This window comes from Aegilops tauschii, chromosome 6, assembly GCF_002575655.3.
Source record: "Aegilops tauschii subsp. strangulata cultivar AL8/78 chromosome 6, Aet v6.0, whole genome shotgun sequence".
NCBI classification, from domain to species: domain Eukaryota; kingdom Viridiplantae; phylum Streptophyta; class Magnoliopsida; order Poales; family Poaceae; genus Aegilops; species Aegilops tauschii.
Genome location: NC_053040.3, coordinates 430,933,237 through 431,077,415, shown reverse-complemented (window position 1 = coordinate 431,077,415; position 144,179 = coordinate 430,933,237).

The window sequence follows — 144,179 nt, the reverse complement described above, 5'->3', positions numbered from 1 at the left end:
GTCTCATCATATCATCCAACACAAATCATGTCGTCACATCATAATCACGCTATAGCGATACAAGTTAACTGACATGTCTCATCATACATAATGTAGTACTTCTTGAGGCGCCGGTTCGGATCCCTCTCTCGTAGTAGCGTGAACCTAAACTAACTATTTTCCTCTTCGGCTCTGCTATCGAACCCTCTCTGGCTGTCGCTCGGAAAACGGTACACCTGGGCTTGACACTCAGGCCACTCGTCGTATACTCCTGGCGTAGCACTTCTTCGCCATCGATGATCTATGTACCTGCATCGTCACATGAGTCGATAATATGCAACATATATAATTGAGCAACAGAAAGAGACAGAGTTGGCAAAAATAGAAGCAAAATATCATAAGTATAAATAACAAAGTTCATCGTACCCAAAATGCCCTAACTAGAGTGATCTTCGCTAGTTGAGGATGACTGTTTAATTAAATCATAAAGTTTCGTCGTGCATAACTCAAAGTTTCGTCATAGAGAAAGTACGGACTAAACGGACACATTGTCATATATTGTCAATCACTCCAACATGTCGTGCCATCCATCCAAATCAGGGAGATGGTCCCCAAGCGCAGTGAAAGGCTTCAGGTCGAGACGTTGAGCGGCTACGCGTGTTCGGACGTCTTCCCGCGACATTTGCCCTTCTTCGTATAACATCCCTGTTTTTTAGGACCTCCTTCAATGATGATTTGGGCAAGTTCACGCTGGATGTGATAGAACTCAGCTCGGAGTCGATGATCCGGGACATCTCCTAGTTTCTTTTCCCATTGCAAAATATTGGCATCGCCGGATCTAGGTGGCATGCGAAGGTTCTGCTGATCCCGTCTGTACTCCGGCATGTGGTGGCGGACATAGAATCCATCACTGAGAGTACCACTCGGTTGCTGGATGCAGCAGAAGTCGGTCTTATGGCCGAAGGCGGGCGCACGGTTCCTTGTCTTCTTGAGCGTGATCTCTCCACCCCGTAGGCCGTAGCTTATGTGAAAGTGCAATCATGCCCTTAATCGTATTTTGATGTTGATGACATTATATACATAGGGGACTAACAATGTTTGTCAAGTATATCTCAGGCTTAGTCCCCTCAGAATCATGTGTGTGGATCATGACTACCGAACATATATATATTGCTCAAGAACAAAGGAACACGGCTACTAGCTTAGGCTCTTTATGTTTGCTCTTGAGTATAGGGATCCCGCACTATTAAGAGGGGAACATGGGGTCTTGCGAAGGACTTGCTCAATAATCATCTTCTGATTTCACCATCTGTTCTCTGTCTCTCTCGGACGTCCGATAACTCTCGGTCGACCGATATGAAGGAAATATGCCCTAGAGGCAATAATAAAGTGGTTATTCATATTTCCTTACATCATAATAAATGTTTATTATTCATGCTAGAATTGTATTAACCGGAAACTTAGTACATGTGTGAATACATAGACAAACAGAGTGTCCCTAGTATGCCTCTACTTGACTAGCTCGTTAATCAAAGATGGTTAAGTTTCCTAGCCATAGACATGTGTTGTCATTTGATGAACGGGATCACTGTCGGTGTCAAAACCGGCAGATCTCGGGTAGGGGGTCCCAAGCTGTGTGTCTTAGGATCTATGGTAACATGGACACGGGATTTTACCCAGCTTCGGGCTCTCTCGAAGAGATAATACCCTACATGCTGCTTGACTGACTTTGTTGAGTATAGGGGTTACAAGAGTTGATCTACCTCGAGATCGTATGTTGTGGTCTAAACTTGAGGGTATGATGAATAATGGCATGATGATCTATCGACTAGCCTGGCCTCGGCTTATATAATGTACCAGAGGCCTAGGATAACAAGAGTCCTAGTCGAATACGCCGGTGGAGACGAGTTCTTGTCTTGATCACCAAGTCTTGTGGAATCTTCCTCGTGTATACATCGGCTGTCCAAACTGGCCCATGAGTAAACGGCCATGGGGGTCCTCGGCCCAATCCAACTGATCAGGAGACGACGTGGTGAGTACCCCCTAGTCCAGGACACCGTCAGTAGCCCCCTGAATCGGTCTTCAAGTTGGGGACGCTCCTCAATTCTTCCGAACTGTTCTTCATCTTCGGTCGTCGGTCTTGAAAACTGGTTCAACAAATCATCTCATCCTCGATCTTGAGGATCGCCGAAGTGAATCCAATGAGTTTACACGTCGGGTATCCGAGGAGCCCCTTTAAGTTCTCGGCCTTTATCAATGCCTTGTTATTTTTTACGCCACACCTCGGGTTTGAAGTTGTTCCCGTGCGGCGGTGTCCTCTTGCATTCGAGATATCTTTTGCAGCCGAGCACCAACGCCGGACTATATCCGAGCTCCAACGCCGGACTATATCCGAGCTCCAACGCCGGACTATATCCGAGGTGTCATAGATCACCGTGGCTTGAAAAAGTTTGAAGGAGGTTATCCAAGTTTAACGCTGAAAAGTTCTCTATGGAACGAGCCATTCGAATCCGAGCTTTATGCCGGACCACTTCCGAGCTCCAACAATGGTCAGCGTCCGAGGTGTCGTAGACTACCTCGGTCTTTTAAAAGATTGAACGAATTCAGCCGAGCTTAATGCCAAAAATGCCCTCTATGGAGCCAGCCACTGGCGCCCGAGCTTTATGTCGAACTGCTTCTGAGGTGGTGCACCACCCCGACCGCGAGCTGATTTTTTGTGAATATCTTTGATTGGTGCAATTTATTCTCTTCCGAGATATATAGCCAGTATATGTATATCCAGTAGCCCTCAAGGTGTGTGTCGGTCTAAAACCTGAGATGCACCTGAAGGAAAACATAAAACTGCTGATCTAGTAGCCCCTGAGACTCAGGTCAATTTGCAAAATCGGCCTGAGGATCAACTCCTAGCTCGGCAGCATACGTAGGAATAGAAACGCAGTGTAATATATTAGAAATAATGATCGGCAGACAGGCCCCTGAGAGAGGTTTGTGAGAAGTCGCCGTGATATATTAGCTTGATGCCTGATAAGTCCCAAATGGTACTTATTGTTGTCCGAAGACGCACTTGCCCATAGTTCGGTCATGCCGAACACCGAGCACTTTGAATTCTCTGCATTGAATAAGCAATGCAGTAGCCCCCGAGACACTGGTCGGGTGGCAACACCGGATCAGGGGATCGATGTGACCCTTTAATATTTATAAATAATGAGCGCGAAGCCCAGTAGCCCCCGAGCCTTAATGTGGGCACGGGTGGCCGAATTAAGGATCGATATCCGTTTGACAAAAAAAATTGTTGTGTTTAACACAAACTTCTCGGAAAGAGAATAAAGATCTCTTAAAGGAGCTTAGAGCTGGTCGAAATCCGAGCTCGCCAAGGTAGGCCCCAAGGGGTTTAAAAGATGGATTGCAGTAAATGGATTTTACTCGCAATTTTTATGTGTAATTATTCTATGTATCCAAGTACTTTACATCATGAATGCTCGGATCTGCATTGTACAACACCTTGTTGACCGACCATCGGCTTCAACCTCCTCGGCCAGTGGCCGGGGAGTGTTTGTCCTACTTTATAAAGCCTTTACAAGGGCCAAGGTTTACGACAAACAAGGCAATCCGGCCATATGGTTTTATAAACAAAGGTATGCGGAGAGAATGTTATATTACTATTTGATGTAAGAAACATCTCCCAAAGAAAATAATCCCGCTATCGGTTCCTTTCTTTGGGTTGTCATGCCGACCATGATCATGAAACCTCAACTCTGATCGATGCGGGAGAAAAATATTGAGGATTTAGTTCGGGGTAAGTTCCCGATCTCTGTGGTTTTTAGTGGACCAAAATGTTCACTTCCGTCGTTGTCGACCAATTATATTCTTTAAGATGGCTAGCTTTCGGCTTCTCCCAGTCTGAGGTACTAACACGGATGACCCAGAAGTAACAATCACAGAGGTGCTCCCTTTACCTCCTAGCCGAACAATCAGGAATGTAGGGGTAATCACAGGAGCCAGGCAACCCAGCTTGGCTGAAATCTGAAGTCAAATTGATGCATATTTATGGCTTTATAACAATGATTACAGAAGGCAGTGCTTGTATACTGAATACAAATGCTGATGATATGTTTATTTTGACTCCGTTGCGACCGTTTATCAGTTGAAAGTGGCCCATCGTCGGCTTCGACCCCTTTATAGATACTACGCAGGGTGTTTCCGCAATAATAAGACAACCCTTAGCCGATGTCTCGGTGCCCTGAGGCGGTTGTGTTAGCGGAAACGAGGCAATCAGATATGCGGGCTTTATAACTTTCACTTAGTCATAGGAGCTTAAAGTTGGGAGGCCAACTACTAGCCCCTGGTTAGTGTTCGGCGACAGCCGAGGTCAAGCCGTAAACACTTCGGCCAATGTTATGAACGGCCCGTCATTTAACACAGTCATCGGATCGCTGACCAGTTTACGCTAATTGTGATGGTCAGTTTTCGGCTTTCTCCACTGAGGTGCTTAACCATGCAAGCTGGAAGCACAATTGCAATGGTTCTCCCGTTGCACACCTAGCCGAACAAAGCGGAACGTAGGAGGCAAGCACATGAGCCGGGCAAACCAACTATTGACCAAAGACACAATTCAAAACCGATGCATATATAGCAATATCCGGAAATGTTTTTGCAGAATCTCTAAAGGTGTCCGGCGTTGCACTACGAGACTTATGCTGGAAACACACAAATAGTTTAAAAGTGCCATAGGCTCGAAAAGCCAAAAACTTATGTAAAAACTTGACGTCCAGACTAAACCGAGATTTTGGTGCCAATTCGGAAATTGGTCTTTTAAAAAAAATGTGCTTCTGTCGTGCTTTAACATGACACATCCGATCTCAAGACTTCAAGCAAGCCAGCCTACGGCTTAAAGCTCCTTATCCCGAAGGCGGAGTGCTTCTCCGAGGCCAGTTTAGCGAACTAAACTCGAGCGGCTTTAGAGAGAAGCTAGGCTATCCGGCTATTGACCATACACTCGAGTCGAAAAACGAGCGGTAGAAAAAGACTTTGCAACGACCAAGAAGAAAACACATTATTATAAAACGGCTCGTGTAAATTTTAAGAGCCCCTAGTTAACATGGTAAGGGGAGTTTCTTTTAACGAACAACGTATGTGAGCATGGTCGAACCGAACACAAGTTAAAAATTTAAAACTTTGAGCATGAAAGCGACTTAGCTGGTTAATGTGTTTGGCATTGATGACGCGGTCCGAGCTTGATGCGGGACAAGGTTCCATCCTCCAAGCCGGTCCCGAGGTGGCGGAGCGAAGAGTCCCTCGCACCTACACAAACAAATAAATCCTTGCAACCAACGTGATAAGGGGTTGTCAATCCCTACATGGTCACTTACGAGAGTGAGATCTGATACATATGATAAGATAATATTTTTGGTATTTTTCTGATAAAGATGCAAAGTAAAGAAAGTAAAATAAAAATGACACTAGAAATAGCTTGTTGTCGGCAGATTAATATGATGGAAAATAGACCCGGGGGCCATAGGTTTCACTAGTGGCTTCTCTCAAGAGCATAAGTATTTACGGTGGGTGAACAAATTACTGTTAAGCAATTGACAGAATTGAGCATAGTTATGAGAATATCTAGGTATGATCATGTATATAGGCATCACGTCCGAGACAAGTAGACCGACTCCTGCCTGCATCTACTACTATTTGATGTCTACTACACAACCTTCTTCTTGTAGACGTTGTTGGGCCTCCAAGTGCAGAGGTTTGTAGGGCAGTAGCAAATTTCCCTCAAGTGGATGACCTAAGGTTTCTCAATCCGTGGGAGGCGTAGGATGAAGATGGTCTCTCTCAAACAACCCTGCAACCAAATAACAAAGAGTCTCTTGTGTCCCCAACACACCCAATACAATGGTAAATTGTATAGGTGCACTAGTTCGGCGAAGAGGTGGTGATACAGGTGCAGTATGGATGGTAGATAAAGGTTTTTGTAATCTGAAAATATAAAAACAGCAAGGTAACTAATGATAAAAGTGAGCACAAACGGTATTGCAATGCGTTGAAACAAGGCCTAGGGTTCATACTTTCACTAGTGCAAGTTCTCTCAACAATAAGAACATAATTGGATCATATAGTTATCCCTCAACATGCAACAAAGAGTCACTGCAAAGTCACTAATAGCGGAGAACAAACGAAGAGATTATGGTAGGGTACGAAACCACCTCAAAGTTATCCTTTCTGATCGATCTATTCAAGAGTTCGTAGTAAAATAACACGAAGCTATTCTTTCCGTTCGATATATCATAGAGTTCGTACTAGAATAACACCTTAAGACACAAATCAACCAAAACCCTAATGTCACCTAGATACTCCAATGTCACCTCAAGTATCCGTGGGTATGATTATACGATATGCATCACACAATCTCAGATTCATCTATTCAACCAACACAAAGTACTTCAAAGAGTGCCCCAAAGTTTCTACCGGAGAGTCAAGACGAAAACGTGTGCCAACCCCTATGCATAGGTTCATGGGCGGAACCCGCAAGTTGATCACCAAAACATACATCAAGTGAATCAATAGAATAACCCATTGTCACCACGGTTATCCCACGCAAGACATACATCAAGTGTTCTCAAATCATTAAAGACTCAATCCGATAAGATAACTTCAAAGGGAAAACTCAATCCATTACAAGAGAGTAGGGGGGAGAAACATCATAAGATCCAACTATAATAGCAAAGCTCGCGATACATCAAGATCGTGCCAAATCAAGAACACGAGAGATAGAGATCAAACACATAGCTACTGGTACATACCCTCAGCCCCGAGGGTGAACTACTCCCTCCTCGTCATGGAGAGCGCCTGGATGATGAAGATGGCCACCGGTGAGGGTTCCCCCCTCCGGCAGGGTGCTGGAACAGGGTCTCGATTGGTTTTTGGTGGCTACAGAGGCTTGCGGCGGCGGAACTCCCGATCACTTCTGTTCCCCGATGGTTTTAGGGTATATTGGTATATATAGGAGGAAGAAATACGTCAGGGGAGCCACGAGGGGCCCACGAGGGTGGAGGGCGCGCCCAGAGGGGTGGGCGCGCCCCCTGCCTCGTGCCTTCCTCGTTGATCCCCTGACGTGCACTCCAAGTCTCCCGGATTGCTTTCTTTCCAAAAATAACTTTCCTGAAGGTTTCATTCCGTTTGGACTCCATTTGATATTCCTTTTCTTCGAAACACTGAAACAAGGGAAAAACATAAACTGGCACTGGGCTCTGGGTCAATAGGTTAGTCCCAAAAATAATATAAAAGTGTTTAATAAAGCCCATAAACATCCAAAACAGATAATATAATAGCATGAATACTTCATAAATTATAGATACGTTGGAGACGTATCACTATTACTCCACAAATCGACCGCTATCCAGCATGCATCTAGAGTATTAAGTTCATAAGAATAGAGTAACGCTTTAAGCAAGATGACATGATGTAGAGGGATAAACTCATGCAATATGATATAAACCCCATCCTTTTATCCTCGATGGCAACAATACAATACGTGCCTTGATGACCCTACTATCACTGGGAAAGGACACCACAAGATTGAACCCAAAGCTAAGCACTTCTCCCATTGCAAGAAAGATCAATCTAGTAGGCCAAACCAAACTGATAATTCGAAGAGACTTGCAAAGATAACCAATCATACATAAAAGAATTCAGAAGATTCAAATATTGTTCATAGATAAACTTGATCATAAACCCACAATTCATCGGTCTCAACAAACACACCGCAAAAGAAGATTACATCGAATAGATCTCCATGAGAGAGGGGGAGAACATTGTATTGAGATCCAAAAAGAGAGAAGAAGCCATCTAGCTAATAACTATGGACCCGAAGGTCTGAGGTAAACTACTCACACTTCATCGGAGAGGCTATGGTGTTGATGTAGAAGCCCTCCATGATCGATGCCCCTCCGGCGGAGCTCCGGAACAGGCCCCAAGATGGGATCTCACGGGTACAGAAGGTTGCGGCAGTGGAATTAGGTTTTTGGCTCTGTATCTGGTAGTTTGGGGGTACGTAGGTGTATATAGGAGGAAGGAGTACGTCGGTGGAGCAACAGGGGGCCCACGAGGGTGGAGGGCACGCCTGGGGGGGTAGGCGCGCCCCCTACCTCGTGGCCTCCTGTTTGATGTCTTGACGTAGGGTCCAAGTCCTCTGGACCACGTTCGTTCCGAAAATCACGTTCCCGAAGGTTTCATTCCGTTTGGACTCCATTTGATATTCTTTTTCTGCGAAACTCTGAAATAGGCAAAAAACAACAGTTCTGGGCTGGGCCTCCGGTTAATAGGTTAGTCCCAAAAATAATATAAAAGTGTATAATAAAGCCCAATAATGTCCAAAGCAGAATATAATATAGGATGGAACAATAAAAAATTATAGATACGTTGGAGACGTATCAAGCATCCCCAAGCTTAATTCTTGCTCGTCCTCGAGTAGGTAAATGATAAAAACAGAATTTTTGATGTGGAATGCTACTTGGCATAATTTCAATGTAATTCTTCTTAATTGTGGTGTGAATATTCAGATACGAAAGATTCAAGACAAAAGTTTAATATTGACATAAAAATAATAATACTTCAAGCATACTAACTAAGCAATTATGTCTTCTCAAAATAACATGGCCAAAGAAAGTTATCCCTACAAAATCATATAGTCTTGCTATGCTCTATCTTCACCACACAAAATATTTAAATCATGCACAACCCCGATGACAAGCCAAGCAATTGTTTCATACTTTTGACATTCTCAAACTTTTTCAATCTTCACGCAATACATGAGCGTGAGCCATGGACATAGCGCTATATGTGGAATAGAATGGTGGTTGTGGAGAAGACAAAAAGGAGAAGATAGTCTCACATCAACTAGGCGTATCAACGGGCTATGGAGATGCCCATCAATAGATATCAATGTGAGTGAGTAGGGATTGCCATGCAACGGATGCACTAGAGCTATAAGTATATGAAAGCTCAACAAAATAAACTAGGTGGGTGTGCATCCAACTCGCTTGCTCACGAAGACCTAGGGCATTTTGAGGAAGCCCATCATTGGAATATACAAGCCAAGTTCTATAATGAAAAATTCCCACTAGTATATGAAAGTGATATCATAGGAGACTCTCTATCATGAATATCATGGTGCTACTTTGAAGCACAAGTGTGGTAAAAGGATAGTAACATTGTCATTTCTCTCTTTTTCTCTCATTTTTTTATTCGGGCCTTTTTTTATGGCCTCTTTTTTTTTCTTTTTCGTACGGAGTCTCATCCCGACTTGTGGGGGAATCATAGTCTCCATCATCCTTTCCTCACTTGGGACAATGCTCTAAAAATGATGATCATCACACTTTATTTTCTTACAACTCAACAATTACAACTCAATACTTAGAACAAAATATGACTCTATGTGAATGCCTCCGGTGGTTTACCGGGATATGCAATGAATCAAGAGTGACATGTATGAAAGAATTATGAACGGTGGCTTTGCCACAAATACGATGTCAACTACATGATCATGCGAAGCAATATGACAATGATGGAGCGTGTCATAATAAACGAAACGGTGGTATGTTGCATGGCAATATATCTCGGAATGGCTATGGAAATGCCATGATAGGTAGGCATGGTGGCTGTTTTGAGGAAGGTATATGGTGGGTGTATGATACCGGCGAAAAGTGTGCGGTATTAGAGAGGCTAGCAATGGTGGAAGGAAGAAGAGTGCGTATAACCCATGGACTCAACATTAGTCATAAAGAACTCATATACTTATTGCAAAAATCTACAAGTTATCATAGCAAAGTATTACGCGCATGCTCCTAGGGGGATAGATTGGTAGGAAAACACCATCGCTCGTCCCCGACCGCCACTCATAAGGAAGACAATCAATAAATAAATCATGCTCCGACTTCATCACATAACGGTTCACCATACGTGCATGCTACGGGAATCACAAACTTTAACACAAGTATTTCTCAAATTCAAATCTACTCAACTAGAATGACTCTAATATCACCATCTTCATATCTCAAAACAATTATCAAGCATCAAACTTCTCATAGTATTCAACACACTCATAAGATTTTTCTTTTACTAATCTTGTATGCCTATTATTGTTAAGGCAAACTACCATGCTGTTTTGTAGGACTCTCAAAATAATCTAAGTGAAGCATGAGAGAACAATAGTTTCTATAAAACAAAATCACCACCGTGCTCTAAAAGATATAAGTGAAGCACTAGAGCAAAAACTATATAACTCAAAAGATATAAGTGAAGCACATAGAGTATTCTAATAATTTCCGAATCATGTGTGTCTCTCTCAAAAGGTGTGTACAGCAAGTATTATTGTGGTAAACTAAAAGGCAAAGACTCAAATCATACAAGACGCTCCAAGCAAAACACATATCATGTGGTGAATAAAAATATAGCTCCAAGTAAAATTACCGATGGAAGTAGACGAAAGAGGGGATGCCTTCCGGGGCATCCCCAAGCTTTGGCTTTTAGGTGTCCTTAGATTATCTTGGGGGTGCCATGGGCATCCCCAAGCTTAGGATCTTTCCACTCCTTGTTCCATAATCCATCAAATCTTTCACCCAAAACTTGAAAACTTCACAACACAAAACTTAACAGAAAATCTCGTGAGCTCCGTTAGCGAAAGAAAACAAAACACCACTTCAAGGTACTGTAATGAACTCATTCTTTATTTATATTGGTGTTAAAACTACTGTATTCCAACTTCTCTATGGTTTATAAACTATTTTACTAGATTCATCAAAATAAGCAAACAACACACGAAAAACAGAATCTGTCAAAAACAGAACAGTCTGTAGTAATCTGTAACTAACGCAAACTTCTGGAACTCCAAAAATTCAGACAAAATAGGACGACCTAGAAAATTTGTTTATTGATCAGCAGCAATTGGAATCAATATTTTATCACGTTCTGGTGATTTTTAACAATTATTTTCGTGAACAGAAAGTTTCTGGAATTTACAGCAAGATCAAATAACTATCATCCAAGAAGATCCTATAGGTTTAACTTGGCACAAACACTAACTAAAACATAAAAACACATCTAACCAGAGGCTAGAACAAAGATTTATTCCTAAACAGAAGCAAAAACTAAAAATAAAATTGGGTTGCCTCCCAACAAGCGCTATCGTTTAACGCCCCTAGTTAGGCATACAAGCAAGGATAGATCTAGGTATTGCCATCTTTGGTAGGCAATCCATAAGTGGCTCTAATAATACATTCATAAGGTAATTTTATTTTCTTTCTAGGGAAGTGTTCCATGCCTTTATTTAATGGAAATTGGAATCTAATATTCCCTTCCTTCATATCAATAATTGCACCAATCGTTCTAAGGAAAGGTCTACCAAGAATAATAGGACATGAAGGATTGCAATCTATGTCAAGAACAATAAAATCTACGGGCACATAGTTCCTATTTGCAACAATAAGAACATCATTAATTCTACCCATAGGTTTCTTAATGGTGGAATCCGCAAGGTGCAAGTTTAAAGAACAATCATCAAAATCACGGAAACCTAATAAATCACATAAAGTCTTTGGAATCGTGGAAACACTAGCACCCAAATCACACAAAGCATAGCATTCATGATCTTTAATTTTAATTTTAACAGTAGGTTCCCACTCATCATAAAGTTTTCTAGGGATAGAAACTTCCAACTCAAGTTTTTCTTCATAAGATTGCATCAAAGCATCAATGATATGTTTAGTAAAAGCTTTATTTTGACTATAAGCATGAGGAGAATTTAGCACGGATTGCAACAAGGAAATACAATCTATCAAAGAGCAATTATCATAATTAAATTCCTTGAAATCCAAAATAGTGGGTTCATTAATATCTAATGTTTTGATCTCTTCAATCCCACTTTTATCAATTTTAGCATCAAGATCTAAAAACTCCGAATTTCTGGCACGCCTTCTAGGTAGAGGAGGATCATATTCAGTCCCATCATTATCAAGATTCATATTGCAAAACAAAGATTTAATAGGGGACACATCAATAACTTTTAGATCTTCATCTTTATTTTCATAGAAATTTGAAGAACACGCTTTCACAAAGCAATCTTTCTTAGCACGCATCCTAGCGGTTCTTTCTTTGCACTCATCAATGGAAATTCTCATGGCTTTGAGAGACTCATTGATATCATGCTTTGGAGGAATAGACCTAAGTTTTAAAGAATCAACATGAGAAATTCTATCAATGTTTCTAACCAATTCATCAACTTTAAGCAATTTTTCTTCAAGCAAAGCATTGAAATTCTTTTGCGAAATCATAAATTCCTTAACACTAGTCTCAAATTCAGAAGGCATCTTATTAAAATTTCCATAAGAATTGTTGTAGGAATTACCATAATTATTAGAGGAATTACTAGGATAGGGCCTAGGATTAAAGTTTCCTCTATACGCGTTGTTACCAAAATTATTCCTACCAACAAAATTCACATCCAAAGATTCATTATTATTCTCAATCAAAGTAGACAAAGGCATATCATTAGGATCAGAAGAAACACTCTTAGTAGAAAATAATTTCATAAGTTCATCCATCTTTCCACTCTAAACATTAATTTCTTCTATCACATGCACTTTTTTATTAGTAGATCTTTCAGTGTGCCATTGAGAATAATTAACCATAATATTATCTAGGAGTTTAGTAGCTTCTCCTAAAGTGATTTCCATAAAAGTGCCTCCCGCGGCCGAATCTAAAAGATTTCTAGAAGCAAAATTCAATCCGGCATAAAAATTTTGTATAATCATCCACAAATTCAAACCATGCGTAGGGCAATTACGTATCATTAATTTCATCCTCTCCCATGCTTGTGCAACATGTTCATGATCAGGTTGCTTAAAATTCATAATATCGTTTCTAAGAGAGATGATCTTAGCGGGAGGAAAATACTTAGAGATAAAAGCATCTTTGCACTTATTCCATGAATCAATACTATTTTTAGGCAAAGAAGAAAACCAAGCTTTAGCACGATCTCTAAGCGAAAAAGGAAATAGCTTCAATTTAACAATATCATTATCCACATCTTTCTTCTTTTGCATATCACACAAATCAATGAAGCTATTTAGATGGGTAGCGGCATCTTCACTACGAAGGCCGGCGAATTGATCTTTCATGACAAGATTCAACAAAGCATTATTGATTTCACAAGATTCAGTATCAGTAAGAGGAGCAATCGGAGTGCTAAGGAAATCATTGTTGTTGGTATTGGTAAAGTCACATAATTTGGTATTATCTTGAGCCATCGTGACAAGCAAGCAATCCAACACACGAGCAAACAAGAAACGGGCAAAAAGAGGCAAACGGAAAAGAGAGGGCGAATAAAACGGCAAGGGTGAAGTGGGGGAGAGGAAAACGAGAGGCAAATGGCAAATAATGTAATGCGGGAGATAAGGGTTTGTGATGGGTACTTGGTATGTTGACTTTTGCGTAGACTCCCCAGCAACGGCGCCAGAAATGGCTCGTTATCGGGAGTCCAAATCTTGACTTGACCTTGCGTAAGCCTCCCGGCAACAGCGCCAGAAATCCTTCTTGCTACCTCTTGAGCACTGCGTTGGTTTTCCCTTGAAGAGGAAAGGGTGATGCAGCAAAGTAGCGTAAGTATTTCCATCAGTTTTTGAGAACCAAGGTATCAATCCAGTAGGAGGCCACGCACGAGTCCCTTGCACCTACACAAACAAATAAATCCTCGCAACCAACGCGATAAGGGGTTGTCAATCCCTACACGGTCACTTACGAGAGTGAGATCTGATAGATATGATAAGATAATATTTTTGGTATTTTTCTGATAAAGATGCAAAGTAAAGAAAGTAAAATAAAAATGGCACTAGAAATAGCTTGTTGTCGGGAGATTAATATGATGGAAAATAGACCCGGGGCCATAGGTTTCACTAGTGGCTTCTCTCAAGAGCATAAGTATTTACGGTGGGTGAACAAATTACTGTTAAGCAATTGACAGAATTGAGCATAGTTATGAGAATATCTAGGTATGATCATGTATATAGGCATCACGTCCGAGACAAGTAGATCGACTCCTGCCTGCATCTACTACTATTACTCCACACATCGACCGCTATCCAGCATGCATCTAGAGTATTAAGTTCATAAGAACAGAGTAACGCTTTAAGCAAGATGACATGATGTAGAGGGATAAACTCATGCAATATGATATAAACCCCATCTTGTTATCCTCGATGGCAACAATACAATACGTGCCTTGCTGCCCCTACTGTCACTGGGAAAGGACACCGCAAGATTAAACCCAAAGCTAAGCACTTCTCCCATTGCAAGAAAGATCAATCTAGTAGGCCAAACCAAACTGATAATTCGAAGAGACTTTCAAAGATAACCAATCATACATAAAAGAATTCAGAAGATTCAAATATTGTTCATAGATAAACTTGATCATAAACCCACAATTCATCGGTCTCAACAAACACACCGCAAAAGAAGATTACATCGAATAGATCTCCACGAGAGAGGGGGAGAACATTGTATTGAGATCCAAAAAGAGAGAAGAAGCCATCTAGCTAATAACTATGGACCCGAAGGTCTGAGGTAAACTACTCACACTTCATCGAAGAGGCTATGGTGTTGATGTAGAAGCCCTCCGTGATCGATGCCCCCTCCGGCAGAGCTCCGGAACAGGCCCCAAGATGGGATCTCATGGGTACAGAAGGTTGCGGCGGTGGAATTAGGTTTTTGGCTCCGTATCTGGTAGTTTGGGGGTACGTAGGTATATATAGGAGGAAGGAGTACGCCGGTGGAGCAACAGGGGGCCCACGAGGGTGGAGGGCGCGCCTGGGGGGGTAGGCGCGCCCCCTACCTCGTGGCCTCCTATTTGATGTCTTGACGTAGGGTCCAAGTCCTCTAGATCACGTTCGTTCCGAAAATCACGTTCCCGAAGGTTTCATTCCGTTTGGACTCCGTTTGATATTCTTTTTCTGCGAAACTTTGAAATAGGCAAAAAACAGCAGTTCTGGGCTGGGCCTCCGGTTAATAGGTTAGTCCCAAAAATAATATAAAAGTGTATAATAAAGCCCAATAATGTGCAAAACAGAATATAATATAGCATGGAACAATAAAAAATTGTAGATACGTTGGAGACGTATCACGGTGACATAGCACAGCCAATGCAGGCCAGCAGAGTGACGCCGAAGTCCCCGGTGTGGGTTAATGAAGTTTGACGAAGCCCCCCATCCAGTCGAGGTGACGTGGTATGTCAGTACGCCGAGGTGACAACAGTGCTCGACCCGGATAATTTACCTGTGCACAAAAAATAGTGCAAACCGGAAAAAAATATGGCATGTGCGCCGAACACTCGATGAGGTAGAGCTCTCTCTACGATGCCGAAGTCCCCGAGGCAACCGAACACGTCGGTATGGCAACTCGACCAATAAGGTGATCACGCGAGCCGATTTACGCCGATTGGGACGACGGCGTCGGCTTGCCGAAGAGACCACGTGATGCAGTCGAAGTCCATTACCTGCACATGTAAAATAGTGCAGGCCAACAATAATAATATAAATATATAAAAATCCTCACATAATTAATTTACGCAAAATAATTTATTTAAAGATATCTGGCCTGGCGCCGAAGTCAATGTCGATGCAGGGCGTCGGCGTGATGCGGTAAAGGCGTGGCAAAGCCTGAATTCACAGGCCGGTCCGAGTTCCGGATGCGGCGTTCGCCGAACTATATACGGAAACTGACCGAACCACCACGCGACCGTCGTTAATGCGGCCACCATTCTGTAGACCTGTGTACAGATGATGGAACAAACCAGAGTAATAATTCCTTGGGAAAAATAAACCCAAACAAGCAAAAAATTGCTAGGATTAATAGCACCTGGTTTATTTGTTGTAGCAGTCCAAAGAAAAGTGACTCCCAAAATTGGGACTCGATCCACACACCCATTGCCTGATGGGCGGTGAAGCGACGACATGGAGATGTTGGTAAAGGTTGGCTCGCTGAGGCAAAGCCCCCGGTCCAGCTAACGTGACGAAGCTGGTCGGCTGACGACGCTGAAGTCTCCGGAGTAGGTTGATGAAGGGATGGCGAAGGCCCCGGTCCAGACGAGGTGACGGAGCAGGTCGGTAAGGAGACATTGCAGCTGCCATGTCAGCCGAGGTGTTGAAGTAGTTCGGCGTGATGGAGATTGGCTCGAAGAAGCAACGGTGCGGTCGTGCCGATGCAGGCCGTAACTCGTGGCGTGGTCAATGCCGGCTTGATGAAGGGACCGTGCGGCGATGCCGGTGTGCCCGCTCTGTGTAATCCGTGGGGCGGCGATGTTGGTGATGATTTATCCTTCGCGATGCCGAACTCTTGTTCGGCTTGCCGAGATGATGATCCGAAGAAGCTGAGCTTGGGTCAACAAAGCGACGACATGTCTAGCGCAGGTCTGTCGGCATTCTGGGAACGGGGGTCCCCATACTTGCATGCCTGTGGCCCACGGCGTGGCTCCACCAGCGGCCCTGTACGGCCCATCGTCACCAACAACACTCAAGACCCTCGCGAGGCGGACGATGCAAGACCTCCTCAGGGGCGGCCTCACCAGGCTGGCTCGCGAGGGGCGGAGAGATCAAGGCAAGGGACACCTCCGAGGTTCCTATGACGCAAGCCATGACGACCGAGGCCAGGCGGGCACCAGGCGGGCGCCAGCGAGCGCAGAGTACTCGCTTCCTCTTTGGTGCTAAAGAGGCAAGCGCAGGCGAGGAGTCCCGAGGCATCAGGCAAAGGTTTCCATATCGGTGCAACGAGACCAAGGCCAGCAGGACGGCAGGACGGAGGTCACCGTGGAGCCCAAGACGGCGTCACCATCAGAGCCTTTGGCAGGCGAAGACTACTTTTGTCAGGATAGCTTGTACTAGTTGTCCCCCTTCAAACTTGGCCGTTGTGGGATCCCTTCCCGCTCAATATTTGGGAAGAGGACCAGGGCCTCTATAAATAGGACTAGCCACCTCCATATCAAGGGGACCAGAACCTTGGTTGGCTAACCAAGCCCAAGAACAGCTCTACTCCTGAGGCTGTTCTTCCCTTGTACTTGTTCATCCACAGCCTACAAGGCAATCCACCACACCACACTGGAGTAGGGTATTACACCACATCGGTGGCCCGAACCAGTATAAATCTTGTGTCCCCGTGTTCTTCGAGTTCATCGAGTTAGGCCGTGGATCCTTGAGCGAGCGAGCTAGTGAGGGAGAGAGAGATCTTCGTGCACACCCCAGTGTTTGAACCTCAAGGGTTTTGCCGGAACTCGAAATCCGACATTTGGCGCGCCAGGTAGGGGTGCGCTGAAGCCTCTCCTCTGTCAGCAAGACTCGCCAGTGCTCTACGGTACCGATGACTGGCGACCCGAGCCAACGCCGACCACTGGGCGACCTGGTCGGCCCGGGCGGCGTCGGCCACCCAAGAAGACCTCAACTCCATGCCTCAGGCGGCACGCGCGCCGCCAAATGCTGCGGGGCGCGGGCGGCGCGGCCCGACAGCGTCCACCCTTACCCAGTGGCGTGCGCGGGCCGCCGCAAGGGCATCAAGCTACACCGCGGCGACAACGCCGCACACCCGGTGGGAACAAGCGAACATGAGGGCCGCACTCACAGTGGCGCGGGAGCTGTTGCGATGCCGACTGATGGAGAGCGGCCGAGATGCGTTACTGGAGCGCGTCGCCGAGCTATTGGACGCTGCAGCCAGGGAGCGCCACCTTTCTGCTCCTTGCTTATGTCTCAGACTGCGGTTGGATCGCACGGCGGGCCTCGCCACGCCCGCGTGCCCCCGGGCGCACCAGGAGGTTTCGTCGACATCGGCGCGACCAGAGGCGCCGAACGCCCAGCTGCACCTGTGCCATCCCCGATAGACGCAGGCACGAGCGTTACCACCCAGGGCCCCGGCAGGATGCCGCCCTACCATCCTCAGGGCGGCGCGCCGGGCCGGGCGATGTGGGGCGCGGGGCACTTCAGCGATGTTTTCGGGGCGATGGCTTCGGAGGCCTACGTGCCCCGCATGATGGACCAGGAGTACACGCGCGAAAGATGACCCCGGCTCGTTCCTCGAGCCAGGCTAGGAAGAGGAGGCGCTAGGAGTTGGGGCCTTCCAGGAGCCACCCGGGGGCCTCGCCGACCATGCCGGCGACAACAGCTACAGGGTACCGCTAATCTCTCAGGAGCAGGCTTACGCTAACCATGGGTTGCAAGTGGATCAGGTCACAACGGTGGACGACGGCCCCAGCACGGCAGTCCCCCTTCCACCAGGGGGAGCGCACTGGGGGCTGCAAGGAAGGAGCCGGGAGCAAGGCCCCTCCCCGCATCGCACGGAGCAAGGCGTCGCCCGTAGGTAGGCCCTCTGCCGGGGAGGCGCTGGTGAGCCTTCCCCCCGGCAGAGGGCCCGTGGTCGCCGAGGGCGCCGCTAGCGTCCCCTTTGCCCCTTGGCATCGTCCTGGTTTCCGGACGCCCCAACGGTGGTCGACGGTGGCGCAAGGCGGGGCCCTCGTCTGGCGATATGAAGCAAGGCTCACGCCTATAAAGGTCTCCGCTCGTGACACTCTCACGTAATAATGAGTGGGGCTGTACACGCCCCGGAGTCTCCGGAGTGCCGCCCTTGGGCCTCGGGGGCTCCCGCCCACGTCCTAGTGGAAGCACCATGCTCCGCGCTGGCCGTCGACACTGTCCCCCAATGACTATGCCCACGGCCAGTGGTTGCACTTAGCTCCGCGCTGGTGGAAGACAAGAAGACTAGCTAGGTGCCGGATGCGGCTATTTGCTTTCCTCTCCCTTTTCCTTTATAACCTGGTTTGTCGCCCTTTCGGCTTGAATTTGAAGTCTTTTTCGTTGCCAAAAACGGGGGGAGTTTTTCCTTTGATTTTCCGCTGGCTCTATCGCTTTCTGGTCGTGTACCTCGTTTTTAAGGCACGCGCCTCGGGCCCTTCGGCCCGAGGGCTGGACGGCCGATCCCACCTGGCGGGTCTACTCTACCTCGGCAGGACCCCCTCGGGGCAAGAGCGTATGCACCGCAAAATTGCCGCGTACGCATCCTGCTGCGGTCAGCAGGACACCCCTAGCCAGGCTCCCCACAGCAGGGTCGCATGCTGCTCAGGAGGCTCAGGGCCACGGACCCCTAGTGGTTTACCTCAGGAGAAAGGTGTGCCAACGGCCCCGCAACCAACACAAGACCAGGTAGGTCAGGATAAGCCGTGATGGCATCCCCATTCACGAGCCCGCAGATTCGTAGAAGTGCGTCCCAGGTTCGGCTCTAAGACGGGAAAAGCAGATTACAACACCAATTTATACACATAGGGGGCTCCCCCATCAAAATGCTCTCACACCCTACGGGGGTTTCTCCAAGTCTTTGCGTGCAGGGTAAAAACAAAGGAGCGCGAACCTAGTCCAACATGTCGCTCGCAGCGTCGCCTGAGTCACTCTCGTGCACGCTGCCGGTGTTGTCGCTGGCGTCGTCTTCACCATCGTCAACCGCGCCGTCTTCGTCCGCCACGACCACGACCTCGTCGTCCTTGGTGACGAAGGCCCCGACCAGAGCGTCCACCTTATCATCTACCCAGCGTGCCAGGTTGTCCCGGATGACTATAGGCACTGGGGTGATGGCGGCGTCGAAGTCGAAGTTGGGGTCAGCATTCTGAAGATGGCTGAAGACGCGGGAGAATGCACGCCCAAGGAGGCCCCGGCTCTTTTCCTCGACAAGCTCGCGAGCCCTCTCGGCCCGGTCCTCCAGGCGCGTCACGACGTCTGTGAAGAAATGGAGATGGCCGACATAGTCTTCGGCATGAGGATGAGGGGCGTGCTCGTCGCAGATGGTGCCGAGCGCCAGGTTGGCCCTTGTCCTGAGCTCCCGGAGCATGGGAGTATGCTCGCGCAGCAACGTCTGCCGGCGGAGCGCCTCTTCCCTGCTTTGCTGCACAAGGGACTCGGCGTCTGCAACTCGCCGCTGAAGCGGGAGCAGCTCAGCTCGAGCGGAGGCCAACTCAGCCTGAACGGAGATCAGGGCCACAGCGGCAGCCTTTTCGCGCAGCCCTTCTTCATTCAGCTTCGACCGAAGGGCGGCGGTTCTACCCTCAGCTTCGGCTTCCAAGAACTTCAGCTTCAGGGCGTACTCATTAGCGAGACCCTCACGAGCCCCGGCCACTCTGCGGTCGACCTCTTCCTGAGCCTGGGCCTCACGCGCACCGACGACATCCTCTGCTTGGTCGACCTGGCGCTCCCTCGTCTCCAACCGCTCGAGCTCGAGGCTGTGCTCTGCGGCCTCCAGCAGCAGTGCTTCTTCACGCCTCAAGATCTCCTCCTCGTCGGACGGTGCGCCCTTCATCGATGCTAAGGCGGCTTTGCGCGCCTCCACCTGCTGCTCCAAGGAGGCGTTCAAGGCTAGGAGCTCCCGCCTGCGTTCCTCGGCGATCGCGGCGACGGTCTGCCTCCCTGGCCTCCTTCAAGGCTCGGGCGCTGGCCTCGCGCGAGGTTGCTAGGGATGCCTCGGCCTTCGCATTAGCGCACTCACGCTGTAGGCGCCCAAGGTTGATAGCCACCTTCAGTTGACGCCACTCCTCCACCAGCCATAGACCCTCAGCTTCAAGGCGCGCGTCAACATCCACGAGCTCTCCGCCGAGCCGGGTCATCGCGCCCATTGCCTCCTGAAAGAGCTCGTGGCGGACGACACTCCGCTCGAGCGTGAACTTAAGCGCGCGACCGGGTCCGTCTTCCATAGAGGGGGTGGCCGACGGGATCCGAAGCGGCTCACCCCCTTTCAGCAGGGGCTAGGGGCTGGCGCCTCCCTAGTCGCCGACCGGGCTCCAGCAGGGGCCCGGATGGGCTGAGGCCTGTTGCTCGAAGACGAAGCTAGGATCGAAGCCATCCAGCCGCCGTCCATAACCAGAGGAGGAGCCCTCGGCACGCTTGCCGCACCCCAGTCGAGGCCGCGAAGGAGAAACGGCAAAGGCGCGGGCTCAAGGTGCCAAGCTAGCGAGTTTGCCCCTCCGACCGACCTCACGCCGGGGGCAGCATGCTGGCTTGGGGCGCCCAAGGCCAGCGGGGGATTCGAGGCAGGAGGAGGTTGCTTCCCGGGAGACTTCGCGGCCTTGGCAGAAGAGACCCTGAGTAGCCACTGTCAGGAGGGGAAGCAGCACTCGGGAAATTACAAAGATAAGGTACTCACTCGTCTATGGCGATATACTTCCTCTGCTTCAACGGCCGGAAGGCATCGCTGCTGCAGCTTGGAGACCCTTTCCTCTTGCGGAGCGCATCGAAGTCCAGACGGAGCCGGCCGAAGCGTGGGATGCGGCAACCACCGTGGGGCACAGATGGTAAGGCGCCCGAGGAGACGACCACGGGAGTGCTGGGCTGAGGGGAGCCCTCGAGCTCCGCCTCATGATGACCTGCTGAGACCTCGGAGGCTTCGGTCTCAGGAGCAGCGGATTGCGTCGCCCCCTCAGCTGTCACCCCAGGGCAAGAGTCACAGGCTCCCGGGGATGGCACCTCGGGAGCCCCGAGCGGTGTCGACGCCACAGCACCCGCGCCTCCGGCCTCCAGCGGTGCTCGCCCCCCGTGCATCCACTCTTGGGGCAAGTTCGGCACTGGCGCCACAGAGGGGGACTACGAACACAGGGTTCTCGCGGAGCTCTTCAAGACCGGCTGGACGCAGCCCCCACTCATCGAAGGGGGGCATCTGCCCCGCGAACTCCACCTTGTTCGAGCAACGGTATAAGAGACAACCCTTCTCTGGCATGTCGGCTGGCGACGGGTCGCCCGTCAAGACCTCGAGCACCGTTCATCGCGCCTCAAGAGGAAGCCCGGACTCGTGAAGTCTCATGCGGTCCTTGCTGCTGAGCAAGGCCCACATTGGTCGAGAATGGCGCTGAAGCGGAGCGACACGGCGCCGGATGAACTACTTCACCACCATGGGCGCAGTCATGCCAAGATCCTTCAGCCTCTTCAGCCGGAGCCAGACGAAGGCAAGGCGTGGGTCAGCGAGCCTCTCGTGGCCCCAACCGGAGCCGGGAACGGCGGGCGCCGACGGAGGTGAGAGCAGAGGGCTGAGCACTCCGACATCAACATACACGCACAATGCCCAAAACCCGCTCGCGGACGGCGCGAGTTCAAAGTCAATCCCCGAGCTGGCCGTCGCCGCCACAGCCTGGAAGCTCAGGCATCCCGAGCACTGCCGGGGGTCGGTCAGGTGCAGCGAGAATGGTGCAGGAGGGCCACGGAGGGGCAATGCACACCATGGCCTCGCAGACAAAGGCAAAGACGACAAGAAGGGCGACGGATTGTGGGTCTAGCTGCAGCATATGGATCTGATAGTGGGAGAGCACGGCATCGAAGAAGGCGGAGAAGGGAGGAACCAGGCCGGCCCACAGGGCGTCGATGAAGAATGGGACCTTGGTGGCTGTCCTGTCGATAGAAGCTCGTGACGCAGGCCAGGCCACCGTTCCTCCCCACTCGTTGAAGCCGGTGACGAGCACCGGGCGGACCTTGTCCATGGCCTCCTGGTTGAGCACCAGCGATCGACCGACGGCAGGCTCAATGGCCGGAGGTGGTCCGGCCGAGGACATGGACTTCTTTCCTTTCTCCGCTCGATTCGGCGCCATGACGATGGGAAGGACTGAGCTCGGGTCGGATTGGGAGACGAGGCTGAGTTTCGAGGAGGCGGAAGAGTTGGAGGAGTGCGCCGCCAGCAATGAGGGAATAACTGTGTAGATCACGATGGCCGCCTAGCCAGGCGGATATCAAGGCTGCGTGGGGAAGCGGAGACGCCCACGTCCCGTCAGTCGCCACGCGTCAATCAAGGCCGCAGGCTATTGGGGTCAGCGGTGCTCCGCACTTGCCCCTTGGCTTCGCCTCGAAGCCAAGTCCGAGCGCGCCTTGGGCCCGGGGGCTACTATCGACGTTCTCGGAACGGGGGTCCCGAGACTTGCCTGCCTGCGGCCCACGGCGTGGCTCCACCAGCGGCCCTGTACGGCCCATCTTCACCAACAACACTCAAGACCCTCGCGAGGGGCCAAGCCTCGCGAGGCGGACGATGCAAGACCTCCTCAGGGGCGGCCTCACCAGGCTGGCTCGCGAGGGGCGGAGAGATCAAGGCAAGGGACACCTCGCGAGGTTCCTATGACGCAAGCCATGACGACCGAGGCCAGGCGGGCACCAGGCGTGTCACATCCCTAGCTTTACCTTGACCTAGACTAGCTAGTCATGTGTACATCATATTTAAATTTCAATGAATTTGAAATGGGGACATGTGAAAGCCTCAGAAATCATTTCTGAAAATGACCAAGATAAAACTTGCTTCAAATGGGTCCAAGAAAATGTTCATGTTTCTCTCTGAAAATATTGGACAGAGGTAAAATTCAAACCAATATTTTTAGGAGCTCAGAAATATTTATTTTGGACATTTGAGTTAATTCAATAATTATTTGCATTGGAGTTATATTTGTTATATATTAAATATAACTCTAATAACTCTGAAAGTTTGTAAGTGGCTTTGAATACTTTTTAAAAAGGCCACATAATAATTTTCAGAAGTTTATGAAATGGTCTGGTATTTAAATAAAATAAAAACCAATTGCAGAAAACAGAAAACAAAACGGAAATAGAAAAGCAGAGAGAGAGACAGAGTTACCTTGGCCCGTGACTGTAGCAGCCCACTGGGCCATGCCAGTCGTCTCCCTCCTTGGACAGTAGGACAGAGGCGTGTGCCTCGCGCGCGCAAGCACGCGCCCCCGGCCACCTCCTGCTTGCCGCCTCCCTCTGGACCTCCCGGACGGCGCCACGCACCCACCCTGGAACCCCCTCGACCCTCTCTCGCTCCCTCGCTCTCCCCCTCTTGGCCGAAGCCGTCATGGACACACCGCCGAGAACCACCGCGGCCAGCCACTCCCTCGCTCCATCTCCGCGTCCCCGAGCTCTGTATCATCGCCAGCTTCATCCTCGCTGAGCCAAGCATCGCCGGACGCTCCCGAACACCCCCATCGCCATCGTCTTCCACCTCGGGCTCCGTCCACCACCGCCGTCGATTCGCCGCACGCAGGACATCCCCGAGCCGCTGAACTTGTCTACGTGACCGCTGCGAGCTTACCGTCTTTTCCCCCTTGTTATCTTCGTCGTTTGCGACCTCTAGCATCCGTAACCGCCGTGGCCGAGCTTTCCCTGCCGCCGGCCATGTCGCGGCCGTCGCTCTAGCCACCGCAGCTCGCGTCCGACCTCAGGCCCGTGCTCAGGAGCTCCCCAGAAGGCCAACTCCACCACCCGTTTCCCCTCCCGTGCACCCTAGCGCCGAGCCGGACCTGGCCGCACTCCGGCCGCCGCCACGAGCTCTGCTCCGGCGAGCTCCGGTGCCCCCGCGGCCTCCCACTTACCTCCCTGGATGCGGGCGAGCCCGGGCTACGCCCCGGTGCCCTCAGCCGCCGCCCCCGTCGCCTTTAGCGCAAGTCCGGCGCGCTGCCGCCGCCGTATTGGTCGCCGCCGGCCAAACCCCAGCGGGCTGACCTGGCCCTTAGTTAGGCGCTAATTAAACACCCGACCCTCTATGACAGTGGGCCCCAGCACCCTTAATTTTTAGTTAAATTAGAAATAACCCCTGTTAACCGCGTGTCAGTGACGTGTGGGTCCCACCGGCCAAGTTTGACCTGGACCTCCAAGTTGACTTGCTGACATGGTGCTGATGTCACTCCGACGTCATAAATCCTTTTCTGGAATTAAAATAAATCAGAAATGATTTATAAATTTTAGAAAATACCCCCAAACTTCTAAAAATCATAGAATATAATCTATAGCTCCAAATGAAAAAAATTATATATGAAAAATGATCAGAAAAATCCAAAGAATCTGTTCATGGCAATTTCATGCATGTTAGAACAACTTATGACTACTGTTTAGGGCAAATCAAATGAATGGCATTTGAATATCTACATATGAAGTTTGAATTTGAACCCTTGGTTCAAACCAACTTCATTTAATCTTGTCGCTGGTTGCATTAGCTCAAATCACATCATATTGCCATGTCATGATCATGCATCATATTGTCGCATTGCATTGATCGTGTTCTTTCTCTGTTGCCAGTGTTTGTCCCCTCTCAGTAGACGTGGTTTCGACGATAAGATCGATGACACCGATGAAGAGCTATACTATCTTAGGAAGTGTCAGGCAAGCAAAACCCCCTTGTTCATTCTGATACAATCCCACTCTCTCGCTCCTGCTCTCTTTTACTGCATTAGGACAACAACGATTCAACTGTTACATGCTGCGGTAGTTGAACCCCTTTCTTGTGCATGACCTGTCATTGTCATAGTAAATAGATGAAACCCACTAGCATGAGTAGGAGTTGTTTGAGCCCTGATGTGCCTACTCATTCATGCTTGGTTGTCATGCCTGCTATTGCTTAGAGTTGAGTCAGGTCTGATTCATTGGGGATGAATTGGAATATGGTGAACATGTCCTACTATTGAGAGCTAAGTGTGTGAACACGATTTGGTAAAGGTAGCGGTGAGAGGCCATGTAGGAGTACATGGTGGGTTGTCTCATTGAAACTGTCCACGGGAACTGAGTTCTGTGTTTGTGATCCATGAACAGCTACTACCACACATTGGGTTCCGGTAACTCGGCCCCTCTCGGCTTATTAATCAACCTGATCTCTGTCCAGTAGTTGCAACTAGTTTCTGGTGTTTGTAGGTAGTGCTAGTAGTCTACCAAGTGGCACCCGGTACAGGTGGGCTTGGGACAGACTAGGCACAGTGGCACGGTGTACCAAGTGGCACCCGGATGGTGGGCTTGGGAACCCTGCTCACATCGTTTGGGGCCATGAGCGACACCCCGGCCGGATGTCCTTGCGGATGGAACCCGAATAGGCGATAAACCTGGATGAGAGACTTGCATGGTTAGTCAGGTCGTGGCCGACACCCTCGCTAGGCTTCCGCTTGAAGGTTGTCGAGATACATGACGTGTACATGGCGGTAAGTGGCGAGAGTGTGTGTGAAAGAAGTACACCCCTGCAGGGTTATAAATGATCTATTCGAATAGCCGCGTCCGCGGTAAAGGACTTCTGGGTTGCCTGTACAGTTCATAGACAAGTGAAAGTGGATACTCTAAAACTCGCAAGATAAGCGTGAGTGCTATGGATGGCGTTCTCGTAGGGAGACGGGAGCAGATCCATAGTGGTGTATTGATATGGTGAATATGTGGACTCGTGTGCGCCACCTGAAAAGAGTTACTTGCAATCGTAGTACAGGATAGCCACTGAGTCAAAGCTGGCTTGCTGCAGTCAAGCTCCACCACCCCCTGTGTTGATACCGATGCATATGTAGATAGTTCTGATGTAAGTCTTGCTGGGTACATTTGTACTCACGTTTGCTTATTTTATGTTTTTGCAGAGAGACTTCAGTCTCACTAGTAGTTCCGCGTGGACTTCGACGCTTAGCTTGTTACCTCAGCTACGATCTTGAACCCTTGGGAGGGTCTTGTAGATAGTCAGGCTTCTCAGCCTTTTTCCTTTGTAGTTGTCTGTACTCAGACAAGTTAAGCTTCCGCATGTGCTTGTTGCTTGTATGCTCTGTATGTGGGGTCATGAGACCCATGTTTGTAATACTTGGCTCCTCGGAGCCTAATGAATAAATACTTTGAGTTGTAGAGTTTTGTTGTGATGCCATGTTGTATTTGCACATATCGATCATATTGTGTGTATGATTTGAAATGCTTGGTATGTGTGGGATCCGACAACCTAGTTGTCTATCCTTGGTAGCCTCTTTTATGTGGAAATGTAGTCTAGTGCTTCCATTGAGCCATGGTAGTTTGCTACAGCCCGGTTTACCGGAGTCCAGCTAGCCCAGTTGCTACTGCTCCGGAACACTTAGACTGGCCGGCATGTGTCCTTCTTCGATCCTGTGTCTGTCCCTTCGGGGAAATGTCACGCGGTGTCTTTCGGAGTATTGTTAGCCTGCTACAGCCCGGAATCCCGGAGTCCTGCTAGCCCAGTTGCTACAGCCCGAATTCACTCGCTGATGACCGACACATTCGTTGCTGGGTCATGTATGCCTGTCCCTGTAAGTTAGTGCCACTTTGGGTTCACGACTAGTCATGTCGGCCCAGATTCTCTGTCATATGGATGCTAGCGACACTATCATATACGTGAGCCAAAAGGCGCAAACGGTCCCGGGCCAGGTAAGGTGGCACCCGTGGGGATACCGTGCGTGAGGCCGCAAAGCGATATGATGTGTTACATGCTAGATCGATGTGGCTTAGGATCGGGGTCCTGACAGTTTTGGTATCAGAGCCTGACTGCCTGTAGGATTACCAAGCTAAACTCGTCGAAGTTGAGTCTAGAAATGCTTTAGTTATGTAAGGGAATTGATTGTGGAAGGGAACGTAAGGCTCTTTTTACTCCTTTACCTTATGTCCTTCTGATCTGAGTCATCCTCTTCTTTTCTACGGGGATTAAGAACTAGGCTTTCTCTTCGGTCTATCAGGATCACGTGTTACTAATCCGTAGACTTATAGGATTGATGGACTCAAGCCTCAGTTCAGTTCCTACTACTTCCATGTGTTGTCAGTTGATCTTAGAACCTTGATATTGTGACGTTGAGTGGTTATGCCACCATTTTGCAGGATGTCTTAAATCTTTTTGAGCATTTACAGCCGTTATGCTGTCCGAGTCATCCCAGGTTTCTACATAATCTGATGCATTTGCAAATCCTTCCTCCCAGTTCCCGATGTCCTTTTGGGTCAGTTTAACCACACTAATCGGTGAGTTGAGGTAGTCTGTTGCCTCGACATATATGTTGGAACTATTATTATGGCCATAGGTGTCTTAGAGAATCACCCAGTAATCTAGCAATGCTTTATATTCCTAGTGTGATGATTCTGGCCATTCTTCTCGAAAGCATCCCGTGATGTTATTAGTAGTAGGTATTCTACTCCTGGGTTCTTGAACCCAATATTCGCCCTACTTACTTCATGTTGATAGGTTTGCTAGTCCCTTTAGGATATTAGTAACCTTTGCGATAGTCCTCGAGGTCCGTGGTATATCATTCTTCCAAATACCATGAACCATTCTTGGCAGGAGTTCTTTTGAACCAAAAGATCACGACCAGAGTGCTCTTGACGAGTCATCGATTCTATGCTGTGACTCTGCCAGTCCTACCTTTCTGCATGGTTTATCTGGAAGAAATATGTTGAACTTGTTTGACATACTAAATCTATGCATCCGCAACTCAGAAAACCATATGTTCCTTTGAGTTGTCTCTCTTTAATTGTATTCCGACCTTAGTCTATCAATTGTTGGTCAAGAGTAGTTGTGCATTCATGTTATCGATGCCTATTATTCTTGTCGCCCGTCAAGCCATTCTATTCCAGAATGACTAGGAGAAACAAACTCCAGTACCTTATCCATTTCTAGGATTGGGTCAAAGCAGTTGTATTCCGCAGATCAGAATGCCATCCGGATTTTGTTCTGTTCTACCCTGGAGTATTACCATCTTATGTCAAGAATGTCATGGGAATTGCACCATCTCTTATGAATTCTTGACGCAGTGATACTTCTTGCCATCATTGTTCATTCCTCGGTCCCCGTGTTGTTGTAACCGGAATGCCGACAGATGAATCGTGATGTGTGAAATCAATACTCCTAGCAACCTCGTTGCTTGGTAGTTAATGGACAATAGTTTCATTCTTAGTGTGCTGGTTATTGAATCACTATTCTAGGATTGATCGTGCTACCTTGTCCTTATTTCTGGTGCAATCTTCGATCTTTGAGTTAGGATTGAATCCCTTGCCCTTCTGATCATGCCGTCTTGCCTCGAAAAGCAAGATTGTTCTCGAGCTTAAAAACATATCGGTGGTTCGTGATTTTCTGATTATCTTCTCGGAGGTATCACCAGGTTGTCCCCTGACTGTTATGTTGAGCTCGTGATCAAGTTGGTCTCTTGTAAACCACTCATTCTCCAAGAATCCGTGTTGGATATCCCTGAGCTAGTTGGAAGATAAAAGCTTGTCTAACTTAGTTCGTTCCGAAGGGATATCTGTGGTGTGTGTGTGTGTGTTGAAGCAAGATGAAATCTTCATCGATTGACCTTCGTGTTTAGTTGTTGGATTTATTGTCTTGTTGAAACTTTGATTTGAACATGGGCTATCGTCAAATCAAATCAGAACCAACGATGTTCGTAATGTTGTCTTACTCGTGGTTGTTTCCTCGAGCATACACCATTATATCCTTTGGGTCTGAACAATGCTATCATCTTGTTCACATAGTTGTGGGATTCCATTTATATGGAAACCTGGATGAATTGTTGTTGAGCCCATCAACAACATCCTTATCCTTTCCATGATTTATGTTGAACATTAAGCTAGTGTTGGAAACCTTGTAAGCGTTGCCCTCGTGTCTCGTTCATGAGGTATATGTTTGGATGAAAGAAGATACTTCATCTAATTCACGTGCACTTGATGTAAGTTGCCGCCGTGAATTCGAGAAAGTTTGTTTTGCTTCCTCTGGAATCATCCCAAGTCAGTCATGCATGTGTGAAGTATTCTATGGTCTGATAGACTGATCATCTTCATTCCATATGTATTCCCTAGCACACCAAGCCACTGATTGAATTGTTCAAGGAGAATAAGCTCCTTCCTAAGAGCTAACCCGGGCTTATACAAGGACTTCGATATCCCCAATGATGGTTCCCAACCAGAACTCGGTAGTGTTTTATCATAAGACTACTATGTGGTCATGCTTGTCTTGGACATCATGTTCACATGTATGTAGCAGAACCAGCTCATGTTTTGGAGCTTGCTATCGTAGTTCATCTCCCGAGAATCTTGCAACGTCATCTCGTCGACTTGTGTTGCAACCTTTCTTTTCTAGACATGTCTGAAAAATACTGTTACCAACCAGATCTGAATCTCAGGCAGATATAATGGTTGGAACATTTCCAAGATCTATGATGTAGATCCCGACGAGGTTGATGTTCTGGCCGACACACCTAGCTGGAAGATCTATTATTGTAGTATCTTGAATGAGCGATTCGACCATCTTCTCCATGAGGATTTGGTATGACTTATTCCACAAGTTGTTCCTTATGGATTTTTGTGCTCCCGAAGTCCGACCTTTACTTGATGGCCATGTTGATGCTTTTAAGCATTGACCGTGGTACCTAGTACATCAAGGAGAACATTAGAAGCGGAGTGCTAAATGTCTCTCGGTCGATCCTCCAGATTTTGTTTCCTTGGCGTCGTCAAGGTAAAATCTAAGAAAGTGTTGTCTTCCTTTGTATCTGCATCCTCCATCGCTATTCATCGTGGTAGTAGGAACTGTTGCCAAGATCTTTGGCATAGATGCTGGTAAAATCCTGATGAATATGGAAATGCTCAAGTTCTTGAGAGCAAGCTCAGACACTAGGTTATATCTTCGGCATCAGTCAGATTGTGCCTTCCATTTGCCTATTGTTCTATAACCATAGTTCCATTCCAAAACTGAGTATGCCATTTCTTTGAATTCCTTCAAACGATCGTTTGTGAATTGCCATTAGCCTGGTATGAAGAGCTTCAATGATCCTTTCCATTAGAGTTTATTTCTGTGGTCATCGTGTTGGATGAAGATCTCGAGAGCAAAGACGTCAAGATCAATTTGAAGCAATGGATCAACATCTTCAAGAAGGGCAGTTGCATCATGAAGATCGTGTTAGTTGTGTGTCCCCTCTGTGTACTAACCTCACGTCTTGAATCTCGGGACGAGATTCTTCTTTAGTGGGGGTGAGTTGTCATATCCCTAGCTTTACCTTGACCTAGACTAGCTAGTCATGTGTGCATCATGTTTAAATTTCAATGAATTCGAAATGGGGACATGTGAAAGCCTCAGAAATCATTTCTGAAAATGACCAAGAAAAAAATTGCTTCAAATGGGTCCAAGAAAATGTTCATGTTTCTCTCTGAAAATGTTGGCCAGAGGTAAAATTCAAACCAATATTTTTAGGAGCTCAGAAATATTTATTTTGGACATTTGAGTTAATTCAATAATTATTTGCATTGGAGTTATATTTGTTATATATTAAATATAACTCTAATAACTCTGAAAGTTTGTAAGTGGCTTTGAATACTTTTTAAAAAGGCCACATAATAATTTTCAGAAGTTTATGAAATGGTCTGGTATTTAAATAAAATCAAAACCAATTGCAGAAAATAGAAAACAAAACGGAAATAGAAAAGCAGAGAGAGAGAGAGTTACCTTGGCCCGTGACTGTAGCAGCCCACTGGGCCATGCCAGTTGTCTCCCTCCTTGGACAGTAGGATAGAGGCGTGTGCCTCGCGCGCGCAAGCACGCGCCTCCGGCCACCTCCTGCTTGCCGCCTCCCTCTGGACCCCCCGGACGGCGCCACGCACCCACCCTGGAACCCCCTCGACCCTCTCTCGCTCTCCCTCTCGCTCCCTCGCTCTCCCCCTCTTGGCCGAAGCCGCCATGGACACACCGCCGAGAACCACCGCGGCCAGCCACTCCCTCGCTCCATCTCCGCGTCCCCGAGCTCTGTATCATTCCCAGCTTCATCCTCGCTGAGCCAAGCATCACCGGACGCTCCCGAACACCCCCATCGCCGTCGTCTTCCACCTCGGGCTCCGACCACCACCGCCGTCGATTCGCCGCACGCAGGACGTCCCCGAGCCGCTGAACTTGTCTACGTGACTGCTGTGAGCTCACCGTCTTTTCCCCCTCGTTATCTTCGTCGTTTTCAACCTCTAGCATCCGTAACCGCCGTGGCCGAGCTTTCCCTGCCGCCGGCCATGTCGCGGCCGTCGCTCTAGCCACCGCAGCTCGCGTCCGACCTCAGGCCCGTGCTCAGGAGCTCCCCAGAAGGCCAACTCCACCACCCGTTTCCCCTCCCGTGCACCCTAGCGCCGAGCCGGACCTGGCCACACTCCGGCCGCCGCCACGAGCTCAGCTCCGGCGAGCTCCGGTGTCCCCGCGGCCTCCCACTTACCTTCCTGGATGCGGGCGAGCCCGGGCTACGCCCCAGTGCCCTCAGCCGCAGCCCCCGTCGCCTTTAGCGCAAGTCCGGCGCGCTGCCGCCGCCGTATTGGTCGCCGCCGGCCAAACCCCGCCGGGCTGACGTGGCCCTTAGTTAGGCACTAATTAAACACGCGACCCTCACTGACAGTGGGCCCCAACGCCCCTAATTTTTAGTTAGATTAGAAATAACCCCTGTTAGCCGCGTGTCACTGACGTGTGTGTCCCACCGGCTAGGTTTGACCTGGACCGCCCAGTTGACTTGCTGACGTGGTGCTGATGTCACTCCGACTTCATAAATCCTTTTCCGGAATTAAAATAAATCAGAAATGATTTATAAATTTTAGAAAATACCCCCAAACTTCTAAAAATCATAGAAAATAATCTATAGCTCCAAATGAAATAAATTATATATGAAAAATGATCAGAAAAATCCAAAGAATCTGTTCATGGCATTTTCATGCATGTTAGAACAACTTATGACTACTGTTTAGGGCAAATCAAATGAATGGCATTTGAATATCCACATATGGAGTTTGAATTTGAACCCTTGGTTCAAACCAACTTCATTTAATCTTGTCGCTAGTTGCATTAGCTCAAATCACATCATATTACCATGTCATGATCATGCATCATATTGTCGCATTGCATTGATCGTGTTCTTTCTCTGTTGCCAGTGTTTGTCCCCTCTCAGTAGACGTGGTTTCGACGATAAGATCGATGACACCGATGAAGAGCTATACTATCTTAGGAAGTGTCAGGCAAGCAAAACCCCCTTGTTCATTCTGATACAATCCCACTCTCTCGCTCCTGCTCTCTTTTACTGCATTTGGACAACAACGATTCAACTGTTACATGCTGCGGTAGTTGAACCCCTTTCTTGTGCATGACCTGTCATTGTCATAGTAAATAGATGAAACCCACTAGCATGAGTAGGAGTTGTTTGAGCCCTGATGTGCCTACTCATTCATGCTTGTTTGTCATGCCTGCTATTTCTTAGAGTTGAGTCAGGTCTGATTCATCGGGGATGAATTGGAATATGGTGAACATGTCCTACTATTGAGAGCTAAGTGTGTGAACACGATTTGGTAAAGGTAGCGGTGAGAGGCCATGTAGGAGTACATGGTGGGTTGTCTCATTGAAACTGTCCACGGGAACTGAGTTCTGTGTTTGTGATCCATGAACAGCTACTACCACACATTGGGTTCCGGTAACTCGGCCCCTCTCGGCTTATTAATCAACCTGATCTCTGTCCAGGAGTTGCAACTAGTTTCTGGTGTTTGTAGGTAGTGCTAGTAGTCTACCAAGTGGCACCCGGTACAGGTGGGCTTGGGACAGACTAGGCATAGTGGCACGGTGTACCAAGTGGCACCCGGATGGTGGGCTTGGGAACCTTGCTCACATCGTTTGGGGCCGTGAGCGACACCCCGGCCGGATCGCCTTGCGGATGGAACCCGAATAGGCGATAAACCTGGATGAGAGACTTGCGTGGTTAGTCAGGTCGTGGCCGACACCCTCGCCAGGCTTCCGCTTGAAGGTTGCCGAGACACATGACATGTACATGGCGGTAAGTGGCGAGAGCGTGTGTGAAAGAAGTACACCCCTGCAGGGTTATAAATGATCTATTCGAATAGCCGCGTCCGCGGTAAAGGACTTCTGGGTCGCCTGTACAGTTCATAGACAAGTGAAAGTGGATACTCTAAAACTCGCAAGATAAGCGTGAGTGCTATGGATGGCGTTCTCGTAGGGAGACGGGAGCGGATCCATAGTGGTGTATTGATATGGTGAATATGTGGACTCGTGTGCGCCACCTCAAAAGAATTACTTGCAATCGTAGTACATGATAGCCGCTGAGTCAAAGCTGGCTTGCTGCAGTCAAACTCCACCACCCCCTTTGTTGATACCGATGCATATGTAGATAGTTCTGATGTAAGTCTTGCTGGGTACATTTGTACTCACATTTGCTTATTTTATGTTTTTGCAGAGAGACTTCAGTCTCACTAGTAGTTCCGCGTGGACTTCGACGTTTATCTTGTTACCTCACCTACGATCTTGAACCGTTGGGAGGGTCTTGTAGATAGTCAGGCTTCTCAGCCTTTTTCCTTTGTAGTTGTCTGTACTCAGACAAGTTAAGCTTCTGCATGTGCTTGTTGCTTGTATGCTCTGTATGTGGGGTCATGAGACCCATGTTTGTAATACTTGGCTCCTTGGAGCCTAATGAATAAATACTTTGAGTTGTAGAGTTTTGTTGTGATGCCATGTTGTATTTGCACATATCGAGCATATTGTGTGTATGATTTGAAATGCTTGGTATGTGTGGGATCCGACAACCTAGTTGTCTATCCTTGGTAGCCTCTCTTATGGGGAAATGTAGTCTAGTGCTTCCACTGAGCCATGGTAGTCTGCTACAGCCCGGTTTACCAGAGTCCCGCTAGCCCAGTTGCTATTGCTCCGGAACACTTAGACTGGCCGGCATGTGTCCTTCTTCGATCCTGTGTCTGTCCCTTCGGGGAAATGTCACGCGGTGTCTTTCGTAGTCCTGTTAGCCTGAATCCCGGAGTCCTGCTAGCCTAGTTGCTACAGCCCGAATTCACTCGCTGATGACCGACACGTTCGTTGCTGGGTCATGTATGCCTGTCCCTGTAAGTTAGTGCCACTTTGGGTTCATGACTAGTCATGTCGGCTCGGGTTCTCTGTCATATGGATGCTAGCGACACTATCGTATACGTGAGCCAAGGCGCAAACGGTCCCGGGCCAGGTAAGGTGGCACCCGTGGGGATACCGTGCATGAGGCCGCAAAGCGATATGATGTGTTACATGCTAGATCGATGTGGCTTAGGATCGGGGTCCTGACAAGGCGGACGCCAGCGGGCGCAGAGTACTCGCTTCCTCTTAGGTGCTAAAGAGGCAAGCGCAGGCAAGGAGTCCCGAGGCATCAGGCAAAGGTTTCCATATCGGTGCAACGAGACCAAGGCCAGCAGGACGGCAGGACGGAGGTCACCGTGGAGCCCAAGACGTAGTCACCACCAGAGCCTTTGGCAGGCGAAGACTACTTTTGTCAGGATAGCTTGTACTAGTTGTCCCCCTTCAAACTTGGCCGTTGTGGGATCCCTTCCCACTCAATATTTGGAAAGAGGACCAGGGCCTCTATAAATAGGACTAGCCACCTCCATATCAAGAGGACCGGAACCTTGGCTGGCTAACCAAGCCCAAGAACATCTCTCCTCCTGAGGCTGTTCTTCCCTTGTACTTGTTCATCCACAGCCTACAAGGCAATCCCCCACACCACACTGGAGTAGGGTATTACACCACATCGGTGGCCTGAATCAGTATAAATCTTATGTCCCCGTGTTCTTCGAGTTCGTCGAGTTAGGCCGTGGATCCTTGAGCGAGCGAGCTAGTGAGGGAGAGAGAGATCTTCGTGCGCACCCTAGTGTTCGAGCCTCAAGGGTTTTCCGGAACCCAAAATCCGACAAGGTCGGCAACCGTGGAGCAATGTTGTCGGGCCCATACAAAACTTCCTTCAAAAAGGATGTCCGAAATCCCGTTCATAAAAAATATGAACTCGGGTCGGATTCGTTCTCACGCAGAAAACAGATCTGAAAAGTGATGCACTAATCGGAAGGTTCCCGGAGTTTGGACGGTCAGATCGAGCTGAAATTTTGAGGGGTGGTAGATATAGGAATTCCGCAGCCGATCAATGGTTGGATCTTCCAAAGGACGTCCGAGCTAGATGCTGGACACCACGCTCCAAACTCGTCCAGATTCCCGTCCAGATTCGACGGGGCTCCGGTATATCGGAGACCGGCGGAGATTGTTCCATCGGAACGCGACGAAATTTTACAGTGTTCTTGTAGACTCAATTCCGCACAATTCCACCAAAGGAATCGTCAAAGTGATGTTCGAGGAGGTGGTGGTAGCGTACACAAGTTCGTTGTTCGGAAAAACAGCACGGTCGCCCGAGGGCAATGTTGACGTTGAGCCCCCGAGCTCCACGGATGATTCCTCCATGGTCTTGATAGAAATCGGAGTTGATGTTGATGAAGGCCCTCGTCCGAACATGGTGATTGGACGTAGGGCAAAGTCCTCGGTCAAGCCAAGGTGACCAGTTGACGCGGCGACGAAGTCACCGACGTCGCAGTTGATCTGCAGGCGAGCCATTGATCCTTTTGTCGACCACACAACGGAACTCTCAATGAAAGCACCATTGTCAATGTCAAAACCGTCAGATCTCGGGTAGGGGGTCCCAAGCTGTGTGTCTTAGGATCGATGGTAACATGGACACGGGATTTTACCCAGCTTCGGGCTCTCTCGAAGAGATAATACCCTACATGCTGCTTGATTGACTTTGATGAGTATAGGGGTTACAAGAGTTGATCTACCTCGAGATCGTATGTTGTGGTCTAAACCTGAGGGTATGATGAATAATGTCATCATGATCTATCGACTAGCCTGGCCTCGGCTTATATAATGTACCAGAGGCCTAGGATAACAAGAGTCCTAGTCGAATACGCCGGTGGAGAGGAGTCCTTGTCTTGATCACCAAGTCTTGTGGAATCTTCCTCGTGTATACATCGGCTGTCCGAACTGGCCCATCAGTAAATAGCCATGGGGGTCCTCGGCCCAATCCAACTGATCGGGAGACAACGTGGTGAGTACCCCCTTGTCCAGGACACCGTCAATCACATCATTAGAGAATGATGTGATGGACAAGACCCATCCGTTAGCTTAGCATAACGATCGTTTAGTTTTATTGCTATTGCTTTCTTGATGACTTATACATGTTCCTCTGACTATGAGATTATGCAACTCCCGAATACCGGAGGAACATCTTGTGTGCTATCAAACGTCACAACGTAACTGGGTGATTATAAACATGCTCTACAGGTGTGTCCGGAGGTGTTTGTTGGGTTGGCATAGATCAAGATTAGGATTTGTCACTCCGTGTATCGGAGAGGTATCTCTGGGCCCTCTCGGTAATGCTCATCACTATAAGCTTTGCAAGCAATGTGACTAATGAGTTAGTTACGGGATGATGCATTATGGAACAAGTAAAGAGACTTGCCGGTAACGAGATTGAACTAGGTATGATGACACCGACGATCGAATCTCGGGCAAGTAACATACCGATGACAAAGGGAACAACGTATGTTGTTATGCGGTTTGACCGATAAAGATCTTCGTAGAATATGTAGGAGCCAATATGAGCATCCAGGTTCTGCTATTGGTTATTGACCGGAGATGTGTCTCGGTCATGTCTACATAGTTCTCGAACCCGTAGGGTCCGCACGCTTAACTTTCGATGACGATTTGTATTATGAGTTATGTGATTTGATGACCGAAGTTTATTCGGAGTCCCGGATGAGATCACAGACATGACGAGGAGTCTCGAAATGTTCGAGAGGTAAAGATTCATATATTGGAAGGTTGCATTCGGACACCGGAATGGTTCGGGACGTTTCAGATGAGTTTCGGAGTACCGGGGGTTATCGTAACCCCCCGGGAAGTTAATGGGCCATCATGGGCCTTAGTGGAGAAGAGAGAGGGCCGACCAAGAGGTGGCGCGCGCCCCCCTTGCCAGTCCGAATTGGACAAGGGGTGGGGGCGGCGCCCCCCTCTCCTACTCCTCCTCTCTTCCCCCCTTTGCTACTCCGAAAAAGGAAAGAGGAAGGGGAATCCTACTTGGGACTAGGGAGTCCTAGTAGGACTCCCCACACCTGGCGCGCCCCCCTTGGGCCGGCCTCTGTCGGTGTCAAAACCGGCGGATCTCGGGTAGGGGGTCCCAAACTGTGCGTCTAAGGCGGATGGTAACAGGAGGCGGGGGACACGATGTTTACCCAGGTTCGGGCCCTCTCGATGGAGGTAATACCCTACTTCCTGCTTGATTGATCTTGATGATATGAGTATTACAAGAGTTGATATAGCACGAGATCGTAGAGGCTAAACCCTAGAAGCTAGCCTATGGTATGATTGTTGTTGTCCTACGGACTAAACCCTCCGGTTTATATAGACACCGGAGGAGGCTAGGGTTACACAACGTCGGTTACAATGGAGGAGATCTACATATCCGTATTGCCAAGCTTGCCTTCCACGCCAAGGAGAGTCCCATCCGGACACGGGATGAAGTCTTCAATCTTGTATCTTCATAGTCCAATAGTCCGGCTAAGGGATATAGTCCGGCTGTCCGAGGACCCCCTAATCCAGGACTCCCTCAGTAGCCCCTGAACCAGGCTTCAATGACGATGAGTCCGGCGCGCAGATTGTCTTCGGCATTGCAAGGCGGGTTCCTCCTCCGAATATTCCATAGAAGATTTTGAACACAAGGATAGTGTCCGGCTCTGCAAAACAAATTCCACATACCACCATAGAGAGAATAATATTTCCACAAATCTAATCTGCTGACACATTCGGCAGCATGACATCACACCACGGCCTGGTCATTATTCGAATCGTTTTTCTCTACCAGCTACTGCACATATTGCGAGGCGGTTTTCTTGGCACGTCTTGTCGAAGCAGAGATCGTGTCCCCTTATCACGGGATTCTCATCAATACGGGTGTGGGTAACCCAACCGCGCCATCAATTACGGCGCTTGGGGAATAAGCGAGTTTACCAGGCAGGTGGGGAGGCGTCTAGTTTCTTCCGCCCTTATAAAGGGACAAGGATTCCTCTTTTTCACCCACGCCCTCTTCCTCCCTACTCATCCATTCTTGCGCACTCGAGCTCCAGCACCCAAGTTCGCATTTTCTCCTCAAACCACTCCAAGCATGTCCGGAGCGGGTGGCAAGTGGATGGTCTCCTCCGTTATGGAGGAGGACATCACAAAGCTGCGGGGAGCCGGATATCTGGCCACGGATATCGCACACCGGCTGCCAGATGCGGGGCAGATCGTCCCTACTCCAGAACCCCATGAGAGGGTGGTTTTTCTTACCCACTTCGTCCGCGGACTGGGATTTCCCCTCCACCCGTTTGTCCGCAGGTTCATGTTCTACTACGGGCTGGACTTTCACGATCTGGCCCCCAATTTCATCCTCAACATCTCGGTGTTTATCGTCGTGTGCGAGGCCTTCCTCCGCATCAAGCCCCACTTTGGCCTGTGGCTGAAGACCTTCAACGTTAAACCGAAGGTGGTGGTCGGCCAGCAAGCGGAGTGCGGAGGCGCCATGGTGGGCAAAATGCCCAACGTCACCTGGCTCAAAGGCTCCTATGTGGAGACCATAAAGGGGTGGCAATCGGGGTGGTTCTACATCACCGAGCCGCGCGACACCAACTGGGTGGCGGCCCCAAATTTCGATCCGGAATCCCCATGCGGCTCACCTCCTGGAAAGAGAAGGGCCTATCCTGGGGTTCCTCAGTAGAGCTGACCGGACTCCAGACCTGCGTCAAAAACATGATGAGCAAGAAAATCAAGCTCGTCAACGTGGTCCAAGTCATGCTCTTCCGCCGGATTCTCCCGTGTCAAAGACGGGCATTCAATTTGTGGGAGTTCGACCCGACCGAGCACCAGACGCTGCGAGAGCTCTTCGACACGACGCACAAGGACGTCTGGAAGGTGCTGTTCAAGGGCGCCGAGGTACCTCCTCCCCTTACCGAGGACCGCGGACTCAGCGCAAAGCGCCCTGCTAATCCGGTAAGTCTTTTATATCTTATAAGATGTTCATTTTCCTCGGTTTAACCATACGTGGGATCTAAGCCTCCACGCTATTTAACAGGACTGGGTAGCGACAGCGGAGCAGATCGATTGTCCAGCCCCCCTGCCCGAAGATCTAGCAGATGCTCTCCTAACGGAGATGCTGGTTCCGGCGCCTTATGAGGTGCCGGCGAAGAAGGCCAAGAAGAAGGCCACGGGGACCAGGAAGGGTCTCCGGCGCAAGGTTATATCGGACTCATCGTCCAAAAACACCGAGGCGCGCTCCTCCCATGAAAACGAGGAGGAAGAAGAGGAAAGTTCTCCCCCCAGCCGGGGGGACGAGAAAAGGAAGGCCGCCCCATCAGGGGAGGCCGAAGGGTCCAAGAAGGGAAGGACCCTCCTCCCGGACTGCTCCACGACGGCCGCTTTCAGCGACGAGGAGTGGTTACCCAGGGACAAGCCCCTGGCGAAGTCGTGAGTATCCGGATATCATAACAATTCTTGGTACATCTTATTGTACTATTTCTTATCACGCCGCGCATGACTATGCGGCCCATCCCGAGCTCACATCGACGTATCTTCGTCGGATGATTCTTTGGGCCCGTCGGATATGAACAGCGATTCACTCCCGACCGCCTCCTCCCCCCTCCCTACGGACGACGCCGAGGTGTTGTCTCAAAGGGGACTGAACCAAGGGGAGACAGTTCCGGAGGCGCTTCAAGGCGACATTCCAGGCGCTGGGCGCACGAGGGGCAAGACTCCTCTGGGCCCTAATGCCGGGGGCAGCAAGTCTAGCCCCAAGCCGGATACGGCGCCGGAACCTCCAGTGGTTCCGGATTCTATCCGGCAACCCCCCGCTAAGGGGGGCAAGCTGTCTGTGCCGATGGCCTCTGTTCATCCAGAGGCATCAGACAACTTGCTGGAAGCGCTTCGCGGCGCTTCCATTGACGAAGAGCACCGCACCATTATGGGTGCGGTGGTCAAGAAGGTTCAGTCTGCCAAGAGCGGACTGACTGAAGCCTGTGCCAGCCTCCTAACAGGCTTTGAGGTAAGTAACCAGATTATAAGAGAATGTTACCGCATAGACAGTAGCCCCTGATGCTCTGTTTGGCGTTCGCGAAGGAAGGCCGAATAGAGGATCAAATAATAACCGCAGGAGTCTAATCGGAATATGTCTATGTGCATACGCAGGCTTCACTACTAGCCGCTGCCACACGTACTGCGGAGGTCGCCGCACTGAAGCGGGACTTGAGCGGTCCAAGGAAGAGCTCTGCCTTACCAAGAGGCAGCTCGAAGAGAACAAAGGTAAGTGATACCCCATCTATATATTATAAAAAAATTGGTTTTAGAATAATAGGGTTGTCATGAATTTTGCTAGGGGCCATGACCGAAGTGGCGGCCCTGCAGAAGGCGCTATCCGAGGCCGAAGACAAAGCGGCCAAGGAGCGCATCGAGCGGGAAAAGCAAGAAGCCCGAGTAGGCAAGGTGCAGCAAGAGCTCCAGGCTCTCGCCAAAAAACACGAGTCCTTGGAGCTTGACTCTAAGACGCAAGGGTCTGAGCTTGCGAAGGCCCTCGAAAGCGCACAACATGCCAAGGCCGAAGCCCAAAAGGCCCTCCGGGAAATTGAGGCGGTTAAGAAGATAGCGGCGGGTAAGGCATTCATTATGCAAAGCAAGCATGTGAAGGAAACTTTCTTTTTACTTACCCGAGTTCGAAGCTCTCCAGTAGCGTTCGCAGATCTACCCCGCAGTGTGTCGGATGCTGCGGAGTTCTACCGGGCTGAGGAGGGGAGCTCGACGGAGAAGTTGTTCTGGTCTCAGTATACTGGGACCGAACACCCAATGCCCTTGAGCGACCAGCTGAAGCAACTGGTCGAGCTCCACAAGGCGGCCGAACAGGCCATGAAGGGTCTTATAGTCTGGATGTGGCCTGGCGAGCCCCTGCATGATAGCTACTTCGGCTTGGTGAGGCGGCTTGTGAATGCCTGCCCACGGCTTGAAGTCATAAAGCGGCCTGTCTGCATCGAGGGTGCGCGCAGGGCTTTTGCCCGGGCGAAGGTGCACTGGGCGAAGCTGGACGCCGAAAAGCTGGTGAAGGAGGGGCCGCCGGAAGGCAAGGAGCATCGCCACCCCAAAATGTATTATAACAGTGTCCTGAAGGGTGCTCGCCTTGTGGCGGAGGAATGTGCTAAGGATGTAATATTCGAATGAATGTACTCATGTGATCCTGTAATGTGAAACGAGTTCATTTGCGCTATGCAACGCTTGTTAATTTAAAATATTACCTTCTGTGCGGCCGTTTATGAAATCTGAGAGTTGGCCAGTTGTCGGCTTCTGCCCCCATGTAACTAGTACTGTGGTGTTCGGGATAAACCTGAGCACTCTTTATCCCAATTTTGGGTCCTTCGAAGGAGGTGTTCAGCACAGCGAACCAGGCAATCGGACTATAAAGCTTTATCACTCTCACTTAGCCATATAAGTCTACAATTTTAAATTTTGGCGAAGCCCCTAGTATTCGGAAGGCCGAATTTGGGGTGCTATATATTCCTAAGTCGGGCAAGGCCGACTCCTCGCCCGAAGCGGAAAAAGTCTTTAAGGACTTGAGACCTCTCGAACAGCGACCAGCTCTCGCCTCATCATGACAGTCAGTTTTCGGCTTTCTCTACTGAGGTGCTCGTCCGGAAGAACCGGGACACAATCGCAGTAGTTCTCCCAACGCTACCTTAGCCGATATTGCGGAACGTAAGGTACCAAAACATGGGAGCCGGGCAAACCCAACTATTGACCCAAGACATGATCCGGAGCTGATGCATATAATGCTATAAGTTCGGGGTGCCGCACTGTCGAAAGTGTTCGGACTTCTCGCGCCGTGTTATGGGGTATACTGAAGCCCCTGGCGCACTGGTCGTACCAGAATGTACGGGTGCAATTTGTCGTAAATAAGCAGACAAGGAAAAAAGGGTAATGCAATAATAGACTAACTCTATGCATTGTTATTAAATAATACGTCGAAGCGTACGGGTACAAGTAGTGCAATAAGCAAAAAATAGGACTATTTGACATGTCCTATCCAAGGGCAAGCTGCGTATGGGTATTTAAAACAGGTACTTTGATCGTTATGAGACCACCTGGGGATTCCCTTGTACGTCTTAGCTTCTTGCCTCCTTGGTTTTTCCTTCCCGTAATGTATCCAGCAATCAGACTGTCGAAAAGGGCTTCCAGAGAGTAAGGTCCTGAAAGAGAGAAAATGATACAGATATACGACCCCTGGGGCGGTTGAGCCGCATTGTGGGGTGTGTCCTGGCCGTGCCCCCGCCTATGCCCATGGTATTTTTAGTGCATAATTATGTACGCGCGGCACAAATTTCGTTGCTTGACTGGGACTAGGACGGAGGCCGAATTGCTAGGCGAGCTCTGAACGTGCCAGGCGATCCTGTTGCAGATTACTCCAAACTCGCTTGAAGGTGTCCGGTGGCTTTATCGCCGAATTGGCGGTTTGCCGTAAAAGGCTGCTTTGTGCTTCTGCTGCGAGGGCTGCAGTGTGCTCCTCCGTGCGGAGCAAGCGTTCTGTGTTTCCATTAACTGTTATAACCCCGCGCGGTCCTGGCATTTTGAGTTTGAGGTATGCGTAATGTGGTACCGCATTGAATCTGGCAAATGCGGTTCGTCCGAGCAGTGCGTGATAGCCGCTGCGAAAGGGGACGATATCGAAGATTAACTCCTCGCTTCAAAAGTTGTCCGGAGACCCGAAAACCACTTCCAGTGTGATTGAGCCCGTGCAACAGGCCTCTACACCTGGAATTACACCTTTAAAGGTGGTTTTGGTGGGTTTGATCCTTGAGGGGTCTATGCCCATTTTGCGCACTGTATCCTGGTAGAGCAGGTTCAGGCTGCTGCCACCGTCCATAAGTACTCGAGTGAGGTGAAATCCGTCAATGATGGGGTTAAAAACCAATGCGGCAGATCCGCCATGACGGATACTAGTGGGGTGGTCCCTGCGATCGAAGGTGATCGGACAAGAGGACCATGGGTTGAACTTTGGGGCGACTGGCTCCATCGCATAGACGTCCCTTAGTGCACGCTTCCGTTCCCTCCTGGGAATGTGGGTTGCGTATATCATGTTCACTGTTTTCACTTGTGGAGGGAACCTCTTCTGTCCTCCTGTGTTCGGCGGCCGAGGCTCCTCCTCGTCGTCGCTATGCAACCCCTTGTCCTTGTTTTCGGCATTCAACTTGCCGGCCTGCTTGAACACCCAGCATTCTCTGTTGGTGTGATTGGCTGGCTTATCGGGGGTGCCATGAATTTGACATGAGCGATCGAGTATGCGGTCCAAACTGGACGGGCCCGGATTGCTTCTTTTGAACGACTTTTTCCGCTGACCGGATTTAGAGCCACTGAATCCGACATTGACTGCCGTGTCTTCGGCGTTATCACCGTTGTTGCGGCGCTTGTGTCTGTTATGACGTGGTCTGCCGTTACTATCTTTGGCATCTGAATTGCCATGACTTCTTGATGTGTTGTTGCTGCGAGCCAGCCAGCTATCCTCTCCCGCGCAAAAGCGGGTCATGAGTGTCGTGAGGGCTGCCATAGACTTCGGCTTCTCCTGGCCGAGGTGCCGGGCGAGCCACTCGTCCCGGATGTTATGCTTAAATGCCGCTAAGGCCTCTGCATCCGAACAGTCGACAATTTGGTTTTTCTTAGTTAGGAACCGGGTCCAGAATTTCCTGGCCGATTCCCCTGGCTGCTGAGTTATATGGCTCAAGTCATCAGCATCCGGTGGTCGCACATAAGTGCCCTGGAAGTTGTCAAGGAATGCATCTTCCAAATCTTCCCAACTGCCAATGGAGTCTGCTGGCAAGCTATTCAGCCAATGCCGAGCTGGTCCTTTGAGTTTTAGTGGGAGGTACTTGATGGCATGTAGATCATCACCGCGAGCCATGTGGATGTGGAGGAGGAAATCCTCGATCCATACCGCGGGGTCTGTTGTACCATCATATGATTCAATGTTTACGAGTTTAAAGCCCTCTGGGAATTCGTGATCCCTTACTTCATCAGTGAAGCATAGGGGGTGTGCGGCGCCTCTGTGCCGGGCTATATCACGACGCAGTTCATACGAGTCTTGTCTGCTATATTCGGCCCGGCCGGATTTGCTTTTAGTATATCCGGCATGACGATCATCGTCCCGCGTTGGGGCGCGCCCCCGTGATCCGTAGATCGATCTTGTATGTCCTGCTTTGTTTTCCAATACGTCTCGCAGGTCCCGCGTATTGCCTCGGGCCTTTGTGTTTTTGTTTGTCTGGCGACGAGGTGCGGGCTGGACTTCGGGCTGATATGCCCCTCTGTCTCGGCCACGAGGTGGCCGATCAGCTGCATCATACGCTGGTAATGTATGTTCTGATGCTTCCTCCTCGAGTTGGGGGAGCAACCCGCGCTTTGGGTAGTTCTTGGTTGGGCGTTTGAGTTCGTATTCCTCGGTCACAAGGACTTCAGTCCATCTGTCCGCTAGCAGATCTTGATCAGCTCGAAGCTGTTGTTGCTTTTTATTTAGGTTGTTTGCTGTGGCTATAAGCCGGCGCTTGAAGCGCTCCTGTTCGACGGGATCCTCAGGCACGATAAATTCTTCGTCGCCGAGGCTCACCTCGTCTTCGGAGAGAGGCATGTAATTGTCATCCTCCGATTCTCCGTCTGCTGCCTGTTCCAGAGAGCTAGCTTGTTCATCCTCCCGCTCTAGGTCTGGCTGGAGGGGATTGTCGTCATCCTCGGCACTATCCGGAGCGTTATTGTCTCTTGTGCTGGTATCGCTGCTTTTGCTATGGCGGGACTTAGAGCGGCGTCGCTGACGCTGGTGCTTGGATTGCTTCTTGGAGGGATTATCCTCCGCTGTCTTATCGCCATCGCCTTCTTTGGGGGTGTTCACCATGTATATGTCATATGATGAGGTGGCAGTCCAGTGCCCTGTGGGCGGCGGTTCTTGTTCGTCTCCAACATCGTCGTCCATACCGTCGATGTCTTCGGAGCCGAAGTCGAGCATGTCGGTTAAATCGTCGACAGTGGCTACTAAGTGGGTGGTGTGTGGGGAGCGAATTTCTTCGTCGTCTGTATCCCATTCTAGCCGGACATAGTTCGGCCAATGGTCTCCTGACAGGGAGAGAGACCTCAATGAGTTTAGCACGTCGCCAAAGGGCGAGTGCTGAAAGATATCCGCGGAGGCAAACTCCATGATCGGTGCCCAATCGGATTCGATAGGCACGGACGCAGGCAACTTGGAGCCCATGGCCGGGGACGAATCCAACAGTTCGGCAACACAGGTCTCGTAGGAGGTGAAGTCAGTATTCGGCTCTATCGCCACTGAGTGTGCGGCCTCCGTGGCGGGGTCCATCCACCCGTCCTCAGATGGCGCAATTTGTTCCGGATTGAGGGCCGGAGTAGTCGCAGGTGTGATCTCCCGAGCACTGTCCGACGGCAGAGCTAAGTCATGCTCGTCGTGATCGTGCGGCGCACCTGACATGGGCTCGAATCCGTCGAAGATCAAATCTCCGTGGATGTCGGCAGTATAGTTTATGTTTCCAAACCTGACCTGATGGCCAGGGGCGTAGCTCTCGATCTGCTCCAGATGGCCAAGCGAGTTGGCTCGCAGTACGAAGCCGCCGAATACGAAGATCTGTCCGGGGAGGAAAACCTCACCCTGGATCGCATCGCTGCCGATGATCGAAGGAGCCATCTAGCCTTACGGTGACGGCACAGTGGAACTCTCAATGAAAGCACCAATGTCGGTGTCAAAACCCGCGGATCGCGGGTAGGGGGTCCCGAACTGTGCGTCTAAGGCGGATGGTAACAGGAGGCGGGGGACACGATGTTTACCCAGGTTCGGGCCCTCTCGATGGAGGTAATACCCTACTTCCGGCTTGATTGATCTTGATGATATGAGTATTACAAGAGTTGATCTACCACGAGATCGTAGAGGCTAAACCCTAGAAGCTAGCCTATGGTATGATTGTTGTTGTCCTACGGACTAAACCCTCCGGTTTATATAGACACCAGAGGGGGCTAGGGTTACACAAAGTCGGTTACAAGGGAGGATATCTACATATCCGTATTGCCAAGCTTGCCTTCCACGCCAAGGAGAGTCCCATCTGGACACGGGACGAAGTCTTCAATCTTGTATCTTCATAGTCCAACAGTCCGGCTAAGGGATATAGTTCGGCTGTCCGAGGACCCCCTAATCCAGGACTCCCTCAGCCTCCTCCTCCCCCCTCCTTTATATACGTGGGAGGGGGGCACCCCAAAGGCACACCAAGTCTTCTGTTAGACGTGTGCAGTGCCCCCTCCACAGTTACACACCTCGGTCATGTCTTCATAGTGCTTAGGCGAAGCCCTGCGCCGGTAACTTCATCATCACCGTCGCCACGCCGTCATCCTGATGAAACTCTCCCTCGTCCTCAATTGGATCAAGAGCTCGAGGGACGTCATCGAGCTGAATGTGTGCTGAACGTGGGAGTGCCGTACGTTCGGTGCTTGGATCGGTTGGATCGCAAAGACGTTCGACTACATCAACCGCATTACTAAACGCTTCCGCTTTCGGTCTACGAGGGTACGTGGACACACTCTCCCCGCTTGTTGCTATGCTTCTCCTAGATAGATCTTGCGTGATCGTAGGATTTTTTTGAATTACTACGTTCCCCAACACGATATCAACCGAACGTCCGATACTTCCTATACAGAGCCAAAATGTAGGATTTTAGGTGTCCACCGGACGTCCGACACTTCCTTTACAGAACCAATACGTTGGATTTCCAGTGTCCACCGGACGTCCGACACTTCCTTTACATATCAAAAACGTCGGATTTCCGGTATCCATCAGACGTCCAGTTGTTCCTATACAGAGCCAAAACGTCGGACTTCCGGTCCCTGTCGGACGTCCGGTGTCTGCCGAGGCCTCGGTTGTCCGGTAAGTCTCGGACGTCCGACATCTGCTGCACTCAAGTGGCTCCAACGACCACTTATGGAGGGATACTATAAATACCTCTCACCTATCCCGTGGGAGGTTTGACCATTCACTTTGAACATCCTCAAGAACACTTTTCGCTCTCTCTCTCTCACACTCATACACCAAATTTTAGATCCCTAAGGGATTTGACAGCATTTGTGAGAAGTTCTCCACTCAAGTGATAGATCCACTCCCCCCCTCTTTGCACCAAAGGAATTCGTGATTTGAGCAAGTCTTGAGCTTTTCCCCATTGTTCTTGTTACTCTTGGAGGTTGGAGACTCCTAGGCGGCAGGAGTTCTTCGGAGAGGAATCGACCATTGTGATTACCCCCGGAAAGTTTGTGAGGGTTTGGAGACCACCCCAAGGTCTACCACTAGAGGTTGAGAATCGCCTTCGTGGTGATATCTCAAAGAGAGAATAGGGCGAGCCTTCGTGGTAACACCCACCTCTCTAAATGGAGATGTAGCTTCCCTCCAAGGAAGTGAACATCAGCATACATCCTTGTCTCTCGGAGTTGCGGTTATTCCTAACCCTAACTCCCTACTTGTGGTTACTTGTCTCCTAGTCTTTAATTGCATCATATTGTGCTTGCTTACTCGTATACTTGTGATACTTGTTTACCTTGCTTAGCTCTTAGTATCATACTTGCAATTATTAGGCTCACTTTCATATTCCGCTTTAGTGCCTAAAATTGCTAAGTAACAATTAAAATTTGTAATTGGACCTATTCACCCCCCTCTAGGTCCATCTCGATCCTTTCAATTGGTATCAGAGCCTCATTCTCTATTCTTGTGGCATAACCGCCCTAGAGCGAGATGAACCCCGATGGGACTCCCCTTGTTGTAGATCTGAAGGAGAAGGGCACTGCTTCTTCGGAAGTCAAGTCCTTCACTTCTGAGGATCTGGAACGGGCCCTTGCTAAGCAAAAGGAGGAGCATGATGCTTCTCTTGAGGCCTTGGTCCAAATGAGGTTAGCCACATTAACCACGATGCTCGCACCGCTTTTGGGTGGTGCGGCCTCGAGGCCAACTGTGCCTACTCCTTCACTTGGCCAACATACTCCTGGCAATGATCAATCTAGTGTTCCATGACTTTATGCTAGACCTCAAGTTGAGAAACCTAAGTATAATCCTGGAGGAAAACCTCCTTTGCTTGATGATAGTTCCGATTTTGCTTTGTGGAGAGTTGGTATGCAGGACCATCTTAGGTACGCCAGTGATGAAATGTTGGACATCCTGGATCATGGCTAGAACCCTATCGACCCAAAGAATCTCACTCCAATAGAAACTTATGACAAGCATCTCAACGACACCGCAATCATGTGCATAAGAAAAGGAATGAATGATAAGCAAAGGAGACCTTACATACACATCACAAGTGCCAAGGAATTATGGGACAGTGAAAGCACAAGTGCTCCCTGGGTGATTTTGGTAATTGATGTCAACTTATCTCTTGTTGGACTAATATTTCTATCTAGTATATTTCAGATAAGTTCAACATTGGAGTGGCAGGACAAGAGGATGTGGAACCCCTTCAAGATGCTAAGGACAAACATTGGCAAAAGCTCAAGACTCTACATTTTCATTGTAGTGATCCAAGATCACATTGAGTCCATAGGAAAGCCAATACTATTAAAAGGGGATGAGGTGTTGCTTAATGGCTTGCTTGCTCAAAGTGCTTCGTGATATGCTCCAAAGCCCTCAACCACTTTCTCATTTCCACATATGTCCCAAACCTAAAGCCAAACTCAGCCCTACCGATTTGATCTATCCGGCACCACCGAGTTCACTTGACATAGCCAGTGCCAGAAACCCTAATCAGTTCGGTCTCACCAATCTGATCTCGGTCTCACCGAGATGGCCCTGCAAACTCTCTGTTACCTATTGCAGTTATTTCGGTCTCACCGAGATAAGCAGTCGGTCCCACCGAGTTTGCTTGACCAAGTCTCTGTTTGCTTATTGTTGAAATCGGTCTCACTGAGATGAGGTTTTGCCCTAACACTAGCACATCGGTCTCACCGAGTTGACCTTGTCGGTCCCACTGAAAACTCTAACATTCACATTTTGAACCATATCGGTCTGACCGAGTTTCACTATTCGGTCCCACCAAGTTTGGTAAATGTGTGTAAAGGCTAGATTTTGTGTGGAGGCTATATATACCCCTCCACCCCCTTCCCCATTCGAGAGAGAGCCATCGGAACGTGCCTACACTTCCACTACTCAATTTCTGAGAGAGAACCACCTACTCATGTGTTGAGACCAAGACATTCCAATCCAACCACAAGAATCTTGATCTCTATCCTTCCCCAAGTTGCTTTCCACTCAAATCATCTTTCCACCATATCCAAATATGTGTGAGAGAGAGTTGAGTGTTGGGGAGACTATCATTTGAAGCACAAGAGCAAGGAGTTCATCATCAACACACCATCTATTACCTTTTGGAGAGTGGTGTCTCCTAGATTAGTTAGGTGTCACTTGGGAGCCTCCGTCAAGATTGTGGAGTTGAACCAAGGAGTTTGTAAGGGCAAGGAGATCGCCTACTTCGTGAAGATCTACCCAAGTGAGGCAAGTCCTTCGTGGGCGATGGCCATGGTGGGATAGACAAGGTTGCTTCTTCGTGGACCCTTCATGGGTGGAGCCCTCCGTGGACTCGCGCAACTGTTACCCTTCGTGGGTTGGAGTCTCCACCAACATGGATGTACGATAGCACCACCTATCGGAACCACGCCAAAAATCTCTGTGTCTCCAATTGCCTTTGCACACTCCAATCCCATCCCTTTACTTTCTTGCAAGTTGCATGCTTTACTTTCCGCTGCTCATATACTCTTGCCATGCTTGCTTGAATTGTATTGTGAATGCTTGAAATTGTGCTAATCTCCAACCTTAACTTGAAAAACTTAAAAACTGCTACCTTTACTTGTTGAGGGTCTAATCATCCCCCTCTAGGCACCTCTTCTCGATCCTTTCAATTGGTATCAGAGCTTTGGTCTCCATTGCTTTGGTTTAAACACCATTGGAGGAAGATGGATGAGTCTATGATTGGGAGTATTAGACGTAGAGTGCCTATGCTTGATGGAGAGTTCTACAATGCTTGGAAAAATGAGATGCTTGAGATTTTCAATGAATATCACTTGAACAAGTACATTACTACCCCTTGTGCGCCCCTTGTTGACCCCTTGCATCCTACCCCTGATGAGTCTCTTGACATGATTCGCAATCTTAGAACTGTCAATCTTATCACTAGAGGATTATCTAGAAATTTAATTGCTTGCTTGCCAACTCTTGAATGTGCTTACACTATATGGAGATTTCTTGAGTAACGATTTCCAAACTATTCCTTGAAAAACTTAGATGAGATTCTTCACAAGTCTATTGCTTTGAATAAGATGAGTCCTAATGATCCTTATTTGGCGATTGTCTATTTGAGCTTCGTGACCTTACGCGTGCCAAGGAAGATGTTGGAATCATTAGCTAGATCATTTCCGAAGTCATTAGAATTCATACACTGGTGCGCGTCGGTCCTAAACAAACGGTTTTTAACCCCTTTCCGCGACGGCATTTGGAACCGTTGCAAAGTGAGTGTGGGCGATGGGGGGATCCTTCCCACACGACCCAGAAACCGTCGGGGATAGGGAGCCTTGATGCATACAGTTGTCCCTATATAACCGTTTCCCATATCTCGAATATCCCAAACGCTTCATCCTTGCTACTTGTTTGTGCTTGCATTGCCATCGCAGTCGGAGTTTTGTGGTTTTGCCTAAAACCAGGCAGATTCCAGGCACGGGAGTTTTCCAGGCAGATTCTAGGCACGGGAGTTTTACGATGCCTGGCACATCACAAACAGTTCATGATTATAAACCGTTTATGATAGGTAGACAATCACACACATTTAGTTTTCCCGTACCGTATGTGATAGTGTCTGACATCACACACGCTTTGCAAACGGCAACTGTGTGCATGCTTGCACACATTTCCTCTCTGTAAACCGTCTCGGATTATGGTGTATATCGCAAACATTTGTGTTTTACCAACCGTGTGTGCTGTAATGACCTGCACAACAAAATTTCACCCTAATTTAATTGCTGCTATTTAAAATTGTACCTAATTTAAACTTGAAAGTAGGCTATAGCTTTATTCATATCCATCAGGTTCAAACAACCAATGCATTATTCGATTCACAGGTACATATGTTTAAGAATTACATAAGCACCAAATAAAGAATGATGTACCACAGTTCTATACTTGTACTATTATAGATGGTAAAGAAAGAGGCGACAGACATTCCAGTTGCTGAACAAGGTGAAGCGGAATGGCCCTATTGTGCTCTCCTTGATGCAGAAGTCATGCAAGACTCTAGTCCAACCCCTTGTGATGGCCGGCCGCCAATCATGTAGTTTGAGAGGTAATCTTGAGTAAACTACTTCAGAATCCACTGCAAAAGAAAAAAGATTCAGATATTGTCATCTAACACAACTCATTACGGGCAGTAAAAACAAGGCTGGTTCTTACTTACCATCCTGCAGTTCAGTGTTGTCTTGCATAAAGTGTAAACAAATAGTTCGATTGACATCGTTTGACCCATTTTAATAACAATCTTTATCAGTTTCCTCACTTGATGCTGGTTCATGAATATCTCATTGCCCCATACGCAGAAAGGGTCGAAGTGTGGATCTTTGGCAATGATATATGTACCTAAAAGCACCAAGTTAATATTAGAAGCTAAACAACAATTGAAGAATGATGTAGTACAACACTCCATCCATCCAATTATATAAGATTTTATTACATGTATATCTAGACATCATCACAACATTAAGGTAACACTCTTCCTTGTTGCTATGTAGCCTGGGATTGCATATTTAGTCATTCGGTACAATGCATGTTGCTAAACAACAATTGAAAAACGAAAAGGCATGTTAACTGCAATATCCTTAACAACAACCAAATATCGTAATTCATAGTGGTATTGTTGAAACTGTTATTGATGAAATTGAACTGCATGGCAAATAGTTGCACATATAGAGCATCACATTGTGAAGAACTGAAATAAACAAGTCATAAGGACATCTCTAGGCGATCCTTAAAAAGTTAAAGGACTAAAACCCTTAGTGGATATATATATATATATATATATATATATATATATTCCAGCAATTTTTGGCCTTTTCTAGTCGATCCCCTAAACTTAAGGTTGTAAACTTCAATTTGATCAAGTTCAAAGTAGGTTCAACCGAAAGTAGCATGCATTCAAACATAAACATAGATAGTTTTGCATAACTGAACATAAAACATAAATTTAAACTAAGCTAAACTACTTTCGGTCGAAGTAGAGGTCGAGCCAATCCTTCCTCGTCATGTACGGTGTGCCGCGAGCCGGGTCCGGGCCAGTACCATCATCGGGGTTGTTGGGGAAGGCACTCCTCCACTCGTCGACGTCGATCTCCTCGTCCTCGGGGCCCACCTCGACGCCCTCCGCGCCACCGTCGCCACTGCCTTCGACCTCGTCATCAGAGGAGAGCGCGATAACCTCGCCACCCTCCGCACCGCCGTCCTCGCCGCCTTCGACCTCGTCATCGGAGGAGAGCGCGATAACCTCGCCACCCTCCGCGCCGGCAAAGATCGCCCGCTCCGGCTCCACGAGCTCCGGGTGCTGCCGGCGGAGCTCTTGCATGTAGGCCTCGTCGGCGGCCTCGGCCTTGAGGCGCTCCCACGCCTCGCGGTCCTCCCGCGCCATAGCCGAGCTCACCACCCCTGGCTCCGGCGGAACAAGGTCAACCGGACGTGTGCCGAAGGGGAAATTGAGGCTAGCCGCCCCACCATGGTAGCGGACCTGCCAGCGGCCGTACTCCATGGCCGCGAGCTTGGCCGTGTGGAAGATACCGAGCCACCGACGGGTGTGGGTCTCTCGATCTATAATCTCGGCGACCTACGTCCCCCACCGCCGCTGCTGGACCCCGAGGTAGGACTTCGTCGGCTGCCGGGTCCGAGGGAGGACGGGGAAGTCCTTGAACCGGCATAGGGGCGCGGCGGCAGGCGGATCGGGGGACCGGTGACGGTGGATCGGGCACGCGGAGGACGACGGGGACACCTCGGCGGCCACCTCCCCGACGTCGGGCGAAAAGGCCGCGATAAACCTCTTTTTGGCCATTGGCTCCTCGAGCTCCCCGGCACACAGGCAGAGGTTGAGGATGAAGGCGCCGGCGATGGCGGCGACCTACCAATGGTTTCGAGGGTTGTGTGTGTTTGTGTGAGCGGAGGTTTTCGGGTGTGTGTGGAGGGGGGCGGGGGGGGGGGGGCAATGTTGTGTTTGAGGAAATACTGCTGCAACTAAATTTTTTACTAGGTGGGAGTAACAAGGCGGGGCTACTGAAAATTTGGATCAAGGGTGAGCAGATATTTTTGAGATTGCGAGGGATGCAGAGGCGGGAGTAAAATGCCGGGGCTACTGAAAATTTGAATCAAGGGGCTGAAGCAGAGCTGGAGTAACAGACATCGCACACGGTCCACACATACTAATCGTGTGCTATCAAACATTAAAACCTTCCAGGCGGTAGATATTTCGAGATTACGAGGCAGTAATATTTTCGAGATTGCGAGGGATGCAGAGGCGGGAGTGGAGTTTTTGGGGAGCGAGTTAGTGTGCTTGACACGCCGGTTGTGGACTGTAGCCGACACACCTTCTCGCGTAAGCCATAGGCGTACTATACACCGACGGTGCTCCAAGATATTTTGTACTACATCTCACACGGTTGGTGATAATAAACTGTGTGGGATCTACTTGATTTGAATTACAAAATGGGGTCACAGCGGCAATGGACGCTGTTTGAATTGCCAAACCTTTTATTTGCTGTGAACATGCAACTATATGTGTGTCGTAAAAGAATTGGAATTATTTAGGGTTCGTTTGGACATTAAACTGGTTTTCTAGCCATTTCAGGTGCACAATTCAAAATTAAACTACATGCACATGCTCCGGTGCATACAAATTGGTTGAAAAATCAAATCTGTGTCCTTCAGTGCATGCTTAGGTCCCATGCAAGAAATGGGAATGAATCTTTCGAGGTTCGTTTGGCCTTTTTTATACATTAACTGGCTTTTCTAGGCATTTTATGTGCATAATTCAAATTTGAACTACAAGCACATGCTCCAATGCACCAAAGTTGGTTGAAAGATCACATGTGTGTCCTTGGGTGAATTTCTAGGTCCCATGAAAGAGATGGGAATGAAATTCAAACACCAGGGCACTGTTGATTGCCGGCAAAACGTTGAGATGCCTGGTTTTTAAATTATAGTAAATCCAAAACTCATATGAAATTCATGAAACTTGGCATGCTATCATGGAGCGGCATCAACATGCTGTGGTAAAAAAATGTCCCATTTGGGGCAGGTTCGGGTATAAGCTTCTCACAAACCAGAGCTTCTCACAAACCAGAGCTTCTCACAACAAGCATGATGGTTTCGATAGGGAACGTCCCACCTTTGGGGACGAAACGATATCCATTGCCTCTTATTGCTTTCAAAAATTTCTAGTGTCAACATAGAACAACAGGAGTGTTGTGTCAATTTTTGTGATTTTTCGAGGTTCGTTTGGACATTTTTATGCGTTAATTGGGTTTCCTAGGCATTTTGTGTGCATAATTCAAATTTGTACTACAAGCACATGCTCCAATGCACCAAAGTTGGTTGAAAAATCACATGTGTGTCCTTGGGTGCATGCTTAGGTCCCATGCAAGAGACGGGAATGAATTTCAAACACCAGGGCACTGTTGATTGCCAGCAACACGTTGAGATACATGGTTTTTTAATTCTAGTAAATCCAAAACTCGTCTGAAATTCATGAAACTTGGCATGCTATCATGGAGCGGCATCAACATGCTGTGGTGAAAATTTTGTCCCATTTGGGGCAGGTTTGGGTATAAGCTTCTCACAAACCAGAGCTTCTCACAACAAGCATGATGGTTTCGATAGGGAACGTACCACCTTTGGGGACGGGGCGATATCCGTAGCCTCTTATTGCTTTCAAAATTTTTCTAGTGTCAACATAGAACAACAGGAGTGTTGTATTTAATCTTGGAATTTTTCGAGGTTCGTTTGGCCTTTTTTTATACATTAACTGGGTTTTCTAGGCATTTTATGTGCATAATTCAAATTTGAACTACAAGGACATGCTTCAATGCACTAAAGTTGGTTGAAGAATCACATGTGTGTCCTTGGGTGAATTTCTAGGTCCCATGCAAGAGATGGGAATGAAATTCAAACACCAGGGCACTGTTGATTGCCGGCAAAACGTTGAGATGCCTGGTTTTTAAATTCTAGTAATCCAAAACTCGTCTGAAATTCATGAAACTTGGCATGCTATCATGGAGCGGCATCAACATGCCGTGGTAAAAAAATTTGTCCCATTTGGGGCAGGTTCGGGTATAAGCTTCTCACAAAGCAGAGCTTCTCACAACAAGCATGATGGTTTTCAATAGGGAACGTCCCACCTTTGGGGACGAAACGATATCCATTGCCTCTTATTGCTTTCAAAATTTTTCTAGTGTCAACATAGAACAACAGGAGTGTTGTGTCAATTTTTGTGATTTTTCGTGGTTCGTTTGGACATTTTTATGCATCAACTGGGTTTTCTAGGCATTTTATGTGCATAATTCAAATTTGAACTACAAGCACATGCTCCAATGCACTAAAGTTGGTTGAAAAATCTAATATGTGTCCTTGGGTGAATTTCTAGGTCCCATGCAAGAGATGGAATGAAATTCAAACACCAGGGCACTGTTGATTGCCGGCAAAACGTTGAGATGCCTGGTTTTTAAATTCTAGAAATCCAAAACTCGTCTGAAATTCATGAAACTTGGCATGCTATCATGGAGCGGCATCAACATGCCATGGTAAATTTTTTGTTCCATTTGGGGCAGGTTCGGGTATATGCTTCTCACAACAAGTATGATGGTTTCGGTAGGGAACGTCCCACCTTTGGGGACGAAATGATACCCATTGCCTCTTATTGCTCTCAAATATTTTCTCGTGTTAACATAGAACAATAGGAGTGTTGTGTCAATTTTTGGGATTTTTCGGGGTTCGTTTGGACATTTTTTATGCATTAACTGAGTTTTCAATGCATTTATGTGCATAATTCAACTTTGAACTACATGCACATGCTCCAGTGCATATAAATTGGTTGAAAAATCAAATCTGTGTCCTTGGGTGCATGCTTAGGTCCCATACAAGAAATGGGAATGAATTTCAAACACGAGGGCACCGCTGATTGCCGGCAAAACATTGAGATGCCTGGTTTTTAAATTCTAGTAAATCCAAAACTCGTCTGAAATTCATGAAACTTGGCATGCTATCATGGAATGGCACCCGACATGCTGTGGCATTTTTCGTGTCCATTTTGAGAGAAGGCGCACTCGAATAATGACAGCCAACAAAGGCATTTTGAAAAAAGCTGCCACTTTAATATCTCAAACGTTTGTATAATTCAAACCGTGTGCGTTCTGTTAACCATGCACGTGACGCCACGTGTCTTGGTTTTAATGGCTGTAGGAGGTGCCGTGCGGACAGCTGCTTGACCTTGACTGAACGGGAGGCGTGTGAGCGCAGTCCGGTGCGCAGGCTGACCGAGAGGCGTGCAAGCTGTCCTCCAATGCGCAGGCTCACCGGGAAGCATGCAAGCTGTACGCTGTGCAGGCTCACTGGGAAGCGAGCCCTTTGACTTCCATGGCCGCCCGCCTTCCTCTCCATTAATGGCGCCTGAGCCGCTGTTTAATACGGGCGGCCTTACTGTTCGCCTCCCATTCCCCTCCCTCCCGCAGACCTCCACCAACGCCATGGCGCAGAATGATCATCTGCCACTAGTCTTCAAGTTTGGTGAAGTCGACTCCGAGGCGGAGGAGATAGAAAATAAGGAGGAATGCGGCCTCATGGACATGGCCCAGAACAAACTGGCCGCGGTGGTTGCTGCCCCCACTCCCGTCCCAGCTCCCATCCCCGCGCCCGCGCCAGCGACCATCCCCGTAGCATTGACGGGCTGGTCGCCGAGCACTATCGCAGAGCTGGAAGCCGCGAGCGTCAGCGAGGTCTCCGCGGACCCACGCGAGCTCGTGTACATGCCAGCGCCAGCGCCCATGCCCGTGCGCGCCCCTCCACCCACCGTGGCACCGGCCCCCGTGCGTTTGGCTGCACCCACCGTGCCCGTGCCCCTGCCCATGCGCGCCCCTCCACCCACCACGGCGCTGGTCCCCGTGTGTTTGGCTGCACCCGCCGCGCCCGTGCCCGTGCGTGCGCCCCCCCTCAGCGGCATGGGACGCTGTCGTCGACCGCTACCTCTCAGCGGTGCCAGTTGCCGTCCCCCCGCACCCCGCCCGTCGATCGCGCGACAACATGATGTTTGATTTACAAGTGAAGAACATTTTGTGCTGCCTTGAAGACTTCAACAACGGCGTCCGGAGGACGACAACAACGGCGTGGCACGCCGCCTCCGCCGCCGCCGGAAATAGATTTTTGGGGTTTAATATTGTATTTCGAATTCTCGATCATATGAATATAAATTCGTAGTGTGACTGAATGAAAGATATGGTTTGAACGAACATGCGTTTTTCTCTCTTAATGTACAGACTTATCAAACGATTTTCTTTTGAAAAAAAGTCAATGGTTTTTAAATATAAAACACTCATCGCAAACGTTTTAGTTAGAACACCCGTATGCAAACTGACAGCTTTCCCAGGAAGCCAAGGGAAAATGTGTCGAGCAGGATTTCTGCATCCCTTCAAACCAAACGGTTGTTTTGCATGACCCGTGTGCAACCACCTACAAACAATTGGGTAAGATTTGCATATCTGTCATTTTGGGTATGTTGCCATTTGTCAACTGGAAAGATTGACATTTGTTTATCTAGTAACATTGCCATTTGTCAACCTTGTAACACTGCGATTTGTCAAAATATGTAGCTAAAAATCACTAGCACTATCCAATTTTTGCAACTAAAATCACTAGCACTGTTCATATGGACACCACTAGTAGGCGTGAGTTGATGGACACATATGCAAATGTACCATTGATTACATACAACAAGTCATCAACCCACAACGACAACGAGGATACACGTTGGATTATAGATCATTTCCAACAAAACATTCTAGTAAAGTTTTTCTCACACAACAAATAACAAAGCGACGAAATGAACTTCAGCTCAACCACTCATCGGCGTTGGAAACACTTGCTTTGAACTGGAAGTGATTCCCTGGGAAGGGCCAGCTACTGTCAATCTCGAGACCAACGCAGGACTGATCATCCAGGCTGAAGCGGCCTATGTCAGGACCCATATTGGGACGGTAGGGAAGCATATCAATGTCCGAGGTATAGATACAGTTGCTTCTCATAAATGGTAGTATCGTTGTGTCAACAGCAGCTGGATCGCCTTCCACCATCATTGGATAGTTTTGTCCAAGGAAGAGCGAGTTTCCTCCAAGACTTTCAATACTGAACCAGGGAGAAGGTGTTGGCGCTAGTACACTAGTATCCATCCCGAATACCCTGCAACGGATGTTGGAATAGGTCTGGAGAGTGCGACCATGCGAGACAACACCTGCTTCCTTAGTAACATCAGCAGTGCCCTGTATACAGACAAGAAGAGGTGATCCATCGGAATAAGTTGCCAGGCGCCACTGAGTATATGGGTCCTGCTCGTCCTCATGCTCGTGATCATCAGCATCGTCATCTCCCCCTTGGTTATAAATTTTTTCAAGTATAGGTTTTGGAATGTTCACAGGACCTTGGAAACACAAGAAGGTTAATTAGTAAAGGGAAACTAGCTAACCCGCATGCATGTGGATGAAACAAGTATAATTATGGTGGAAGACAAACGCACCGAAAGCATCAAGATTCCATGCAAAAACAGTGCCACGAGTGGTGGCAGCAAACACAAGACTCTCGTATTGAATTGCATCACAGTACTCATCCGTGTACAGAAATTGATTTTTGAGCAATATCCATCGAGGCGTGGAAGTAAGGATGGCAACAAGCTTGTCAAAGATAGCAACAACTTCATAGTTCGTGTAATCCCAAGAGCGGTTGGGAACTCGACAAATTGCTATCTTCCGTAGACGACAATCACCATGATCGTATTTGAACTCACGTAGAATACCGGTGTACTCAACCTCTGGGCAGTCGTCTGAGATTTTTGGAAGTGGAACCCGGTGACGAGTGTACACATTCACAAGTTCCCACTCGCAGTTGTACCCAATATAGACAACCCAATCTCCATTTGCGCCTGCCCAAGCCTTGCCCTCAAGCAATGGCATCTTGACATCATACGTATTATTATCAAGCGGCATCAACTTGCACAAGGCGAGGCTTCCCTCGTCCCCACGCCAGTCAGCAGGGTCACGGCAAAGAAGATAGGGGAGATCAAACCGTGCTACCTCTTGAGCATGCGTTGGTTTTCCCTTGAAGAGGAAAGGGTGATGCAACAAAGTAGCGTAAGTATTTCCCTCAGTTTTTGAGAACTAAGGTATCAATCCAGTAGGAGACAACATGCAAGTCACCTAGTACCTGCACAAACAATCAAGAACCTTGCAACCAACGCGATAAAGGGGTTGTCAATCCCTTCACGGTCACTCGCAAAAAGTGAGATCTAATAAATATAGTCAAGTAAATATTTTTGGTATTTTTATTGTATAGATTGGAAAGTAAAGATTCCAAAATAAAATAGGAAACTAGAATTGTAGATCGGAAACTTATATGATGGAAAATAGACCCGGGGGCCATAGGTTTCACTAGTGGCTTCTCTTAAGATAGCATGTATTACGGTGGGTGACAAATTACTGCCGAGCAATTGATAGAAAAGCGCATAGTTATGAGAATATCTAGGCAATGATCATGAACATAGGCATCACGTCCGTGTCAAGTAGACCGAAACAATTCTGCATCTACTACTATTACTCCACACATCGACCGCTATCCAGCATGCATCTAGAGTATTAAGTTCATAAGAACAGAGTAACGCATTAAGCAAGATGACATGATGTAGAGGGATAAACTCAAGCAATATGATATAAAACCATCTTTTTATCCTCGATGGCAACAATACAATACGTGCCTTGCTGCCCCTGCTGTCACTGGGAAAGGACACCGCAAGATTGAACCCAGAGCTAAGCACTTCTCCCATTGCAAGAAAGATCAATCTAGTAGGCCAAACTAAACCGATAATTCGAAGAGACTTGCAAAGATATCAAATCATGCATATAAGAATTCAGAGAAGAACCAAATATTATTCATAGATAAACTTGATCATAAATCCACAATTCATCGGATCTCGGCAAACACACCGCAAAAAGTATTACATCGAATAGATCTCCAAGAACATCGAGGAGAATTTTGTATTGAGAATTAAAGAGAGAGAAGAAGCCATCTAGCTAATAACTATGGACCCGAAGGTCTGTGGTAAACTACTCACACATCATCAGAGAGGCTATGGTGTTGATGTAGAAGCCCTCCGTGATCGATTCCCCCTCCGGCGGAGCACCGGAAAAGGCCCCAAGATGGGATCTCACGGGTACAGAAGGTTACTGTCAGTTCTATATCCGGTGTATCTTGTAGTAGGGGTCCTAAGCTAGGCGTCTTGGAGCGGTAACATGGACACGGGATTTTACCAAGCTTTGGGCTCTCTTGAAGAGATAATACCCTACATGCTGCTTTTGATTATGTTCATATGGGGTGTAGTACAGAGTACACGTATCTACCACGAGATGGTAGTAATGAATATGAGATGGTCTATTAACTAGCCTGGCCTCAGTTTATATAACACACCAGAGGCCTAGGGTTTAGGAGAGTCCTCGTCTTGTGCACCAAGTCTTGTGGGATCTCACTTGTATGCGGCATGGGCTGCCCGAAGTGGCCCATGAGTGAACCGCCATGGGGGTCCTCGGCCCGATCCAGCTGGTCGGGAGACGACATGGTGAGTAGCCCCTAGTCCAGGACACTGTCAGTAGCCCCCTGAACTGGTCTTCAAGTTGGGGACGCTCCTCGATTCTTCCGAACTGTTCTTCATCTTCGGCCGTCGGTCTTGAAAACTGGTTCAACAAATCTTCTCATCTTCGATCTTGAGGATCGCCGAAGTGAATCCGAAGAGCTTACTCGTCGGGTATCTGAGGAGCCCCCTTTAATTTCTCGGCCTTTATCAATGCCTTGTTATTTTTTACGCCATACCTCGGGTTTGAAGTTGTTCCCGTGCGGCGGTGTCCTCTTGCATCCGAGCCCCAACGCCGGACTGCATTCGAGGTATCTTTTGCAGCCGAGCTCCAACGCCGGAATGTATCCGAGCTCCAACGCTGGACTGTATCCGAGCTCCAATGCCGGACTGTATCCGAGCTCCAACGCCGGACTATGTCTAAGCTCCAACGCCGAACTGTATCCAAGGTGTCATAGATCACCTTGGTTCAAAAAAGTTGAAGGAGTTTAGCTGAGCTTAATGCCGGAAATGCCCTCTATGGAGCCAGCCACTTGCATCCGAGCTATATCCTGAAATACTTTCGAGGTGGTTCAGCACCTCGGTCATGGGCTGATTGTTTGCGGATTTTATTTCCGATGCGTGTAAATTTATTTGATGTCAATATGTATAACCGGTAGCCCTCAAGGTGTGTGTCGGTCTAAAACCCGAGATGCACCTGAAGGAAAACATGAAACTGCTGATCGTAGTAGCCCCTGAGACTCAGGTCGATTCGCAAAATCGGCTTGAGGATCAACTCCTAGCTCGGCAGCATACGTAGGAATAGAAACGCAGTGTCATATATTAGAAATAATGATCGGCGGACCGGCCCCTGAGAGAGGGTCGTGAGAAGTCGCCGTGATATATTAGCTTGATGCCGGATTCCCAGATGGTACTTATTGTTGTCCGAAGACGCGCTTGCCCATAGTACGGTTATGCCGAATTCTGAACACTTTGAATTTTCTGCATTGAATAGGCAATGCAGTAGCCCCCGAGCCACTAGTCGGGTGGCAACACCAGACTAGGGGATCGATGTGCCCCTTTAATATTAGGAAATGATAAGCCCGAAGCCCAGTAGCCCCCGAGCCTTAATGCGGGCACGGGTGGCCGAATCAATATCCGAAGTAAAATCACAAATTATGTGTAATGATTCTATGTATTCGAGTACGTACTTTACATCATTAATGCTTGGATCCGCATTGTACAAAACTTTGTTGACCGACCATCGGCTTCAACCTCCTCAGCCAGTAGCCGAGGAGTGTTTGTCCTACTTTATAAACCCTTTATGAGGGCAAAGATTTACGACAAACAAGGCAATCCGGCCATACGGTTTTATAAACAAAGGTACGCAGAGAGATATGTTATATTATTGTTTTAACACAAAAAATGTCTTCCAAAGAAAATAGTCCCGCTATCGGTTCCTTTCTTTGGGTTGTCATGCTAAGCATGATCATCAAACCTCACCTCCGACCAATGCGGATATTGAGGATTTAGTTTGGGGAAAGTTCTCGAACTATGTGGTCCTTAGCGGACCTAAATTTTCACTTCCGTCGTTGCCGACCAATTATATCCTTTAAGATCGCTAGCTTTCGGCTTCACCCAGTCTAAGGTACTAACTCGGATGACCCGGTAGTAACAATCACAGAGGTGCTCCCTTTACCGCCTAGCCGAACAATCGAGAACGTAGGGGTAAGCACAGGAGCCAGGCAACCCAGCTTGGCCAAAATCTGAAGTCAAACTGATGCATATTTATGGCTTTATAACGATGATTACAGAAGGCAGCCCTCGTATATTAAATACAAACACCGATGATATATGTTTATTTTAACTCCATTGCGACCGTTTATCAATTGAAAGTGGCCCATCATCGACTTCTACCCCTTTGTAGATACTACGCAAGGTGTTTCTGCAATAACCAGACAACTCTTAGCCGACGTCTCGGTGCACGGAGGCGGTTGTGTTAGCAAAAATGAGGCAATCGGATATGCGGGCTGTATAACTTTCACTTAGTCATAGGAGCTTTAAACTAGGGAAGCTAGCTATGAGCCCCCGGTTAGTGTTCGGTACTGACCGAAGTCAAGCCGATAACACTTCGGCCAATGTTCTGAAAGGCCCATCGTTTATCACGGGGTAATCGGTATCTATATATAGTTTGACATCGTCATCGGATCGCTGACCAGTTTACGCCTATTGTGACAGTTAGTTTTCGGCTTTCTCCACTGAAGTGCTTAACCATTCGAGCTGAAAGCACAACCACAGTGGTTCTCCCTTTGCACCCCTGGCCGAACAATCGGGAACGTAGAAGGCAAGCACAGGAGCCGGGCAACCCAACTATTGACCGAAGACACAATTCCAAACCGATGCATATATAGCAATATCCGAGAATGTTTTTGCTGAATCTCTAAAGGTGTCCGTCGTTGCACTGCGAGACTTATGCTGGAAACACACAAATAGTTTGAAAGTGCCATTGGCTTGGAAAACCAAAAAACCTTCAGTAAAAACTTTACGCCCGAACTAAATCAAGTCATTTGGTGCCAATCCGAAAATTGGTCTTAAAAAAAATACTTCTGTCGTGCTTTGACATGACACATCCTATCTCAAGACTTCAAGCGGGTCATCCTACGGCTTGAACCTCCTATCCCGCAGGCGGAGTACTAATTCTCGTTAGGCCAGTTTAGCAAACTAAGCGCAAGCGGCTTTAGAGGGAAACCAGGCAATCCGGCTGTTGACCATGCACTCGAGTCGAGAAAGGAGTGGTAGAAAAAGACTTGCAATGACTAGGAAGAAATCATTTATTATAAAACGGCTCATATAAATTTAAGATCCCCCAAGTGACTTGGGTAAAAGAATTTTATGTATAATGATTGTATGTACCGAAGTACTTATATCATATCTGTGTTCACCCGATCTTTAAACGTGTCTTAACCGACCGTCGGCTTCTCCCTCTTTGGTCAAGGGCCGAAAAGTGTTATGTACTCCACCTGTCGAGAATATCGACAGTGTTTCCGATAACCAGGCAATCAGGCCATAAGGCTGTAACAGATAAAGCACGCTCAGGGAACTTATGCTATATTACTGACGAAGTGTAAGAAGCATCTTCGAAGAAAATAGTACCCCCACCGATACCTTTCTTTAGTTGCTCATTGTTACTATGAGACTTGTGCAATAGAGTTTTTGTACTCATGAGTTCGGTTGTGTGCCGACCATGATTGAAAACAATAAGAGCGCTAGCTTTCGGCTTCACCCAGTCTGAGGTCCGAGCTCAGATGACCCGATCGTGACAATTGCAGAGGTGCTCCCTTTACTCCCTAGCCGAACAATCGGGAACGTAGGGGTAAACACAGGAGCAAGGCAACCCAGCTTGCGGAACACTTAAGTCAACATGGTGCATATTGAGGCGTAATACACGAATAAGGAGCGAAGCCATACAAGTATAATCATATTCAAGAGGAAAGGCTTCATAAAGGAAGCCCCCAAGTAAACGGGGTATTTGAATTTGTGTGTTACAAACAAAGTTTTGACAAGGAAGTTTTTCACAAACAACTTTTTGCCAAAAAAGTATAATACCTGGTCGAACCGAACAAAATTTAGAACTGAAAGTTTTTGAGCATCAAAGGGACTTAGCTGGTTAATGTGCTCAGTGTTGATGACGCGATTTGGGATTGTGGCGGGACGAAGACGCCCATTGATCTGTGACAGATCCGACAAGGTTCACAGTCCTCGGCATGGCTGAGGTCCCAGCCCCCAAGCCCGAGGTGTTCGAGCAAGGAGCTCGACACTCCGGAGTAGCGACACGGCTCGGCCGATGTGGTAAGGCGAAGCCCCCAGTCTAGCCGAGCTGGCGGAGTTGGTCGGCAAGGTGACAATGGAGCCCCCACGCCAGTCGACCTGTCCGGCATGGTGGACGTCAGTTTGATGAAGCGACAACGCTGCACGGCCGATGCGGTGAGATGAAGTTCTCGGTCGAGTTAACATGGTAAAACTGTGATCAGCGGATGCCGAAGTCTCATGCAGGTCGGCTGGTGATGCCGAAGTGACCGTGTAACATAGTCAAAATCAATTACCTGCACACATAAAACAGTGCAAGCAAAAAAAAATAATAATTAAAAGAAAAAACTGCATAATTAATATATGCGAAGCGAATCATGAGGTAAGTTTGGCCTGTGCGCTGGGGTTGGTTCGACGGAGTGGCAGCGCGGACCCGTCGATGCAGGTCGGCATGCGCGGGGCGACAACATCGGCCTGGTATGATCCGAACTCATTGTGCGGATGTGTCGGTCGGCGCGGTGGCTGTCGGCCGCGTACGATAGCTTGTTGCATCAATCCAATCTTGATGCACGTGTAGCAACTAGTAATGCTAATTGCATCAAGGAAGCACATAAAAAGAGAGACCATTAATGAAGAGTGTAGACGGCTGTCGGATCACGGGTTCCGACAAAACCCTCAAGGTTCGAACACTCGGGTGCGCACGAAGATCTCCCCTCTCCCAAGCTCTCACGCTCCACGATCTCACGGCCTAGCTAGACGGACCCAAAGAACAAGGGGACACAAGATTTATACTGGTTCGGGCCACCGATGCAGTGCAATACCCTACTTCAGTGTGGTGTGGTGGATTGCCTCTTGGGCTGGGGATGAACAGTTACAAGGGAAGAACAACCTCCTGAGGAGAGGTGTTCTTGTGCTTGGTGAGCTGGTGAGTGCAAGGGTAATCCGAATGATCCGTCCCCTGCTATGGTGGTGGCTAGTCCTATTTATAGAGGCCCGGGTCCTCTTCCCAAATATTGAGCGGGAAGGGATCCCACAACGGCCAAGTTTGAAGGGGGACAACTAGTACAAGTTATCCTGACAAAAGTAGTCTTCGCCTGCCAAAGGCTCTGGTGGTGACGCCGTCTTGGGCTCCACGGTGACCTCCATCCTGCCGTCCTACTGGTCTTGGTCTCGTTGCACCGATATGGAAACCTTTGCCTGACGCCTCGGGACTCCTCGCCTGCGCTTGCCTCTTTAGCACCAAAGAGGAAACGAGGACACTGCGCGCGCTGGCGCACGCCTGGTCATGGTCGTCATGGCTTGCGTCGGAGGAACCTCGTGAGGTGCCCCTTGCCTTGACCTCTCCACTCCTCGCGAGCCAGCCTGGTGAGGCCGCCCTTGAGGAGGTCTTGCGTCGTCTGCCTCGTGAGGCTTGGCCCCTCGCGAGGGTCTTGAGCGTTTGCTCGTGAAGATGGGCCGTACGGGCCCGCTGGTGGAGCCACGCCATGGGCCGCAGGCAGGCAGGTCTGGGGACCCCCGTTCCCAGAACGCCGACAGTAGCCCCCGGGCCCGAGGCGCGCTCGGACTTGGCTTCGAGGCAAAGCCAAGGGACAAGTGCGGAGCGCCGCGGGCCCCAACAGCCTGCGGGCTCGCCTGACGCGTGGCGACTGATTGGACGTGGGTGTCTCCGCTTCCCCATGCTGCCTCGACAACTGCCCGACTTGACGAGTCCCTACTGCATGCAAAAAGGGTCAACATTACCTGCGATCGTGCAGGCCGGCGGTTGGCCTCCCTCTGGCTATAAATGGGGAAGGGGCGGAGCCCCCATTGCCCATCTCTTCCTCCATCTCGCTCGCTTCTTCTCCCTCCTTGCTCCCTTGCTCGGCAGCGACTCCCATGGCGCCGGCGAAGAGATTCTCCACCGCGGAGAAGGGGAAGGCCCGCCAGGAGGGGCCCGGCTCACCGCCGCCCAAGAGGGGGCACAGCCGCCCCCGCAAGCATGCCGCGACCCCTGCCGTGGCCCCTCGCGGTCGCGGCGGTGCCAATGCACGTGGCGGGACTCGCCCGTGTCATGGCAGCCCCGTCGTTGAAGGGAGGCGCGCCGTGGTCGCACGGCCTCCCCGGCCGCGCTTCCACTCGGCGGAAGTGCTGCCGGAGTTCATCGTGTGGGCGGAGAACCCGGCCGGCACCTGGCTTCAGCTTCCGCGCTTCTTTGCTGATGAGCTGCCAGCCAGGGGTTCAGGCGGGCTCTGGCTGCAGGCGGACGACTGCTGCAGGAAGGCTTCATGGGTCGCGGTGGAGGTCTCCACCACGGGGAACGTGGCCCTGGCCCGTGGTTGGCAGACGTTCACCCGCGCTCGTGATCTGGGCAGGTGGTGCACCCTCCACCTCAAGTACGACTGCGACACGACCCTCTTCGTGAGGGTGTTCGGGGAAGATGGTCGCCGCGTCGGGTGTTGCCCCGAGGACAACGACGGTGACGAGGTGCTCGGCCTTGGCGACGACCGTGACGAGGACGAGGGCGAGCTCGCCCTTGGTGCCCGCCGCAGTTCGTCCAGCTACGGCGGCTCTTCCTCCGGCGACAGCTCCAGCAACGGTGGCTACGACCAGCCGCCGCGCCTGCTTTGAGGGCGGCAGCGGGTCGTCTCGTCGCCGCGCCCCGGTGAAGCGCGAGGAGGAGTCTGGCTGAGTTCGGTAGAGCGCCATGGGCCCATCCTTGCGAGCCGCTGCGGGGCGCCGCTTTTGTTTATCCTTTTCTTCCTTCCTGCACTTTTTTTAAAAGAAAAGTATGGGGTCCTGTAGGGGCGTGAAATGAACCATGATTTCCAAGTTGCTATGCTATGTTTATTGCTCCTGTGTCATGTTGCAACATCAATGTTTTATGTAGGTGTGTATGAATAACTTAGCTTGGCGCGCTCGAAGTAGTAGTTTCTGCCTCGTGAGGCGTGCATTTCCCAGTGCCTGGCAAGGCTTCCATGGCTTGGGAGGCGTCTAGGGACTGCAAAAATTCATTAGAAAACTCTTATTCTCCGAGCCCTGCCGAGCCCTGATCGCAGGCGCGGACGGCCACGACTCAGCGCTTCGCATCGCGGTACCCGAGGGGCACGGATTGAGAGAGGTGCACCAGTTTGCGAGCTCGAGTGAGGGTGCCTCGCGAAGAACAGGAAAAACACTCAGGAGGGCACCTGTCCAGCCCCCTCGCGAGGCATGCGAGGGAGAGTACGGGCCAAAATGAGGAACCGAAGGCAGAAAAAGGAGGCAAAAGGCGAAGGAACCAAGCCAGCAGGGAACACCAGAAAGCAAATTTCATCAAAGAGGGGCAAGCCAACTGCGGAAAGCAAATGAAAAGCCGCGTCCGGCACCTAGTCTAGTCTTCTTGTCTTCTCATTAGCGCGGAGCTAAGTGCTGCCACTTGGACGTGGGAGGGAGCCCCCGAGGCACGAGGGTGGCACTCCTGATACTCCGGGGCGTGTACATCCCCACTCATCATTACGTGAGAGTGTCACGAGCGGAGACCTTCACAGGCACTGGGCCTTGCTTCACAGGCACTGGGCCTTGCATCACAGGCACCGGGCCTTGCTTCATGGGTAGAACCTCCAGAGGTGCTGGATGTTCCAGGTGTTCTGGATGGGGATAGTCTTGAGTGCAGAAGCCGGCTGATGTGGCTGTGAGTGGAACTTCTGGCACCCTTTGCATTTCTGGACCAGATCTTTGGTGTCTTCTAGATCAGTCGGCCAGAAAAACCCGTGGCGGAAAGCTTTGGCCATGAGTACTTTTGAAGCCGCGTGGTGACCACACTCGCCTTGATGAATATCTTTGAGGATTGCTTTTCCCTGCTCCGGCTCCACGCAGCTCTGGTAGACACCAGTGACACTGCGCCTTACAAGCTCTCTGTTGACTATGGTGTATCCTGCTGCCCAACGTTGCACTTGCCGGGCCGAGATCTCATCAGTCGGCAGCTTTTTTTTCACCAGGAAGTTGAGGATGGGCTTGGCCCATGAAGGCACTGTGATTTCTTCAATTGCTAAGACTGCTACTTGCACGAGGGCGGTTGGGCCGGGAGGCGGCGGGTTGGAGTCAGTTGTCGCTTGCTGAGTCGACGAAGTCCCCAGGCCGGCTGCTGCAGTCCCCGGGCCAGGCTCTGAAGTCCCCGGACCGGGTGCGGCTGCTGCAGTCCCCGGGTCGCCTGCTGAATTCCTCGTGCCGGCTGCTGGGGTCCTCAAGTCAGATCCGACTGCTTCAGGAAGAGCCGGCACAAAGATGGAATCCGACTCTGGCGATGGCTTGACAGACGGCTTGAGGAGGCATTGTAGGGAGATGTCGGTTGGTATTGCTTGCCGGGTGGAGCCGATTCGTGCCAAGGCATCTGCTTGCTCATTGTCATTCCTTGGCACATGGAGAAACTCGCACCCTTCAAAGTATCACTACAAAAAAAGACACATCCGTGACATTTTGGGCTGAACGAATTTTTTTCCTGTCATACATATGACACTTCTATGACGATAATTGTGACAAAACCCGGTATCATCATAGATGTGGTGGGCCCTACCTCTATGACAAAAAATGATGACAGAAAATGGGCTTTTCGTCCTGGGCGGGCCGGAGACGCAGCTGCATGACATTCTTTGGGCCGTCCATGACGGAAAAAACCGTGGTAGAAGTGAGGGCAAGGAAAATTTCGGGGAGTTCCCAGTTACGGTGGGAGGTCGGGGGCCGAGCGATGCGCGTTTCTCTCATATACGTATGTGCGTGTGTGCGAGGCGTTGGCTCTAACTGAACCCGAGCGAGGCGTTGGGCTCTAACTGAACCCGAGCGATTGCACTGCAGGCTACGCGTTACTGAACCCGAGCGATCGATCGATGGCTGTTAACTGAACCCGATCGAGCGATTCCTTCACTACTGCTGCTAACTGAAGCCGATCGATGCTGCCTCTGGGATGAACAGTGAGCGTTGCGGGGGGGGGGGGGGGGGGGTTTGGATGAACAGTGAGCGGTGGCGTTGCCTTTGGATGAATAGGACCCCGTGGTGTGGTGGAGGGTTGGATGAACAGTAGACGGTGGAGGGGTGCCCGTGGAGGGGTGGTTGAACAGGACCTCGTGGTGTGGAGGGCTGGATGAACAGTAGACGGTGGAGGGGTGCCCGTGGAGGGGTGGTTGAACAGTAGCCGGTGGAGTAGCGCGCGGTGGAGGCTGGTTGAACAGGAGCCCGTGGAGGCTGGAGGAGGTCGACGGTAGCCCGTGGAGGCTGGAGGAGGTCGACGGTGGAGATGAACAGTATCCCGTGGAGTCCCGTTTTGCGGTACGCCACACCCCTCCCGATGAATAGGACCCCCGTTTCGACCGTAGGAGGTCTGTTTCATCCGTTTTGCGGTACGCCACACCCCTCCCGATCAACAGGACCCCCGTTTCGACCGTAGGAGGTCCGTTTCGTCCGTTTTGAGGTACGCCACACTCCTCCCAATCAACAGGACCCCCGTTTCGACCGTAGGAGGTCCGTTTCCTCCGTTTTGTGGTACGCCACACCCCTCCCGATCAACAGGACCCCCGTTTCGACCGTAGGAGGTCCGTTTCCTCTATTTTGCGGTACGCCACACTCCTCCCGATCAACAGCACCCCCGTTTCGACCGTAGGAGGTCCGTTTCCTCTGTTTTGCGGTATGCCACACCCCTCCCCATGAACACGACGCATTCCGTTGCCTCCCCATGAACACGACGCATTCCGTTGCCTCCCTATGAACACGACGACGACGCTGTTTCTCCGTTCCGACCTAGCCATGTACACGAGCCCTGGCCGTACGAATGCGCGAGTAGGCGTTTGAGACCCCGCCCGTATGTACACATACGTGGCCGTATTTTCTTTCTTGCACCCTGGACGCTGTACGTACGTGTACATGCTACGTGCGCGCCTCTACTACGACGCGTACGCGCCTCTACTACGACACGTGCGCGCCTCTACATCCACCAGTATATATGTACGTACACGTTCGCGACCAGAATGACAACGCTACATACGCTTCGACCAGGTGGGTCCCGACTGTCAGGCACTTCCTTGCCTGCAAAGATGTAGCTAGTGGGTCCCAGCAGTCAGGGGGCGAATCGTTTTTTTGCCCGGACGCACTTCCTTGCGTGCGAAGATGTAGCTGGTGGGTCCCAGCAGTCAGGGGCAAACATTTTTTCGCGAAATACGGTGGCCCGTCCGGTGGGTCCCCGCTGTCAGGTGGAGGAATAATTATTTTGCACGTAATAAGGAGGCACTTCCTTGCTGCGGCCGTGGACCCAGCTGTCAGCCTCTCCACGTACAATCCACGTCTGATGGAAGCCGTTCCTTGACCACGTTGACCACGCCGCGCCGAGAGCACCTGGGCGGTGGACGACGGCGAGGCCTAGGAAGGGGACGACGCGGAGCCGGGGAAGACGCGGCAGTGGATACCCACGCGTAGAGGAGTATGAGGGTTCACTGGTTCGTTGTGGTGTGAGGCTGCCGTCGCCGCAGAATAACAGGGCGTGTGGGTGAGTAGAGGGATGGCCTAGCCAGCGGTGGGAGTAGTAGGGGGCGGTGAGGCCTCCGCCGCATCGCAGCCGGCCACGGGAGGTAGGAGCACGAGGCACGACCGGCGCTGGTTTGGGCGGCTGGAGCAAGAAGATCAGAGGTTGAAGAAGCACTATGGCCGTTGGATGGACATCGTACGGTCACTGGAGCTAGAATCGTGCATATTGACTAAGTTGACAAAGCCCTCCATCCCCGTCAACTTAGTAGGCCCACAAGTCAGCCTGCCACTATACTGGGTCCCAGCTAACAGGGGGAGTATTCATTTTTTTGTGCGTAATAAGGAGGCACTTCCTTGCGTGCGAAGATATAGCTGGTGGGTCCGAGCTGTCAGCGGCGGTAACATTTTTTCACGAAATACAGAGGCCCTTTCGGTGGGTCCCTGATGTCAGGTGGAGGAATCATTATTTTGCGCGTAATAAGGAGGCATTTCCTTTTGTGCGGCCGTGGACCCAGCTGTCGGCCTCTCCACGTACAGTCCACTTCAGATGCATGTCGGTCATTGACCACGTTGACCAGGCCGCGCCGAGAGCACCAGGGTGATGGACGACGACAAGGCCTAGGAAGGGAACGACATGGAGGCAGGGAAGACTCGGTAGTTGTTTCCCACGTGGAGGGGAGTACGACTGTACGAGGGTTTACTGGTTCGTCTGCCGTCGCTGGAGAATAACAGCAGGTGTGGGTGAGTAGAGGGATGGCTAGGCCAGCGATGGGAGTACGGTGGGGCGGTGAGGCCTGTGCGGCAGCAGAGCCGACCGTGGGGAGGAGGGAGCAGGCAGTCCCACTGGCGCTTGTTTGAGCGGCTGGAGCAGGAAGAGCAGAGATTGAAGAAGCACGAGGGCCGTTGGATGGCCATCCAACAGTCACTGCTTGTGCGCCAACCTTTTTTTAGGAAAGCCTCAAATCTGTGGAAAACAGCATACAGCCCATCTGCCATTATTTCTAATAATTTACAGCCCATTTGCTCATTATTAAGGGTTTTTTGGAGCCCATATTCTTTTTGTTAGCATTACAGCCCATATTGTGGCCACGGTTAAAAAATTATATGAAATTTTGCATATTTTGGTGCGGTCCGAACTGTTTTTAATCCCAAAATTTCGACTCACATTCAAACTGATTTTAAAAATAAATGTATATCAATATAGAATCCAACAAATTCTCCACGCGTAAAAATTAATGTAAGTTAAAATCTCCAAATAAAAAAAAGATATTTGAAACTAATTGCCGGTTTGATGTGTTTTAAAAATGTACAACCCATTTCTCATTACTGATGGGCCATTTTCTCGGCCAGCCGAATGAAAGCTCTCCTTGTCTTGAAAGATTTGCAGCCCAACAGGCCTGACAAAGTGACTTACTTGGCAAATCACAAAAAAACTGGGCTGTGGCCGTGGACCCAGCTGTCAGCCTCTCCACGTATGGTACTCTTCCGATGGAAGTCGTTCCTTGACCACGTTGACCATGCCGCGCGGAGAGCACCACGGCGGTGGACGGCGGCGAGGCCTAGGAAGGGGACGACGCAGAGCCGGGGAAGACGCGGCAGTGGAAGCCCGCGCGGAGAGGAGTACAAGGGTTCACTGGTTCGGCTGCGGTGTGAGGCTGCCGTCGCCGCAGGGCCTGGCCAGCGGCGGGAATAGTAGGGGGCGGTGAGGCCTCCGCGGCAGCACAGCCGGCCACGGGAGGCAGGAGCATGCGGCACGACCGGCGCTGCTTTGGGCGGCTGGAGCAAGAAGACCAGAGGTTGAAGAAGCACTACGGCCGTTGGATGGACATCGTACGGTCACTGGAGCTAGAATCGTTCATATTGACTAAGTTGACAAAGCCCTTCGTCCCCGTCGACTTAGTAGGCCCACAAGTCAGCCTCCCACCAAGGTGGGTCCCAGCTAGCCGGGGGAGTATTCATTTTTTTGTGCGTAATAAGGAGGCACTTCCGGTGGGTCCGAGCTGACAGCAGGGGGAACGTTTTTTCGCGAAATACGGTGTCCCGTCAGGTGGGTCCCAGTAGTCAGGGGGCAAACATTTTTTTTGCAAAATACGATGGCCCGTCCAGTGGGTCCCTGCTGTCAGTTGGAGGAATCATTATTTTCCACGTAATAAGGAGGCACTTACTTGCTGCGGCCGTGGACCCAGCTGAGACTCTCCACGTACAGTATACTTTCGATGGAAGTCGTTCCTTGACCACGTTGACCTCGTCGCGTTCCGTTGCATGCATGCGTCCATGGGCGTGGTGCGTCCCCACTGTCAGCCTCTCACGTACAGTCATCTTCCGATGACTCTCGGTTGTTGACCACGTTGACCACACCGTGCCGAGCGCACCCAGACTGGAATGACCCGGAGACGGGGAAGATGGGGCAGTGGAGTCGCAGATGGAGAGGAGTGGGAAACTTCACTGGTTTGGGTGCGCGGCAGCACAGCCGCGGTGCCGCCCACGGGAAACAGGAGCAAGAAGAGAGGTTGAAGAAGGAGCACGGCTGTTGGATTAACATCCAACAGTCCAGCTGCTAGAATCATTTGTTGATTAAGTTGACAAAGCCGTGCGTACACGTCCGCTTAGTAGGCCCACAAGTCAGTCACCAAATCTGACAGGTCCCAGCTATCAACGGGATGAATAATTTTTTTCGCAAAACAAGGAGGCACTTCCTTCCGTGCGAAGATACAGCCGGTGGGTCCCAGCTGTCAGGTGGAGAAATAATTTTTTTCGCAAAACAAGGAGGTCCCTCCTGTAGCTGGTTCGAATCCAAACCTAGACTATGACTATATATGGTGCTATGCTACTTTGCAAGTAATGAAACTAACATATCCAACGTTCGCTTCTCCTCTTCTCTACTTACTCTGCCTAGCATCAGAAGCTCTGGCCGCAGCAACCATGTCCGCTGGCTGCTCGTCCACCTGCTCTTCAGTAGGCAACAACCAGATATGCGCCAAGTCATTACCTGTACCATCGCCTGTGGGTCTCATCACACCCCCGCCGGCACGCGCACCGCAGCCGATTGCTCATCGCAACCCGCTGCCGTTGGTGTGGTGCCACTGCTGCAAATCACGCAGAGTCATCCATCGCGTCTCAACCACAATCCGCAGGCCGAGTCTTCTACAAATGCCCGAATCATGGGGTAATAATATGTTTAAGTGTTGTTCTGCTGCTTTCAGTTGCTGATTTTTTAATAGTTTGGTTGATGATCTTCCAATTTGATTCGTGCAGAAAAGGGAAGATTCGTGTGATTTGTATTTCTGGGAAGTTGCTGATGTGGGGGAATGCAACTACGCTGATTATTTGGTTAGCCGAGGAATCCCAATACCAGCAGGTTGGGGTGTTGGACAAGTAACTGAAGGAACGGCAGAAGAGGAAGATGTAGAGCAGAAGGTTAAAGATGCAGCTCCTCTGATCATGGCCAAGCAACAGCTGCTGAACGGCCTTGACAGCAATGAGGAGATGAAAGAGCTTGTGAAGATAATGGGCAAAATCGATGTGCTCTGTAGGATGATTGTCTCTTTATTTGCAGTGTATGTAGCACTCGTGATGTATTCAGTGGCTACGACATGAGCACTTTGCTGAAACTAGTAATGAATGAAACCTGTGTAGCAGGCTGGGCGTAGTGTTGTGAACATCTAATGATTTCTATTAATAGAAATTAGGGGGTATCCCCTTTTGCTCATATAAATAAATAAATAGCAGAGGCCCTGTCGGGTCAGCTTTGTTCTCATTCGAAGACGTTGAGAAAATTGCAGTCCAACAGCAAACTATGTCATCAAATTCAAGTTTCACAGCCAAATATGAGTACAACTAAACAACAATGTCATCATATTTTAGTTGTCATACAATCACCAAACACAAATCAGCATACATAACAAGTGATGTTCTCAAAGCAAAATACTAAACAACATGTTCATCAGGTTTCAGTTGTCATAGCAAACACAATTTCACATAGTAGATAAAAAACGTCTTCTGACAGGAAAATACGACAAAAGAAATGTAATCATCATCCGCAGCAGCAGCGTCAACATCTTCGCCACGTGTATCAGTCTGAATCGTAATTCCCCACGGTGTCATCTTCTTCTTCGTCCTCAACGTCCTCGAACGTTGGCTTCTTCTTGATCAACTCTTGTATGTCCACAACACGACAGGCAATCTTTTCGCCGGCGTCATTGACGTGATGGTTCTCAAAGATATTAGGAACATCTGTGTTATCTTGTACATCAGGAGCAGTGTAAGCATCATCTTGTTGTGCAACTTCATTAAACGAATTCCTCTGCTCAAACCTTTGCAATACTCTCCAGTCATCGCTACGTGCAAATGTGTCTTCCAAGAAAAATATCTGTGTTGCTTGATTTGCCAAAATAAAAGGCTCGTTGGTCTGGTACGCCGCCTTGACATTGATGGATTTGAAATAATCATCAGCTCTGGGTTTTGCGATCCTGGAAAACAGGTTATACCAACGACAGCACAACAGAACCACACACCGATGATCCTCGAAACTGGAGATATACTGCAATTGAACAATGTCTGTTATGTTAGCATACATTTCAGTTGTGTCTTTGTCATACGTATCCGTGCTCATGATGGCACTATTTTGTGTCTTCCTCCCTTCGTCTCGTGCAAGGGTGTTGTAGCGCACATCTCCAACAACGCAAGATTCATAATGTCTTACCCGAGTATCAGGACCCATTGCTAGTGAGTAAAGGGCATCATCAACTGCCTGCCCATCCTCCCGCATCTTCTTAACCTATGGTTAGAAAATAGACAAGCTGATCATCTTATGTACTCAATATATTAAAAAAACTGACAGTGCACTTCAAAAGCTTACATGGTTCTTGAACCAGTTCGCAAATCCTGCCATAACCAGTTTGTCAATGTTTCTTGGATTTTGCGGCAGTAACTCCTCTTTGTAGATGCTGCACAACATAGTGATCGCGTCAAACATCTAAATATATAAGAATGTGCTGCAAGTTTAGTAGATTACGATGTATAAGCTGTAGTACTGCACTTACTTGATATAAGGTAGTATCTCAGGACAGTTATTCAACACATACCAAACCATTTTGTCCAAATCTTTAGGTTTGTCCTCTTGTCGACTCTTCCCTGTAACTCGAACAGAATAATCGAAAACATTGAGCCCGGGATTGTCTTCACCCACCTCTTTGCTAAGCTGATCAGCCGTTTCAATGTATTTTGAGCAGAATGTCAATGCTTCTGTAGCAATGTGGGCCTCTGCAATGGAACCCTCGGGTGTTCCTAACATAGCTCTTGAAAGTGCCTAGCCGCCTTTCAATAGGGTACATCCAGCCATACTGTACTGGACCTCTAAGTAGTGCCTCATCAGGTAGATGAACAGCCAAATGCACCATCACATCAAAGAAGGCTGGAGATTATATCTTCTCAAGGTCGCATAGGATAGTTGGTATCTTGTCTCTAAGACACTCCAAAGCATCTATCCTGATATTCCTACTGCAGAGTTCCCTGAAGAATTGTCCCAACTCTGCAACTGCTCTGTATAAGTCAGGGCAGCCCAATCCTCTAAGGATAACAGGTAAAACCCTTTGAAGTAGGACGTGGCAGTCATGAGTTTTCAACCCTTGTACCTTGTTTCCATCTGCACTGACTCTCCTTTCAAGGTTGGAAGCAAATCCATGTGGGAATCTCACACGTGAAAGGACCTCGCAGAATTCTTTTCTTTTTACCTTGTCCAAGACGTAGACAACTGGTGCCATATCCCATGGTTTACCTTCATCTTGCACCTGCAAATCCTTTCTGATACCCAGGTGTGTCAAATCAATCCTAGATTTTAAGGTATATTTCGTCTTGCCTTCAATATTAAGAAGTGTGCCGATAATGCTGTCACATATATTTTTCTCGATGTGCATCACATCAAGATTATGCCGCAGATCCAAATCTTTCCAATACTCCAAGTCCCACAAAGTGGACCTGCGGGTAAACAATAATCTCTCTTCCACCCTGCCACGCTTCCTTTTCCCGCTACCATTACCAGGATGGTTTCCTGGTGTAATATGCCTGACCTTCTCTAATTCCACTTGCCAGTCATCGGCGGTGAGCCTCTTTGGCGCATCACGGTTTTCATGCTTTGCATTGAACACATGTCTTCGGTGTTTTCTAGGATGCGGCTTGTCCTTGGCAAGGAAACGACGGTGTCCAATGTAACAGATCTTGCTAAGTATTGCGTATGACAGCGGATTCCTGTCACAGCGAACACATGCATTGTAACCATGTGTCGTTCGCCCTGACATAGTGCCCAAAGCCGGATAATCATGGATGCACCAAATTATAACAGCACGCAGAAACAAATCAGCTGGTGGGCTGCTATATAGGTCTCGAGTGAGAACACCCTTCCATAGTTGTTGAAGTTCCTCCACAAGAGGCTCCATGAACAAATCAAAATCCTTTCCAGGACTTTTTGGACCTGGGATGAGCAAGGCCATCATGTAATTTGATTCTTTGGTGCAGACATTTGGAGGCATCTTGTAAGGGATAACAAGCACTGGCCACATGCTATATGTGGCGCTCTGGTGGCCAAATGGGTTAAATCCATCTGAAGCTAAGCCAAGTCTAATGTGTCTCGGGTCAGCAGCAAACTCTTTGTGTTATCATTGAAGCTTTTCCACTCACTGCCATGAGATGGATGGCTCATTACATTCTGATCTCTGTACTCCTGGTTCCTAGAATGCCACAGTACATCCTCTGTTGTTTCAGCATCATGAAACAACCTCTGCAATCTTGGTATAATTGGAAAATGTCTCAGAACATTATGAGGAATCCTCTTCACAGCATCGCCATCTTTCCATCTTGATGATTTGCATTTCGGGCATTCACTTAAGTTGGCATAATCCTTCCGGAACAGAACACAATTATTCTTACAAACATGGATCATATCATATCCAATTCCAACTGCACGAAGGAAATTCTTCATTTTACTGTAGGTGTGTGGCAGCTAAGACGCATCTGGGAAAGATTCGCGGAAAGCAGCCAACATCGCATCAAATGATTTGTTGGTCATCCGCTCAGATGTCTTCACCTGAAGAAAGGTGACCATAGCTGAGAATACTGACACCTTATTTCCTGGGGTGACAGCAACGTTGCATTGTTCCAACATGCGGGCCCACCATTTTTCTTCTGCAGGTGAAAGTTCATGGAATGCACGAGCATTTCGTAGCATTGTTTCAATGTTGGTCAAACTCACAGGCTCCGCCACCACCACCACCTCCTCCTCCTCTTCCACCTGAGCATCAGGCAGACCAAGATGGTGATCTGCTGCTTCCACGTAGTCAATAACATTGACGTTCACAGCTTCACCATGATGAACCCACCTAGTATATGTGACCGACATCCCATACAAGTGTAGATGATTTTGCACAGTTGACTGGGGTCTTGTAACTGAATTCATACAACTGCTACACGGGCAGAGCACATCTGATTTCAGACCATCGTACTCAGCTCTGATAAAGTTCATGAAGTTTTCAACCCCCTCGACATATGCAGCGGAGAATCTTCGAGCAGAAGTTATCCAAGTCCTATCCATCTATTAGACATACAAATTAGTTCTTCTACTAGATATTACAGGAAAAACATATATGCTTTTTTATGAAGTCCAGAAAAAATACCTAGGTCGATGTCTAAAGCTATGGCAAGATATTTGGACGAGCAGATCTAAGTAACAAAATATATGTAAAGCTAATTCAGCAAACAGATTTGAGTGCCAAATTATGGTAGGCTATTTCAGCAATCAATGAGGCCGAGCACACAGCCATCGAACTATCGAAGGCCATCGCAGCAACAAAGATCGAGTATAAAACGGTGTAGAGCTATTTCACTTAACAGATTGGCTACTAGACCATGGCAATCTATGTCACAATAAATTTATGGCAGGAAATTTTAGCAACTAATCGGCCTTGGCATGCCATCTCAGCTAAGCAGATTGAGTGCAGAACAGGGCAAGGAAGCTTCTTAAGCAGAGCATATTGACAGTAAACTACTTCGGCAAATAGTGAGATTAACAGCGTCTATCAGCTAACATTCAGCGCTACACCGACATGAACGGGGCCTCAGTCTAGAATGCGCGTACCTTGGGAGAAGCTGACCGCCGTGCGTCTCCACACGAACGTCGCCAGCGGTGGCGGCGCTGACCGCCGTGCGCCTCCACAAGAACGTAGCCAGAGGTGGCGGCGTGGCTAGAGGACGTCAGTCTACGAGAGCATACTGTGGGAGTGAGAGGATCGCCGAACCGCGGCGCCGACATATCGGCGCGGCGAGGAGGGCGGCTTTGGCGGAGCGATTGGAGTGGAGGGGGACAGGGGGGAGGGGGTTTGGGGAATATTATTGGCTAGTTGGCCGAAGGGCGGTTGAATCGGATTTGGGGGGAATTTTTGGGTGTGGGGGGGGGAGGATTTTCACGCGGTGGGCGGGGGGAGTTTGGCGCATGGTCGGTTTCTCCAAGTGCAGTCCCACGTGTCAGTGAAGAGGCAAGCTGAAGCGCGTTCCGTTTGCGTGAGCCGTGTGCAGGACCGAACGTGTGTGGGGTGCAATGCGACCGCGACAGGAGGCTGTGAGTGTACCACCTTTTTTCTAGGTGCTTCGCCCCCTCAAATTTTTTTTGTTGCTTTGCGCGAATCCATCGATACTACTACTAGTAATCCTGTAATCCCGACTAAAACGGCGCGGCCGGGTCTTTCCCCGCGCGATATGCTGGGAGGCTGGCTTAGTTGGGTTTTTTAGGACGAGTAATGCTACACCTACGTAACCCCAGTTACGTAATTAACGTAATGTGAAACGTGTGAGCTATTGATTGTAGATTGGGGGGAGGGAGGGGCCCACCACCATGAAAATCAGGGGAGGAGAGAGAGAGAGGCAATTTACGTTAACCCTTTCGTAGGTTCCCGTAGAATAGAAAGATGTGAAATGCGTGAATGTGTAGTGGACGTACTATTGGAGTGCCTAAGATAATTTGTGTATGTATAGACCCTATGTGTTTATTTTACTTTGCATGTTAGATTTGTCTCGGTTCAATAAAAAGCAGAGTTTGTGATGATGGTGTGCCTGTCATCCTGCAATATAGGCCGTCCGATCCATATCTAACGGATAGGAAGGAAACTATGACAATTTACCCTCACTCCTCTCCACATTTGCAGATAAGGCTTTCCCTCGTTCATCCTTTTCTCCCACAAGATCTTGATCTTCCGTGCAACGCACGGGCATCTTGCTAGTACTCCTACAATATGTATATTATTGTGAAAGTTCATATACACCGGCCGAGATTAATGCAAACACGGCAGATTTTCATTACATTTCGAACTTTTATAGGACAGAAAAATAAAAGAAACCCGACCCTAAACCTATTCTACGGCGGCGACTGACGTCCTCCATCTGTGATCTCTATGTACGGGGGCGGGGTTCAAGACCCGTGAAGTGAAGGTGCGGTCTCCGGCGAGGAAGAGTAGAACACGGGATACGGACCGGCCAGTTGGCACACCATGCCCTACCGCCTCCCATGCCCTACTCATCCTCGGAGGAGTCCCCGACCTCGGCGGTGCCGGACGTTGGACGGCGGCAAGTAGGACGCGTGGCTGACGGTGCTCCCATCGTCGGCCACCAGCATGGCCACCGCTTGTGCGGTTGCGTCCGCGTCCGGCTACGCCGCTATTGCGTCGCGAGGGAGGCGACCTCGAGCTTCATCCCCGAAGACAAGCTCTTCACAGAGCGTTCGCACTTGCGGTCATGGCGGATGTGGTGCCAGGTAGGAGGACGATGCGCTATGGTGTGGAGGTTAGCTGGGCGTTGCCGCTTTAAGTAGTGCATTCCGGTGAGGCCAAGCGTCCGGGTGCGTCATTAAGTCACCGGAGTTGGTTCCTCGGGCACCGAGCCTCTTAACAACGACATACGAACAGACGGCATGAATGCGGGCAGCTGGCGCCAGCTGGGAACGCACCGCGCGACGGCGCGAGGGACGAGGGTTTTGGTGTGCCAGGGTAGTCAGCTGCGGTCGTGGCAAAGTTGGAGATGCCCTTTGCTCACATGCGATCCCCGCATGTCATTGAAAAAGCAAGACGACCCGGCATGGTCTCAGGTCCAGAGGATGCAGTTGGCCGCGCTACACCACTCCGCGGACGCGTCGCGGCGCCCCGTGCATCCTCGACGAGCCGGGTGTTGGGGTGTGTTTGGATTGTGGCCAAAGTGCACCTTACCAAAATTTTGGTCATGACCCAAAGATTGGTCTTTGTTTGGATGGTTGCCATTTTTTTGGCATGCCAATGAACTCTAGCCAACTCTAGTTCATTTTTCTTGCCAATGTCGGCCAAATCATGGGCAACCAATACCTCAACCAAAATTTTGGTCATGACCCAAAGATTGGTCTTTGTTTGGGTGGTTTCCATTTCTTTGGCATGCCAATGAACTCTAGCCAACTCTAGTTCATTTTTCTTGCCAATGTCGGCCAAATCATGGGCAACCAATACCTTAACCAAAATTTTGGCTACCCAATGCTTTGATGGGGCAACCTTGGGCACAAACCAAACATACCGTTGGTCGTGCCACAGCACTAACGCCACCCTCGGCACACTGAAACCGACCGTGTCTAGCGACGATATGAGCGTGTCACTCACCGCGGTCGCCGTGTCCAGAGGCGGTGCTGCAGCTGCGCCCCGTTGTTGGCCCCAACGACCCACATGAACGGTTGTCGGTGGCGAGGAGGTCGTGGGCCAGCTCCTCCATTGGACTAGTCTGCGCTACATCGTCCCGACGGGTGTGCCCCACATGTCGGTTTCCCTGTTTTCCCGGCCATATTCGAGCGTTAGTGCTCCGCGTTGCGCATTAGGCCTTTCACTATGTAGGCCAAGCGAGACAACTTATTGTTTATTTGAGCCGTTCAAGTATAATGATGTGGTGTTTGCTTATTTCTCATTCCTCTCCAACCCTCTTCTCCATCGATCATGTCGCCCTCCAGTCGAGTCCATCCTCCCGCATGCCTCATTTGAACATTCCACCGAGTATCATTCACATGTACCCACCCTAGTCCTCTTTCAATAGATCTCCGGACCCCGAGATGAAATCGAGAGGGAACGAGTGGGGGCACGTGATACCTAAGGCGGATTCAAAATTTTGAACCGGTGATCATAGCATCCGCAAATCATATATAAACGGTATTCAATGTTCGTTTCATTTTTTGAACGTACAATATACTCCCCCTATCCTTTCTAGTTTACATATAAGTTTTATGTGTAGTCAAAGTATCTCTACTTTGATAAAAAAGGTATCAACATTCAACAACGCCCAATCAATATTGTTAGATTCGTACGTACTCCTAGATTTGTACTCGAGATGATTTCCAATTTGACTATTGACAAGATTAATAGTACATGAGATGTATAATGTGAAAATTATATCATTGGAAACTCCTTTCACATACGAATTTGACCGTATGCTTTGTGTAAGTTGCATGTCATATATTATTACTCTAACATTTGGTCAAAGTTAGCCTGGAAAAACGCATTAGACCCGGTATGCTTTGTGTAAGTTGCATGTCATATATTATTACTCTAACATTTGTGTAAGTTGCATGTCATATATTATTACTCTAACATTTGGTCAAAGTAGTATAGTGGAAGTGGATCCTCTGACGTAGGTATCCCTGCCTTACCCTCCCTTTCGGTCACTTACTGGCGGACCCCATGCTTGCTAGGCCCCGCATGTCAGTTACTCAATGGGTTCGGCCACGTCAGGGGATCCTCATCCGTAGTATACTCCCTCTGTTTTTATTTACTCCGCATAAAACGGAGGGAGTGGTGGTATAATAAATGACACGGGCGGGGGAGGGGGAGGGACGTTGGTTTGCTCTCAACTGCGGTCCCACAAGCGAGCGAAAACGCAAGATGAAGCGCGTTCCATTCGGTGAGCGACGTGGAGGGTCCAGCGTGCCGGGCTGCAACGCGAACGCGACAAGAGCGATGTACAGTCAAAACCGATTGACCGGTCGTCACCGGAACCACTATTCACACCAGAACCTTCGCTGCTCGGCCTACGCCAGCCACTGCCCTAAAACCACACCAAATCTCCATCCCATTCCCCCACCTTTCGATCCCCTAGCCCGCATCAAGCGTCCCCTAGTTCGCCGGAAGCCATGGTGCGTCGCAAGATCACTTACTACAAGATGCTGACGCCGGAGCGCCGCGCAGAAATCGCGGCGGCGGTCGGCGCCACAGACCTTCGTTCCCATGCTCGCTTTGCGGCAGGCCAATCCCCGAGTTCTCTGGAGCCAAGCTACGAGGAGGAGAAAGCCGATCCAATGTTCATGGCGGAGGTCGCAGCGCAGAAGGCCCCCGATGGGTATGAGGCGATGGACGTCGACTTCGTGCCGGCGTCCGAGCCCCCCATGGTGCAGGCGGACCAGCGGTTCAACATGGCGATACTAAAGGAGGACCGGGAGGCAGAGGCTGAACTCGACGCGGAGCGTGCGCATGCCACTGCCATCGAGGCTCTCCTGCAGGCGGAACCGGATGTCGTGGATGTGAACCGGGCGGCGGAGGCTCAACTTGAGGCGGAGCGCGTGGATGCCGCTGCCATCGAGGCCCTCCTGCACGCGGAACCAGACGTCCTGGACTTGAACCGGGTGGCAGAGGCTCGACTCGGCGTAGAGCGCGCGGATGCCGCTCTCATCGACGCCCTCCTGCAGGCGGAACCGGACGTCCTGGACTTGAACCGGGCGGCGGAGGCTCGACTCGACGCGGAGCGCGCGGATGCCGCTGCCATCGAGGCCCTCCTGCAGGCGGAACCGGACGTCCTCGACTTGAACCGGGCTGTGCTCTCGTCCGTGCAGAGCGCCCGCACGCTCCGCTTGAACGAGTAGCTGGAGGCCGAGGACAACCACGATGCGGAGACACACGTCGGCAGCGACGGCTGGTTCGCGCCGGCAGCCAAAGCCGACGAGGCCATCTCTTTCTGCGAGCAGTGATAGTTTTTCTGAATGTTGTTGTTTTTATGGATCTTTTGCTGTGTAAAAACATATATTTGTTATGCAAGTCGCCTGACTTGGGGCAGTCTACCATTTCAGGCGGTTGGATGAATACCCTACGTCTCCTAACCCTTCTTTCCTTCTTCCTCACCTCTTCTTCTTCCCCAACAGACCACCGCACGGGCCGTACGGATACTCCCCAACATGCGGTTGGATAAACATACTCTATGAACGAAAATTATGTGTTAGCGATAGGATGGCTGAGTTTGGTTTGTTCACATGCGACAGCACGTGTCAGTGAGGGTGCGTTCCCTTGGTTGGGTTTGCGGCGTGCAGGAGCGACTGTGTGAGGGTGCGGTGCGACCGCGGCGTGCAGGAGCGACCGTGTGAGGGTGCGGTGCGACCGCGATAGCCGTGCGCAAGTGTACCTCCTCCTCATTTTGAAAACTTTAGGCAAGCTTGGCAAAAATGTGTGGCGAAGTTTGGCAATGCAAGGCCTAGACCCAAACAGGATAAGTACGTACGTACTAGGAGTACTAGTGTTAAAAAAGAAAGGCGGGGTTTTCCTTCGCGGGATTTAATCGATACAAACCCTCGTTTCACGTGTCAATTAATGCATTTTTTTCTCCAAAGACCAAAGAGCTAACCATCTCACTCCTCATCGCTTGATTAATGCAGCGCCATGCAAACCAACCTTCTCACTTCCGCATGCATGCAGGGGATATTAATGTCCTTGGTTGCTAACCCCATCAATTTTGCCTCGATTAGTGTTAGTGGCCCTTTGCAAATTGTAATTTTGATATACTGGCCTTGTGTACAAAAAAATGGAGGTAGTAACTATATTTGACTTCCTTCCCCATTGCGGTGACGTCGATGATATCTTTTTTTGGGTGGTTTGGCGAAGTGCGTTCGACGGAGAACACCATTGAGGGAGACCACGGTAATTCGTTCGCAAGTGTCGCCTGCAAGCCGAGACAACCGCCTTATTTGCATCCAGGAAGTCCTTTACTAGTACTACTAGGAGTACTAGTGCGGTGAGATGGTTTCTCGAAGAAGACGATGGAGAAGCGGAGTCAGCGAAGAGTGAAATGATGGTTGCTTCGTCCGTGCTTTTGTGATTTGACGCCTCACTGCTTTGTGATTTGTGATAGAAGGGACAGGGGAGTAGACTCTGTGCTCTATACTGTACTACATGCGTCCAAGCATGGGAGAAAGAGGAGAGACGTTGCATTTTTCTATTCCTTCAATCAATCAATCAGGGAGCTTCGGTTCCATCTTTTTGGCTTTGGCAACACCGTCCACAATGGTTCCCATGATGCCAAAAGCTATTTTCACATTTGGCTACACATTGTGGAAGCCCTTAACCGTACCACTTGGTTTTGCTCCTGTGTGCTATCTATACAAATCTCAATTATATTGATATAAAAAAATTATAGAATCAAGATTAGTAAAAAGGAGGTGATTTTGCCGCGCGGATGGCGGGGGAGGTTTCTTATTTGAGCAATGCTACATCCATGTAATGGTTTACGTAAAGTTACGAACTGATGTGATGTGGGACTATTTGATTGGATTAAAGGAGAGGATTAGGCCCACCCCACCTGAAAATCAGGGGGGCATATATAGATTAGATGGAAAGTATACGTAGCAGCTACGTAGCCCTTTGTAAGTCTAGGATTAGGCTTCTTATTTTCAGAGGACGTTGTCCTGGCGGTTTGCTAACATGCGGTCCCACATGTCAGTGCTTGACCAAGCCGATCCGCGTCCCACATGAGGCAGAACAACGGCAGAAGCAACACGTGGTTAAGTTGAAGAAGATGAGGGAGAAGCGGATTCAGCATCAAGTGAAATGATGGTTGCTTCGTCCCTCCAACTTAACTACGGGAAAGGTGCAGCTTGTGATTTGACGCCTCATTGCTCATTACTACGCCGGCGCCATGACTGGGGTGCTTCACCCCGGCTGCTCTGCACTGTATTCCGGTATGGCACGTGGACCCGGTAGCTTGATGTCCCACATGTCGGCAAAAGGGACTAGAAGATTTATGAAAGCGAGCGCTCCACTCTTACGACGGAGGAGTAGACGACATGACGGCCCAGTGAACTATCACTTGTAGTACTGTATAGTACTATAGTTTTGCTGTTTCGCACGATCCATCGATACAAACCCGATTAAACAGGAAAGGGCGGGATTTTTCCTGCGCGGTAGATGATACTGGCCATACATTTCAAAGGCAATTTTAATGTATGCAAACTGAATAATTATAAGTAACAATATGATATCTAGTAAAACTAAAAACACATATGATTTATTGTGTTAGAGTTTAGTAGTAGTGTTGTATTGCATAGTTGTTAGATGTAACATGCGAGAACGTGTAGAGATGTAGTTTTGGAGGGCCTACAGAGAGAAAAGCGTAATACGGTCACCGAACTTCAGAATAAGCTGATTACGGTCACTATATACGTTTTGCGGTGATTATACGGTCACTTGCTCACAGTTCAACATCGGATTGCACTCTATTGACCGGCCAAATAGTCTGCGTGGCGCCATGTTGACTAGTTAAATTAACCACGTTCCTGGTGGGTCCCACCTGTCAGTTCGCATAGGCAAAAGGTCAGATAAATACAAATTTACGCAGGCGCGACAAGGCTCCAACCCGTGCGCGGGAATCACCAGGTTGTGTATGTGTCTGTCAGGGCCTGATGTGTGTGCATGCACGTGTAGGTTGAGCACTTGAGCGTGAGAGTGTGTGTTGGTCATGTGGTGTACTGGTGTGTGCATGCATGCGTGCGTGTGTGCGTGTGAGTGTTGCGTGCGTGCGTGTGAGTGTTGCGTGCGTGCGTGGCTGCGTGTGTACGTGTGAGTGTTGCATGCGTGCGTGGGTGCATGTGTTTGTGTGAGTGTTGCGTGGATGTAGTTCGTGTGCATGCGTGCATGTGTGTATAATCACCACACCAGCTCCTGTGTGTTAAACAGACGGCTCAGCATACCAATACAAGGCCACCTTGTCCGCTGTGCCCGCGGTCATGACTTCGAAGCACCGTCCAAATATTTTTTTGTCGTTTGTTTTCATTCTTACTAGCAAGATGCCCGTGCGTTGCATGTAACATCAAGATGCATTTGTATGACTTGTTTATCTTGTGAGAGAAAAGGATGAACGAGGGAAGGCCTTATTTGCAAATGTGGAGAGGTGTGTGGGTACCTTTTTGCAAAATTGCCATAGTTTCTTTCCTATCCCTCAGATATAAATCGGACGGCCTATATTGCAGGATGGCAGGCACACCATCATCACCAACTCTGTTTTTTATAAGAGTGTATTTTATGTATTTTATAGGAGTGTAGATGTAGAGTAGATACAAGTCGACAGGTGGGCACGATGGTAGTGAGATAATGTGGTGCAACACTAGAGGTGCCACGTGGAGCGTTTAACTGGTCAACTAGTCATGTCATGAGCAAATACAGAGTTGTACGGTGAGCCCGTGACTGTATAATAACCACTAAACATAAATGGTGACCGTAATGAGTGGATTTTGAAGTCCAATGTATGTATCGTGCTTTTGCTTGGAATACAATGATCGTCATTGCATATATCGCGAGAGAAAGATGAAACATGCGTGAATTTTCCGGGGGCTTACTTTTAGAGGACCTGGAGATAGTTTTGTGTGCATACGTGAAAGGGGCGTACAGGGGGGGTATGCGATGGAGAGAGAGATGCTCTTCGTTTCTCTTTATTATGACTAACTTTGTATATAGTATAAAAATATACAAATTCACAGTGCGGAATAAATATCATTGTGGGCACCATGCAACGCAAGTTAGCGTTCGTACTCCTCCATATAACTTTGTAATGTTGTATATATGTAGAAACTCTAAAATAATTTTTTGGCCACACTTTATTCAAAAGGCATGTTGTATGCGAAATAAACGTGAAGAGAGGGATTTTTAGATCAATGGGGTACGTGATGTAACATGTGTGAATGTGTAGTTGATGCATTTGGCGGGGCCTAGAGAGGTATGTGTGTGTATTACGTATTCGAGAGAGGCATGGATAGAGGGGCCGACGGGGGGTGGGCGGGCGTGGGAGAGATAGCACGAGAAATGAGAGTGGTCTAGAGAGAGAGATGAATATGACGTCACGACAAGAGATTCCATTCCCTTGAGTGTGTATATGCAAGGGGGGAGGGAATAGAGGCACCAGGAGAAATTTTCTGTGTGTGTGGTGTTTGTGTTGGTATGTGTGGGTGTGAGAAGATAATGAGACATGGGGGCAGAGGGTGTGTCACCGCGTGAGGTCCGGTGGGTCGAGGTGAGGCCCTTCGTTCGGTTCCGACCTGTGCCACATTGGTCGGCCCGTGACGCATTTAGGAAGACCCATGGATGACTAGTCGTACAAGACAAAGATAGCAGAATTGTGAAGGACTCTATGTCCACTGACAAAGCCGGCTAGGATTTGTAACCCTAGGTTCTCGGACTAAGGTAACCCCTTTATCTCTGATATTACTATTCATCTAACCTAACTTTAAGGGGCCTCCTACAAAATGCTCTGCTAGAATCATACTCGTCGATTAGGAAGAGAGGTGTGAGACAATGCGTGAGAGACAAGCGTAAAGATAATGTGTGTACATGAGACACGTAGGCAGGTCCATGTATATAGAAAGGGTCGATGAGGATTGTGCGTGTGTATGTTTGCGAGAGGTAGAGTGCTTGTGATAAAGGTTAGTGAAAACAATTGTAAATGGTTACAAGAGGGAGGGAGGGTTATATCTAGAGCATGTGTGTGAGAAAGACACCTCGGGAGAGAGTGTGTGAGCATGTGTGAGAGACCACCGATGGAGAGTGAAACTACACGTAAAAGACTGCTCTACACATTGATTAAAGATATAAATTGTATCCAAATATTAGGATGGGATCATGATATTTGCAATTCGCGTAAGGAGCGGTCATTGATCCATCAGACATCTAGATTCTATCGAATTTGAGCATGTCTATGTTATTATTCGACACCATTGATCCACATAGTTAGTATTTTGAACTCCAGACAATGCATCACTTTAGCAATCGAATATAAACGTGAGTATAGTTCATGTTGTGTGTGTAAAGCACATTATACATACGAAAGTTACACAATGGACATTATAAATAGCTACCTATGAACTAGCATACATTTGAATTCAACTTAAGGTGGTTTAAAAAAATCGAATTCAACATGAAGTCCATTCAATTATTTGAATTTGATATCATGGCATTTGTAAACCATACCTAAATTATGGGGGCACCAATCGTTGCTCTGATTTTGTACATAATAGCATATGTAGTCGTGTACAAAATATATTCAAATTTAGCTCCTCCATTCCAAAATAATCGTAGTTATAGGATTTTCAAGTGTCAAAATTTCAAAAAGAAGCGGATAATTTAATGAGGTTTTCAAACATACAAGGTCAAATATAACGTGTCTATTTAGGTCAATCCTCATAGTTCAAGAGTACTCTAAACGTGAATGCTTCTGTTTCAAACTTTCGAACGAAGCGCCAAAAGAGCCTCTACTCGCCCGAAACCGCGTGAGACCAATGTTTGGTAGTACAAGGAAAGTACTTTTCTAATAACTCCGACACGTGAAACCTACCGGCCCGACGTCCAAAGGTTTAAACCGGGGTAGGTTTGTAGCTTCATCTAGACGCCACGCAACCGCATCCGAAAAACATTCATACACAATGGCCGCCTAAGCACACATTTGGGACACCTAGGATTACCATCCTACCCCCGACCCGCAGTAGGTCCGAAATTTAAGAGGGGGGCAAAGTTTGTACTTTCCCCAAATTTCAAACAAGCGCGTCCCATCTTGTGTTCAAAAAGGCCAAAAACAAGCGCGTCCCAGACCGAAACATGGTTCCCCCCACCCGTCCGATTCCCCATTCGTACTCCGTGGGCGCCAAAACTACCTCTCCACCAGCCGCGAAACCCCAGCGTCCTCCGTCCGCCACCCCATCCCACCCATCAACCGCCGCCCTCCTCCATCACGCCGGAGCCGATACCCCGACGTCGTCATCCACCACAACCTCAACCACAACGCCCTCCACGGCTAGTAGTTGAAGCCGAGGCCGAGCCGTCTGTACCCGAGCCAGTTCAACCACGCCGTCCTGCGCCTCACCGCTGCCGCTCCAACTTCGCCACCCTCCACCGCACCGGAGCTGTTCCTGCTACGCCGTCCTTCGCCGCCTCGGATCTGCTTCCCCTCCGCCGACATACGGCCATGGCAACACAGTCAACAATTTGGCCATGGGTTCGTCCAAGCCTGCACCCTCCAGAGCATCGGTTTCCCCGGTAAAAAGAAGAAGATCGGCGCGACATGTGGAGGTGACCACACCGGCAACCGAAAAAGGTACCCCTCTTCCCTTATTCGTGCAAATCTTACGTCTCTGCTTGCACGGTATTCATCCCACAGAAGACACTAGTTGACCGCTTCTTCTTGATACTAGATGTTCCTAGTAACTCGCGATGCACAAGGTTTCTCCTCATATACTATTTCACCTTAGCTAGAGGTCCGTCGCCCCCCTGAATTTCAATTTCTGGCCAGTTGATTCCCAATTAATGGAAGCATTCCCCGGCGTAACAGGCGCTAGTACGCCTATTACGCCGGGGAAGCAGCGCCTTGGTGTTTATCTTAGGGGCGTGTGCGGCCTAGAGCTACTGGCGCCCGATCTAGAGGTCGGCCGGGATTAAAGGGATGGCCTGGGGGCGCTGCCAAGCACGGCGGTGGTGTGAGGTCGATGGGAGGGCGGGGCGGCGGAGGCAGGGGTCTGGGCTGGTGGTAGCTGGCGGTTTGAGAAAGATCGTCAACAGTGACTGGCGGGAGGTAGACGAAGGCCATCTGCCCGTTCCTTATAGATCGGACGGTTCATTAAAAAAATCGACTGACCTATTTATTGTCAGTCGACTGTTATCTTAGATATGACCACATGTGGTGGTGGGCTGGAGGAGTACCTGCATTTCCTGTGCTCATATATTACAAAATCATACGGAGTAGAATCTAATTTTGTTTGCCATGCAATGTTGTAGAGCTATCATATGTCTCCTGTCATTTATTTTTCAGCCACCTGCTATCTGCTACTTTTACAGTGCACTAGTTCTGCACACACTTCACCCTTACTCTCACTATTGTGTTTTTATGCAAGGGTATTTCAGACTCTGCTGCCATGAGAGAAGCAAAAAAGAAAAGAGAGAAGTCACTCCAGCTTTGTGTGCGGTTAGGCAAGACACGTTACAATGCTATAAAGGGTGCAGTGTCAGCAGATGGAGACGGTAAACGTAGCTCTGGAGTTGATGACCTCGCTCGCAATGAACCACCATCCCAGGTGCTTGCTTTAACTTTGCGGTGTCATATGTGGTTGCATGTTCCATATGGTGTCTAGCTTGTATTCGAAAGGCCGAAGTCGGTAAGATAAGGAAAGATATTTTTTTACATGAACCACCATCCCGTGAGCACCAGAAGACAAATAGCTAGTCAGGGCACTGGCCGAGCCAGTGACAAGCCCAGCAAAGATAGGCATCACCTGGAAGCCAACTAAAAAGCTGCGATGGTGGCGAAGCAGCCCGCCTCCCACCAGGCTCTCAGGTCCTAGATGATCACGCTCACCACTCCAGCTGGATGTCTAGCTTGTATTGCTTCCAATTTGGTTAAATTGCATCTGCTTAGCTTACACATTATACCTTTGAATATGACATGCCTTTCTGTTTTTGGTACATACTAGTACATCTGTGTATTAACCATGTTCTTACATCAAACTAATGTTCTTGTGTATCCCTCATCAATCACTTATGATGAGGCAGGCAGGCAAGGGGACTACTCCTCATTTAAAGAATGCAGCGTCAGCCTCCCGACATGATTCTCAAGAAACAGAAATGCTAGATGAAGATAGTGAACGTAGCTCTGTAGTTGATTACAGGATTTCCCCTACACTAGCATCGCAGGTGCTTGCTCTAACTTGGCAGCGTGATATGTAGTTGCATGTTGCATATGGTGTCTAGATTGTAATTCTTCCAATCTGGTTAAACTGCATGTGCTAGTCTGCTTAGCTTATACATTATACCTGTTAATGTGACATGCCTTCCTGTATTTAGTACATAGTACATCTGTCTATTAAGCATGTCCTTACATAAAACTATTGTTTTTTTGTATCCCGCATCAATCAACATGACGAGACACCTTTAGTATATGCAGTGCGATATTAGTTGCATCTTTCATATGATTTATAGCATGCGCTGCTTCTAATTTGTTGAAATTCCATTTATGATGGGACACTTTTAACTTGGCAGAGTCATATTGGTTGCATCTTTCATGTGGTGTCTAGCTTGCATTGCTTCTTATTTGCTAGAATGGTTTCTGCTTAGTTTACAAAAACAGTTGTGAACATGCCATGCAGTCCTGTTTTTCGTACATATTCCATCCTGGTATCATGTGTTTGCCTTACATCAAAGTAGTGATTGTAAGTATCATGCATGAATGAGTTCTGAACAGAGAATTTTATTGCTTTTTCTTGTCGGTTTTACTTGACAATTCAAAATCAATAAAGCGGAAGGAAGTTAGCAAAGCAGCGGATAAAGGTGCTCCTTCTGAACGGAGGGCCTCTACAGTTTCTACTCCTCCACACCCCCAACATGATTTCCAAGACAACACATGCATAGACACTCAACAAAGCTGTGTTTATGATGAGCACGTCTCCCCTAGTGCAGCATCACCGGTGCTCCCTCTAACTTGGCACTGTTATATGTGGTTGCATGTTATGTGTGATGTCTAGCTTGTATTGCTTCTAATTTTGTTGAATTCCATCTGCTTACTTTACACATTATACTTGAATAAGACACGTGTTCCTGTTTCTAGAACATACAATATCTGTCTATCACACCATGTTCTTACATCAAATTACTACTGTTGTGTAATCTGCAACAATCACTTATCATAAGACACGTTTGACTTCGGAGTGTGATATAGGTTACATCTCACATTCTTTTCTAGCTTGTACTACTAATTTGTTGAAATGGCACTTATGACGAGACAATTTTAACTTGGTAGAGTGATAATCGTTGCATCTTTCATATGGTGTCTAGCTTTCATTGCTTCTAATTTGTTGAAATGCCTTCTCCTTAGTTTACACATCATAAGCTGTGAATATGCAATGCTGTGAATATGCAATGGCAGTAATGACGAGAGACCTCTAACATGGTAGTGTGATGTTGTTTGCATCTTGCATATGATTTATTTCTTGGACTGCTTCACATTTGTTTAAACGCCATTTATGATGAGACACTGTTAACTTGGCAGAGCGATATTTGTAGCATCTTTCATATGGTGTCTACCTTCCATTGCATTGCTTCTAATTTGGTGAAATGTCTTCTTCTTAGTTTACACATCATAGTTCTGGTTATCTCTTCCGTCCTGTTTTTCATACATATTACATCCTCCTATCATGTGGTTGTCTAACATCAAAGTTCAGTTCGTCTGCATCACACATCAATTTGTTCTGAAGAACTAAATTGTTATTCGTTTTTCTTGTCGGCTGGACTTAACATGGCACAGAGAAAGAGGAAGAAACACAGAATGGCAGTGAATGAGAAGCGGATGAATCCTGCAGATTCTGCTGGTACTGATGGTGCAATAGAAGGTTAAAGTCCAGCGGAAAATTCTACAAACATGGCATCCCATGCTACACGAGTTGCAAAAAAAGTCAAACAGAAACAAATAGCTACCACCAAACAAGCAGAGACAGCCCTAGTTCTTGCAACGCCTACCACAGTACTACCAGCTGCACGACTTACTCGTGCGTCAACTGAGCTAGCAGCATGTTCCCAAGCTCCCTTGCCACCTGACACTACTTCCCAAGCACTCTTAACACAAGACGAGTTGGCAATATCAAATGAACCTTGTGAGCTTCAACAGCAAGAAGGTAGTTGCTGGAGTCAAGTTACAGTTGCATGCTTCTTTATATGTAGTCTCACAGTTTGATGTACACTAACACTTCCTATGTTCGTTGTTGGACTAGCACCTAGGCGCAAGAGGAAATAGACATCAGGGATAATGCTCGATAGGTTAACTAAATTTAGAGGAGGAAGAATGAAGATCCGTTTTGAGGCAGGTTTAAAAAGGCGACGTGATGCTACAGAGTCAGCCAAGTTAGTATCAGAGGCAGCGGTTGCCGTTAGGTGTCATGTACGTATCCTCCCAACATGGATTCAGTACAGGAATGACAAAGACAAAACCCAGTTCAACACCTTCCTCGACCATTTATCTGTAAGTATGGTTATGTATGGAAACTAGGAATATCGTCTTGCTCTGTCCCATACTTTCTAGGTTGCTGATAATGAGACTCCCATAATTTTCAACAGATGAGGTTCAAGTTGGATAGCCAAGATGATGCAACCAGACAAGCTTGCACCCATGTTTTCAAGTCTGCTCTGCGATAGTATCGGTATAACTTGAGGAAAACTCACTTTGAAGGCAAGGCTAACAGTGAACTTTCCCAAACATCTCCAGTGGAAAATATATCGGATGAAGACTGGAGGGGCCTTGTTAAACACTGGTCTGATCCGAAGTATCAGGTACATTATATATATGTGATCAGATCACATGTTGAAGTCCTATTTACGCATGTGCCACACAAATCTATCTTCTTGTAGGTGAACTGTTCAAAGAACAAGGCCAACCGTACGAAAGTGAAATTCCAACAGACGACAGGATCTCGTAGCTATATTGCACACTGCGAGGCTCTTGTAATTAGCTGTTGTTTCACTCTTTTCGCTGTACCATATTATCAGATCTATATTGACTTGTTCAAAATGCAGAGGAAAGCCCGCAAGGACCAAAAAGTACCCGAACCAAATGCTGTGGAAATCTTCAAGGTCTGTCACACTAGCAAGAAGAAGGGCATGACTACACCAGTCAAAGCCGCTGTTGTAAGTCCTTAATCCTCATGCCTTTTAACTACTACTTACTCTGACTTGTGCCTTGAACTGCATGGTTTCCAGCCAATGTCTACTACTCTTTTCAATTTTATACACAATTGTCTTAGCGTATCATTGCACCTTACAAGGTTTAAAAGAGAGGAGTGATGTTCCTTTGATCTTGACCCGTAATCTAGTTCCGTACTGGACTTGCCCACACAACGTTACAATTGCTTGTTTGTCTGTTCTCAGTTGTTTTGTGATATGAATGATGTCATACTATGCTTACCGTATTATAAACTCGTCTCTTTAACCTTAGCCCTCAATACAATGTGAAGATATAGACAATACATTAGCGATGGTACATGGTCATATGTTTGGAACCTGGTTTTATTATGTACTTTGCAATAAAATACAACTAATATTTTACATGGGTTCACCCGAATAAGTTCTGTATATAGACCAAAGCTATTTTGTTTGGTTTTGCCGCCTCCTTAATATCTTCTGTTCTGGTACTACTAATGTAAAACCTCAACTTTTCAGCAAGCTATGGAAAAAATGGTGGAACCGCCACCTTCTGAAGGTGGTGAGGCAACTATAACCGCAATGTCAGCTCTTGCTGCAGTGGGTCAGTACCTGTCCACTAACAGTGCCAAAAGCACATTCCTGCGTAATACTGGGTTGGTTGTTAAGGAAATATCGTCCAAACTGCCTCATGATCAAGATATGCAAGCTCAAAGCAATGTTGTATCTGCGCTCCAGACACAAGTCCATTCCCTAACAGTGATCCTTTGTGAAACAAGGAGAAACATTGCTCAATGTCGTCAAGATATTCATGGTTTTGAAACCAGACTATCAGACATTTGCTATGTTGTTCAGGAGCCTAGGGGAAATGAAGGCGAGGGTTATGGTGCTCCATCGGACAATACAGCATGAAAACGTAACAGTCAGGTCAAATGAACCGAGCTTCTGAACTTCTGGTGGTGCATTTATCTGCTAGACTGTTAAGTTTTATGCCAACCTTCCTTTTGTTATATAGTTGTAATTTGTTTTGGTGCGATACAAAATTTATTCTTAATGTGCAGCCACCGGCTGAAGAAAACAACACGCCATTTTTGTATAGTGTAGGGTGTTCCCTATATTTGCACTGGTGGCGATATTTGATGCCGAGTGGATGTAATCTGTGCAATCGCCTTAATAGCCTAGCGTTAGTTTCGGCCTTATTTATTTCCTATTCTTCTTTTTCCCTGGTTTGCTAGTGGCCGCAACTACCATGGGCCATATACGGGCCGTAGGATCCATGGGTCTCCTACGGGCCGTCGATAAATGGGTCTGTAATCGGTGGGCCTCGGGCCGTCGGATAAATGGGTCTACATGGGCTGTAATCGGGCGTAATTGGTATCGGCCCAGCACGGCAACAGGCCGTAGGACAGCAAAGGCTTAATTCTGTCACAGGCATAACGGGTCGTTGATGGGCCAGAATATAGGACGGGCTGGAAACGACGCAACGGGTTAACAGGCCAGAAACGGGCCGACTCTTGCCATGGGCCGAATTTGGCCCATTAGGGGAACAAGCCAGTAACGGGCCGACTCTTGCCATGGGCCGAATTTGGCCCATTAGGGGAACAGGCCAGTAACGGGCCGGAAGTAATCGAGGGCCGAAAAGGAGCCCAAGAATGTATGGGCCGTCAATAGGCCGAAAGCTAACACAGGCTGGAAACGGCCCATGTAAATCACGGGCCGTTAACGGGTATAAAGAAAATTACTATTCATTATGGGCTAGAGTCACCGTGGGCCTGTAAAGGGCCGAGAGATACGAAGGCCTCATATGGGCCAAAAGACGTCGTGGGCCATACATGGGCCGAAAGTGAAATGGGCTGGTGTTATATTCGACGGCCCACATGACGTTGTTGGGCCGATTTCCTTTAGGGCCTAACGGGCCGTAAAATGGGCAATTTGCGAAGAGACCGTTAACAGGCTTTTCATGGGCCAGCCCATTAACTTTTGACCAAGTCAAACGGGCCGGCTTTGTAAGCTAAATGGGCCAGTGGTGGGCCGTGGCACGTGTCGACATATCATAGGCGCCTATCTGACCCACTGACGAGCTGACACGTGTTTCGTCCGGCCAATAAGAATTTTACACGTGGAAATTTCCCATTGGTCGGGGCTGTTAACGGGTTATCGGATCTAAAACCCGACCCGATAGCTTAACGGCGTTCCATTACGGTGGATGCCACGTGTCGGTCACCCTTGACGAAAGCACTTATGTGACGCGCGATTTATCGTCATGGAAGTGGACACTTCCGTGATGATAATTTTGGTGATGTCATGGAACACTTCTACTACAACACAGGTATGACTATCTTGATTTCTGTCATAAAATCGTCATGGATGTACATGCATGACAAAAAACGCGACCTACTGTGACAAACACGTATCATCACGAAAGTGTATTTTTTTTGTAGTGTATCCACTAAGTTGCTGTACGAGGTAACGGTAACTCGCCATATTTGCATCCTTGGTGTCCCAGTTGCCTCACGACTGCTGGACCACCAAGTAGGAATCACCATAGCACAGGATCCGGCGAATGCCGAGTTCCTTGGCAAGCCGGAGCCCGTGAATGAGTGCTTCGTATTCAGCGACGTTGTTGGAGGCGGCGAAATGGATTTGCAGCACATATCTGACCTTGTTGCCTTTGGGAGAGGTGAGGACGATGCTGGCTCCCAAACCGGTGCACATCTTGGAACCATCAAAGTGCATTCGCCAGTGGGTGGAGTCTGGCGCTGGCGGCAGGTACTGGGTCTCGGCGCAATCAACGAGGAAATCGGCCAGTGCTTGTGACTTGATGGCGGTGCGAGGCTGGTAGTAGATGGTGTAGGGGGCCAAATCTATGGCCCATTTGGCCACTCGGCCTGAAGCATCTCGGCTTCCAATGATCTCGGCAAGCGGAGCTGTGCAGACCACAGTGATTGGGTGCTCTTGGAAGTATGGCTTCAGTTTCTTGGTGGCAAAGTGCACGCCGTAGCACATCTTCTGGTAGTGGGGGTAGTTTTGCTTGGAGGCGGACAACACTTCATTCAGGTAATACACCGGTCTCTGGACTGGTAGTGCTTTGCCTTCTTCCTTGCATTCCACCACTATGACTGTGCTGACCACCCGACTGGTAGCGGCGATGTATAGGAGCATGGGCTCCTTAGGAGTCGAAGCCGCTAGGACAGGCGGAGTGGTCAACATCTTCTTGAGCTGGAGAAAAGCTTCATCCACCTTGTCATTCCACTCGAAAAAGTGGTCTTCTTCATGAGCTGGTATAGGGGAAGAGCCTTCTCGCCCAGCCGACTGATGAAACGGCTGATGGATGCCAAGCAGCCGGTGAATTTTTGCACGTCCGCCAGTCGGGTGGGCACTTCCATCCTCTCAATGGCCTTGATCTTCACAGGGTTGCACTCTATGCCGCGCTTTGAGATCAGAAAGCCAAGAAGCTGGCCGGCTGGTACTCCAAAGACGCATTTCTCCGGGTTGAGCTTGATCTGAAATCGGCGCAAGTTCTCAAAGGTCTCCTTGAGGTCTTCTAGCAGCGTTCCATGCTTTTCTGTCTTCACCACAACATCATCCACATAGACGTGGGCGTTTCGGCTGAGTTGTTTGAGGAGACACTTCTGCATGCAACGCTGAAACGTGGCGCCGGCATTCGTCAAACCGAACATCATGGTTAGGTAGCAGAAAGCTCTGAATGGCGTGATGAAGGCGGTCTTCAGCCTGTCGGCCGGGTTCAGCTTGATCTGGTGGTATCCTGAGTACGAATCCAAAAAACTCAACAGCTCGCATCCGGCTGTGGAGTCAATCACTTGGTCAATTCTTGGCAAAGCGAACGGGTCTTTGGGGCATGCTTTATTGAGGCTGGTATAATCAATACACATGCGCCATTGCTTGTTCTTCTTCAGCACCAAGACCGGGTTGGCTAACCACTCTGGAAAGAACACTTCCATGATGAAGCCAGCTGCTAGAAGCCGGGCTATCTCTTCTCCAACAACTCTTCTCTTTTCTTCTGACAAACGGCGCAAGGGCTACCTGACTGGCTTGACATCAGACTGGACGTGAAGCTTGTGCTCGGTGAATTCCGTCGGAACACCCGGCATGTCCTTGGGTGACCATGCAAAGATGTCCCGATTCTCACGGAGGAAATCAACGAGCTCGCCTTCCTATTTGCTGTCAAGGTTTGCACCTATGACAGCGTGCCTCTCAGGGTGCTCCGGGTCCAAGGGTATCTTCTTTGTCTCTTTGGCCAGCTTGAACGAGCCCTCAGCTTCCGACTCCTTGGGGTTGGGTGACATTTCCGGCTGCTTGCCTGCCATTGCCACAACCCGGTCAAGGAGCCGCTTCTCAGCCGCGATCACGAGGGACTCGGCTAACCGGCTGCTTTCTGCTGCGCAGGCGGACGACTTCTTGTAGTCTCCTGCTATGGTCAGGATTCCCTTGGAGCTCGGCATGTTCATCTTAAGGTAGGCATAGTGGGGGACCGCCATGAACTTCTCTGCTTGATTGGTGAGCAGGGAAGGCCTGGAACGATGCCATGGAAAACAGTCCGGCTGGGCTAGAGATGTCTCTGCTTGATTGGTGAGTAGGGAAGGCCTGGAACGATGCCATGGAAAACAGTACGGCTGGGCTGGAGATGTCTCTGCTTGATTGGTGAGCAGGGAAGGCCTGGAACGATGCCATGGAAAATAGTCCGGCTGGGCTGGAGATGTCTCTGCTTGATTCCTAACTTCTCCATGGTATCTTTGTGCAGGATGTTGATGCTGCTGCCGCCATCTATCAGAACTCGGGAGAAATGAGCAGCTCGCCTCTCGGTGGCTAAGGTGGCATCCAACACCAGAGCAAAGGAGCCAGGATTAGGCATCACTTCCGGGTGGTCTGCTCTGCTCGAGCTAATGGGCTTCTCAGACCAGTGCATGAATTCGAGAGCCTCTGATGCTACCGCGTTCACTTCTTGTTGCTGCTGCCGTTTGCTGCGCCTGTCGTCGGCCACACTGGTGAACACAACATAGGCTCCATGCTCTTCAGGGTATTCATCTTGTATCGCGCCGATTGGCCAAAACGCCGGCTGCTGAGGAGGAGGAGGCGGCGGGCCGGCTAGCGGAGCGGGCTGGAGTCCGTCACCCTTGGCGATCCTGGCGAGCCAGTGGCACTTCTGAGTTGTATGGTTGGACGGCTTCGTGCCGCTGTGGAATTTGCAGGGTGCATCAAGGGTCTGCTCGTATGAGAAGGCAGGCAACTAGTTGGGCTTGCCGCCCTTCTAGCGCTTGGGGGGAGGCTGCCCTTCCGGCTGCTGATCTTCGACTGTTGCCACCTGCCGGCTCGAGGAAGCCGTCTGCATGGCCTTGCGCTTGTTGTCGTTTGGTTGCTGTCTCCGACTGGTGTCACCAGCCGCGGTCCGAGGAGCTTGAGGGGCCACCTTGCCCGACACATTGACTTGGATCTCCGTCTTCATGGAGGAGTCGGCCGTGGCGTACTTGTCTGCTATGATCAGCAGTTCGTTGAGGGTTGCCGGCTCATCGCAGAGGAGCTTGTGCTTGAGGAGGGTGCCCTCTTGGCACCCGGGAGTGAAATACTCGATGGCCTGCACCTCGTGCACGCCCTCACAAGAGTTGCGTAGCTCGGCCCAGCGTGTGAGGTAGTTGGGAGTCGACTCGTTGGGGCCTTGGATGCACAAGGAGAGTTGGCGAGGCTTGGGCGGCTGCTTGTACGTGCTGGTGAAGTTGCGGATGAATGCTTCAGTGAAGTCAACCCAACTGTTGATGCTGCGGGGCTTCAGGCTGTTCAGCCATGTCCAGGCCGTGCCCTGGAGCATGAGCGGAACATACTTCACAGCAACGCTCTTGTTGCCGTTCGCGATGCTGACGGCTGTGGAGTAGTCGACCAGCCAGTCCTCCGGCTTCACGGAGCCGGTGTACTTGGGTGTATCTCTCGGGAGTGTGAACCCTTTGGGGAAAGGTTCGTCTCGGATGCGGGGGCCGAAGCAAGGCGGACCCAGCTCATCTTCTTCTTCTAGCGCCAGAGATCGGTTGAGGCGATCGATCCGGTGGCGGGCGTTGTTTTCTCCGATTCCTTCTCGGCGGCCAAGGCGGTCGCCGAGTGATGGGTGATCAACAGGCGGCAGGGAAATGCGCCTCTCCCTGCGGGGAGGAGGAGGCAGACAGTCGTCTCATCACTTCACTGCTCTTGGGCGGCCGTCTTGATCGCGCTCGATGGTGATGCGAGTCCGGCTGCGGCTAGCAGCCGGCTCCTTGTCTCTTCTATCGCGGACGCCACCAGTCGGCGTCTGGGATGTCGCGCCTTGGTCTCGGCGAGGAGGCGGGTCGTCGTTTCTCCGGTTGGGCGCTTCAGCGCGGCACCCGGCGTCTTGCTGCTCGGCAGCCGCGTCGAGGAGCTGCTGGAGCCGCTCCGTCATGTGGCGACGCTCGTCGCCCTCGAGCTTGTCTAGCTCGTCTACTGCCGCCTGGGCAGCCTGTATGTTTTCTGCAGGCGTGGCATAGACGGGACGATCTGTCCCGAACAAGCTGGCAATGGTTGCGCCACGCTGCCGGATCTGGCCAATGCGGCTAGGCCAACCAGGAGCCGGCGTGCCACCGATGGCACAGTCCATCTCACGCTGGTAGGCCTCCGAAAGGCGTCTCATGTTGGCCAGCCGGTTGGCGCTCTTGACGAGCTGGACGCGGTGTGCCTCCAGCGTCTCGGCGTCGGTGTCTTCTGGGATGGGCGCAGTCAGGTCTTGCATCGCCGCCTGCAACAGATCCTGGCCACCTCCGCCAGAGTGCTCGCCGTGGCTGATGACGAGCACTTCCATGACGGTGCTGCCGCCGCTGTCCGCGCGAGGAAGCGGCTCGTCGTAGACCACCACATTGGTGGGGAACGCGTCAAGCGATGCCGTGTCGGAGTCGACAAGCATCGGGTCGGTGGAGCCAACCGACTCCAAGTCTACAGCTGGCTCGCTGGAGACGTGGAGCTGATCGAGGAGGCTCACGAGGCGGCCCTCGGTGCCCGCGTCAGATGCGGGCTCGTCGGAGAGGCGAACCTCGCCAACAAGATCGGCGAGGCAACTCGCTGCACAGGCGACCTCCGCGCCGTGCAGCGCGTTGGCGCAGACTCCGTCTGGCGTGCCGGATTGGCTGCGCGCGTCGGGAAGGAACAAGGTTCCCGTCCAAAACAGATCTTCGGGAGACGGTGCACCTCGCCCCACGGTGGGCGCCAAATGTCTGGGGTTGGGTGCGACATATGCCAAAGGATGGCTTATCATGGTGGGAGCGAGTAGAACGTCGCCGGTGCCTGGAAGCGGGATAAGGCGTAGACACGAACGCCGTCGCATTTTACCCAGGTTCGGGGCTCTCCTAGGAGATAACACCCACTACAAAAAGAAGACACATCCGTGACATTTTGGGCTGAACGAATATTTTTTGTCATACATATGACACTTCTATGACGATAATTGTGACAAAACCCGGTATCATCATAGATGTGGTGGGCTCCTACTCCTATGACAAATAATCATGACAGAAAATGTGCTTTTCGTCCTGGGCGGGCCGGAGACGCAGCAGCATGACATTCTTTGGGCCGTCCATGACGGAAAAAACTATGGTAGAAGCGAGGGCGAGGAAAATTTCGGGGAGTTCCCGGTTACGGTGGGAGGTCGGGGGCCGAGCGATGCGTGTTTCTCTCATACACGTACGCGCGTGTCTGTGAGGCGTTGGCTCTAACTGAACCCGAGCGAGGCGTTGGGCTCTAACTGCACCCGAGCGATTGCACTGCAGGCTACGCGTTACTGAACCCGAGCGATCGATCGATGGCTGTTAACTGAACCCGATTGAGCGATTCCTTCGCTACTGCTGCTAACTGAAGCCGATCGATGCTGCCTCTGGGATGAACAGTGAGTGTTGCGGGGGGGGGGGGGTGGATGAACAGTGAGCGGTGGCGTTGCCTCTGGATGAACAGGACCCCGTGGTGTGGAGGGCTGGATGAACAGTAGACGGTGGAGGGGTGCCCGTGGAGGGGTGGTTGAATAGGACCCCGTGGTGTGGAGGGCTGGATGAACAGTAGACGGTGGAGGGGTGCCCGTGGAGGGGTGGTTGAACAGGACCCCGTGGTGTGGAGGGCTGGATGAATAGTAGACGGTGGAGGGGTTCCCGTGGAGGGGTGGTTGAACAGTAGCCGGTGGAGTAGCGCGCGGTGGAGGCTGGACGAACAGGAGCCCGTGGAGGCTGGAGGAGGTCGACGGTAGCCCTTGGAGGCTGGAGGAGGTTGACGGTGGAGATGAACAGTATCCCGTGGAGTCCCGTTTTGTGGTACGCCACACCCCTCCCGATGAACAGGACCCCCGTTTCGACCGTAGGAGGCCCGTTTCGTCCGTTTTGCGGTACGCCACACCCCTCCCGATCAACAGGACCCCCGTTTCAACCGTAGGAGGTCCGTTTCGTCCGTTTTGCGGTACGCCACACCCATCCCAATCAACAGGACCCCCGTTTCGACCGTAGGAGGTCCGTTTTGCGGTACGCCAGACCCCTCCCGATGAATAGGATCCCGTTTCGAACGTGGCCGGTCGAACACAAGGCCGTTTCCTCCGTTCTGCGGTACGCCAGGCCTCGTTTCCATCGCCTGTTCCGTCCAAGCCCTCCCGATGAACACGACTACGCATTCCGTTCCGACCCAGCCGGTTGGCTCCCACGCGTTCCGTTGCCTCCCGATGAACACGACGCATTCCGTTGCCTTCCCATGAACACGACGACGACGCTGTTTCTCCGTTCTGACCCAGCCATGTACACGAGCCCTGGCCGTACGTATGCGCGAGTAGGCGTTCGAGACCCCGCCCGTATGTACACATACGTGGCCGTATTTTCTTTCTTGCACCCTGGCCGCTATACGTACGTGTACATGCTACGTGCGCGCCTCTACTACGATACATGCGCGCCTCTACATCCACCAGTATATATGTACGTACACGTTCGCGACCAGAAAGACAATGCTACGAACGCTTCGACCAGGTGGGTCCCGACTGTCAGGCACTTCCTTGCGTGCGAAGATGTAGCTGGTGGGTCCCAGCAGTCAGGGGGGCGAATCGTTTTGTTTTTTTTTGCCCGGACGTACTTCCTTGCGTGCGAAGGTGTAGCTGGTGGGTCCTAGCGGTCAGGGGGGAAACGTTTTTTTCACGAAATACGGTGGCCTGTCCGGTGGGTCCCCGCTGTCAGGTGGAGGAATAATTATTTTGCGCGTAATAAGGAGGCACTTCCTTGCTGCGGCCGTGGACCCAGCTGTCAGCGTCTCCACGCACAGTACTCTTCCGATGGAAGTCGGTCGTTGACCACATTGACCACGCCGCGCCGAGCGCACCACGCCGGTGGACGACGGCGAGGCCTAGGAAGGGGACGACACGGAGGCAGGGAAGACTCGGCAGTTGTTTCCCACGCGGAGGGGAGTACAACTGTACGAGGGTTTACTCGTTCGTCTGCCGTCACCGGAGAATAACAGCAGGTGTAGGTGAGTAGAGGGATGGCTAGGCCAGCGATGGGAGTACGGTGGGGCGGTGAGGCCTACGCGGCAGCACAGCCGGCCGCAGGGAGGAGGGAGCAGGCAGTCCCGCCGGCGCTTGTTTGAGCGGCTGGAGCAGGAAGAGCAGAGATTGAAGAAGCACGACGGCCGTTGGATGGACATCCTACAGTCAGTGCTTGTGCGTCAACCTTTTTTTTAGGAAAGCCTCAAATCTGTGGGAAAGCATCATACAGCCCATCTGCCATTATTTCTAATAATTTACAGCCCATTTGCTAATTCTTAAGGTTTTTTTGGAGCCCATATTCTTTTTGTTAGCATTACAGCCCATATTGTGGCCACAGTTAAAAAATTATATGAAATTTTGCATATTTCGGTGCGGTCTGAACTGTTTTTAATCCCGAAATTTCGACTCACATTCAAACTGATTTTAAAAATAAATGTATATCAATATAAAATCCAACAAATTCTCCACGCATAAAAATTAATGTAATTTAAAATCTTGAAATGAAAAAAAGATATTTGAAACTAATTGCCGGTTTGATGTGTTTTAAAAATGTACAGTCCATCTCTCATTACTGATGGGCCATTTTCTCGGCCAGCCGAATGAAAGCTCTCCTCGTCTTGAAAGATTTGCAGCCCAACAGGCCTGACAAAGCGACTTACTTGGCAAATCACAAAAAAACTAGGCTGTGGTCGTGGACCCAGCTGTCAGCCTCTCCACGTACAGTACTCTTCCGTTGGAAGTCGTTCCTTGACCACGTTGACCACGCCGCACGGAGAGCACCACGGCGGTGGACGACGGCGAGGCCTAGGAAGGGGACGATGCGGAGCCGGGGAAGACGCGGCAGTGGAAGCCCGCGCGGAGAGGAGTACGAGGGTTCACTTGTTCGGCTGCGGTGTGAGGCTGCCGTCGCCGCAGGGCCTGGCCAGTGGTGCGAATAGTGGGGGCGGTGAGGCCTCTGCGGCAGCACAGCCGGCCACGGGAGGCAGGAGCATGCGGCACGACCGACGCTGCTTTGGGCGGCTGGAGCAAGAAGACCAGAGGTTAAAGAAGCACTACGGCCGTTGGATGGACATCGTACGGTCACTGGAGCTAGAATCGTTCATATTGACTAAGTTGACAAAGCCCTTCGTCCCCGTCAACTTAGTAGGCCCACAAGTCAGCCTCCCACCAAGGTGGGTCCCAGCTAGCCGGGGGAGTATTCATTTTTTTGTGCGTAATAAGGAGGCACTTCCGGTGGGTCCGAGCTGACAGCGGGGGGAACTTTTTTTTGCGAAATACGGTGGCCCGTCTGGTGGGTCCCAGCAGTCAGGGGGAAACGATTTTTTTCACAAAATACTGGTGGCCCGTCCGGTGGGTCCCCGCTGTCAGGTGGAGGAATAATTATTTTGCGCGTAATAAGGAGGCACTTCCTTGTGGCCGCCGTGGACCCAGCTGTCAGCCTCTCCATGTACAGTACTCTTCTGATGGAAGTCGGTCGTTGACCACGTTGACCACGCTGCGCCGAGAGCACCAGGGTGGTGGACGACGGCGAGGCCTAGGAAGGGGACGACGCGGAGCCGGGGAAGACGCAGCAGTTGAAGCCCGCGCGGAGAGGAGTACGAGGGTTCACTGGTTCGGCTGCGGTGTGAGGCTGCCGTCGCCGCAGAATAACAGGGGGTGTGGGTGAGTGGAGGGATGGCCTGGCCAGCAGTGGGAGTAGTATGGGGGCAGTGAGGTCTCCGCGGCAGCACAGCCGGCCGCGGGAGGCAGGAGCAGGTGGCACGACCGGCGCTGCTTTGGGCGGCTGGACCAAGAAGACCAGAGGTTGAAGAACCACTACGGCCGTTGGATGGACATCGTACGGTCACTGAAGCTAGAATCGTTTATATTGACTAAGTTGACAAAGCCCTTGGTACGCTCCAACTTTGTAGGCCCATAGGTCAGCCTCCGAAATGGTGCGCCCCAGATGTCAGGGGGAGGAATCATTTTTTGGGCGGCTGAAGCTAAGAATATCCGAGATTGAAGAAGAAGCACGACATCCGTTGGATAGACATCCAACGGCCACTGCTGCTAGAACCGTGTGTTGACTATAATAAGTTGACAAAGCCTTGCATATGCGGCAACTTATTTTTTTAGGGGACGCGTCACTTAGTAGGCCCACAAGTGTGTGGCAGGGAACTTATAGCCCATTTGCGTTTTGTAAGAATGTACAGCCCATTTTTGAATTCTAATGGAATTTACAACAACCCATTTACAGTTTGCTAAAAGTACAACCCATTTTCTAGCTAGGACAACGATTAATAATTTCAACCAACCGTTGAAGACAGAATTCAATAAAATTTCCCACATTTTGATGGGATCCGAAATATTTTTATCCCGAAATTTCTAGTCAGATTAAATATAAATTTGTATTACGTAAAAATCCAACGAAACATTGCGTGCGCAACAATGAAAATTTAAGATTTTCAAACTCCATAAATAATATTTTATAAACTAATTTCGTGTTTGTTGCATTTTTTATAGTTACTGCCCAATTTTTATAGTTACATCCCATTTATTATTTTTTAAAGTCCATTTTCCTGTTAAGTCTAATGCATCCCTCCTAGGAAAGATTTGCAGCCCAGCGGGGCGGAGAATAACAAGTTGACCTTGCCTGGGTATTCCTCAAAAAGACGTATAGCTGGGCTAGCCATTTTCATCTTGAAAAAATTAGTATCTGGGCTGGATATCTGGCCTAGGCTAGACGGGCCACAGCCTGCCCAGTTAATACCCTGCTCTCCTCTGAACAACAACGAAATCATCGCCAAGAAAAACTCTGCAGTGCTCACACCTCAAAAACACAAATACTGCTCGAGCTGCTTGGTCCCAGCTGTCGGCCGCACCTTGTGCAATTCTCTCGTTTATATTGACTACATAGGTTGACAATGGTGTGGGACCGTGATGTCAGGAAACCAGGTGAAAGCAAAAAAAAAATAGTTGTACATAATAAGGAGGCACTTGCGTACGTACGGCTATGGCCCTAGTGTGTCCCTAGTGTCATCCAGTCAAAATAAAGTCATCTCCTGAATCCTCATGTTCGTTGACGATGTTAACAATGCTCGGCGCCACGGCGAGCGCAACAACTCGAAGGACAACGGAGAGGGCCTCGCGGGCCCTACAGATGGTCTGATACAACGCCTGCTGCTCATTCAGGAAGCAGGATCATCAGACACTTATGAGCACCTTCGAGAAACTGAGACGGCATGAAACGGTAAGGCCGCGCTTGGGAGCTCTAGTTTATTTCAAACCTGTATTAACATACAAGTGTAATTTACTCTTCATCAGAAACAACGCGTAAAATACAGGCGTAATGAAACTGAGGGCCCGAGGTCTGTAAGTAAAACCGGCGGGTTACGCGTGTAATTTGAGAGACCAGTGTATATTTTACGAGCACTGCTATATGGACGACATTACCAGACGATACATGCACGACGTGCATATCATGCCATCCATGGGCAAGGCTGAAACAGCAGCTAACGGCTGGATTAGCAATCGTCCGAGTGTCGTTCAGCGTTTTTATCGTGTGTGAAGTACTTCCGATATTTTACTAGTCGAAATCGACCAACCAAGCGCCTTCGCCCGAGACCATCTGCTTTAATTTACAAGCGTCAGTTTTACAAGCGGTTTTGGTTGGAAAACGACGATCCAATCATGGCCTAATATCATGAGTTGGTCGGAAGATCATATGGTTTCACGTCTAACCTACCCGACTTGTCGTATAGGCTATGAATGAAACATCAGACGATGAACTTCTTAAGCACGGAAACAACAGAAGAGGATGATCTTCTTAACAAGAAAATCACTGGCATTAGATCGACATACAAAACAATACGAAGCATTATTCTCAGGAGGCACGGTGAACAGCTCGTGATGCCGCATGCCACAACATTCCAAGCTCAACTTTGTGATCAAACACAAGGCCTGGCATTACATAGACAATATTCAGAACAAACTCTTAACACAGGAATATCTCAGCAGAGTAACTATTTAATTCTAAACTGAACACGGGAATAGGAAAAAAAACACTCGACGCTGCTCACAACAAGGGCGTCCCACTCAAAAATATCAAATGCATGTCTTCTGGCTAACATCAATGAGCAAATTTTGACAAGGTTTTCCAATTCCAATATATTAAACTAACGTCTTCTTCCTAACATCAATGATTAAACTTTGACAAGCTTTCCCCATTCAAAATATGTAATGCCTATGATCGTGGAGTCCTGTCGTAGCTTCTTGTACTTGTTTGGGCACTTTTTGCCCAGGGCACTCAACGTGTTGTTAAATTGCCAATGGTCTCTGCAGACTAGTCATGTCACCGGTGTCTAATAATACTCTGTAAAGCTTCTCGGTAATTCCTTCTGTAATGTAGCGCAAACAGTGACTGCTTCTTTCTGCAAAGTGGAACGATCAACTGGACCCAGTAATGCAGCAGTTTGCCTTGGACACATTGGCTCCTTTTGTGCAGTTCAACTAAAATCGAAGTCGGAATAAAACCGAGCTTTAATTTTGATATCCCTGTAAGCAACAATAGGTATAAGGGAAACAATTACTGAGAAATAACGGTTGATGACTTGTACTCCCAGAAGAAAAGCATCTACTGATCTACTTTATCTTAATGGGAAACAAAGCAGGAGAGTAGCAATTCTCCATCAGTGTGATTCATTCATATTGATTGAGACATTATCTTAACAATGCCTTGTTTCAACATGTATAAAGAACGACAAAGCAGAAAAGTACCATTCCTAAAAAAATGCAACTGATTCATTTTAACAGAGACATTATCTTAACAATACCTTGGTTAAACATGTAGAAAGAACTACAAAGCAGGATAGTACCATTCCTAACAAGTGTTGTAGTTTTGAACTAAGATTCAGTAGTTAATTAATTCTGAGAGTGGCATTGCTTAATTTTACCAGCGGCATTAGATTAACGAAAAACATAAAACAGTTCCAGGGGAGAGTGGGCGCAACAACAGTATGTGCTTCCATCTACTTATAAAGGGGGTGATGCAGAGTTTGTTGTAACAAAGCAACAAGCATCATGTCTGGGTTGGTCCCATTTTTGTTCACTACTTAATGGGAAAAGACAGCAATACAATAGCTTCAATTCAACATTTATTTAAAACAGTACCAATACAAGTAGCACAACATCTCAAAGCACACCGCACAATCATGTGGATGAAGACCTGTACTGACCTTTCATGAGACGGACAAAGATAAAATACGAATCTCGATCTCCTTTTGTGCAGTGCCACCAAAATTAAGCAAAGTCACCGGTGTGACATTCAAGTTGAACTGCACAAAACACTCTTAAAACATAAGTGTTTCAAGTATCGAAGCAAAATGTCGCAATAGCAACAAGTTGAATTGATAGCCCTGTTTTAACAGAGGCAAAAAAGGAAACAATTACTTGCCGATAAAGGAGGATGAAACAAACAGTGACAGAAAGAAGCATCTAACTTATCTTGGATGGAAAACAAAGTAGGACAGTAGCATTTCTAAAACGGTTGCATTGATTCATATTAAAAGAGACATTCTCTTGAAACAACATTCGTTAAAAAATTGTAATTTACTTTTAACAGTGGCATTGCAGCAATTTTCCGGCGGCATTCTTAGATTAACAATAGCAAAATAGCTGTATGGACATGCCAGCACCATGTGCGTCCACACGTATAAATGGGTGATGCAGAGTATGTAGCCAAGCAACATATATGCGCTGGTCCCATATTTGTTCTCTTTGAACCATCTTCCTATGCGAGGGCAGCAAATCTAGTCCTGCACAAACTACCCGACCCCCTAGTTTCTTTCCCTTTTCAACAAAGAGATCGGTTCCTTACAGATGTGTGTACTAGGTTACCCCCTTTTTCCCTTTTCGACCTACAAAGCGGCTGGATAGCCAGTCTATACTACTTTCCGCCCCTCCTTTCCTCATTGAACCACGTCCTAGATTCTTGCTCCAGCCCACCGCACCCTTCTTTCCTCTTTGAACCAAGACCTAGATTCGACTACAGATCGAAAAAGCTCCACATGCAGCTAGAGCAACGACGGTTTCAAAGAAACTTATACCTTAGGGTCGTCGGGATGTGGCAAGGCGTGCGGCGGGAGGCCGGATCTGCCGACACTACGTACGACAGCGAGGAAGAAGGGGTCGGTGGCCCTCCCGCACAGGCGCTGGGTGAAAGAGAACAGCGCAGCCGGCAGTGGATTGCCTCCCTCGCCGAAGGCGATAGAGTGAACGTTGCACCTCCTCCCCTTCCCGGTGCGACGGGATACGGACGCCTCCTTCACCAGCTGTGGGGGGAGAGAGAGACAAGAGGCCAACGCAGTCTTGTTTAGATCTGGTGAAGAGAGGGTGAGAGACTGTGAATATAGCAAACCCTAGCAAATGAACGATGAGCCTCCAGCGTGTAACATATATGTAGTGCGGCGAGCGTGTGGAGAGTGCAAACCCTAGCGAACAAGCGCTGAGGCTCCTACTTATATATACTACTGTAGTACGGACTGAGCTCCGGTGCCTTCACTGCACCTGCTTTTGGCTGTATGATAGGTGAGCCAGCCACATTTTGGGCCCACCTGTCATAAATCCAAAGGCAGGTGCACTAAGTCAATGAAGCTGCGTCCATATAGTACTCTCATGTATACGACTAATATATAGTGGAGTGGTTTTCTTATTCTCTCCATAACAATCGTTTTAAATTGTGTAAGTATGAAACAAAACTCTTTATTTAATGTACAGTGAAGAAAACTAGTACTACTTCCGATGAACTAACGATCCACGCCCACGCGTCCTGGTCGCACTTCCTGTCCTTCACGTGTGGTACACTACCCTCCCTTAAGTGAACAACCACACATGCGCCAAATTATCAGAAACGTGTGAGAGTGTGTACAAATAAAGAATTTTAATTTCAATTATCGGAAAGGTTTGAGAGTATTACAAAGTTTGACTTCAGTCAAATCTATTATGCGGAGTAAATAAAAATGGAGGGCTACTACGTCCATCTGGGTTTTTAGTCCACACCATTTTTAAATCAAAGTTAATAGCTGGACAAATAAAATTACAGGGGAGCTGGAGACAAAGTTGTGAGAAGGCTTAGAAATCAATACAAAACTTATGCTCTTAGTACCATCGTCGATCCTTCTTCGAGGAAACATTTGGTTCATAGCCAATTGTGTGATAAAATTGCACCAACGTGAAAGACGACTGCGTCTCCAACGCAACCAAGGTGAACTGACGAAGGATATCATCTTTGTGCGTAACAAGCAAAGAGCACTGATGGAATATAGGTTTTTTTCATTGAAAATCGATCAGCTTCACTAGCCGACGCAACCATGAGGCGCAACCATGAGCATCGATAGGTCATCATGGTGATGCATCATCCATTTGGCATCAAGTTTGGGTGAGGCACCTATGAAGTTCGACAAATCCTCAATGTGGTCTGTTTCTTCTCAGTAATCAAGCTCGAGGAAAGAAGAACCACATGGCAGAGGACAGTGAGGCGGAACAACAATGGCCATCCAATTTTGTGCAGTTCCACTAAAATTGAGGAAGACATGCCCGGGTATGTAGACACGCATCGCTGTTTCCAAAAATATAAAAAAGTGTTAGCAACGACATCTCAATTGTCAATAAGAATTAATGAAAAGTACACCAACAAACAGAAGCATCATAATTATCTTGATGGGAACTAAACCAGGATACCCGAGAAAAAAAGCATTTCTTCATTTAACCAGTGATAGTACTACCACCATATGGACAATGACCGCACAACCACCATGTACTTTTTGTCGAACCAACATGTATAGCTCCACCGAGGCATAAATCAGGACAACTTTTTGAGTGGCATTTCCTCTATAATAGTACTAGTAGGTGATGTTGGACCAGCCGATGAACCCTAGCTACTATGCATGGGGAGCTGGGGAGTAGTCGCATAGAAGAAAACCCGCACGCAGCGACCTGGGGAGCTGGACCAGTACAAGAAGTTATACCTCAGGTGGGCGAGATGTCGTTTAGGCAGGCGGGCGGGATCTGCCCACACGATGGCAGCGAACAAGGGCGCGGAGGATCTTCGTCCGCGCCAGCGCCGGCTCCGAGAGGACGGTGCGCACCGGCTTCCTCCGTCGCCGACGGCGACAACGTCAACGCTGCACCTCCTCACCTCTCGCAGCGGACGGGATTCAGCCGGATCTGTGACCACCGGTGAGGAGAGAGATAGAGTGGACACTATCATCTTGTTTTGATATGGAGAGGGTGAGAGAGCGAGACGCGAGAAACTCTATCAAACAAGAGGCTATAATGGAGTAAAAAAATATCTCCATAGCAGTGATTTTAAATAGAATACGCGCATTCCCGGAAAAAAGAAACGAAAACTGGAGGACAATTTTTCTAACGTACCAAGAAAGAAAACTCGATCAAAAACACGCCCCGCTTCCAGGTCGCGAGAGTCGTAGCACACACACACATAGACATAGACATGCATATCCGTGTTTACGTAAAATTCCATTTCCATCTCCATCTCCAATCATATTTGTCCAACTGGCACATTATTTACGTTGTTAATTATATATGCAGCAATATTAACGTACAACATCTCTTGTTTGCGCACGTCCGGACCGCTGCCATGGCCGGTCCTAACCAACCCACACCCTCTTCATGACCCGCGTGTGCTTGCCGCCCGAAACATTCAGTGCCGCATTCATGCCCGGCCAGAGCGGACGCGACCTCTCATTGGCGCCGGCACTGAAGCGGCGCGCCGGTCGAGAGAGCGTCGCCCGCGCCGCTTCCGGGTGCACGCGGCTGCTCCGCGTTCAAAGGTCGCAATAGCCGGCTACAACATGCATGTAAAAAGTTCTTGGGAGTCCGTGCTACAGCTAGCTGTCCTCCCCCAACTCGTCAATCTCTTCGAGTAGTGCTAGTACTCCATGGCGCGATCCATCGACAAGCAGGCGGGAAAGTTATCGTATACTTGGTTTGCGGTGAGTGGCATGCCGAGCGACAGTGTGGGGTCGAGCCGTGGAGGAGGGTGAGACACGAACACGACAGACATGATTTAAACGTTGGTTTTGCTCGATGGCGCGATCCAACGAAACGAAACATTGGTTTCTCTCCGTTTCCATTTTTTCTCCGGAAAAACGGAAACTTTCCACTGCATTTTCATTCCTATTCCAAGGTTGCCCCGTTACAACATTCCATCAAATACAAATGAAAACTAACATGCATGCTGATGCATCTCAATGATTCACAGATCATAGCCAATATTTACTTCACAACTAAAGAAAAAAGTTGTGAGAGCGTGTACGAAAGAAAAACTACTGATGGGGTCACTACGACTTAAACCCTAAACCCTAAACATGATTTAATTTCCTGGCCAGGTAGAACCTGTCGAAGGAAAGACGGCTGGCACCCTCGGATCATACGATGCTTTTGTGCAGTTCCACCAAAATCGACATGAGCATCCCTGATGGCAAAGATATTGAAGAAGTGTGATTAGAATAATAGTACTAGCACTAGTTCATGAGACATAAACTCATCACAAGTAGAAGCCGGTAGAAGTAGAGAAAGATCGACATGGAGATGGAGCTAAGGCAGTGGAGCAAGCCGGTTCCAAAAGGAAGATGGACTACCTGGGACGCCGGGTTGTAGCTAGAAGGGCGGTTGGGACGCGGCATCGGCCCATACCGCGGTGACCCCCAATTGGGACGCACCGACTGTGGGTTTTCTCCCTCGCCGATGTCGACCGTGTCTACGCAGAACATTGTTCCCTTCCCCCAGCTACGGGATTAGGCCCGTCGTTTTATGCTTGTGAAGAGAGCAACCTAAGCAAGCAGGCTTGTAGCTTCGGCTCCTACTAGTGTATATATAGTGGTTTTCTTTTTCTCTCCATATCAACCATTTTATATTGCGTACGTGTCATTCAAGAGTGAAATGATGGTTGCTTCTTCCGACTAAGTTACTGTGTGATTTGACTGCTCCTTAGTGGCCCCTACACGTACTCCCCCTACGTGTATGCAACGGTCACACGTACACATGGACACAAAAACGCGCGCGACGCCCTAGTGCATGCATGTCCGAGCACACGACGGAACACACACGGTCACGCTCAAGTGCTCAACCTACACGTGCATGCACACACATACTCAGTCAGGGTGAGCTAGTGACCGTATAAACACCGGAATATATATATATTGAGCGCAATGAGCGTATTATGAAGTCCACTGACCGTATTTTTACAAATATATAGTGACAGACAATGTATTTATCTCGTTTGAAATTAAGCCATATTAACCGGAGAGGAGGCAGTATGGACTAGCATTACTTTGCTGTGTCCCGTCAACTTGCCGAACGAGGAGAAGGTTGCAGGACGGGAGAAGCTTGCGCGCGGTGGCTCGCAGGACAAGGAGAAACTTTTGACTAATGCAAGCTCTCCCTCACTCAGGCGGTGGACGTGCAACAGTTAATTCGGTGTCAGATTGCCAGAAGCATACACTATACTACTAGTGCTATTATTGTTCGACTTCCCGAATAGGCGAATAGCCAAGCGCAAAGTTTACTAGTACTACTACTATAGTCTATAAAGGTACGTACTATACTAGTACTAGGAATCGGATGGAGGAGCGTCTGCACTCTTATTATAATTTTAAAAGCTGAGGGAGGGTGAGAGGGATGCGGGCATGTGCATGCACAAGAGAAAGTTAGCGCTAGCTACAAAGATAAGAGGGTTGTGTGGGTGTAAAAGACGAATAGAGATCATATATACTTCATTATAAAAAGTGAATTCAGATATTTGAAGAATTTATCATAGTGTTTCAAACCGACGCATGTGTGAATATATATAACGGTGATACACATGGTGTGGTTATGAACATGTTATACTACATTTAATATATTTTGTCTCTACTCTTATAAAAAACGGAGTTGTTGATGATGGTGTGCCTGCCATCCTACATTATAGGCCGTCCGATTTATATCTGGCGGATAGCAAGGAAACTATGATGGTTGAAGTTGGCAACAATCATGATTGTAGATTCTTATTGAAATAGAGAAACGAATTCAAAATTAGTTCGAATTGCAGCGGTAGTATAGACATTTGGAATGCACTAAAATGTTGGTATGAGTAGGTTACAAGCATTATACAGCAAGCGAAAAATTTTAATCGGACATAACATGGATTCATACTCTCTCCTTCCATCTATATAGGGCGTAATGAGATTTTCAAGACCGCCTTTGACTATTGACAAGATTAATAGTACATGACATGCACAATGTGAAAATTATATCATTGAAAGAACCTTTCACAGATGAATTTAATGGTGTGCTTTGTGTAAGTTGCATGTCATATATCATTGCTCTAATATTTGGTCAAAGTTAGCATCGAAAAACGCATTAGGCCCTATATAGATGGAAGGATGGAGTAGCTTTGAATAGCATTTGTATAGTAAAACGGGGCAAGACTCTCTCTTTGTGTGGTGTGAATAGTTTTATTTTTTTGTTTTGTTTTTGGTTGAGGGAAGTGCGAATTGATTTGGTACGTACAAGTACAATATTACTACACGTTAGGCTTGTCCCTAAAATTCAACCCGCGTCTTGTTATACCCCGAAAATTCAGATATCGTGCTCCCAAAACTGGCGCCTTCACAACCCGCGCCTTGCTATCCCGAAATTACAACGCGCGCGAAAACTCCCTCCAGTTGCCAAATCCCGACACGCGAAATCCCCCTTCTAACCCTGAGCCTAAAGGGCCGCTAGTTCAAATTGGTGGGGGGTACTTTTGTAACACACCCTACATTTTGGACAAGCGCGTCCCTAAGTCATGCTTCACCCCCTCCCATCGCCCCCTTTTTGCCATTCAAAATCCCAGGCCACCAGAACCTCTCCGCTCCAGCTGCGAAACCCCACCCTCCTCCGTCCGCCACGTCACCGCTGCCCAGCCGGAGCCTCTTCCCCGACGACGTCGTCCACCGCAACAGCTCGACGTCCCTTGTCCACCTCCCCGGATGAGGATCCGTCGTCCATCTCGCCGTCCCGCCGGTTCAGCCGCCCCATCCTCCACCTCCAAGGAGCTGCTTCGACGATCGCCTCGTCTATCGCGGCTGCTCCATCCCCACAGCGCCGCCTTAACCTTCTCCACCGGAACCGCAGCATCCTCACCGACTCCTCGGACGAAGCCGAGGCCTACTCGGCGCCACCAAAGAGGTTGTACACTCATCGCATCGCACCTTCTCCTTAACTCGACCTCCCGGCGCCGATGGTGCTCCATCCCACACCCCCATGGAGCGGCTACCTTGAAGCTGGCGCCGCGGGCGACATCTCCATGACGGCTCTCCCCCAGTGCGAGGCCCCTTCGGCGGCGGCGTCCATACCAGCCGGATCTGCTGCTGCTGCTCCGGCTCTCGCTCGCTCGCGCTGCTGCTGCTCCGGCTCTCGCTCGATCGCTCGCTCCCCCAACTGCTGCTGCTGCTCTCCCCCTCGCTCGTGCTGCTGCTCTGCTCCGATTAAGCCACACTTCAGTCGACTGAATCGACTTTTGGGTCAGTCGATTTTCAGGGGTTGGGGGGCTCGCCGGAGTTAAGGAAGAACTACCCGCAGTGGGGACGGGGGCTCGCCGGAGAGGTACCCCACTATCTATCTTAGGGTTTAGGGTGGGGGCGGGGGGCCTAGAGGGCTGGCCGGGGCGGCGGTGGCGAGTTGTTTCGGGGCGGCGAGGCGGCGCTGGGGCCGGCGGTTCGGCCGGTGGTGGCTGGTGGCTCAGGGGGGGTGCAGGTTGAAGATGAACTGCAGGCCCTCCCTAAACTACATGTCAAGTGCCTCTCTGCTACCATTGCGTTCAGTTTCGACAGTAGCATTCAGATTCCACAGTAAATTTCAGTTTCGACAGTTAAGTTCAGAGTCAACAGTTTTTACCTCATCTGTTGTAGTCAGGTGGTTTTTGGTGATGTTAATTTTACATCCATTTTACATCATCTATTGGAGATGCTATTAGCATCCCACTTGAGATTGACGATGTCTGTCTTGTGCTGCTTCAGCCTTGACGTCTTACGGCTCACCGGAGCTGCTCCAACGACAGAACGATCCATCACAACAGAGCAGTGCCCTGGATGCCGTCTACAGATTCCTCAGATCTTCCTCCACACCTCCGACAGCCACCTCTGCCTCAACTGCTTCAGCGACCAACCCAATGATGCTGAGGTCGACACGACTACGGCAAAGAGGTTGTACACTTGTTGCATCACTTATTACTATACATTCACGTCGATCCATTAGGGCTATTTTGGTTCAATGGAAAAACGTCGATCCACTGGTTGTTACCATCACTCTAAATTTGTGCATGCTCTCCTTACATAATCTCACCATATTTTTTCGTATGCATGTCAGATATTGTACACAGTCATGCTGAACATGTAGAGAAAAAGAGAAGAGTTTTGCGCTGCAATACAATGTCATGCAGACATCGCTCCATGGTGGGTTCAATGGCAAACCCTCCCCACCCCTCTCCAGATTGTAATCCAGAGGAAGATATCTGTTCTGAGGCGGATTCAGACGCCGCTGACCACTCCTATTTACCCCCCAAGGTGTTTGCTCTACCTTGGCATGATGATGTTAGTCATATCATGCATATGTTCCCTTGAGTGCCTACTTTTGACATCATATATGTCATCTGCTTAGTTTAGACATGTTCTGTAATGCCACCTGTTTAGTTTCTATATCATATATGGGAATTATGCAGTCTCATGTCTTTTAGCCAGCCATAATATATGTGAATGTGCAATGCTATCCTGTTTAACCAGGCATCATATATTTGAATGATATCTTGCCCATCCTTTTCTTCATTACATTTCCATTTGTCGACAATGTTTGTACATTAAACTACTCTTCCTGTGAATCAGCCATTTGGGTGGGAGATGGAAAAATCTGGAGTGAAAACAAGGCCTTCAGAGCAGACAGTGCTACCTGTCGAAGCAGATCTCTTGTTGGGTCCCGATAGCTCCTCAGAGATGGATTCAGAGACAGATGACCAGTCCTATTCCCCCACTGAGGTGTATGCTCTAACTTGGCATGGTTATACTGCTCATATCATGCATACGGTGTCTTGCATTGCATAGTTTAGACATCATATACACAATATTCAACACCATGTTCTTAGTTCAGACATCATATCAAATGCCCTCTGTTTAGCATATAAATCACATATGTGAATTAAATGATGCGATCCTGCTTACTTAGATAACATGTAGGTGAATTATGTCATGCGATCCTGTTTAGTTATTCATCATATCTTTGAATTATGTTATGCTATGCTATCCAGTTTAGATAGACATCATATATGTGAAATTATGTCATGCTATCCGTTTTAGTTAAACAATATACATGTCAACTATTTCATGCCCCCTTTTTTCCACACTATCTATTGCATCTGTCTCTCATACAATGTCTGTACATTCAACTATGTTTCCTGTTTATCAGCCATTTGAATTGGAGCGGGTGATGCCAGTATCTAGCGGACTAAAAACACGGTCTTCAAATAAAACAGTGCTACCTCTTGGTGGAGATAGCACCCCGGTTGTACATGCACAAGAACCAGCCCTACCACACATAACCCAAACTCTCGCAGATTGTACCCCTACTGCGATGGACAGAGAACCAGCTTCACCCAATCTAACCCCAACCCCAGCCGATAGTAACCCAGTTCCTGTTGACACAACACCATCTCCACCACAGACCTCCCAAACAAGAGCAGTTAGTAAGGCAGCTCCAGTGCCCAAAGGGCTAGTACTATCACGGCGAACCCCAACTCCACCAGTTAGCACGCCTATTCCTGTGGAGGAAGCACAACCAGCTAGTCATAGTTTAGCATCTATCGCATTTGATGTTGTTAAATCGTATGTGCGTATCTTCCCATATTGGAAATATTATATTGAAGATGAAGGAAAATGCCAGTTGCAGGTGTTTGTCCAGGAGTTATGTGTAAGTAATGTTATTCATGGCAATTACTTTGCTTCGTCCCATACATCCTACCTCCATGATGGTTATAATACAGCAAATTTCCCATTTTTCTCTATAGAGAAGGACCGATTTGGAAACTCAGGATGAGGTAACCTGTGCTAATACCTCTGCTATCTTCAAGAATGCTTGGTGGCAGTATCGGAATTACCTAAAGAAAACGTACTTCACCGGCAAAGAAACTCATCAAATTCCCTTACGTTCTCCTGAGACACATTTACTGGACGATGACTGGGAACGCCTTGTTCTGTACTGGTCCCGAACCAAGAATGTGGTAAGGTCTATGAGCTCATTTTCTTTTTTTAAGTATTATATTCTTGCGTCTTACTGTACTCTCTTCATGTAGAACAAGTGCCTAAACCTGAAGAACAACTGTTCTAATTTAAGATTCCATTGCTATCCTAGTTCAAAAAAGCGCTAGGTGTTAATTGTGCGTTTTGCCACCGCCTTGCGCTTTACTGACCAAATCGCATGCTTATGCGCAGTTATGCACAGATTATGCGTAGTTATGCGCAATGCGTTTTGCCAACGCCTAGAGCCTAGGCGCGCTTAAGCGCTCGCTTAGGTGCGCCTTTTTTAACTACGATTGCTTTGCTCTTGTATCACTGTATTTACTCATACAAACTTATTTTTAAACTGAAGGATCCAATCGAAACTCCAATGGCATAGCAGGTATGTTCACGCATGTTTCTTTAACAAGTTTGCTCTTATCAATAGCTCTGTTGATTTCAATTTCAATTGTGTATACAGTTGACTTTCATATCATGCACATTACTAGCATCACAATAGAGCCAATAGTGTTCTTGTACATGTAGACCCGTGGTACCCATCTGAAATCTTGTTGTGCCGTGTAGTTTCCCACGCTTTGTATTCTTTCACTGCTGCTTTGTCTTGAACTGATATGATTTGAACCGTGTCTCTATTTTGATTTGGCAAGACAATGCAGTGACCATAGGACATAGATATATGTTTGTTTGATGCTTTTATTATGTACTAGTACTTGGCAATAGGAGACTTGGTAGTTTAATCATGTCCACCTTACTAATGAACTGGTTCACTGAAATGAGTTTCATATACTAGTACATGCTAAACTTGTTATGTGTCTGCTTGTTTCTTCTTTTAGAATGCTGACAGAATATTGGGGAAGAGTGCCTTATTAAGCAATGGTAAAGGATGTAATGCAGATAAGGTTCAGGATAGTGACACATCCTTGTTGGTCTCCAACAAAGCTGATAAAACAGCTAAGGAAGACTATCTTGAAGACAGCGAGACAACCCCAAAGTCATGTCTTGGTTTAGTGTTCGAGTTACTGGCCACTACCGCTTGCACAAGCTATTCAAACTCGCTGTCTGAATCAGTTCGGTTTCTTGAGTCTCAACTACAAGCTGAAAGACATCGATCAGCTGTGCTGCAACAAGAAGCGGAAGGACTGCGGAAGTCCCTGGAGCATTCAGATGCATACTTTCTGGTGCAACGGCAAGCGTTGGAGGATTTTAGCGCCAAACAGGACAAAGCTAATCAGCTTGCTAAGCTTATTGCCAGCATGGTGGATACCCAGGATAACGTTTCTTGAGCTCTTCTGAAGTTGTTTCAGTTATGCTCTTGTTTTGCTACCGCGTTTATTTGCACTGGTGGCCAATTTTTACGGCCAGTGTATGTAATGTGCTGCTTTGTTCCCTATATTTGCACTGGTGGCGAACTTTGATGCCTAGTGGATGTAATATGTGTAATAGCGGTAATAGGCTAGCCATAATTGCTTGCTTATTTATTTCCTTATTGTCTTGTTTAGTTGTTTGCTTGTAGTCACTGTAGTTCTTTTTCTGTTTTTTCTAGTGGCCACAATAGCCTATTTTTGGTAACTAGGCCAAAATAATCGTGGCAACACACGGACTGTTGTAACCATGGGCCTCCTGCAGGCCGTATGATCCATGGGCCTTCGTCCGGCCGTAGGATCCATCGGCCTTCTATACGGGCCTTAGGGTCCATGGGCCTTCTACGGGCCGTAGGGTCCATGGGCCTTCTACGGGCCGTATGATCCATGGGCCTTCTATGGGCCGTACTATCCATGGGCCTCATACGGGCCGTAGGATCCATGGGCCTTCTACGGGGCGTATCATCATTTCGCCAATCATGGGCCGTACTATTCGTGGATCATAACGGGCCGTTAATAGGCCGTATTTGATAACTCTATGAAAACAGCCCAACGGGTTTTTTTGACATGAAAACGGCCCAACGTATTAACGGTCCGCAAACGGGCCGACTGTGACGATGGGCTGAATTTGGCCCACAAGCAGAAAATGACAGTAACGGGCCGTATGTAACCGAATGCTGCAAATGAGCCCAAGAATCAATGGTCCCGGAGAAGGCCGAAAGATAACTTGGGCTGGAAACGACCCAATGGAATAACGGGCCGTTAATGGGTATAAAGTGATACACTGTTCATTACGGGCCAGTTTCACCACGGGCCGTTAATGGGCCAAGAGTTACAAAGGTCCTCATATGGGCCGAAAGAAGTCATGGGCCATACATGGGCCGGAAGTTAAAACGGGCTGAATCATATTGGACGGCGCAGATGATGCTACTGGGCCTAATTCGGATAGGGCGTAACGGGCCCTGGGTTAGCGGGTTGTAAATGGGCTATATGCGAACAGGCCGTTAACAGGCTTTCTGTGGGCCGGCCCGCCACCTTTTGACCAAGTCAAACGGGCCGGCCTTTTCACAGGAATGGGCCTCTGTTGGGCCGTGCCACGTGTCGCCGTATCATAGGCGCCTTCGGTCCAATGAGCGGATGACATCTGTCCCAACGGTGAGCCGACACGTGTTTCCTCCAGCCAATGATGATTTTACACATGGAAAATCCCCATTGGTCGGGGCTGTTAACGGGTTATCGGATCCAAAACCCGACCCGATAGCTTAACGGCGTTCTGTTACGGTGGGTGCCACGTGTCGGTCACCCTTGACGAAAGCACTTCTGTGCCACGCGATTTATCGTCATGGAAGTGGACACTTCCGTGATGATAATTTTGGTAATGTCATGGAACACTTCTACGACATCACATGTATGACTATCTTGATTCTGTCATAAATTTGTCATGGATGTACATGCATGACAAAAAACACGACCTACTGTGACAAACATGTATCATCACGGAAGTGTATTTTTTGTAGTGACCCCTAGTCCTGCTCTGCGGGGTCTCCGCATGATCACTAAGGCACTAGTGAGTACAATGGTGCTCCCTGAGCTGTTTGCTAGAGGTAGAAGAAGGCAAGGCTTGCTCTCCTCTCCCCCTAGGTGCTGGTCTAATTCTAACAGGTTCGAACCCTTTGCATGGGTGCCCTGGGGGTTTTATATAGGCCTACCCCCCAGGGGTACAATGGTAATCCGGCTGTGCGTAGGTCCCGGCCGTCAGTCTCTCTGATCATCGGCTTCTCCGCCGGCTGCTGGGGCCCGCCACGTGGTGGGGACCACCGGTTGGTCTAGTACGGAGCCGACATGCCGCCTCCGCCGCTCGCGGGTCTTGCCGGCTGCTGATTACTTTAGCCGTAACGCTAATGATGCTTGCTTGGACAGGGAAGCATGGCTACAGTTCCGCCGCCTGGCGGGAGATCACTGTAGCCACTCCGCGTCTTATTTGGTTAATGGCGTGTGGGCCCTGAGGAAGGGGCGGGCCCACTACTGGGGGCCGGCCTCCCTCAGGTTCAACTGGTGAGGCTCTAGCCGTCTTCCGGGATCTCGCTGATAGGTAGGGCCCGTCGTCTTCGGGCCGTACCGACAGACGGTCGTGGGAGCAGGGCTTCGCCTGACAGGAGTGACATCAGGGGCGGAGTGGCAACAGTGTCGTGCCGGGCGGAGATCTCCGCCTGTACGGCGCAATGTGTCCTCGCCCGGCCCTGGATACGGGGGTGATGGGCTACACGGTAGCCTCACCCTGTCTCGTCTTCTTAATGGGGGCGCAGACTCTGAGGGCGCTGTGGGCCGACTGCTAGGAGCCGGCCTCTGTGGAGGCCGCCTGCCAGGAGTCGGCCCGTCTTGGAGCCGCCTTCTTAAGCTTGGTCGTCTTCCGGCAGTCGGCCGTTTGGCCAGCCGGCTACCAGAAGGCGGCGCAGCCGGCCCCGATGCCTTGAAAGGTTCTGGGGCTCGGGTTAGGCTACCTGTGGCCCATTACTCTGACAGACCGCATACATAAGTATGTATAATTTCCAATAAATCTGTTGCTCGCTCCATTGTTCCGGAGAACAGCGTTTTAGTCATCTTGCCCATGAGGCATGGTTCGCAAGTACCAAGTGATTCATAATCAAGTGATTCTAAAAGTCCATCAGAATGGAGTTTCTTCATGCGCTTTACACCAATATGACCCAAACGGCAGTGCCACAAATAAGTTGCACTATCATTATCAACTCTGCATCATTTGGCTTCAATATTATGAATATGTGTATTACTACTATCGAGGTCCAACAAACTATTTACATTGGGGGTATGACCATTGAAGGTTTTATTCATGTAAACGGAACAACAATTATTCTCTGATTTTAAATGAATAACCGTATTGCAATAAACATGATCAAATCATATTCATGCTCAACGCAAGCACCAAATAACATTTATTTAGGTTCAACACTAATCCCGAAAGTATAGGGAGTGTGCGATGATGATCATATCAATCTTGGAACCACTTCCAACACACATCGTCACTTCACCCTTAACTAGTCTCTGTTGATTCTGTGTAACAGCCTGGTTTTTGGCCCTTTTCTTTTTCTTTTTGATTTATTGGTTTTGCTCTGTTTTTCTTTTTGGAGTGGTTCTGTGGCCTTGCCACCTGGGAAATCATCATCATTTTCCCCTCCCAAGTGGCTCATCATTCTCAAAACCTTGCCAAGATCATGTCACTTCACTCCTTGCCCAAACCCTAAACTCTTTTTCTAGGAAACATTCCTTTCTCTATTAAAGGAATAATCCTATCTGCCCTAGGTTGTGAAGCAACCTATATTTCTGTCCATCCAAAAATTCCTAAATAATTCTCATAATTCCTTTAGGTCATATGTTGCTCAAATATGCCCAAACTTCCCCGTCCTAGCCCAAGAATAATTCCCCAATAGTTATTCTTCATTTCTGTCCAGAGTGGCATTTTGTGAAGGAAGTGCCTCATATCTAATCTTGTTTGCTCCCAAACTTGTTGGGCATTATTTTATGTCCAAATAATTGCCACATGCCAAAATTCAACTTTATTTGCCTAGCCAATCTTCCTCAGTGATTTTTCAAAGTTTCTGTCAAACAGAAGCCACTGTGAAGGAAGTACTAGCTAGGAGAATCCAAATGAGTTGAAATTTTGCATGCCTCTTCTTGTGCTCATATTATCCCACTCCTCCAAGTTTTAGCTCCACCCCTTGATCTATGTGAGCACAGGACCAAATCTTTGCTTCTGGTAAAATTTTCAGGTTGTGAAGCAAGTGGATTTTATATTGCTTCAAAAATCCTGATAAATTACCAGATCATGCTCCTACCTATATAACATCTCTCCACTCAATTTGGGATCATTTTATTGAGTCATTTGTTCACCAAAATTATTCCAAGATTCTGGTCAGTGAAGATAGCTGTGAAGGAAGTACCATTTTGGTGAATGCAATTGGTATGAAATTTTTACAGCATCATTGTATGACCAAATCACTAAGCCTTGCAAAATTTGAGCTCAAGAGGCATCACCATGTGAGTGCATCATCCAAATCTCATTTCTGGACCAGATTTGGCAGTTGCAAAGCAACTATATTAAATCTTGGTCCAAATCTTCTGAAAGTTACCAGGATGAAAATCCTTCTTACCCTAAACCTCGCCCATTGCTCCCAATCTCCCTCCTGTTGATCAGCAGTTCACGACCAAGTTTACAGCAGTAAACTTCAGAGGGTGATTAAAACAGAGCCTTTTTCATCAAACTACCACCGCAGTTGAACCCTCCCCTGGAAGGACTTACCACTAGACAACATGTTTAAGCCCATCTCCCCCGCTACATGCCAGTGCACGCGGTAATCGCGAGTTTTGGCAAGCAATGCGCGCGCTCTGTCGGCGTTGGCCACGTCCAGGGCGTCTTCTTGCTCGGGCCCCACCTTTGCTCGGTGTCTCAGCGAGCACGGGCATGTCCCCTAGCTTCCTCTCGTCGTCGTCGTTCTCCTGGTCCCCTCTCCCCCTCCGTTCGCTTCCTCACCGACGCAAGCCGCCGCGCGCCCACGGACGAACAGTGGCTGATAATCAATTTTGCATTAGCGTGCACTCCTCACAATAGTACTGATAACTCAAGTCTACATCAGTACAAAATACTCACAGCAGTAATAGTCAAGTCAGCAGCAAGACAAGTCAGGTACAAGATCAACGGTATATTTTCAGTCAAAGTTATGGATCATATACAAAATTTTGGCTCAGCAAGGCATGATGCTTGAAATATGTTATCATCCGAAATAAAGTCAGAATGTGACATGCTCAAAGAAGGCAGTCAAACAAAATTTTCTCATGCAAATAATCAGTCTCAGAATATTATGGGCGTGTGTATGGATTTCAGTCTGCATATCAGTATGAAGTTTTGGATATAAGAAACCTAGTATTATTCCACACGCTATCGGAAGAAATTTATGAGGCAAGGCTCCTCAATTTTTCCTCAGCATGATATGTGAACAATTTCCGGCCCACGATACCCGGTCTTTCTCAACAAGATACCTCGGTAAAAGCTTCTGACAGACGGAAATGAATTTTTTCAACAAGCAAAACCGAGGAGAAGCTTCTCAAGTACGGAACTCAGGCTTCTCTAGCACAATAATCAGACCAAGCTTCGTGTCTAAGCTATAGAGCCTTCTTCTGCACGCTACCCAGACAAAAGCTTCGGGCAGAAGCTAACGACTCCTCCTGAGCAAGCTACTCGGATGACTTCTCTCGTAAGCCATTCAGTCTGCGTCAGTATCATACTATTACACCATCCTCAGAGATTATATGATGAGTTGCCAATATATGGCAGTATCGCTCAAGAATCAGACTCACAACATTTTTGTTGGAAGCACAAATAAGTCAAGGCATAGGTCTTCTTCAGAAATCAAGTGTCCGATAACGGATCTTTCCACATATATGGTGAACATCTATCCCCAATCATATCAGTCACTCATATGAGATGCGGCAAGGATCCAGTAGATATACCTAAGGAAAGTAAGGATTCGACAACCTCATGAGTCAAGTAAAGGAAAATAAGCAGAGATACATCTCATGAATTACAAGGATCGACAAGATCTGGGGATGACATCACAAAATCCACAGTCTTGACAATGGTCATCAAGGTCATTATTCCCGCACCAGACAAGGTGATATCCTGAAACCTTGTCACCTTCTTGTATGATTGGCCTCTGCAATGAGCTCTGTACAGCTACCAACCCCGAGTATGTGTCATATATGTGCGGACACAGGCCAGAAAACAAGCACAAGGAATAATGGCAAAAATATTGCACTACCCACATCCGTGGCCATACGAAGAATCAAGGACATGTATGGCCAAGTTATTTCACTAAGGTATCGTGACAAAGACAATCATGACCGTCAAAAGGGTGAGACTGACAGCAAAGGTATGATGATTTTGCACGACCATCAGGGTCCGGATACCCAAATCAGTTGGAGGCCATAATTCCATATGGATCCACAAAGGCATACCCTTAGCGGCCTACTCTATTTTACAAGAATTTCATATCCCGCTGATCCGCTTGGAATGGTTAGTGTGGAAAAATCCAATTGGATATACCGACAAAACGAGAAAAGCAGCCGAACAATCAGCTCAGACCCGGTATAGTCATCGACGGAATCAAGTACATGATCAGTCTGCCAGGAAAAGCATTTGTCCGTCAGCCCCTATCAGGCAAAGTCTCGAGATGTAAATATTTGAGGCATGACATAGCTATAACTCCATACACCGTTATATTTCTCACGACAGAAGGCAGTCAAATCTTTGGTATATGCCACATGCTCGAGCCAAAGGAAATAAATCAAGATAAACCAGTGCCACCTATGAGCAATCAGATCCCGTCAGAAGATGACCATGATTAATTCTAAGCATTTATTGAACCCAGAAGGCTGGCATTTATTTGAAACAACCCCATGACAGAAGTAAAAAAAATTTCATGACCAAAGGAAAATTTATGCTTAGATCCATTGGATATCACCGCAAATATGACAAAATTCACGTCAGCAAAAGGAAGTGGTATATGAGCAAAAACCCGTCAGAATTTGGGGAAAGGTGAAGCAAGCCACCCCAGAGCAAGGTAAGTTGATCATCTGGAATTCTTGGGGGAACAATAAATAAAGGAAAAAGGATACCCGAGTTGGAAACGGTATCCTCAAGTCATGCTTGTTCCCTGAGCAACGAAATGTCGAGGACGAGATTTCTTTAAGGGGTAAGAGTTGTAACAGCCTGGTTTTTGGCCCTTTTCTTTTCCTTTTTGATTTATTGGTTTTTGCTCTGTTTTTCTATTTGGAGTGGTTCTGTGGCCTTGCCACCTGGGAAATCATCATCATTTCCCCCTCCCAAGTGGCTCATCATTCTCAAAACCTTGCCAAGATCATGTCACTTCACTCCTTGACCAAACCCTAAACTCTTTTTCTAGGAAACATTCCTTTCTCTATTAAAGGAATAATCCTATCTGCCCTAGGTTGTGAAGCACCCTACATTTCTGTCCATCCAAAAATTCCCAAATAATTCTCATAATTCCTTTAGGTCATATGTTGCTCAAATATGCCCAAACTTTCCTGTCCTAGCCCAAGAATAATTCCCCAATGGTTATTCTTCATTTCTGTCCAGAGTGGCATTTTGTGAAGGAAGTGCCTCATATCCAATCGTATTTGCTCCCAAACTTGTTGGGCATTATTTTATGTCCAAATAATTGCCACATGCCAAAATTCAACTTTATTTGCCTAGCTAATCTTCCTCAGTGATTTTTCAAAGTTTCTGTCAAATAGAAGCCACTGTGAAGGAAGTACTAGCTAGGAGAATCCAAATGAGTTGAAATTTTGCATGCCTCTTCTTGTGCTCATATTATCCCACTCCTCCAAATTTCAGCTCCATCCCTTGATCTGTGTGAGCACAGGACCAAATCTTTGCTTCTGGTAAAATTTTCAGGTTGTGAAGCAAGTGGATTTTATATTGCTTCAAAAATCCTGATAAATTACCAGATCATGCTCCTACCTATATAACATCTCTCCACTCAATCTGGGATCATTTCATTGAGTCATTTGTTCACCAAAATTATTCCAAGATTCTGGTCAATGAAGATAGCTGTGAAGGAAGTACCATTTTGGTGAATCCAATTGGTATGAAATTTTTACAGCATCATTGTATGACCAAATCACTAAGCCTTGCCAAATTTGAGCTCAAGAGGCATCACCATGTGAGTGCATCATCCAAATCTCATTTCTGGACCAGATTTGGCAGTTGCAAAGCAACTATATTAAATCTTGGTCCAAATCTTCTCAAAGTTACCAGGATGAAAATCCTTCTTACCCTAAACCTCGCAGACAACTCCATTGCTCCCAATCTCCTTGCTGTTGATCAGCATTTCACGACCAAGTTAATGCAGTAAACTTCAGAGGGTGATTAAACCAGAGCCTTTTTCACCAAACTACCACCGTAGTCGAACCCTCCCGTGGAAGGACTTACCACTAGACAACATGTTCAAGCCCATCTCCCCTGCTACATGCTAGTGCACGCGGTGATCGCAAGTTTTGGCAAGCGCGCGCTCTGTCGGCATTGGCTGCGTCCAGGGCGTCTTCTTGCTCGGGCCCCTCCTCTATTCAACGTCTCAGCGAGCATGGGCATGTCCCCTAGCTTCCTCTCGTCGTCGCCGTTCTCCTGGACCCCTCTCCCCCTCCGTTCGCTTCCTCACCGACGCAAGCCGCCGCGCGCCCACGGACGAACAGTGGCGGTTTTGGCTAGGAGCTCACCGTCTTCTTCCTCCCTGCGCTCCCTTGGCCGCCTCTTCCCCGTGAGCCACTCCTCCTGTTCCCTCTTGTCGCTTGCCTCCAAGCTCATGCGTGCGCACACGCGTCCGCGGCGCCGGCCACGCGTCTACGGCGACGACAGCGCGGCACACCCCTCCCCGCGGCTATATAAGCCCACCCCGAGGCCTCTTGACCTCACCAAGCTTCTTCCCTTCCTCCTAGCTACCTTCTCAACCACCCAAACAAGCTCGAGGAGCTCTCTGTGTCCACCGTCGCCGTCATGGCCGCCGTCCAAGCCCCATTCTCTTTTCCACCCGCCGCCCCAACGCTTCTCCTCCTCCTCTGGTGGTTGTTGGCCGCGAGCCCCGTCGGTGCCGTCGCCACTATCCGCCATGTCCTCGCTCCCTCTCACCTCGGTCCTCCCCGGAGCCCGTGCTCTCCGCAGATGGGTGCAGCTACTCCTGCTGAGCTCGCCCATAGGTCGAGCGAGGCGGGGGATGGCCGGAGCCGGCCGGACGAGCCCCCGCGCCGGCGACCTCCCTCTACTCCGCGGGCGCGTAGGGAGAGAAGAAGGAGAGGTCAGGAGGAGGGCGTTGACCTTGCGTGGGTCCCGCGGGCCCCACAGGTCAGCCTCTGGACGTTGACCCCGCCCCGCCAAGTCAGATAAGTGGAGACGTATTAACCAGAATACGTTTTCTATTTCTGAAAGCGTGTTTCCATTCTTCATCAGCCCCGAATACGTTTTTAGTTCAGTGAAAGCGTATTTCGCTGATTGCGCTTTCTGTTTTTCTGTCCAGGCCCAGATTGTGAAGTTTTTCTTTACAAAGAGGTCCCTGGCAGAAAAACTATCACAACTTTTCAACCACAACTCCGAATGAGGTGAATCCAAAGCCCACTTCTTCGTTTCGTCGAGCCCGTTTTGATGGAACCATTTTCACCATGTTTTGACATTATGAAAATGACCATTTTGCCCCTGCCCTTATTCAGCCCCCTCCGAGAGAGTACGTTTTCCGGTGATTCGTTCCGCGAGCTTCTCGCACTTTCTCCCGGTGATTTCTTCCACCCCAGGCAAGCCACACCCGCCATTTGCATCACTGTAATGCAGTGACATGGTTTAATCTATTTGAACTTGTTTAAAATATTGATTTAGCTACATGACTTTGTGCATGGCATTTTCTCGGAGTATTATTTTGATCTTGTTGTTGCCATGCTATTGTTTGGATTACTAGGAGTTATGTTTATAGTTGATGAGTATCATGTTGCCATTGGAGTATTAGTGGTTGATATTATGATTGTTTTCATGATGGTATTATATTTTGGAGTATTACTTTGGATGTCATGCTGCCTTTGGATTATTAGTGGTTAGTATGATTATTTTCATGATGCTAGTCGATGTTCTGTTACTGTTGCTTGGAGTTTTAATTTCGGAGATGATGTTTACGTGTGGATCTTAGCTGGATAGCTTTGTTCTTGTTATTGGAGTAGTAGCGTTATTGTTTTCAGATTCACCATGATAGAAATGTTATGCTATCCTTGGAGTATTTTGATATGATGATATTATGCTCAGATTATTTGTTGGATATTGCTATGACTTGGATTATATTTTGATAGTTAATATCGGAGTATCAGTTATCACAGTTATATTTTTGGGGATAAATTCCGTCATCAAGTTGGTCAGGGGCCATCGAACTGGGCTTTCTCCAGTGCAATCACATTTGCCTTTATGGGAAGGCCCTAATGTCATGCTATTGTCATGCCTCTCACCGGTGCCTCCAACAAGCGAAGGTTATGGGCGTGCGGTACCCTGGCCCGGTAAGCAGACATAACCTTGTGTGCCCGTAGTTGGTATTGAGAGCGCTTGTCCCCGTTTGGGACGGTTTATTGTTTTGGCCATGACGGTGGTCGTTGGTGTCTTTGGTAGACACGGGGCCGCCCAGGACTAGCCCAGTGGGGAGTGAGTCAGAGGGGCCGGGAGAGTGTCATGGCAGTAGATCGGTTTTGTCGGAACACCGTTGGTCCACCCGAATGGGAGTGCGAGGCCATGGGTTTCGTGGTGTGGGTAAAGTGCGCTACCTCTACAGAGTGTGTGTGTTTAATCTATCGATAGCCGCGTCCTCGGTCATGGGCATGGGTTCGTACTAGGTTACACCGTTCGATCAACACTCACATGACGGAATGACTTATAGGTGATTTATATGTTGATATTTTGAGCAGTACAGATTGGCAGGATGTTGATGATGATGTTGGAGACCAAGTGTTGGTCATGGTAGTGATCGCCGAAAAGATTGCCGTTTGAGACCAAGTGTTGGTCATGGTTGTGATCGCCGGAAAGATCACTGTTTGGTTTCAAGACCATGAGGTTGGTCCGTTTGTGATCCGTGAATGATCACCGTTTGGTTTTGATCACGAGGTGATCGAGATGGTATATTGCTTGGCAGGTTAGCCAAGAGAGATATGGTTATGGAGATCTGAGATGGTGATTTATCAGTATTGTATCAGTTTCATACCATGCTTAGTAGTTGCTTCATCATGGTAGTTGATAATTAATTAACATGTTAATGCTATGTTATTGTCTTGCCTTCATGTTTATGGTTGTTGTGAGCTTGCAAGTACATTCAATGTACTGACCTGGCGTGTCATGCCAGATTGCAGGTGATGCCATGATTGCTTGATTGTTTGTCGAGGTGTCCGTTCATGCGACCTAGGATAAGCGTTCTAGCCAAAGTCCCTGCAGAGTGGAGTTCACCACCTTTGTCGTTGTTCCGCTGCTAGAAGTTTTCCGCTGCTACGAGTTGTTCCGCTGCTAGCATAGGGCAAGTGTAGTATCGTAGGCGTAGTGTCGCCATGCTGATGTGATCGTTGTAACATCAGACCTTTGTATTTATTCTTGTAATAAGAGCTGATTTGTTCTATGTCAAGCAGTGCCGTATTCCAGAGACTTCTCCTCGATCTCTGGGATGGAATACGGGGCGTTCCGGTTTCTTTGAGACGGGGTGCCACAAGGCTTGGTATCAGAGCAGGTCTGGCTGTACAATGCCCTAGTTAGCGCGAGCGGTAGAAACCGGTAAAAATTGGTAGTTTAAAGTCCGGCTTGTTTATTGCATTTGGTTGCTGCATTTGTTTGTTGCATAGCATGCATATAGCCTTATTATTTTTACTAACGGTTTATCTGGTGAGTGTAGCTGGCATCGGTTCGGATCCACTACAGCTCAGCCTCTACATTTCTCCAGTTCCTTTTTCTTTTGGTGTTTGGTGTCATTTTTGTCCCAGCAGAGTGATGCCAAGTGATCCCGACACTGTTTGCAGAAATGGTGCTCAGGTATCGCGCCGGTGTCTTTCTTTCAGTCTCGCCTATTGTTTCGGTGATAGACATGCTTCTATCCCGGATCATTCTTTTATTTTGTCGTGTTGGCAACCCTTAATGATCTTAGCTATCAAAAAAGGGGGCAATGTCAACAGCCTCAGTTTTCCCCGCTATCCTTATTTCTTGGACGAGTACAGATCTTTTTCCGTCCGCTTGATAATAATGTGGTTGCGATCTTTGTGTCCCACTACATGATTACCGAGTGCGTCCTCACCTCCGAGCTAGTCCAGGTTGCTACCTGGCTAAGCTAGCACTTGGTGTAGCGCTGTTTACACCAATTCTTCCACACATTTATTCGTCCTCGTGCACATCGTCACAGCATGCTAGATCGTAGAACCGGAGATCCCGCGAGATTTGTGTGCTTAAGTAGGCATGAATATTGTGTGACTAGCAGTAATATGTGACATTGATTGCATGTGAATTAATTGTTGTGTGTGCTTTTGTTTAGTTGAGTTTTCTTTTGCTTCTTTCTTTTTTGGGCCCCGGTGTTACATTATTTCCCCCTATAAAGAGTTGCTCATGAACTGACACCAGACTCGAATAAGTAATAAGGAGTTCAGATATTTGGAAACTCAGCTATACAGAATGGAATTCTCAGCCGACCGCAGGGAAATGGGGAATATCCCATTTTGAGGCTGATAATCAATTTTGCATTAGTGTGCACTCCTCACAACAGTACTGACAACTCAAGTCTACATCAGTACAAAATACTCACAGCAGTAATAGTCAAGTCAGCAGCAAGACAAGTCAGGTACAAGATCAACGGTATATTTTCAGTCAAAGGTATGGATCATATACAAAATTTTGGCTCAGCAAGGCATGATGCTTGAAATATGTTATCATCCGAAATAAAGTCAGAATGTGATATTCTCAAAGAAGATAGTCAAACGAATTTTTCTCATGCAAATAATCAGCCTTAGAATATTATGGGTGTGTGTATGGATTTCAGTCTGCATATCAGTATGAAGTTTTGGATATAAGAAACCAAGTATTATTCCACACGCTATCGGAAGAAATTTATGAGGCAAGGCTCCTCAATTTTTCCTCAGCATGATATGTGAACAATTTTCGGCCCATGATACCCGGTCTTTCTCAACAAGATACCTCGGTAAAAGCTTCTGACAGACGGAAATGAATTTTTTCAACAAGCAAAACCGAGGAGAAGCTTCTCAAGTACGGAACTCAGGCTTCTCTAGCACAATAATCAGACCAAGCTTCGTGTGTAAGCTATAGAGCCTTCTTCTGCACGCTACCCAGACAAAAGCTTCGAGCAGAAGCTAACGACTCCTCCTCAGCAAGCTACCCGGATGACTTCTCTCGTAAGCCATTCAATCTGCGTCAGTATCATACTATTACACCGTCCTCAGAGATTATATGATGAGTTGCCAATATATGGCAGTATCACTCAAGAATCAGACTCGCAACTTTTTTGTCGGAAGCACAAATAAGTCAAGGCATAGGTCTTCTTCAGAAATCAAGTGTCCGATTACGGATCTTTCCGCATATATGGTGAACATGTATCCCCAGTCATATCAGTCACTCATATGAGATGCGGCAAGGATCCAGCAGATATACCTAAGGAAAGTAAGGATTCGACAACCTCATGAGTCAAGTAAAGGAAAATAAGCAGAGATACATCTCATGAATTACAAGGATCGACAAGATATGGGGATGACATCACAGAATCCACAGTCTTGACAATGGTCATCAAGGTCATTATTCCCGCACCAGACAAGGTGATATCCTGAAACCTTGTCACCTTCTTGTATGACTGGCCTTAGCAATGAGCTCCGTACAGCTACCAACCCCGAGTATATGTCATATATGTGCGGACACAGGCCAGAAAACAAGCACAAGGAATAATGGCAAAAATATTGCACTACCCACATCCGTGGCCATACGAAGAATCAAGGACATGTATGACCAAGTTATTTCACTAAGGTATCCTGGCAAAGACAATCATGACCGTCAAAGGGTGAGACTGACAGCAAAGGTATGATGATTTTGCACGACCATCAGGGTCCGGATACCCAAATCAGTTGGAGGCCATAATTCCATATGGATCCACAAAGGCATACCCTTAGCGGCCTACTCTATTTTACAAGAATTTTATATCCCGCTGACCCGCTTGGAATGGTTAGTGTGGAAAATCCAATTGGATATACCGACAAAACCAGAAAATCAAAGGCCGAACAATCAGCTCAGACCCGGTATAGTCATCGACAGAATCAAGTACACGGTCAGTCTGCCAGGAAAAGCATTTGTCCGTCAGCCCCTGTCAGGCAAAGTCTCGAGATGTAAATATTTGAGGCATGACATAGCTATAACTCCATACACCGTTATATTTCTCATGACAGAAGGCAGTCAAATCTTTGGTATATGCCACATGCTCGAGCCAAAGGAAATAAATCAAGATAAATCAGTGCCACCTATGAGCAGTCAGATCCCGTCAGAAGATGGCCATGATTAATTCTAAGAATTTATTGAACCCAGAAGGCCGACATTTATTTGAAGCAACCCCATGACAGAAGTAAAAAGGTTTTCATGACCAAAGGAAAATTTATGCTCAGATCCATTGGATATCACCGCAGATATGAGAAAATTCACATCAGCAAAAGGAAGTGGTATATGAGCAAAAGCCCGTCAGAATTTGAGGAAAGGTGAAGCAAGCCACCCCAGAGCAAGATAAGTTGATCATCTGAAATTCTTGGGGGAACAATAAATAAAGGAAAAAGGATACCCGAGTTGGAAACGGTATCCTCAAGTCATACTTGTTCCCTGAGCAACTAAATCTCGAGGACGTGATTTCTTTAAGGGGGTAAGAGTTGTAACAGCCTGGTTTTTGGCCCTTTTCTTTTCCTTTTTGATTTATTGGTTTTTGCTCTGTTTTTCTATTTGGAGTGGTTCTGTGGCTTTGCCACCTGGGAAATCATCATTATTTTCCCCTCCCAAGTGGCTCATCATTCTCAAAACCTTGCCAAGATCATGTCACTTCACTCCTTGACCAAACCCTAAACTCTTTTTCTAGGAAACATTCCTTTCTCTATTAAAGGAATAATCCTATCTGCCCTAGGTTGTGAAGCAACCTATATTTCTGTCCATCCAAAAATTCCCAAATAATTCTCATAATTCCTTTAGGTCATATGTTGCTCAAATATGCCCAAACTTTCCTGTCCTAGCCCAAGAATAATTCCCCAATACTTATTCTTCATTTCTGTCCAGAGTGGCATTTTGTGAAGGAAGTGCCTCATATCCAATCGTATTTGCTCCCAAACTTGTTGGGCATTATTCTATGTCCAAATAATTGCCACATGCCAAAATTCAACTTTATTTGCCTAGCTAATCTTCCTCAGTGATTTTTCAAGTTTCTGTCAAATAGAAGCCACTGTGAAGGAAGTACTAGCTAGGAGAATCCAAATGAGTTGAAATTTTGCATGCCTCTTCTTGTGCTCATATTATCCCACTCCTCCTAATTTCAGCTCCATCCCTTGATCTGTGTGAGCACAGGACCAAATCTTTGCTTCTGGTAAAATTTTCAGGTTGTGAAGCAAGTGGATTTTATATTGCTTCAAAAATCCTGATAAATTACCAGATCATACTCCTACCTATATAACATCTCTCCACTCAATTTGGGATCATTTCATTGAGTCATTTGTTCACCAAAATTATTCCAAGATTCTGGTCAGTGAAGATAGCTTTGAAGGAAGTACCATTTTGGTGAATCCAATTGGTATGAATTTTTTACAGCATCATTGTATGACCAAATCACTAAGCCTTGCAAAATTTGAGCTCAAGAGGCATCACCATGTGAGTGCATCATCCAAATATCATTTCTGGACCAGATTTGGCAGTTGCAAAGCAACTATATTAAATCTTGGTCCAAATCTTCTCAAAGTTACCAGGATGAAAATCCTTCTTACCCTAAACCTCGCAGACAACTCCATTGCTCCCAATCTCCCTCTTGTTGATCAGCAGTTCACGACCAAGTTTACTGCAGTAAACTTCAGAGGGTGATTAAACTAGAGCCTTTTTCACCAAACTACCAACGTAGTTGAACCCTCCCCTGGAAGGACTTACCACTAGACAACATGTTCAAGCCCATCTCCCCTGCTACATGCCAGTGCACGCGATGATCGTGAGTTTTGGCAAGCAATGCGCGCGCTCTGTCGGCGTTGGCCGCATCCAGGGTGTCTTCTTGCTCGGGCCCCTCCTCTGCTCGGCGTCTTAGCGAGCACAGGCATGTTCCCTAGCTTCCTCTCGTCATCGCCGTTCTCCTGGACCCCTCTCCCCCTCCGTCCGCTTCCTCACCGACGCAAGCCGTCGCGCGCCCATGGACGAACAGTGGCGGTTTTGGCTAGGAGCTTGCCGTCTTCTTCCTCCCTCCGCTCCCTTGGCCGCCTCTTCCCCGTGAGCCACTCCTCCTGTTCCCTCTCGTCGCCTGCCTCCGAGCTCATGCGCGCGCGCACGCGTTCGCGGCGCTGGCCACGCGTCTACGACGACGACGGCGCGGCACACCCCTCCCCGCAGCTATATAAGCCCACCCGAGGCCTCTTGACCTCACCAAGCTTCTTCCCTCCCTCCTAGATACCTCCTCGACCACCCAAACGAGCTCGAGGAGCTATCTGTGTCCACCATCGCCGTCATGGCCGCCGTTGCTGCTCTCTCAAATCCGAGCAAGGCCGAGCCCCATTCTCTTTTCCACCACCACCAGTAGCCTCCCCAAGTCCCCTGGAGCCGCCCCAACGCTTCTCCTCCTCCTGTGGTGGCTGTTGGCCGCGAGCCCCGTCGGTGCCCGTCGCCCCCGTCCGCCATGTTCTCGCTCCCTCACGCCTCGGTCCTCCTCGGAGCCCGTGCTCTCCGCAGACAGGTGCGGCTACTCCTGCTCAGCTCGCCCATAGGTCGAGCGAGGCGGTGGATGGCCGGAGCCGGCCGGACGAGCCCCCGCGCTGGCGACCTCCCTCTGCTCCGCGGGCGCGTCGGGAGAGAAGAAGGAGAGGCCAGGTGGGCGTTGACCTCGCATGGGTCCCGCGGGCCCCACAGGTCAGCCTCTGGACGTTGACCCCGCCCCGCCAAGTCAGATAATTGGAGACGTATTAACCAGAATACGTTTTCTATTTCTGAAAGGGTGTTTCCATTCTTCTTCAGACCCGAATACGTTTTCAGTTCAGTGAAAGCGTATTTCGCTGATTGCGCTTTCTATTTTTCTGTCCAGGCCCAGATTGTGAAGTTTTTCTTTACAAAGAGGTCCCTGGCAGAAAAACTATCACAACTTTTTAACCACAACCCCGAATGAGGTGAATCCAAAGCCCACTTCTTCATTTTGTCGAGCTCGTTCTGATGGAACCATTTTCAACATGTTTTGACATTCTGAAAATGACCATTTTCCCCCTGCCCTTATTCAGGCCCCTCCGAGAGAGTACGTTTTCCGGCGATTCATTCCGCGAGCTTCTCGCACTTTCTCCCGGTGATTTCTTCCACCCCAGGCAAGCCACACCCTCCATTTGCATCACTGTAATGCAATGACATGGTTTAATCTATTTGAACTTGTTTAAAATATTGCTTTAGCTACATGACTTTGTGAATGGCATTTTCTCGGAGTATTATTTTGATCTTGTTGTTGCCATGCTATTGTTTGGATTACTAGGAGTTATGTTTATACTTGATGAGTATCATGTTGCCATTGGAGTATTAGTGGTTGATATTATGATTGTTTTCATGATGGTATTATATTTTGGAGTATTACTTTGGATGTCATGCTGCCTTTGGATTATTAGTGGTTAGTATGATTATTTTCATGATGCTAGTCGATGTTTTGTTACTGTTGCTTGGAGTTTTAATTTCGGAGATGATGTTTACGTGTGGATCTTAGCTGGATAGCTTTGTTCTTGTTATTGGAGTAGTAGCGTTATTGTTTTTGGATTCATCATGATAGAAATGTTATGCTATCCTTGGAGTATTTTGATATGATGATATTATGCTCAGATTATTTGTTGGATATTGCTATGACTTGGATTACAGTTTGATAGTTGATATCGGAGTATCAGTTATCACAGTTATATTTTTGGGGATAAATTCCGTCATCAAGTTGGTCAGGTGCCACCGAACCGGGCTTTCTGCAGTGCAACCACATTTGCCTTTATGGGAAGGCCCTAATGCGATGCTATTGTCATGCCTCTCGCCGGTGCCTCCAACAAGGGAAGGTTATGGGCGTGCGGTACCCTGGCCCAGTAAGCAGACATAACCTTGTGTGCCCGTAGTTGGTATTGAGAGCTCTTGTCCCCGTTTGGGACGGTTTATTGTTTTGGCCTCGACGGTGGCCGTTGGTGTCTTTGGTGGACACGGGGCCACCTAGGACTAACCCAGTGGGGAGTGAGTCGGAGTGGCCGGGAGAGTGTCATGGTAGTAGATCGGTTTTGTCGGAACGCCGTTGGTCCACCCGAATGGTAGTGCGAGGCCATGGGTTCCGTGTTGTGGGTAAAGTGCGCTACCTCTGCAGAGTGTGTGTGTTTAATCTATTGATAGCCGCGTCCTCGATCATGGGTATGGGTTTGTACTAGGTCACACCGCTCGATCAACACTCACATGACGAAATGACTTATAGGTGATTTATATTTTGATATTTTGAGCAGTACAGATTGGCAGGATGTTGATGATGATGTTGGAGACCAAGTGTTGGTCATGGTAGTGATCGCCGGAAAAATTACCGTTTGAGACCAAGTGTTGGTCATTGTTGTGATTGACGGAAAGATCACCGTTTGGTTTTAAGACCACGAGGTTGGTCCGTTTGTGATCCGTGAATGATCACCGTTTGGTTTTGATCACGAGGTGATCGAGATGGTATATTGCTTGGCCGGTTAGCCAAGAGAGATATGGTTATGGAGATCTGAGATGGTGATTTATCAATATTGTATCAGTTTCATACCATGCTTAGTAGTTGCTTCATCATGGTAGTTGATAATTAATTAACCTGTTAATGCTATGTTATTGTCTTGCCTTGATGTTTATGGTTGTTGTGAGCTTGCAAGTACATTCAATGTACTGACCTGGCGTGTCATGCCAGATTGCAGGTGATGCCATGATTGCTTGATTGTTTGTCAAGGTGTCCGTTCGTGCGAGCTAGGATAAGCGTTCCAGCCAGAGTCCCTGCGGAGTGGAGTTCACCACCTTCGTCGTTGTTCCGCTGCTAGAAGTTTTCCGCTGCTACGAGTTGTTCGGCTGCTAGCATAGGGCAAGTGTAGTATCGCAGGCGTAGTGTCGCCATGCTGATGTGATCGTTGTAACATCAGACCTTTGTATTTATTCTTGTAATAAGAGCTGATTTGTTCTATGTCAAGCAGTGCCATATTCTAGAGACTTCTCCTTGATCTCTGGGCAGGAATATGGGGTGTTCTGGTTTCTCTGAGCCGGGGTGCCACATTCTTTAACTCCCGTTTTGAGTCACTACTTTTAGCAACTGAACCAGTATCAGAAACCGAGGGGTAGCTATAAACACTAGTAAAGCACACATCAATAACATGTATATCAAATATACCTTTGTTCACTTTGCCATCCTTGTTATTCGCCAAATACTTGGGGTAGTTCCGCTTCCAGTGACCAGTCCCTTTGCAGTAGAAGCACTTAGTCTAGACTTGGGCTTCTTCACTTGAGCAGCAACTTGCTTGCCGTTCTTCTTGAAGTTCCCCTTCTTCCCTTTGCCCTTTTTCTTGAAACTAGTGGTCTTGTCAACCATCAACACTTGATGCTTTTCTTTATTTCTACCTTCGTCGATTTCAGCATCACGAAGAGCTTGGGAATCGTTTCCGTTATCCCTTGCATATTATAGTTTATCACAAAGTTCTAATAACTTGGTGATAGTGACTAGAGAACTCTGTCAATCACTATTTTATCTAGAAGATTAACTCCCACTTGATTCAAGTGATTGTAGTACTCAGACATTCTGAGCACATGCTCACTAGCTGAGCTATTCTCCTCCATCTTGTAGGCAAAGTACTTGTCAAAGGTCTCATACCTTTCGACATGGGCATGAGTCTGAAATACTAATTTCAACTCTTGGAACATCTCATATGCTCCGTGGCGTTTCAAAAATGTCTTTGAAGCCCCGACTCTAAGCTGTAAAGCATGGTGCACTAAACTATCAACTAGTCATCATATCGAGCTTTGTCAAATGTTCATAACGTCTGTATCTGCTCCTGCAATATGTCTATCATCTAGCGGTGCATCAAGGACATAATTCTTCTGTGCAGCAATGAGGATAATCCTCAGATCACGGACCAAGTCCGCATCATTGCTACTATCATCTTTCAACTTAGTTTGCTCTAGGAACATATCAAAAATAAAACAGGGGAGCTAAACGCGAGCTATTGATCTACAACATAGATATGCTAATACTACCAGGACTAAGTTCATGATAGATTAAAGTTCAATTAATCATATTACTTAAGAACTCCCACTTAGATAGACATCCCTCTCATCATCTAAGTGATCACGTGATCCAAATCAACTAAACCATGTCCGATCATCACGTGAGATGGAGTAGTTTTCAATGGTGAACATCACTATGTTGATCATATCTACTATATGATTCACGCTCGACCTTTCGGTCTCAGTGTTCCGAGGCCATATCTGCATATGCTAGGCTCATCAAGTTTAACCCGAGTATTCTGCGTGTGCAAAACTGGCTTGCACCTATTGTACTTGAACGTAGAGTTTATCACACCCGATCATCACGTGGTGTCTCGGCACGACGAACTTTCGCAACGGTGCATACTCAGGGAGAACATTTATACCTTGAAATTTAGTGAGAGATCGTCTTATAATGCTACCATCGATCTAAGCAAAATAAGATGCATAAAAGATAAACATCACATGCAATCAATATAAGTGATATGATATGGCCATCATCATCTTGTGCCTTTGATCTCCATCTTCAAAGCACCGTCATGATCACCATCGTCACCGGCGCGACACCTTGATCTCCATCGTAGCATGGTTGTCTCGCCAACTATTGTTTCTACGACTATCACTACCGCTTAGTGATAAAGTAAAAACAATTACAGGGCGATTGCATTGCATACAATAAAGCGACAACCATATGGCTCCTGCCAGTTGCCGATAACTTTGTTACAAAACGTGATCATCTCATACAATAAAATTTAGCATCATGTCTTGACCATACCACATCACAGCATGCCCTGCAAAAACAAGTTAGACGTCCTCTACTTTGTTGTTGCAAGTTTTACGTGGCTGCTACGGGCTGAGAAAGAACCGTTCTTACCTACGCATCAAAACCACAACGATATTTTGTCAAGTTAGTGATGTTTTAACCTTCACAAGGACCGGGCGTAGCCACACTCTGTTCAACTAAAGTTGGAGAAACAGACACCCGTCATCCACCTGTGTGCAAAGCACGTCGGTAGAACCAGTCTCGCGTAAGCGTACGTGTAATGTTGGTCCGGGGCGCTTCATCCAACAATACCGCCGAACCAAAGTATGACATGCTGGTAAGCAGTATGACTTGTATCGCTTACAACTCACTTGTGTTCTACTCATGCATATAACATCTACGCATAAACCTGGCTCGGATGCCACAGTTGGGGAACGTAGTAATTTCAAAAAAATTCCTACGCACACGCAAGATCATGGTGATGCATAGCAACAAGAGGGGAGAGTGTCGTCTACGTACCCTTGTAGACCGTAAGCGGAAGGGTTATGACAATGCGGTTGATGTAGTCGTACGTCTTCACAATCCGACTGATCCAAGTACCGAACGCACGGCACCTCCGAGTTCAGCACACGTTCAGCTCGATGACGTCCCTCGAACTCCGATCCAGCAGAGCTTCGCGGGAGAGTTCCGTCAGCACGACGGCGTGATGACGGTGATGATGATGCTACCGACTTAGGGCTTCGCCTAAGCACCGCTACGATATGACCGAGGTGGATTATGGTGGAGGGGGACACCGCACACGGCTAAGAGAGATCAATGATCAACTTGTGTGTCTATGGGGTGCCCCCTGGCCACGTATATAAAGGAGTGGAGGAGGGGGAGGGCCGGCCTAGCTATGGCGCGCCCTGGAGGAGTCCTACTCCCACCGGGAGTAGGATTCCCCCCTTCCATGTAGTAGGAGTAGGAGAGAAGGAAAGGGAAAAGAGAAGACAAGGAAGGAGGGGGCGCCACCCCTCCCCTTAGTCCAATTCGGACTAGGCCTAGGGGGGGGGGGGGCGCAGCCTCCCTTCTCTCTTTCCCCTAAAGCCCAATAAGGCCCATATACTCCCCGGCAAATTCTCGTAACTCTCCGGTACTCCGATAAATATCCGAACCACTCGGAACCTTTCCGATGTCCGAATATAGTCGTCCAATATATCGATCTTTACGTCTCGACCATTTCGAGACTTCTTGTCATGTCCCCGATCTCATCCGGGACTCCGAACTACCTTCGTTACATCAAAACACATAAACTCATAATATCGATCGTCACCGAACGTTAAGCGTGCGGACCCTACGGGTTCGAGAACTATGTAGACATGACCGAGA